The sequence below is a fragment of the Cynocephalus volans genome, chromosome 8 (assembly GCF_027409185.1).
Source record: "Cynocephalus volans isolate mCynVol1 chromosome 8, mCynVol1.pri, whole genome shotgun sequence".
In the NCBI taxonomy this organism is placed as follows: Eukaryota; Metazoa; Chordata; class Mammalia; order Dermoptera; family Cynocephalidae; genus Cynocephalus; species Cynocephalus volans.
In genome coordinates, this window is record NC_084467.1 from 109228329 (window position 1) to 109343451 (window position 115123).

Below are 115123 nucleotides of genomic sequence, written 5' to 3' on the forward strand. Positions count from 1 at the left end.
GAACTTAATCTAGAAAAACAGTGAGAACCCCAAAGCCCAGCCTCTATGCAGTTAATACTGTTTGCTCCTCCTCTACATGGCCAAAAATGCTGTAATTGCCAATTGTCTTTTTTGTTATCCTAGTCTTCTCTTGCTATCTGTGTTAATTCTCATTTTTACCAGTATTCTTGCTTCTAAAACTACTCTTTCCTCTTTTAATTTGCTGTTAATTATATGCTAGAGGCTCAGATATTACTAGAAATGGGTATAGATTAAGAGAAAATAAAGACGTCCCCAGGAGTGAAGTAAATGAATATTTTTACATGTGACTGTTATATTTCTACCATTTTCCCCTTAACTCCTGGTTCTTGGTTGTTTTGAATTTATTCTTTCAGCAAACATTTATTGAGCACAGTATGTACCAGGCACTGTGCACACAGAAAAACATAATCTCTGGAGTTTACATCTAGTGGAAAGGCAGTTAATAAAATCACAAATGACAGTGAAGAGTGATTATTACAATAGAGGAGGTATGCGGTTCCACAGGAATACAAAACAGAGGGGTCTAAAGTAGTTTAGGGAGTCATGAATAGCTTCACAAAAGATGACTTTTGGGCTGAGCCCGTGGCTCACTCGGGAGAGTGTGGCGCTGGGAGCGCCGAGGCCGCGGGTTCGGATCCCATATAGGGATGGCCGGTTTGCTCACTGGGTGAGCGTGGTGCTGACAACACCAAGTCAAGGGTTAAGATCCCCTTACCGGTCATCTTAAAAAAAAAAAAAAAAAAAAAAAAAAAAAAGATGACTTTTCAGCTGGGACCTGAAGGACGAGTAGGAATTAACAGGACAGGGAAGAGGTAAGCATGGGAAGAGAGTTTTGGGTAGAGGGACAAGAAGTAGGAAGGTCTAGAGCAGAGGAAGAGATGGACAGAAGGAGAGAGAGAAAGAAAGAGAAACCGACTGCCACAGTGAGTATTGGAGGCACTAAGAAAATTCCAACATGGCTTGAGCAGATAAGAGTTGAAGCCAGAGAGGTAAACAGGTAAAGAGTTGGTAACAGAATTCTGGATTCGGAAGTTATTACTGTATTTGTATCTTCTTGTATTTTCATTTCCCTTGTTCTTGTTTTCCAAGTAGATTATAAATTTCTTATAACAAGGACTTTTACTTTTCCTGTGATTTTGGTAGTGCTACCTAGTTTTGTCCCCAGAATGTGTGATCAATGTATTGATAAAGTGTGCAGAAGTAGAATGCTGCCACATTCATTGTGAGATTGAGTTATTACCTCATAACATTGTGAGATAATTATCAGAAAATACATATGCTTGAGAATCACACAAGGTCTTCATTCTGCCATTTGCTAGCTCTGTAACATGGGGACAGGTTATATAACCTCTTTAAGCCTCAGTTTTTCCCATCAGCAGAAAGGATATAGTGGCATTTCATTTATAAAGCTATTGTGAGAATTAAATGGGATATTTACATAAAATCCAGCAGAACACACTCAACAAAATCTACCTCCCTTTCTCACCTCTCACTTCCTTCCCCCGAACTATTAGTCTATTCTTTTCCATCTGCCCCCATACCTTACTCCATAACAATTCCCTCTCCTTTGCATTTTCTAAGCCTCCCTCTCCACTGGCTCCTTTCAGCCTACAAATTTGCTCAACTAAAAGCTAAAAATAATCCCTCTCTCAATCCACTTCTCCATCCTCTTAAACACTACATTTCACTTCATCCCTTCACTACCAAACTCCTTTAAAGAGTTGTCAACAATTCCCAAACCAAGTCATATCAAAGACTCTCAGCTCTGGACCCTGGGAGTGATGAAGAGAGAGGTGGGAAGAAGAAAGGAGTCAAGACCCAACCCTGTCTCCAGGGAGGAGAATCAAGGATTTTGGAGTCAGTGGTATGCTTCTGAACTTCGATTTACTCTTCAACTTTTCAAACCAACCAACTTTTCAATCCTTTCCCCTCTTCTAAAACTTCTTTCTTGTAAAATCAGCAAGTCCCAAGGTCTCTTGTAGTATTTATTTATTGAAGTATCTAACATGTTCCCACTGAGCTAATTATTTCATTTCCCTGATCAAACATCTTTAATGCTCCCCACTGCCTATAGGAAAAGCCTGAACTCATGAGCAACTTCTTTAAAGCCTGCCATGATCTGGTCCTTTCCTTCTTCACTCATCTCTGAAACAACCAGACATACAAAATAAATCACTACTTCCTTAGCATGCCCTGTAGTATGTTTATTCCCTGCATGTGCTTATGTTGTCTCCATCATCTGGGAAGCACTTCTTCCCCATCTCTGGCTGTTAAATAGTTGAACCCATCCTTCCAAGCCTCTATCTTCAACTCTATTGACTTGTATTATATTTATCTATGCTTAAGTTTATCTCCCTGACCAGGGTATAAGATTCTTTTTCTTTTTTCTCTATTTTTTTTGCAGCTGGCCAGCATGGGGATCCAAACCTGTTACCTTAGCGTTATACAGCTGCCCTCTAACCAACTGAGCTAACTGGCCAGGCCCAGGCTGTAATATTCCTGATGGTAAATATTTTTGCCTCACTTAAGAACTGTGACTTTTTTTTTTTTTGACAGCTGGCCGGGTGCAGGGATCCTGTGACTTATTTTTGTATACATTTAGTGGCTAAAAAACTCCTCAGGCTTGTTCCTCTAGTAATTCAGTGCTGTGCTGACACCTGGTGGTCACCTATGGCTCAGCAGCCATGGCCCCAGCACCTTTCTCCTTCCAGTGTTAAGGGCTGGGACAGTCTGTGCCAACCTCACCTGCCAGGCACTGGAAGAATATGCTTGTGGTAACATTGCTCCATTGTACCATCCTTCAATCTTCAGAACTTTCCCCACTGACCTCCATCCCAGCAATTTGGACTTTAAATCCTCCCCAGTACCACAGAAATATAACAGGATTTCAAGGAATTGGGCAGCGAGGAAAGAAGCAAACAATTTCAGAGTGGGGAATGTGCAATCCCTCCTCCCCACCTCCAAGAATCAAGACTGTTCCCACAGAATCTATTCCTTCTGACCTCTGTCTTGTTTCTAGGTTGCTCTCGGGCCACAGGACTTCTTGGTGCTCTCGGGCCACAGGACTTCTTGGTGACGGTGATGATGAACTGGAGGTTGAATGGAGAGAAGGTAGGCGGAGCTTGAGAGGTGGGGCCAGGCCAGAGGGTTTCTCACTCAGGAGCTTCTCTATTCTGTCAGTTCTCCGGGAGCATCCAAGGCAAGACTGACATCAGCACACGGCAGGTGAGGGACTGGTAATAATGGAAGGGTAGGCTTTGGGGGTGATGGTAACAGAAGAGTCCCCAGCTCTTTCAGCCTTAGCTTTTCATATTGTGAAACTCCCACTTGTAGAATTCTTGGGTCCTCAGTAGACCTTAGTTTTCCCTGGCATAAGGCAACCTCTGAAAGACCTGGTTTGGGATGGCGGAGGGGGCAGGGCTGAGGGATCAGGTGGATACAGGTATGTGACAGAGTACTGAGAGATGTAAGGAAATCTTAGGAGGCAGATGGGGTAAGGGCCAGAGGGAGAGCATGGCCAGGCCAGAGGATCATAGGGCAAAACCCTAATAAGAGAAAAAGTAAGACCAACACAGGGAGAGAGGGAGAGCACAGCAGACCAAATGTGAGATGGCAAGGGGGGCAATGGAGAGCTTGGTAACAGGAAGGTGAAGGAGGAAGGAAGGCTCACATGGACCAATCTCCTCTTCCGGCTGGAGAGCATGGCCCAGAAAGCCTCATGGCAAGCTGGGAGCAAAGCAAGGTTCCAGGTTCCCACTGGAATGATTCAGCTGGGGAAGAAACCCCCAGTTACTCATCTCCCCTGCCTCTTCAAACTCCCATTTTGGTTTGGGGGAGAGGGCGAGGCTGCTCCTCACTGTGGTCATAGCCACATCCTGCAGAGCAGGGGAAGGGGAAGTAAGAAGCAAAACAACCAGAAGAACCACAGGCGAAGACCATGGGGAGAGAACCCTGGACATATGCAGTTGATACGCCACCAGGAGGGTCCTCAGTTCAGCCCAGCAGAAATCCGTAGGCCCTTAGTACTGCCTGCCCTTCTTGAGGTGCTTGTTTCTCATGCTTCCTCAGTGTGTTTCAACCTCATTGAAAGCATTCCAAGGAGGTTTCATTGGATCATTTGGTTTGGAGGCTATTTTTATCATTTACTAGTGACTTTGGCCAAATTGCTCAATTTCCCTTAGCTTCAGATTTTTTTATTGTTTTCATTGCAAAATGGGAATACCTACCTTATAGAGGGTTGGAAAGACTGAGATAATTCACATAAAGCACTTGGTGCATAGTATGTTCTCAGTAAATGTTAGTCATTATTCTTATTAGGACTCCTGCGACCCCTATGCTTCTCACTTCTTTATTTTATTATTATTATTATTATTTTTTTGCTTCTCACTTCTTTAAAGGCAATACAGTAAACTAGGTGACATGGGTTGTGGGGGTCAGAAAAAGTTTTGTTTGATCTCAAGTAAATTATTTAACATAAGCCTCAGTTTGCTCAGCTGTAAAACATGGATAGTAATAACTATACCTCACAGACATATGGAGCCTAGTCAGTGTCCAAACATAATAACTGTGAGAATTATCTGCCAGTAAGCCCTATCTTCTCTATTGTAGCAGCAACAACCTACTAACTTAGGGTAGGCTGGCCTCTCGTGTGCCCATATTCCTCCAGCCAGAGCTATCACTGCTGCTCTGGGCTGTTTCGGAGATCAAGATTTCCTACAGCACTAGAAAATAAATAAATAAATAAAACAATAAGTAAATAAATAAATAGAGGCTGGCCTGTTAGCTCAGTTGGTTAAAGCCTGGTGTTATAACACCAAGGTCAAGGGTTGGATCCCCATACAAACAAACAAATAAATAAACAAAACAGAAAAAAAAAAAAAAAAAAAAAGGGTTTCCTACAGCACTAAAGGAAAAAAGCAGGAGGAATGCATAGAGAACTCAGGGGCCCCCAGGGGAGAGATGACAAAGACGGTGATGAGACAGAAACCAAAGAAGCAATAGAACGGGGAAAAGCCATTTCTTTCTTTCTGAGGAAACCTATGGCCTTTCTTCCAGGGACAGACCACGTACCCCACCCTCCAGGAACCATGGAGTCCTTCAGCTCAAAGAGTCTAGCACTGCAAGCAGAGAAGAAGCTACTGAGTAAGATGGCGGGTCGGTCTGTGGCTCATCTCTTCATCGATGAGACAAGCAGCGAGGTGCTCGATGAGCTCTACCGTGTGTCCAAAGAGTACACGCACAGCCGTCCCCAGGCACAAAGAGTTATCAAGGACCTAATCAAGGTTGCTGTCAAGGTGGCTGTGTTGCACCGCAGTGGCTGCTTTGGCCCCAGTGAGCTGGCCTTGGCCACCCGCTTTCGCCAGAAGCTGCGGCAGGGCGCCATGACTGCACTTAGCTTTGGCGAGGTGGATTTCACCTTCGAGGCTGCTGTGCTGGCTGGCCTGCTGACTGAGTGCAGGGATGTGCTGCTAGAGCTGGTGGAGCACCACCTTACGCCCAAGTCACATGGCCGCATCCGTCACGTGTTCGATCACTTCTCTGACCCAGGCCTGCTCACCGCCCTCTATGGGCCTGACTTCACTCAGCACCTTGGCAAGATCTGTGATGGGCTCAGGAAGCTGTTGGATGAGGGGAAGCTCTGAGAGCCCTGAACCTAGCACATTCACTTTGAAAAGGAAATTTTCTTTTTCTTTGACTGAGAAAAAGAATTTCTTCGACATTTTCTTCGACTGAGAAAACCACAGACAACGGGCTTTTCTTTTCTTTTTTTTTTTAAAAGATGACTGGTAAGGAGATCTTAACCCATGACCTGGTGTTTTCAGCACCACACTCTCTGAAGGGAGCTAACCGGCCATCCCTATATAGGGATCTGAACCCGTGGCCTTGGTGTTATCAGCACCACACTCTCCCAAGTGAGCCATGGGCGGGCTCTGACAATGGGCTTTTCTAACCCTGATCATCTGCACTAATGCTTTTCAGTCTTCAGGCTTCATTCTTTCCAAAGAGTGCTTTTGACTCTGAGACCACCCCACCCCCAAACTGCTGGTGGAGAATGAGCAATGCTGAGGGGTAAGGCCTCTCTCCCACTCCAGCCTCGGGACAGGAAATAGCAGCCTGAAAAAGTCGAAGTGAAACTTGGACCTCTATTTCTCCTGTAAGGGACATCTGAAACAGGGAAGCCCCCACCCCTATGAGCAAAGGGAAGGGGGCCACAACCCATATAACCCCTCTCAGGACACTAAAGACAGAAGGGGCGAAGGTGGCCCTTAGAGACAACCTAGACCTCCAGCTCTAGGCAGAGCTTGGACAGATACCATAGACTCTGTTCCAGAGTGCAGGAAGAAGGAGATAGGGCAGGGGATATTCTCATGGGGGAAATAAAACTACTAAAACATGCACAGGGCTCAATGTTTAATCTCTCCAGCTTCTTAGACCTTATGATCATCACAGAGGCAAGAAGGTGTATAAACACTACTTATCTCACCTCTCACCACTTCCATACAGGAGACTGAGGCATATTTCCAGTATCATGGAGGTTCCCTTGCCTACTTCTTCTGTTTAAGAGACAAACAAACAAAAAAACTGTACCATAGATCAGTGCTACAAATTGCAAATAAATATACAGTAAGGAGCAAGGCATACATAGATAGGCTCTGGTGGGGAGAGAGTACAGCAGAGTTGTGAGAACAACTGTCCTCCTCTTCAAACTCCCAAGGCAATCCTTCCATCCCTTAGCCCCACCACAGGCTGAGCAGAGGAACAGGTTAGAAGGGTGAACTGGTAGAATGGAGAGTTCAGGTCCCTACATTGCTGCTTTTTCTCAGAGCAAGAGTTGTCCAAAAGTTATAAGGAATTGTTTAGTAAAGACTGAGCCCAAATCATTTACTCTGAGATTGGAGAAAAGGCCTGGCACAGTCTACCATTCTCTGCAGTGGGGCTAAATCGCTAATTGCTCCATCCTCAATAACATGCTTGGCTAAGGAGGTGGGGATGGTGGGGAACCAGCAGTTACTGGCTCACTTTTCCTGGGTTCGCCTCAACTCAGGGCTATAGAAATCCCATTTTTCAACTAAGAGTGAGAAGAATAAGATACAGCAAATAAATATTATTTCAATATATATAGCACCAAATGAATTAGGTAATGTAGTTGGGGATGAGGAGGAAGTTGAGGAGGAGTTCCTGCTTCCCTGCTCTAAGCCCAGGAAATGGTGAAAGGGATAGTAAAGGCAGCAGGGATGTAAAAATAGCCTTTTGAATCTAAAAGACAACTCTGGATTCAGCCCAAGAACTGGGAAGGGGTCTAGGCTCCATCCCCTACTCTTGCCAATAAAACTGCCCCAGGCCACAGAATTCTTGATGGACAAGGAGGCTGGGGAAGATGGCTGGAGTACAGGTAGGCAGGCTGGGAAACCATGTTCTTGAGCCTCACCTCAGGCTCCTCTCCCCCTCATGTTGTTCTTCAACATTTTACTTCTTAATCAGTCCTGGAGATATCAGAGTTTGAAGATTTCATCCTCTTGGTCCCGTAGTGTCCGGGTTCGAGAGGTCCGGGTCAGCGGCACAGGACCTAGGACTGCTCGTTGCTGCATCCGAGGGGAGCTCAGGTGGAGACCTGCATCCTCCCCAGGTACCCTGCAGGTGAAGAAAGGGGGGGAAGAGTAACAGAGCAAGTGGAGAGCTTGAGAAAGGTCCAAGCAAAGAGGTACGTGGGAAACTGTCCACTCCTAATATATGAGCTAGTTGCTCTAAGCCAGAGCTTCAGTACCCTCTGGATAAATCCTAACCCTAAGGCTCCTTTACGGATCATCAGGGCAGTAAGAACAGTCAACTGTTTTACTCCAGTGAGAACACAAAACCCAGTTTCCCACTGCCTCTACCTATTCCAGCAGCCATTGGCTCTGCTCATTGTCTTAGGGCCACCTTGGGGAAAGGTATCACCTTGCTTCTGCTGGCATTGTGGCTACTTACTTGTGTTTGTGGTTAGGTAACACTGGAAGAACAGAAGAGTCTATGGAGGTTATAAGGAATCATTAAAAACTCACCCGATTTCCCCTTTTTTCAGCTTCTGGGCAGCAGCCTTCTTTGACAAGCTGATCTGTGAATCAAGCTTCTTAAGAAAATCAGAGGCAGAGAGGTCATGGATGGGAGTGGAGGGTTCCTGGCCAGGCGTGGGGAGTACTTCACCATTGGCACGTCCTGAACCTGTCTCTTGTTTCTTCCTCTCAGCTGACTGTGGCCAAGCTTCATCCTTACTTGGGTGTACCTCTTCCTCTCCATCTTTCTCTTCCTCAGAATCCAAACCATTGAACAGGTCTCTGGGCTCTGTCAGGATGGGGATGTAGAGGGTTTTCTTCAGGAAGATGGAGTCATTAGTATAAAGGCGGTTTGCACGCTTAATCTGTTCCATCTTTTAAAAAAAAGTCACCAAAATTAATGACAGTAATAATGATCAATCTTACATAGCATCTCAAGCTTTTTTTTTTTTTTTTTTTTTTTTAAGATGACCGGTAAGGGGATCTTAACCCTTGACTTGGTGTTGTCAGCACCACACTCTCCCAAGTGAGTTAACTGGCCATCCCTATACAGGGATCTGAACCCGTGTCCTTGGTGTTATCAGCACCACACTCTCCCAAGTGAGCCATGGGCTGGCCCTTAATATAAATATTTTAATGAAAAATAACTATATTTTCCAAAACAAAACAAAAAAATGTAGTGAGAAAAAAGGCATTGTTCTATATTTTTGCAAATCACTTTAAGTTTGACTTAACAGAAGACAACAGGATTGTTGTATCTGCCTCTACACTCAATCTGTTGCAATATCACACATCATGTAGCCTCTGGAAAACACTGTATACTCATGAGAAAATGAGAATGAAAAAAGCAATACCATATTTTTATTATTACAATGAAAATAGTTTTGACTTTGCGGACCCCTGAAGAGTCTCATGGATCCACAGGGGGTCCCTGGACCACACTTTGAGAACCACTGTTAAAGATAAAGGAACTGAGGGGCTGGCGAGTTAGCTCAATTGGTTAGAGTGTGGTTTTATAACACCAAAGTCAAGGATTTGGATCCCAGTACCATCCAGCTGCCAAAAAAAAAAAAAAGATGAAGAAAGATCTGAGGCTAAGATACTTGCCTAAGATTATCTAGCAAGCTACTAACAAAGATAGAACTAGAATCCTGGGCCTTTTTACTCCTTCTGGGAATGCTTTTTACACTGTAATATTAATAATTTCATCAATCAAATATTTATTTTGTACCTATTTATTCATCATTGAACATAGTAACTGGCATCACCATCTATCTACCTGAACTCCCAAGGTAGAAATATCAATGTCATCCTTAACCCATACTTTTCTTTCATCACCTGTACCAAACCAATCAACAAAAGTGCTTCAAAAATCTCACAATTGGTCTCATTTTCATGCCATTGCCTTAGAACAGACACATAATATTTTTCATTTGGGTTACTGTAATAGTTTAACTTGTCTTCCTCTCTCCATTTTTTTTTTTTTTTTCCTTTTGGCTGGCTGATACAGGGATCAAACCATGGGACTCGGTGTTATCAGTACTGTGCTCTAACCAACTGAGCTAACCATCCAGCCCTTCTCTATTTCTCCTCAATCCCCTCTTGACATCTATCTTCCTAAAAAAATAAGTTGGATTAACCCACTACTCTGCTTATAAACTTCTTATGGCTCCTCATCGGCTAAGAGATAAAATCCAAAGTAGCATTCAAGGGCTTTCTCAATGTAGCCTTCATATTAAATGTCTAGTAGCCTCATCTCTTTTCTTCTGCCACCTACATGAGTACATTTTGCTATCCTGAACCTTTCTTTTTTTTTTGAACATTCCATGACCTCTCACACTTCTGTGTCATTATTCACTCCGTTCCTTCTATCTGAAATGCCTCCCCACTATCAACTTCTCTGCTTGGAAAACTTCTGCTCCTCAGCTATCACTCCCTTTGTGTTACCTTCTTCAGGGCTACCAATGCATACTTGGGAAACACTGCCATAATACATACCCTATTATATTGTTATTCATCTCTTTGAATATTTGTCTTGCCTAAACCCTGTGAGTCCTTTAAGGGCAGGGATGGTGACTTGCTGTTTCTGTATCCCCAAGGCTCTCCTTAGCATCTCACAGAGCTTGGCACATGGCAGGGGCTCATTAATGCTTTATGAATAAATAAACTAGATAATAAAATATAGAAACTACAGATATAGCATATTACTATTTTATTATCAGAAGCCAGAGAGCCAGTTTTACTAAAAATTCATCCCATATTGGCACCAGTTTGGAAAATCTTATTTCTTATATCTGTCAAATACTAAAGCTCTTTCTACCCTGGGGAAAAACTATTATAATAAATTTATACGATAAAACAATACAGTCTTATATTATAATGTGTTTAAAAGTAAAACTGGATTAATCTGAACAATTAAAAAAGTTAAAACTGTCTTGTGCTTTTGTACTGTTACTTTGTCAAATGCTTTGATGATATTAATTTTACCTTGCCTAGATAATATCCTAAGTCCCTTCCAGTTCCAAGACGCTATGAATTAATTTGTGAACTTTCTGTTGCTTTTATTATTGCCCAGAGGGGTCCTAGGCTATCGAGACACAGTCTTTAACACGGTCAAGGGTTCAGATCCTGGTACTTGCCAGCCACCAAAGGGGGGAAAAAAAGACAGTCTTTAAGAGCTAGAAAGGTCCTCAGAATCTAGTTAGTGTAACAGAACAATTAAAAGTGAGAGTTTAGAATGATACAATCTGGTCTGAATCCTGGCTATACCAATTACACTAGTTGCGTGATCAATGGCAAGTTATTTTACCACCCTAAGCCTCAGTTTCCTTAACTTTAAATGGGAATAATTAAACCTACCTCCTAGTCTTAAGAAGATAATATGAAATAATACATGTATTATTGGCACATCCTAAGTGTTCCTTAAATGATAGGTAGGTAATAACAAGTAATTACCATTATTTAATACATTTTCCTCATTTTACAAACGGTGCAGAAACTGAGGCCCCAGACAGGGGAAGTGATTCAGCTTGTAAGCAGAAGAATGGAACCAGAACCTAAAACTCTTCTTCACTGGACTATAGAGTTTTCTGGTAGAGGATCCAGAGCTGTAAGAAAGCCTCAATAAATAATTGTTGGTTCGCTGGTAGCCCAGCTCTCTTCTTACAGGTCTTCTGGGCTCCTTCTGAGAAGGTCTGGTCTGTACTTTGTTTTTGGTGGCTGGGCGGTATGCAGGTCCGAACCTGCGACCTTGGAGTTATAAGGCTGTGCTCTAACCAACTGAGCTAACCGGCTGGCCTGCCCTGTACTTTCATACCCACTTCCTTTGCTTAGGACATTCCCTCTACAGTAGTTCCCCCTTATCTGTGGTTTTGCTTTCCGTGGTTTCTGTTACCTGCAATCAACCATGGTCTGAAAATATTAAATGGAAAATTCCAGAAATAAGCAATTTGTAATTATGAGATTGTGTGCAGTGCTGAATAGTGCGATGAAACCTCCAGCTGTCCCAGTCCTTTCTGCTAGGGATATGAACCTGTAGTCCAGCGTATCCACGCTGTATATACTATTCACCCATTAATCACAGTATCAGATCGACTATCCCGGTATCCCAGTGCTTGTTTTCAAGTAACCCTTATTTTACTTAATAATGGCCCCAGAGCACAAAAGTACTGTGCATAATTTATAAATTAAACTTTATCATTGGTATGTAAGTATAGGAAAAAACACAGTACTGTATATATAAGATTCAGTACTATACATGGTTTCAGGTATCCACTTGGGGTCTTGGATCATAACCCCCACAGATAAGGGGACACTACTGTTCTTCCCCCCACCCCCAGGAGGAGGAGGAGGAGAAGAAAAAGGGGGAGGAGGAGGGGGAGGCTTCTCCACTATTTTACTTGAAACTTGAAATGTTCTTTCCTATACTACCATTCTCCATGTGTGGAAATCTTAGCAACACTTTCATTCATTCGTTCATTCAAAAATCATCTTTTAAGCTTCTATGTGCTTGAGACTATACCAAACTTTACAGATATAAAGCTGAAAAGAAATAGTTCTTACTCTTAAGGAGCATATAAGCTATTGGAAAGACAAAGATGTAAACAACTATATTACATAGGTTTGTAGAAGAGAGCACAGAGGAAGAAGCTTCTAAGTTTTTTTAAGGCCTATCATGATGCACCTTTAAAACGTGGACTGATGTCCACCCTGTCCCCTTTCAAGTAAAAATCAATCTTCTTTTCCAATTTCCCACCCTTTGTTAATATTTCTACAATCTCACTACATTCTGTCACCTACAATCATTATTTGTATCCCTGTCCATTTCTCACTGTAAATTACACAAGGAAGGCCACCATACATTTTATTATGTTTCTATATCCCAAGAGGGTTACCACAATGCTTTAAATATAGTGAGCAAAAAACTATTGGCTAAATTCAACATTTGTTTGTGTGAGATGGAACAGGATATGGGGGGAATAAACCTCATCAACTTTAGTGCAATATATATATATATATATATATATATATTTTTTTTTTTTTTTAAAGATGACTGGTAAGGGGATCTTAACCCTTGACTTGGTGTTGTCAGCACCACGCTCACCCAGTGAGCTAACCGGCCATCCCTATAAGGGATCCGAACCCGTGTCCTTGGTGTTATCAGCACCACACTCTCCTGAGTGAGCCATGGGCCGGCCCTAGTGCAATATATTTTTACAGCTATCAATCTCCCCTTTGCATGATCTGAAATACTTGGTGTAAAGGGTACCTGTTTTGCACAAAGGAGGCCACTTTACTGGAAAGAAGGGACAGCACTGAGGAGGAAACATGAACAAGAAGAGATAAGCACTTTAGGAACTTAGAACTAAAAGCCAGCTCTCCATTATTTGCTATAAATATTTAATCATTCTCAATCAAAAATGTTCTGTGCTTAAGAGAGTCAGAGAGACCTGTCTAAATTCCAACTCTGACACTCAGTTATTTCACCTTGGTCAAACTAAATTAACCAATCTAAGCCTCAGTTTCTTCATCTACAAAAAGGGAACAATAATTGTATACTTGATAGGGATGTGAGGATCAAATGGGCTAATGTATGTAAAGCTCCTAGCATAGTGTTTGGCATAATAAATAGGAATTGCTCCTCTTCATTGGGATAGTGGGACAGGATTTGTCCTAACTAGACAGTGCAACACTGAAATAGGAAAATAAAAAGATAAATGTAGAACAGACCACAACACAATTAGGAAAATTTCAGGGGAGGCTTCCTTAGAAGGGCCACTATATTCTCCTGAGGACTAAATCTCTTCTAACTGGTTGTCTGCACCCCAATCCTGGAAGACTCACCGTCACCCCATATTTGAGTGCTAGGCCAGCCAGGGTGTCTCCAGGCTCCAACTGATGTTCCAGGCGTTTTCCCCTCACTGGGGAGCAGGACGATTGAACCAGGCTACCATAAGAACGAGCCCGGCTCCCTTGAAGCAGTCCTGACCCTCCGAGGGGGTGCTGTCTAGAGGGAGAAGCCATCTCCTCACCCTGCCACAGCTGAGACTGCAACTAGGGGAGGCCTCACTAAATGACCGACAGTGACCGGCCTGAAATCTGAGAATGGATATTCCGGGGATTCCTTTCTCCTTTTATCTTCTCTCTAATATCTCTCCGCCTTCCCCGGCACTACCCCCACTCCCCGCTCCCCACTCCCCGCTCCCCACTCCCCGCTTCTCCTCCTTCCAAGCCCCTTAATCCCAAATCTGTCCCCTGAATATTCAGTCCCTACCTGGGTCTCCCCTTAGAACCCCTGAGATTTTCGACCACCCACAACTCCTCGCTACACTAACCTCTGACCATTGAACTCTAGACACTCTCAACAACACTCCTTCCTTAGTTTGCCCCCAAGTCTGGCAGCCCGGCCTCGGGGCGCCTCCACATGCCGGTTCCGCCCTGTCCCCGGGATTCCTCCGCTAGGGTCAGGAACGAATCAGGCCCACCCCAGGTGGGCTGTCGCCGCAGACGAAGCGCGTGAGTATTGAGAGAATTTGTAGTACACTTTCCACTCAGAGATCTTCAAACGCCCTCTCCGCATCAGATAGGTCACATGCTCAAATTACGGATCCACATCTAGATTGCTGTCCCTCCAGAGCGCCTCAAATTCGCCAAGAAGCAAGGGCCTGGATCCAGCTGAGCGGCAAGCTCTTTGTAAAACAAAACAAAACAAAACAAAACTTCATTTCCCAAAAGTCTCCGCGTTGAGGGGTCGCAGGGCACCACAGAAAACCCTGCCTCCCTCAGCGGCTAGAGGCGGGCTTTCCGGATCGTACAGCGCATGCGTGGAAGTGTGCTCCCGGAAGTACGGAGGCCAACCGAAAGAGACCGGAAGAAGGAAAGGAGGTGGTCCATTCTTGCTACGGTGGCCTGAAGGAACAGTGAAGCCGGCACAAGAGAATTTATCATTTCTGAGACTTACAGTCGTGATGTCTTTCAAGAGGGAAGGGGACGATTGGAGTCAACTCAATGTGCTCAAAGTAAGTGCGAGCGGAGAGGGTCTGGAGCAGCTTCAGGGAACCTTTTAAGGCTGCGAAGGAGCTTTGTTTTGTTGCTCTTGTAGGGAGCGGGAGGGAGCCAGGCGACTACAGCTGGGTAGTGACCCCTTCTTCGCCTTGTGAGCGCTGCTCTCGCCATGATCTTTATTCCATTTGACTCCTCATCCCTGTAATTTCCCTAACATGTCTCTCTCCTGTCCCGGTGATCTCTTCCGGACTTCTTCCCCTACCCGCTGCAGAAACGAAGAGTCGGCGACCTGCTGGCTAGTTACATCCCAGAGGATGAGGCGCTTATGCTACGAGACGGACGGTGAGGGCGAGGAGTGGATCGAGCCTGAAGGTTCTGCGGTTAGAGGCTCAACAAACTTTTGTTATTAAGGAGAAGATCGGGAGTATCTAGGATTCTTTAGAGGGGAGTGAGGAACGGAAGAGGTGGAGGTTGTGAGACCTGGGAGTTGGGCTTTGGAAAGGACTGCTAGGAGAGGGTGGGACCAAGGGCAGGAGCCCCCAAACTCCCTCTCCCATCAATTATCCTCTTCTCTACCCCTCTCCAGCTTTGCTTGTGCTATCTGTCCCCACCGACCTGTACTGGACACCCTGGCCATGCTGACTGCCCACCGTGCAGGCAAGAAACATCTGTGCAGTAAGTTCTGGGGGAAGACAGGGAATGGAGAACAAACCCTTGCAATCTCTGCAGACCACTCTCTCTCTCTCTCTTTTTTTTTTTTTAAAAAAGATGACCGGTAAGGGGATCTCAACCCTTGACTTGGTGTTATCAGCACCACGCTCTCCGAAGTGAGCCAACCGACCATCCCTATATAGGGATCCGAACCCTTGGCTTGCTGCTATCAGCACCACACTCTCCCAAGTGAGCCACGGGCCGGCCCCTTCTGCAGACCACTTTTGATGCGATGCTTTTCATTCTCCTTTCCCTTTCTTAGGCCTGCAGCTTTTCTATGGCAAAGAACAGCCAGGAAAGGGAATGGAGCAAAATCCACGACAGCAGAATGAATTGAGGAGGGAAGAGACCAAAGCTGAGGTAATCAGAAAGGGGGTGGGTGTGTTCCAGGACCCTGCTGCACACAGCTTTAAGGGCTTTGGCTTCATTCTAGCTCTGAAGGCTCTGACTCTGTCTCCCATCTCCGTGCCAGGCTCCTCTGCTAACCCAGACGCGACTTATCACACAGAATGCTCTGCACAGAGCTCCCCACTATAACAGTTGCTGCCGCCGAAAGTGCAGGTCTGTGGATGGGAAAGCCAGAGGTAGGGACAGGAGATAGATGGCTCTAAAATTATTGTTTTCCAAATTGTATTCTGAGGAGTACTAGTGTTCTGGAGATATTAACAGGTATTTCAGGAAAGAAAATTTTGTGATTTTTAAATAAAGTTTGGGACATGACACTTTGTAATTCCACTTGAAGAACAGTAAGAGTATATTTTAAGGGCTATACAGTCTTAAAATTTAAAAACCTTAAAAAATTTTAAGCTGGCCTTTTCAAAATTCATGATTCCAAAATCCTTTTTACGCACAATTGTTTATTAATTTATTGAGGAACACAGTTTAGGAAATACATATTGCTTTAAGGGTTTGGGAGTCATGGGCGAGTTGGCCCTTTCCTTCACTGTTTTTACACTTTGATCCTTCTCTGCCCAGACTAGAAGCCCCTGGTCCTTCTGTCTCCCATTCCCCTTTGCCACCCTCAGAGGTCGAACTCCAAGGTGGGAAGATCAGTAGGGAACCTGAGCCTGGGGCTGGCCCACAGGCCAAGGAGTCAGCAAATGTCTCAGCCTCTGCACCCATGAGCCCCACAAGAAGACGAGTCCTGGATCATTACCTCACACTTCGAAGGTGAGTATTCCAAATCACTTTCCTAATATTTTCTTTTCTTTCTGACCCTCCTTTTTTCTAACCTATTTAGTTTTTTTCTTATTGCCACTTTTTAATAAATCTTTTTCCTGACCATTTCTATTTTCTCTGGTGTTTCCAGCTCTGGATGGATTCCAGATGGACGAGGTCGATGGGTAAAAGATGAAAATGCTGAGTTTGACTCTGATGAGGAAGAACCCCCTGATCTCCCCTTGGACTGACACCCTCTTTTCCATTCAATTCACAAGTAAACTACAGTGGGTTCTGGGAGCCTAATTTTCCTCAAGCCTTGTCTCAGGATTTCAGATCAGTTCATTCTCAGCCTGGCCACTCCTTCTCTGCAATGTACACAGCTCCCCATACTTCTAACCCCTCCCCCACCTCTACCAAAATCATGCCAAGCGTCAGCTGCATGGAGCCTGGTGCCCTATTAATAAGTCTGTCAGAAAGAGGTCTTTGCCCTTCATGTTGTCTGCCTCCTTCCCCACCTCCACTCCAAGTCCTTTCACCCTTCAAGTCACATGAGGGCTGTGGGTAGGCATTGGGGCAGGGGGTGGGAGGTGCTGGCCACATCTGGAAACAGGGCTGAGGCTAAGTAACTTGTAAAAGTAGAAGATACTAAAGGCTTTGGCAGGGTTATGGGGAACACCAAGGGAGGGAGGTCCCCCGCCTCCTCCTAGTAACCTGAACCTCCCTGCCTGCTGATCCCCAGAGTATAAATAATCCCCTGATGAACTGGCAGTAACCCTTGGGGTTAACGCCAAGGTTCCCACCCCAAATCCCAAGGAAGGAGGCAGGCAGAGTGGACAGAAGGGCCTTTATTTACAGGAAAGGGGGATAGATGAGGATTTAAATATCCAGTACTCTCAGCTCTAATTGCTAAAGGGAAAGGCAGGGTTATCTCTTCTTTTGCTGGCGACCTGTAAAGGAGGAAGAGTAAACACAAGTCTTTGCTCCATCTCCTGCTTTGTGCAAAGGCACTTTTCTTCTCCTGTTCAGTTCCTTAGCCAGACTCATAAGTGGTACATCTTAGGCTATCTGACAAGCCCACCCCACATTAACAAAACAAAATAAGAAACCATGCCACAAATAAAAATACCATGCCTCTAAGCAGGTATTAGTACGTCTAGCTTCCTTTTTACCTCTCTACTGGTATGTATTGGGGCATGGGACTTTTCTGTTTTCTGATCTTTCATGGGGACTTGAATTTTTCATGTGAGTATCTCTTTGGCAGCACCCCAGACGTTTTGTCACTAAGTCTGCTTTCAGAAGGATTCACCAGTTTCTGCACTTTCTTGCCCTTTCTGCCACATTCCATGTCTGCAGTTACTCACGTAGTTCATTGTTCCGGGTCATAGCCTGGGCTGCCCGAGCTCGTGGCCCCTGCTGTGTAAAGTGGTAGCCAAAGCGGACGATGGAGGGACACTGCTCTAGCACGGTGGCCATCTCCATCTCCACTGCATCACCAGGCCACTGGCGCTGGGAGAGGGAGAAGCAAAAGCTGTCACCACCCTCTCAGGGTTGTTCACCATCCCAATCCACAGACCCCTTTGGCAGGTCAAAGAGTCTTATTTCTCCAAAGTGGGTAGAGAGAGGTGCTGACTTGGCTCCCCTCAGAGAGACAATAAAGAAGAGAATTCAAACAAGATTAAATGACATAGCTGCCCCAGTGGCTGGCTCAGGGAGGAGGCTCAGTGAGTATTAGCTAAATGCTAAGACCGGGGGAATGGAATGCTGACCTGGTTGTCTACACGGAGCTCAGTGAGTGTGGCATTTTCCCGAACTGCCTTCAGCACAGCCATGAGCCCTGTGCTGCTAATGAAGTTGGATTCGATGTTCAGGCTCTGGAGACTACGATTCTCACGCAACATGTCAGCCACTGCCTGGGTAGTAGGGACTTGGGTTAGGATTAGGGGACAGTTTCACAGATGACTGAGGAGAGAAAGAACAGGAGCAAGAAGGAAACAGCTCTTTGAGAAGAGTCCTTGAGGAGCTGTACGTGGGGCTAGAGGGAGACAGAAGTGAAGGTAGATAGTAGGGGAAAGCAAGGAGATTGTGTGCAGTGGAGTTGGGGGTGTTAGGATTGTGGCGCTTTGGCAAAGTATCTCAGGACTTCAGGGTTGTGAGCTCTAGGACTTGTGGGTAGTCTCCATGAGGGCTGCCCTAAAAAAGCATGATGGAAATAGCACCCCCTAGCACAACCCTTTATGACAGCTCTGCCAGGGGTGCATGTTAAGGTGTGGGGAGAGAGGACTTGGGATGTCAATTGGCCTTACATTGGCGATAGGGTCACCACTCCTTGTGGCCACCAGACTGAAGCTCCGGACGTAGGTATTTGTCTTCATTGCCCCACACAGCTCACTTAGCATGGGTATTGGGATGTCCTATTAGAGGTGAATAAGGGATGATGGGCTAAGAGACTCAAATGTCAGCAGTTATCTTGGTGTTATTGTTTGGAGGATAGGAGTCAAATACCTGTATATTATTGAGGTTCACCTCCTCCAGCTCCTTATCATTGCTTCGAACCCTCTTTAGTATTTCCTCGATGTTTGTGGGGTTTGGGGGCTCATCTGGCACTGGCTTATACTTGTCAGGCTGTACCACACCTGGTAGGTGAGGATAGGATGGGAACACCAACATGTGCCCCACAATCTCCTCCCATTGGTTCTCTTATCACTCATGCACCATGTCCTCTCCCAGATTCATGATTCACTCTTTGCTACCTTTTCTGACTCCAGGACTACCTGCCCAGGAGACCTGGGGAGCATGTTCCCCACACACACTCACTGCTAATGCCTTCAGTGTTGCAGATTTCTCCACTGCAGATAGCATCATAGTATTGCTTGTTGCTCATCAGTGTGTACATGCCCAGAATTGCTGGAGAGGGGAAGCAGAGGGGAAACACAATGAGAAGAAAGAGTCTGTTCCAAGCCCCCCCCCACACACACACCTTATTCTGAATCTGCTACTGTAGCATTTTTAAGGCCTGACTCCTTCCACTCTTCGGGAGAGGTTTCCCATCCTCCCTCAATCCCAGGAATTCCTTCCATAAACTTCCCAAGGCAGTGGTTTCTAAAACATTGAGATAGGGCTAAAGGAAGGTCACTAAGGAGCCCCAATAAGGTGAGGGAGTCTGCAGAGACCCCTTCCTGATATCAGTCAGAATAGTTCCACTTTTATTTGCTTTTACAATCCCTGTAAAATTGCTCTTGAGATGTTAATTTATTGAATTAAAAAAAAAATGAGTACATAAACAAACAAAATTTAAAACTACTGCCTGAGGCTTTCTCAGACATCCACATCCTGGTTCAGGGCCTTCCCCACTAGCCTCATGTAATGGCTAGGATCCCCCATCCCTGACCCTCCTCAACTTCCCACAGCTGCCCACCTGCAATATCACACATTTCAGCATCTGTGGCATTGGCCAGGGCCTCCTCCAGCTCAGGCTCCAGGGTGATCTGCTCCTGTGCTGGGATTTCCCTCTTGGGCTGAATATAGGGTTTCCCTGATGGGGAGATGAAGGTTGTTTCAGGTAGAGGTCATTTCCACCAAGATCCTGGCCTCCAGCTTCCTTTTATTTTTCCAGAAGTAGAATGCTGGGTCACCACGGAACACTGGAAAGCCTGAGTCCTCTACAAGCTCAGGATTCCTAGGTCCCCTAATCTCTCATAAGACTGAAGAATGCAAGCTGGCATGCAAGTGTCAGGGCACCTGAGTCCCTGGGCAGATAGGAGCTGGAAGGTGAGAGAGAAGCTGGAGGGTGGACATATGAGAGACAGCCATTTGGGTTCTGGGAGGCATGGATGTCAGGTTCCCCATACCCTTCTTTTCGCCTGTGAAGGGCACCAAGTCATCACGCTCTTTGACTTCTAGTGCCTGCTGCTCCAGGTACTGCAAAAGAGCCTCTCGGTCCAGTGGCCCTGTTGGGTTCTTCTTTGTCTGGTCACGTTGTCTTAGCCCAGCTGGCAGGAGCATGTTCTTAGGGATGAGTTTTGGGGAGCAAGTCAGACCTCCCCTGTGACCTGGGGTACCTCTAGGTCTCCCTAAAACATCTCCAGACACATTTTCCCTGGCCCTCTCGGGACTCCAGGCCCTGTAGGCAGCCCTGGTCTCAGCCACCCAGAGCCCTGAATCCTTCCCAAATGCCTGGGGACTGTCCCTGGTTCCCCGTGCTGGATCCCCTACCTCAGGGTCCATCTCCTGTAGCTCGCAGTCCAGCTGCTCTAGCTCCTCGGGGCTCAAGGTCCTCAGGATCTCATCTTCATCTATGTCTCTGTATTTCTCCAGTTCCTTCTGATATGATGACATGGTGGCCCCCACCCCCTCCCCACTGTGTACAATTCACAGAGCCTGAGGAGCATGAGAAAAGTGGTTGGACAAAGGAAAGATAGACATGGACACAGTAGAGACACAAAGAGACCAGCCAGGGGGCAGAACATTGAACTTGACACCTTGGAGGTTAGAAATCTAGCTGGGGATGGGATAGGGGAAAGAAAAGTTGTTTAGTTAGAATTAGAATTTTCTTCCTGCTTCCCCAGCTTCCAGCAACTCTAGCTGGGGATTCCAGGTATCCAAGCTGGCTTTGTCTTCCCACTGTGTGACAGAGAAATCCTAGCAGCACCCCTCCCCTATAACCTAACCCATCAGTGCCTCTCACCCTAGCACAGCTGCTGGAAGCCTTGCCAAAACAGCTGGCCCCATGCCCAGTTCCTATTGAAAGGGGGAGGGGTGGGCAGAGATCTTCAGGGAAATTCCTCTTCTCTTCCCCATAATCCAGCCTTTTCCCCTAAATTGGTTAAAGAAAGCAAGGAAGACTGGGGGGAAAGGGGAAAGAGCCGTTTTCTTACCCCATCCCCATTTGCTCTTTTATTGTGGAGGAGATCAACATTTCATTTTCTGTGTTTGCCGAAATTCTAAATCCTGAAGGAAAGGAAGGGTTCAGAGAAGCTAGGGGACTTCCAGGTTGGAGGAAGGGTGGTAAGCCCTCAGGAGAAGGGACTGAGTCCCCATAATTTGTCCCTGGCTTTGGATAGGAAGGTGACACCGGATGAGAAATGCCTTCTAAATGGGAATAAAGTTTCTCTTAAAACCAAGATCAAACATGCATCATCTTTTACAATATGAAAAATACACACAAGCTACACATACACACCATGCTGAATGTGAAAGATCCAGAAAGTGTGTGAGACAGTTATATTGACAATGTAAATTATACACAGTTAAGGGATAGGGCAAACAGTGGCAGAAACAACAGTGAGTGACAGAGACAGATACACTCCATATCATTCTCACAGGAGCCATTCTTCTCCTCCCATCTCCCCCCAGGCTCTCATCTACAAGCCCCCTGCCTTCCCAACCTACCAGTCCTTGTAGCTATCTCCCTTCTCACCTCCCCTCTGTCAGTCGGTCTGTCTGCTGTTCTACTGGAGCACGGCCCCAGCAGCAGGAGGAGCTCAGTGCCGGGGGAGAGGGTGGGGGAACAGTGAGCTCAGCATTTTATTATTTTAGCTCTGGCCAGGTCGGGGGTAGTGGGAGATCACATATACACAGCCCCCATACCCTGCCCAGCCCTGAGAGCCTCTAGTGGCCATTAACAGCCATGGCACATCCTCCCCTTCTCTTCATACAAGTTCAAGTCCTAGACACTGGAGTTCTGTGAGAATCAAATAGTTCCTACTTATTTGGTGCCTGCTACATTCAAAGCAGTGAATATAAGGTGATATAAATGTCAATATAAGGATTTTATTTTGGTGTCTAATTTTAAGCAGTTTATAATTACTTGGAGGACTAAATACAATTTAAAAAGTACAGCTCATCGGGCCAGCCCGTGGCTCACTTGGGAGAGTGTGGTGCTGATAACACCAAGGCCATGGGTCCGGATCCCTATATAGGGATGGCTGGTTAGCTCCTTGGGAGAGCGTGGTGCTGACAACACCAAGTCAAGGGTTGGGATCCCCTTACTGGTCATCTTTAAAAAAAAATAATAATAATAATAAATAAATAAATAAGTACAGCTCACAGTAAATGCTATCAAACAAATATAAAGACCCATATATACTCAGACATTCACAAATAAATTCCTCTTACTTCTGACCCTAGATTAGAGACCAGACAAAAGGGATCTTTCTATTTTATTAGATTTAAAAACACAACAAAACCAGTAGGAACTAAGAGAAAAGATGAGGAAAGAAAAATAGAAAAGGGTTGGGCAAAGATCAGAGATGACAAAGGGGAGAAGCAGGAAGAGGAGAGGGAACATCAAGAACCTCAAGTCAGGGCAGGAAAGTGGTTTCTAAGGACTAAACATCTCTTCATTTGATGACGATTTTCTGGCGCAAGGCTCGGGGCCCAGAGCCAGGGAGGGGTTCTGGAGGTGGTGGGCCAGGGCCCAGGGTTGAGGCAGTGGGTGGCAGTCCGTGGGCAGTGATGTACTTCTTGTAGGCCTCACGGATGATCTTGAAGGCTCGAGCAGTGGCGTAGGGTATGTCTGTAACAGGGTCCCGGTATAGGGCTGGACGATGGGTCACTGGGCAGACCTCCCGAACAGGGACCTTTGGGGGCCGCCCTTGGGGAAACCATTCTTCAAATGTTGCATCATCACTAAAAGTGATGAAGGTACGTGAGCAGTGAGCAGGGGGGATGACAGGTCCAGTCCCAGCATGGGGAGTCAGTGTAGAAGCTGTGGGAGCAGGATCAAGCCTAAGGGCAAAAGACAGAGAAAAACACAAAGACCTGAGAAGAGAAGACAATAGATATGGAAAGAAAGAAATCAGAGAAATGAGGAAAGAGAAAAAGGAGGCAGAGTGATAGGACCATTCTGAGAGAACCTACTAAGTGACAGGAAAAGAAAGCTAGGCTAGAAGGAAAAACAGGAAAGAGAGAGAGAGAGTGGGGTTAAAAGAGAAAGAAATAAGGAGCTGAAGAGAGAAAGGAATCTGAAAGATATCCAAGTGTTAGGGAGAGCTGTGTGAGAAAAACAAGTGAAATAGGGCTGAGAGAACACACCTGAATACAGAAGAGAGAAACTTCTCTTCTCTTTTCCCCTTGAGATTCACTCACCCTTCTACATCAACATTCTCTTCCTTGGAGCCTGGCTCCCCAACAAGTGGCACTGTCACTGAATGATAGGTGATTGTGGGCCCAGGGCACTTCCGCTTCTTGTGAACCTGCTTCTTTTTGTCAGCTTCAAGCCGCTCATATGTCTCTTCAGAGTAAAAGGAAGGAAAGAAGGGATGGTCAGAGTTTCCCCTTTTCCCACACCCCAGTTCTGTCCCATAATCTCTCAATTATCTTCCTGGCTGTCTAGTCACTGCCAACTACCCAAGCCAACTATGGAAGTCCCCTAAGGCCCTCTAGCACCTCCCACTTCATAAGTTTGCTGCTTGCCCTTCTTGGCATCCTCTCTGCTTCTTATTTCTAAAGTACACTTGGATCCTCACTCAGAACTGTAGGACCTCAGAGTTGGAAGAGACCCTTTGATGAAAAGTCTGTTCGTTTCCCCAGATATCAGAATCTCCTCTACAACTGTCCTGTCAACTTGCTCCCAACCAAGATAGCACGTTACATTGTTACAGAGTTCTTTCCCTATTTTGAGCTGAAAATATATTTCCTGATGACAGTTTACCTTTTAAGGCCATAAAGGACAGAAGTCCAATCTGGCTTCCACATGACAGTCTTTTAAACAGTTGAAATGAGTGTCCGTGTCTCCACTGAGTCCTTTCCAAGCTGATCAAAACACACCCATCCCATCGAATGATTCCTCCTATAATATGGTTGTGAGTCACTTCCTCAACTGTGTCACCCCTGGGCCTAGTGTACTCGTCTACTACTGTACTTATCACAGTTCATGGCAGAAGCTGCAAGCTGACAGCCACTTAAGTGTTTGTTTGGTCTGTATGGTGTTTTATTTATTTATTCTTTTTTTTGGCAGCAGGCGGATAAGGGGATCCGAACCCTTGACGCTTGATGTTGGTGTTATAACATGGTGCTCTAACCAACTGAGCTAACCAGCCAGCCTGGATCTGAACCTTTGACCTTGGTATTATAACACCGTGCTCTGACCAACTGTGCCAACAGGCCAGCCGATCACCTTCATATTATCAGGGTCATGTAGCATTCCCCACATTACAGGCACTCAATAAATTCTTAATGAATAAATAGATTGAAATGGTCCTGGTCCCTTTCCTCTGAATGAACTCCAAATTTCTGTGACCTTCTTAAATATGGGTACTGTGAACACAATCCTCTAAAGTTTAACCATAAAATAGTACTCTAGAAACTCCTCCAGGGATTGAACCTCTTTTGTACTTGAATTTCAGTTGGCAATATTGCTTTCTCTCCCTTGAGCCAACCTTCCAATCCCTCTCTTTTTCTCAAACACTTCCCTGTACCCTCTGGAACTCTTGCTGTATAATTAGCCAACTCACCTATATCCTCAAGCTCGTCACTCAGCATTTCTTCCACAGCTTGCCTTACCAGAAACCTGGTCATCCACTGAGGCCACCATTTTCCCCTTTGGTGGAAGCTGCTCATTCTCCCACTTCCAAACAGAATATGCCTGTGTCCTAATGAGCCCCATGCTACAGCTTTCAGATCATTACTCTTCAACCCACCTGCAATCTCCCTTCTCTTTGAGACCTGTGCCAACAATCTAGGTTAACTTCTCTCCTTCCTAATCACTCCCTCACTCACTGGAAGCTTTGGCAGTGGTTTCCACACTTCCTCTCCGCCCCAACTCTTATTATCTTAGGTCACCCTGGTAACTTCTAAGTGCATATAGGTAGCCCCTTCAAACTCCATCCTCACAGTTTATCACCAGATATGTAGTAACATTCTTATCCATGACACTTCAGTTACTCCATTCTGCTATAGCTACCAACTAGCCTTTACCACTGCCTGAAACTGCTCTAGCTCTGAAATATTAAAAATAAAAAAAGAAATATTAAAAATCATACATCCCAGGGCTCGACCACAATATCCCACCCTTCAGTTCCATTTGCTCCACTCCTCTGTTCTTCTATTTCTTCAGTACCTCTAGGGCATGGATATATCTTCATTCTCTCTACCCATCAGCCCCTTCCAGCCTTCATTTTCCTTTTTAAATCAAGCTTAGGGGCCGGCCCCGTGGCTCATTCAGGAGAGTGCGGTGTTGGTGGCGCCGAGGCCACGGGTTTGAATCCTATATAGGAATGGCTGGTGTGCTCACTGGCTGAGCGTGGTGCAGACCACACTGAGCCAAGGGTTGTGATCCCCTTACCGGTCAAAAAAATAAAAAATTTTTTTTAAAAATTAAAAAAATTAAAAATCAAGCTTAGGTTCCTCAATCTATTATTTCAGTCACTCTCTTACCAATAATCTAAACTCCAGGGCTGGCTGGTTAGCTCAGTTGGTTAAAGTGAGGTACTGATAACACTAACGTACAGGGTTCAATTCTGGCCAGCTGCCAAAATAGAAAAAAAGAAATCTAAACTCCCTTGTGCAGATGTGAATTGCTGAGTGCTACTAGAAAAAAATTACACAACAGGGTAGACTGGAACTACCATGAATTCATGGTCCTGACTTCAGCAGATCCCCCAAGACTGCTAGATAATTCTATCTCAACAACTACTTCAAATACTCCTCACTCTCCTCAAGCTACCAACTCTATCCCCAACACCTGACAGATGGTGCCTTCTTCATAGAGAAAAAGACATCAGATGAGAACCACTGCAATGTCCTGCTCTGGATTACAAACCTACAACTCTAAGCCACCCTTCCTTTCTCTCTTCCCTTCTCTTAGGCCAATTCCTCCACCTGTGCTCTATCTCCCACCCTGGCCTCCCACTTCTCCAAAAACCTACAATATTAACACCCTTCCTTTCTTCTCTATCTTTAAATTCTTTCAGTTGTTTCTCACTGAGGATACTATCTCTACTATCTTTTTTTTTGGTGGCTGGCTGATAGGGGGATCTGAACTCTTGACCTTGATGTTATAACACTATGCTCTAACCAACTGAGCTAACCAGCCAGCTCTTCTACCATCTTTAAATAAAACAAAACAAAACAAAAACAACTCTATCTTGATCCCAGGCCCCCTATAGTTTCTATTCCCTCTCCTACTCTTCACAGACAAACTTGACAAGTTTGGCTCTCCACCTCAATGTAGCTTGGTCCCCAAAAAGTGCTCTCTAAGGTCAACTCTAACCTCCATGTCACCATAACCAATGGGCACTTCTCAGTTCTTCTACTATTCGGGGTCTCAGCAGCATTCAGCAGTTACTCTCTTGAGACATTCTTTCCTTGGCATGCTTGGATTTTCTTGGCATTCTCCTGGATCTCCCCAACTTCCTGGCCACTCCTCAGGTTCTTTTTTAAGCTCCTCCTCTTGCATGAAACCATTACATTTTAGTGTCTGCAGGACTTTTTTGGGGCCTTTCTTTTCTCACTCTATGCTTTCTCCCTGCATGATCTGATCCACTCCAATGTCATCAATTACCATCCATATTCTAAAGACTTCCAAATTTATATTTCCAGCCTAGCTTTCTTGTCAGAGCACCATATGTGCATATTTAACTGACATCTCAGCACTTCATGAATTGTTCACAGATTCCTCAAATTCAACATTTCCAAAAATTAACATATTATTTTTTCCTCTGCTTGAATCTGCTCCTACTTCAGAGTGTCCTACGTCAGTTACCAATATCAGAAGCCTGGGAGTCACCCTCCTTTCAGCGGCCAAAACCAATCAATGTGGACAAAGGATGCAGATCATAACTACAGTGATATCAAAGTGACCTTGTTGCTTGTGATGGTTCTCAGTAACTGTACATTTTGAGGTGTAAAGAGAAAAATTATATATCCCATTTTAATGCCAATATAATTTTTAAAAAGTCATGAGAATACATCCTGAAGATGTTAGTGCTGAACTAAATCTTTTTTCAAACATTGTATTCTTTTGGAGTCAAGTTACCTAAATTTCAAAACTGTCATTAAAGTGAGATGGGTTTGGTACTAGACATTCCTGATAATCTTCCACTCCACAGTGAAATCACATTTGACTTATGCATGTTCAACTATGTATACACTTGGTCAAAAAAGATCCCCGTACTGGCCAGCAAAAAAAGAAAGAAAAAAAAAAGTAAAAGAGATTCAGAATGAGAGAAAACAACATTTTAAATACTGTAGGTGATTCTACCTGCAATTTCACTCAATGAAAGTTCCAGAGAGCATGTGATAGGAGGGGTGAATCTACCATTCCCTTAATTTCTCATGTACCTCTCATGATTTGAGACTGTCACCACTTGATAAAGAAATGTATGTTCCCGTACAGTATATTACTGTACATGGTTGTATACCCAAGAGCACATAAACTGAAGAGATTTTTAAGAATGTTTACTTTAAGCAATTTTTAAAAAAATTTTACTTATTTATTTACTTTTGTGGTGGCTAGCCAGTACAAGGAATCAAACCCGTGACCTAGGTGTTACAAGGTTGTGCTGTAACCAACTGAGCTAACCAGCCAGCCTACTTTAAGCAATTTATCTCATGAACTAACTCTATCGACTTTCCATTCTCATGATTATCATTAAAGTAGGCATTATCACCGCCTTTTATGAATAAGGAAAGCAAGATGCAAGCAGGTTAAGTAATTTGCCTGCAATCTTAAAGCAAGTGAATAGCAAAACTAGGATTTGAACTCAGTTCTATGCAACTCTTATTTTATACCAAAATTCCTCAATACAGCTTGTTCTCCAGAACCCTCACAACTGCCTGGTCTCTTGCTTCTAATCGCCTGCTCTGCCATTTCTTTCTTCTTTTTTTTTTTTTAAATTTTTTAAAAGATGACCGGTAAGGGGATCTTAACCCTTGACTTGGGGTTGTCAGCACCACGCTCAGCCAGTGAGCGAACCGGCCATCCGTATATGGGATCCGAACCCGAGGCCTTGGTGTTCTCAGCACCGCACTCTCCCGAGTGAGCCACGGGCCGGCCCTGCCATTTCTTTCTTCAGATTCCCTTGCCCCAAATCTCCATCTCTCCAGTTCTCTGGTCCTCCAGGTCTCAGTTTTTCTCATGCTCCTCAGCCCCTCTACCCACTTTTCCCAAAATCACAGACTGACCCAGTGAACGTAAGTTGAGCTCCTCTGTGATCTTGGCTTCCCTGAGCAGCTCTTCCTGGGTCAGTGGCCGCTCAAAGTGGGGCCCCTTTCGCCGCCGTGACTGGCCCTGCCTCTCCTGTACCCGAAGAAATGTTTGTCTTGTATGCTCAGCTGTGGACTGACGCATGGACTTCCGACCTGGGAAGAGTCAGATAGAAAGAAATATTTGAATTCATGTCCATCACCTTTATTTATTTATTTTAAAATTTTTTATTTGGAAATAATTTGAAACTTACAAAAAAGTTGCAAGAATAGTACAAAGAACACCCATGTATCCTTTACCCACATTCATTCTGTGTGTGTGTGTTTAATGACCTGAGAGTTAATTTGCACACATAATGGCCTTTACCCCTGAATACTTCAGTGTTTATTTCCTAAGAATAAAGATTTTCCTTACATAAACATAGCACAGTTATCAACTTCAGTAAATTTAACACTGATACAATAATTCATTATCACACTCCAATTTTGTCAATTGACCCAAACCTCCCTACTCACTGTCAGAGCCATCATCCTGTAGTTCTAGCGGTAGCAGTGCCTTTTCTTCTCGGGCCTTCTGAGAGCTTCCAGCTGGTGTGCTGACCTTTCGAGGCCTCAAGCTCTTGAGAGGCTCCTGGAGACAGACAGAAATCAGATACCAGGGAACAGAAGAGATAAAAAGAAAGATGATGAGGATCTTAACAAGAGAAAACTGGCATTGCAGGAAATGGGGCTGGTATGGGGAGTACTGGGACCTGATGAAGGACAGAACAGAAATTAAGGAAGTCCAAGAAAACCAGGATTCCCTTGGCACCTTGTAGGCTTTTGTGACTACTCGGCGCTTCCTTCTTGGCTCTTCTGCTTCTCCATCACTGGATGGTTCATCCCCTTCATCGATGTCAAAATCAGAGTCCACCTCATCCTCTGTGTCTGACTGGTCTCCTTGATACTCATCATCTCCCGATTCCTGAGGACACAGGGAGATAAGGGCTGGCTGTCATTGGAGTCATTAATGCCCCTTCAGGAGGAAAATTTCTTTGCTTTCTTGATAAGGGCTGCCCCATTCTCCTTCCCAACCCAGCCCTTCATTTTCCTCAGTCAAGAAGCCTTTCTATCTGATGGCCTATGGCTCCAGCACTACCCCCTCCCAATCTTAATTGATTGCTCTTTACCTGCAGCACACTGTATTAAGTATTGGGAACAAAAGGATATGGTTTGGTCTCTACCTTCAGGGAGCTCACCATCTAGTGAAGGACAGGACATAATCATAAAAAGAAGTTTTAATACAAGGCAATGTATAAAGTAACAAATGGCAATAAAATGTTACAGGAAATCAGAGAAGGCACATTTGCTATGGGGTGGTGGAACAGCAAGGTCTAAACTTTAGACTTCACTCTCTTAGCCCAGGGGGTGGGAAACTTTTTCTGTACAGGGCCATACTTGGCCCACAGGTTTTAGTTTGCTGAACTCTGATTTAGACTCTAAAGGATGAAGAGGACTTGAGCCATGTTTAAAACACTGGTAGTATTTAGACAGCCAAGAAGGAAGAAGGAATTATAGGTATAGATTAGAAGAAATAAAAGTGCAGGAGCAGGAATATGTATAGCATGTTTATGGAATAAGGATTTAGACCTAAGTAAAGTAGAAGGTTTATCTCCAGCAAGAAAACTTCTTAGCTGACTGCCTTTGGCTCCAGCACAGCCTCTTTCCAACACTGATTGTCCTGTAGAACTATAGGATTTGAAAAGAAGGTTACATTTGGTCTATGGGTTAATTTAAATGTCAGGATAATAATTTTATGATTTTAACCCTCCCTCTCTTTACTTCACCCAGTATTGATAATCGTTGTTGAGGTAAACTGAAGTTAATGAGAGAAATATGTCATTCCTTAGGTGTGCTGGGACAGAAGAACATTTGAGTACTACTACTATGGGTAATGGGAAGCCATTGAAGATTTTGAGGGAGGAGAAAACAGTATGTACAAGGGATGTTTCACAAAGCTCCAGAGGTGTTTAGATGGGCCAGAGAAGAGAACCTGAAGTACAGCCTAAACCTGAGGTGATACAGATTAGGGATAAAATGGCAGCCACACTGGAAAAGAAAGGGTAAAAAAAAACACTTGAAGGAAGGAAGTCATCTGGGCTGGGCAGCACCTCAAACATGTCGCTCTCTCTTCAATCAGTGATGCAGATTAACAAACTAATCTTGGTACCTATGCTGCCAAAGCAAGCAAATAACACAGATGGTTGACACTCCAAGCCAGCCAGAATTCAGTCTTGCTCTGGTGACCATCATTTCTTCCCAACTGATATTTGTGAAAGACAGCCTGGGAACACATTAATCCCCTTGGCTCTAACCTGGTATTAAGCCATATCATCAGAGCGCAGTAGATCAATTACACATTAGCTTAGTGCCCAATCAAAATGCTTTCACTAAATTATGGCTTCACTGCCATTCCTTTGGCTTTTATTGAGAGTCATTAATAGACATGACTACAAAAGAAAATGTTTTTATATCAACTACCAAACCAGTTATTTTATATATATGAGGATACTTCAAAAAGTCCCTGGAAAAACAGAATTAAATAATATAGGGCTGACTGGTTAGCTCAGTTGGTTAGAATGAGGCCTTGTAACACCAAGGTCAAGGGTTCAGATCCCCATACTTGCCAGCCACACACACACACGATAACATGAATCTTTCTGTGAACTTTTTAAAGGACTGTTGTATCTTATATAAAGATGTAATGATAAATTCTCCCTAGGATTTAGTGCTGAATAAGTTTCTGAAGAACTAGTATGCTTCTTTCTTACTAAAAAAATTAATTCAGAGTTTGTCTGCCAGGAAGCTCATAGCTAAATTTAATATCAATTGCTATTACCATTTTAGCATAGGCTCCTGGTACAATTACCTTTTTTTTTTTTTTTTTAAAGATGACCGGTAAGGGGATCTTAACTCTTGACTTGGTGTTATTAGCACCACACTCTCCTGAGTGAGCCACGGACCAGCCCACAATTACTTTTGATTGTCTCTATTTTTATTGTTTCTACTTTTTGTTTATATCACAAGCCTTCTTAAATCCTTTTTGGAAGCATAAAGGGTACATATTAAATAATGACTCATAAAATGACAGGAATAGGAAAATGGCCTTGGAGGAGGGATGAGAAAGTTCTATTTTAAACTAGTTGGTTAGGGCTATGTAAGTAATGACTCCCAGTCAATCACCATGTCCTGTTGATTCTACTTCCTTAATTTTTCCTCAAACCTCCAGTCCATGTTTCTCTACTGCCACTGCCCTCTTCAAACCATTTTCCTTGCTACAGCGTAATTTTTCTACAGTACAAATTTGATCACGAAACTTCGATGACTCTTTTCAGTCCTCTGGATGAAGAGATGAAGAGCAAAACTCCTTAACATGGTTCACAAATCTTGGGCCGACCCCGTGACTCACTCGGGAAAGTGCGGCGCTGGGAGCACAGCAGCGCTCCCGCCACAGGTTCGGATCATACATAGGGATGGCCGGCTCACTGGCTGAGCGCGGTGCGGGCGACACCAAGCCAAGGGTTACGATCCCCTTACCGGTCACAAACAAACAAACAAACAAACAAACAAACAAAAAAACATGGTTCACAAATCTCAAAAAAAAAAAAAAAAAAAAAGGCTCACACGGCTCTCTTTAACATGGCTCACCTTAACATGGCTCACAAAATATGGACCATGCCAGTTCCCTTCAGCATTACCAATCTTTATTCTCCTGCATGCTCTGCAGAATAAGAGTAGACTTGCAGGTCCCAGACCAGAATCTCAACGCCTTTACACACTCTGACCCAGCCCTCCATGGACTGACTAATCCTCACCCCCAACCCCATTCATCCAGCCAAGGCCTACTATTTCATGCTATCCACGGCTTAAACATCATCCCCTACCCACCCCATGCCTATCCCCATCAACAACTTTAGTTCTCATGTGTTACCTTAGCACCATATGCTTACCTCTTGTTTTAGTCCTTATCACACAGTATTTTAACTGTTACCCAAGCCGGTTCCCACACTGGGGTCTGGAGAAACAGCGTTTTTTTTTTTTGGCTGCCCGCCGGTAAGAGAATCCAAACCCTTGCTCTAGGTGTTATTTAAACACTGCGCTCTAACCAACTGAGCTAACCCGCCAGCCTTCCAAGCGGTGTTTTTAATATTCTGTTTCCCTAGAGCGCATCATAGTCTGTCACCTATGGTATGCTCTGGGTACTCAACACATATTTAATGAATGGATAGATTTAATCGATAAAAAGTAAGTGCCAGCCCAGTCCAGACACTGGACTAGACACTGTACGTACAATGTTGAGCAAAACAGACCATCTCTAACTTCATAGAGCTTACAATCTAATAAGAAAGTATAAACAAATAAGCAAACCAAATCTAATTACAAATTCAAATATGTTCTATGAAGGTAATAAATGGGGACTTTTTTAGAACAGTCAAGGAAGGGTTATCTAAGAAAACATTTACATTGAGACGTGAAAGCTGAAAAAGGAGTGGGTTATGTTCCCTTACGTTTTGGCGGTTCCCTCCTGTACCTCAAGTGAATAACCGTGCTGTGGGCCCACGAGTATATACCCAGTGACTGACTATGATGTGCCTTGCAAGACGTCAGAAGTGAGGTGAGAGATGCAACTAGAGAAGTACACAGGTTTCTGCCGTACTTTGGTGTGCCTCCAGAGAGCTCCTCCAACCCAGTCCAGAACGCTCCCTTCTAGGACTCCACTACATCCCCCGATTCCGCCCACCCCATCTCGAGCATCAGCTCCCAGAGCTTCTCTCTATTTCCCGCCCCCTGCTTCTTTGTCCGGGTTTGTCCCTTCAGGACTCCTTCCCTTCACTTCCTTCCCTCCGTATTCCTGGACCCGGCTCTTGCCTCTGTGAAACCCCCATAAGTCGTTTGGTAGAATTCATCTTCCTCCTCTGCCTCCAGGAGCCCAGAAAGCCGGTTTCCAGCGGTCTTCCGGGGGGCCCGGCCCCCAGCCAAACTCATACCGCCTACAGAGACTGCGCCGCCACCGAGCGGCCTCTCACCCAGCTCGGTTCTCGGAGCTCGGTGCTCAACACCACTACCTGCGGGTGACGCTAGCAGCGGAAGTCGGGCGTCTGTAGGCAGAAGGAGCAGAGCGTCGAGGAGCTCCTAGTCCCGCCCTCCAAACCGTCCTTAACTCTTCAGCCCCGTCCACTCCTGCGCATACCCTTAAAGCCCCCTGCCGTAATTCCTAGCTTGCTGAATGGTTCTGTAAGACCCGTGCATTAGGCACAAATCCCACACACGCCGGAGTAGCTCGCTTCACAAAGACCATGAGACTAGAGTCCGCTGCAATCAAGCAAGAGGTGTTTATTTCAGCATGCTGGGTCGCTTTTTCATAAGCGGCCCCGAACTTACAATACCAAGGCTTTTTATACAGTTTATTTTTGACAGATTTTCATAACAGGCTGAGTTGTTAATTAGCCGTGGCGCCTTAAGATTTATGGTTAGGCTCAACAGGCCCGCACTGCTAGCACCCGGATAAAAGATGTTACATGTTTATCTTCCCTGGTCCAGTCAGGTGTTCAGAGGATAAGGGGGGGCTAGTTCAGTCCTTGAGACAGGCTGTCTCCTGGAATGTGTGCCTGGTTCTGCCTTGACTTCTGCCTGACCTCTTTAAAGCTGCTTCACTTAAAATACCTTTAGATATGCTTTCCCCGTTTTTAGTAAGTGCTTACAGGAATAATTTGTGCAAGTTAAGCTAAAGTCATATTTCTCTGTTACTTTTCTGTTACAATTTCATAACAGGCTAAGGCTATATAGGTTAGAGTTACAATTTTTTATAACAATTCCACTCGGTGACATCAGGACCCCCCCACTACCCTAAGTCCAGAATTTGGAAGTCAACAAATTTTCTTTTAGACTAGGTCAGTCTCCCTCTGCTTCAGTCCGTTTTCCACTCTGCTACCAGTAGGAACCTTAATAAAAACCCAGGCTTTGTCACTCTTCTCAAAAATCTTTACTGGCTCCCCGTCATCTGCAGGATAAAGTCCAAAATCCTCGAGGCAGAGAGCATAGTATTATAGTTAAGAGCACAGCCTTGCAGCCAGCCAGACCAGAGTTTGAGTCAGAGCGTTAAGGTCTTATAGCTGTGTGACTTCGGACAAGTTGCTTAACTTCTCTAAATCTCAATTTTCTCATCTGTAAAGTGGGACTAATAATAATACCTACCTTTTAAGGTTGTTGAGAAGATTAAGAGATATAATTCTTGTAAACTGCTTGGCAGCATTTTAGTAAGCAAGTAGTAAACGTTTAGTAGGTGATAACTACTAACATGGCACTTATGATCCTTCTTAATTTAGTCTCTCCTTGTCTTTCCAGCCTCACTTCCTGCCAACACCATCCTATTCCAGCATTACTCCCCTAACACCCAGTTTTCCGTCATGCCTCCATGCTCTTCCTTCTCCTTAGAGTCCCTTTCCTTTCCTGTCTAACTGGCAAAATTCTAATTTTATAGGACAGTGAAGTCTTCTTGAACACCCATTCCTCTCTTTCCTAGGTACAGTTCCTATAACCATGGAGATCATGCCTCCTAGGTTCTGTGGAATAGTTCCAGTCTCAAATAGTATGTGGTATTGTCAAGACCCAGTGTCAACTTCTGTTCTCATTTTTTATTCTGAAAATATAGTTGTCAAACCATAGCACTTGTAAAGACTGTGCTGGCACATTTTATTCTAAAGATTTATGTGTCTGTCCCCTGCATTAGTCTGTGATCTTTTTGAGGGCAGGGGCTTTATCTTCATCTGTGTATACCAGTGTGGAGTGTACTAACATTAATAAAGCAAATGTATTTCACAGGGCCTAGCTTCCAAAGCCCTGTAGTTTCAGGTATAACCTAACTTTTAAAAATTACACATAGAAATGTTAAGCTTGCAAAATAAAGGAAACTTTCCCCAGGCTAAAGTCTCTCTTGTAGATAAAGAATTGTAACACAGCAAAATTGCTGGCTCCAAGGGCAGATGTCCTTGGTGCAACTAAACCTAATGACTGTTGCCGTGACAATTATCTTACTGTTCCTTTTCTGTAACTTTCTGACCTGGAGAATAAATACTGAAAGAAGACCCCAGTTCAATGATAATTTCCTGAGGAGAAATGCCTCTGTCTTGAGGGTTTGTGGAAATTAACCCCTTCAGGGCTTCTCACTGCTCAGAAGAAATGGGCTTTGAGTAATCCTTTTTGCGTCTTCATCACCCTGGGGGAGAGGTGACATACCAGGAACTCTCATAGTGCCTGGGACATAGCTGAGGCTAAACAATGGTAATTGAATGAATTAATTAACTAATAACTAATTGAATGAATAAGGTACCTATCCTTTTAATATTTTTTTCCTAAGAGGTTTAAAGTTTTTATTTTTACAATCACAATTGATGGCTACCAAAGCCTTCACCTGTAGAGACCATGCTCCAACTCGAGCTCAGGGCACCACTCTGCAAGAAGAGCTGCTCCCAGGAAAGGGGGTGGCACAATAGGCAGAAACCTGTGAAATCCAAAGTCTACGGTGGAGAGGGGTCAGGGCCCGCGAGTCTCACCCAGAGCAGACATGGAAGCCACAGTGCATGCACTCAATAATGTGGCCCATTTCCAGCTTGTTTTTTGGAACCGGGCAAATGCAGTTCATCATGAAATTGGTGTCTCATGTCTGAACGCAGCACAGGCAGCACAAGTTCTCATACCCCTGCTTTTCCATTTTGCAATCAGGTTTTTGTCTGCCTAGCCTTCTTTGATACAATATTCATGTAATTTTCTGCTTATGGCTTTCCACTTGTAAAAGACGTCAAAGATATAGTGGGTTTTCTCGGGCTGGATTCTGAAGATGGGCCACAGAGATTCCACTTTCCTCTTTCCCTCATGAAGTTCTGTTTCAGCTTCTCTCATCTTTTGATCTAATTCATCCAGTATTGGCTTGATCAACTCTCAGCCATCTGGGGGAACTTTCCAGCTTCTTTTGACTTTAGGCTATTTTTTTACCCCACAAGATAATTTGCAAAGATCTGAGGATCTGTTTCCCAAGACAGTAATAGAAAGATCTTTGGTCTCTGCAGTTACAGGCTTGGATTATTGTCCAGCTGGTATATTATTGTCCAGTTCTGTACCTTTGGGGAGCTCACTTTCCCTCTTTGGTCTTTATTCTCATCATAAGACCTTGCAACTTGGGCTGCTACTTTTCTAGTCCCATCTTCTTTTTTTTTTCTAAAGATGACCAGTAAGGGGATCTTAACCCTTGATTTGGTGTGGTCAGCACCACGCTCACCCAGTGAGCGAACCGGCCATCCCTATATGGGATCCGAACCCGGGGCCTTGGTGTTATTAGCACCGCACTCTCCCGAGTGAGCCACGGGCCGGCCCATAGTCCCATCTTCTTATTCTTGCTTTTACATTGCTCTTGCCAGTCTCCTGCCTCTTCATTCTAACCTTAGGAACTGTTCTAAGACATGAAGGATGCTTTAATAAAGCTGTGTGTACACTCTCACATGCACTCAAGTCTCTATGTGTGGCCCTATTTTGAGGGCAACAGATTGCCCCCCTTATCCAAAGTACATGTTGGTGAACTCCCTTTTCCATTTCTTTGGGGGCACCAAGCCAATGTGTCCTGCTCTGCCCCTGCTTCCACACCCTGCCACGTCATCTCAGTTCTGCTATGCCAAGAATGTTACTAAGTAGAGTGACTGCATGACTCAGAGGGCACCCTAAGGATTGAGTAGGAGTGGGGGCAGAGACAAGGCTTAGGGGGAAAAGATGGCAGACACCTGCTTCTTAACCAACCCTAGCTCCACTTTTTGAATTTTACCTTCATCCATTCATATATGAGGGTACTTCAAAAAGTTCTTGGAAAAATTGAATTAAAAAATAATACGAATCTTTCCATGAATTTTTTGAAGACTCCACGTATTTAGGAGACATATATTGGGCACCTACTTTGTGCCAGGCACTATTCTATATGCCTGCGATATAAAAAATGGATAAGATGTAACCTTTTCCCTGAAGAGCCCAGTCTTATGAGGATGACAGACAGGTAAACAGGATGACATAATACAAGGTGGTAGGTATAATAGTAGTCATTTTCTGGTTCACAAAGGAGAAACAGAGGCCTCTAAGAAGCTACAAACAGGGATTTGTCTTTCAGAAGGGCTAAAATCAGATTCACAGATCAGCTCCCAGGGACAAGTTTCCCCTGTTTGACTGTCTTGGTCATTCAGGGTCTATTTCCAATTTTTATTTAATTAATTAATTTTTTTGGTGGCTGGCCAGTATGAGAACCCAACCCCCTCCCCCCCCCTTTTTAAAAGATGACCGGTAAGGGGATCTTAACCCTTGACTTGGTGTTGTCAGCACCACGCTCACCCAGTGAGCTAACCAGCCATCCCTATATAGGGATCTGAACCTGCAGCCTTGGTGTTATCAGCACCGCACTCTCCCGAGTGAGCCACGGGCCGGCCCTGAGAATCCAAATCCTTGACCTTGGTGTTATAACACCATGCTCTAACCAACTCAGCTAACCTGTTAGCCTGTTATTTCCAATTTTAAAATCAGAAACAGCTTTACCTCTACACCAGCTAACTTCTGCAGTAACTCAAGAAGTGGTAACAACTCCATGCCTTTTCTGGAAACAAATATAATTCAACAGATATTTATTTATTGAATACCTATGAGCCAAATCGTGTGCTAGACAGTGTGCCCCACACTGCCTAGTTCCTATACTGTTTAGTTGGGTGAGGGGTATAGGTATAGGCAATCATAAAATACTCCAACATTACACAGTTCCACTGCTGTGGAATTACTAATGGCAAACCAATTCATTTGAAATTTTGTTTACTGTCAGTACTCAAAGGAGAACCAATAATCCAGCAGGTGGCAGCAGGAAAACAACGATGTTATATCTTGATGAGTCTGAGGTAAATGCGTGGGGATATTATTCTATGGACATTTGGTTCCTAGGTCCCCTTTCAGAACTCAGAAGACATCCGGAAAGAGGATATCCAGGCCATATTGGCGGCTTCGAAACGTAGGATTTTTTCCATTCCTCTTCATTTATTCATTCCACGAATAATTATTGAGAGCCTACTATGTACAAATTCACGGGAGGAAATAGAGATAGATAATGAGAGTAAACCAAACATAGTCCTTGCTTTCCAGACGCTTAAGGTCTGTTCAGATCCCCACCGGGGTTCACAACCTACAGAGTACTCTGTTAAAACTGAGCGTAGTACGAAGACTAGAAGAGGGACGGGGGACGGGGGGGATTTCTCTGTGTCACTCCATGGCCTTTGGAGTATAGATAATTTAGACGCTAAAGGCTTGGATCTCGGGAAGGTTTTAATATAGTCTAATCGCTTTCCGTGGCCTTTTGACAGGTCTTCATCCATTCATTTTTCAAATACTTACTAAACCCGTCCTGCATTTTGCTTGAGGCAAACATAGATCTATTTCAAATGTCATTCGGAGGAAGGTAATACATGCACGCACGTTAAAGTAGATAGTAAACAGGGCCGGCCCCCGTGGCTCAATCGGGAGAGTGCGGTGCTGGCAGCGCCGAGGCCGCGGGTTCGGATCCTATATAGGGATGGCCGGTGAGCTCACTGGCTGAGTGTGGTGCAGACCACACCGTGCCGAGGGTTGCGATCCCCTTACCGGTCAAAAAAAAAAAAAAAAAAAAAAAAAAAAAACAACTAAACATGGTAGTAAAACCAGAAAAGGGCTGGGAAGAGTTATTGGTTGTTTGTGATATTCTACTATTTAACGTCGTTGGCTTGACACCTGCGCTTCAGTCCGGAATTCTTCCCTAGGCTTTGAATTTCAGAGGACCGGCCCGGCCAACGTTTATCCCGAGTTGAGAACACGCAACCTGGGCCTTCCAAATAGCTGAATCTAACTTAACCTACCGAGGCACCGTAGGGGAGGTCAGCTGACTAGGGCTCTCACGTCTTCCACCCGTGGATTAGTTAGGTCGTGAGGGACCCACCTCACGTGATCATCAGAAGCCTCCCGATTGGCTTTGCTCCTCTCCCCTATTGAGAGGGTTGGAACCCTGAGAAGGTCGGGCGCATGCGCAGTGCCCGGATTTCCTTGGCCACCCGAAGAGGAGCGGTGGGGTTGGGCGATAAACAGGCCGTGGCTAGGGAAGAGGGGGAGGGGGCGTCCGCTCCTCCCGGACTTATGTCTTGTTCTTCCTTTAGGTGTGGTTTGGTCCAGACACGAGATCCCGGTGGGTGGCTTTTGCCTACTCCCTTGTGAAAGGGGAAAGCAGCTCCTACGTAAAGGAGAACGCGGGTTCTGTGAAGAGACGTAGGGAAGATTCAATTCCGAGAAGAGGAAGAGCCCGTTTGAAAGGGAGCCGGGCCGCTGAGGGGTAGGGGGCTGCCAAGATGGCGTCGGCCTCTTCTGGGCCGTCGACGGTCGGGTTTTCATCTTTTGATCCTGGGGTCCCTCCCTGTGCCTCGTTCTCAGGTGAGCAGGGCGGGGCGTGGGCAGGGGGACTGGTGAGGACTAGGCGATGGGAGGAAGAGCGAAACCTGGGAGGGCACCTGTAGCTGGGAATGTGGGAGGGGTTGCTGGTAAGTAGCACAGAGGGCGGGGCTTTCAAACATTTCTGAGAGGGCAGGGGGAGTCTGAGTATAGGGGTTTGATTGAGAAAAAGAGGAGCTGTTGAAAACATTGGATTTCTTCGAGGAGACCGGGTTAAGGACTTTGAGGAGAAGGGATAGAAATTGAAGGTGGAGGGGTGGATAGGAAGGAGACAGAAGAGAAACGGAACACAGTAGAGAAACTAAAGTAAACGGAGGCCTGATAAGTACAGAGGAAGCTACCTTAGTGTGAGAGGCTGGTAGAATCCAAGTCGATTGTGGGGTTAATTGTATAAAAATGTTGAAGAGAAGCCATGGGACTTAAAAAGAGTAGAAGTTATGGGACGATTTCGATTGCTGGTTAGATAGGGAATCATGAATTCTGTTGGGGGTGGGAGTTTTTGGAGCCGTCTTTTTCCTCAGAGACTTCCCCTAATGCGTCATTCCTTCTCACGTCGCGCCCCCCGCCCCCCAAACACGCGCGTGCGCTCGCACACACGCACGCAGGCATACTTTCTGAAGCTAACTCCTTTAGTGACTCCCATCTCTAGACTGCCCAACTTTGGGATGGAGTGGGAGGTTTTGAAGACAGCCTGTGGAATGTGGGAAATTAGGGTCAGAAGACCCTAAAGACAGATGAGGACGATGGAATGGAGTCTTTAATCGCAGGAGAGGCTGAAGGAAGTGATGTTGGGAATTAGGCCTGAGAAAGATGGGTGGGGGGTAGCGCTCGTGCTGTAAAGGAATATTGCATAATGGAAATGGACTGGAAGAATGTGTAGGCTGTTATCAGGGAATTGGAACTCGGAGAATGGAGCCAGGGAATATAGAGAACTCAAAGTAGTTAGAAACTAATGAAGATTGAGGAAGAGCTGAGGAGGCCCACAAGAAAAGCGACAGATTGTGTGTAGGAGGGAAAATGTGTGTATTGGGGGGGCTTGGGGGTGAGTCAGAAACTGTTCTAGAGCTTCCACCTGAAATGTCTGGTGTCCCGCAGTGACTGTTGCCTGCACACTGCGAGTAGGAGAGACTGCTTGGATGCTTTACTTGAGATTTTGACATTTCCTTAGGCCTGGGCTTGCATCCTTGCCGTTTTGTTTTGTTTTTTAGATCCTTGCCATTTTGTTTTTTGTTTTGTTTTCCATGGCTGGCCGGTTCAGGGATCTGAATCCTTGATCTACGTGTTATAACACGCACTCTAACCACCTTGCCATTTTGATTTTGCTAAATAGAGGGTTCCATCTTTCACATTCCAGCTCAGATGAGGGAATATATAGTCACAAATATCTTTTTCATAAGCTGCGGATTTACTTATGCATATCTATTTTTAGTTTTTTGAAAGGTGATTTTTGCCTTTCCTATAAAAGCATTAGGGGGTCAGAACAACTCATGCTGCATTCTAAAGTGTGAAAAAGGGTAAAATAAGAGTGACAGGTTTTGACAGGTTTTTTAATACAGTAGCTCCTGAGTTTGAACCTTCTTCCCTTACTCTCCAATCCAGAAAGAAGAGTGGTTGTGTGTGGTCCTTAAGCAAACTTCTCAACTCTCAAGTCAGGTATTCTCTTTGTTAGAAACCAGGTTAATCTTAAAAGCCATGCGTTTATATCCCCAAATTTGATTCAGCCTCTATCTCATGGAAGTACCTGCCTGGTAGACAGGTTTAGGAGTAACAAGGAAATATTTGTCACTTGTTGATACATCTTCCTCCTCTACTCCTATTTCAGATAATCCTTACATCTATTTTAAATGTTACTATTTGATTTTTTTTGTAGGTTTTTATGTTTTCTGTCAGATTCTAGGTCTAGCAGTTAATAATGTATAAATGTTTTTGTGTTTTAACCAGAAAGTCAAATATTAGGCTTCAGTGGACATTTTTTTTTTTTTTTTTTTTTTTTAAAGATAACCGGTAAGGGGATCTTAACCCTTGGCTTGGTGTTGTCAGCACCACGCTCAGCCAGTGAGCGAACCGGCCATCCCTATATAGGATCCGAACCCGTGGTCTTGGTGTTATCAGCACCACACTGTCCCGAGTGAGCCACGGGCCGGCCCTTTCAGTGGGCTTTTAATATCTCCTATGACTGTTCATATATGAAGTCAAGGTGTAGAAATGTCTAAGTTAAAAATAAATAACTTTAAATTCTTTTTTTTTTTTAAATTTTAACTTTTGTTTCTTTCACCCTCCTCTGCTTCTTTGGCAAATACTAAAACCGTGGGATTAAGGAAAATTCTGCTCATAAATATACCTGAAAACATCATGGGATTATTGTATGTAGATATGCAATGTTAACTTTTTTGTGTATTTGCATGTTCACTTACGTTTGGGCTTAGTGAATTTAATAGAATTTTTTTCCTTACAAGGATATGCTTTTAAAGAGGATGTTTGTTTCTGATGCAAAAAAGACTATTAAGAAAGGATTTTATTTGTGATTGGAGGAGAGTGCATCTCTGTCTCGATATTACCAGGGGAATTAGAAAGGAATAGGGGATGGTTTATGATATCCTAAATTGTTAAAGGCTAGAAGGCTAGCTTTGTACAAATTCAAGGGGTGTGTGTATGTATTTGTATGTTTCAGCCATCTTGAAACCAATTTATTGTTCTTAAATGTTTAGCTGAACTGAAGTTTTGGTGAAACTCTGAAATCTAGAGACAAGTTTCTTTGGCAGTGTTGAAAATAGATATAAAATAAGAATGTCTTGTCATGGTTCAGGGATGGATTGACATAGTTTTGGATAAGCCACTCATAACCTTTGGGGATTAAAAATTTTTATCATTCAAATTAAAAAGGAGAGGTTATTTAAAAGAGTTGTTCCCTGCCAGTGTTAAACCCCTGTCTAGATTGTTTCACTATTAAGTCAGAACTGGTATTTTATACTGCTGACAAATGAAATACAGAGTTTAGGTAAAGTAAACCATACGTTCTAAGTGATGTTTAACGTCTTTTCCGATGGGAGTAATTACCATGTTTGGATTTAGGGGGGTGCAATTATAAATTAGTATCAGTTTACAGCACCATCATGTGCATGTTCTTACATTTGGTAATAAAAGGTTATACAGTTTGCTGTCTAGTCTCAGCTGTTTGGTGTGTAAAGGAAATTTATTCCTTCCCTTCCTTTCTTCCCCATCCTTATTATCTGCAGGACTTTTATCCTTATATCTCCCATCCTTATTATTTGCACAATGGTACCACTTAATAATAAAATTTGCCCTGGTGAGGTGCTGTTGACAGTGCAACCATCTGTCACACCAGTGTTCAGAGAGACTGTTTTCCTGCCTCTAGTTTAACTTCCATCAAGAGCTTGAAATTCAGCCACAGATTCCCCTTTTTACTACCATGAAGAGAGTAAAGAGTTTTTGTTTTGGAGACTTGAGGGAGTGAAGGGGTTAGAAAGGAAAGACAGGATGCCGAGGTGTACACTGCTCCCTTGAAATAAGAGCTGTGCAATAAAATAATTTGTGGCTCCCCCAAGGAAGAGCACTTGAAACCTTAGTTCATCATGAACTGTGGCTCCCGCTTCAGACCAGGACATTTTTTAAATTGTCACCTCTCACCTATATGATTTTATCAGGAACACAAATGATTTGGAAGTAACTTTATAGCTCCTTTCTTGGCTTTATTTTCACCTTAACTGCTGAAGGGAAACCCCAGAGGACACCGGATTGAAGTGTGTTTGCTTGAGATCTTTATATAGGGTCAGCCTCATCAGTCCGTAATTCTGGCGACTTTGTTCTTCTCAACAGAGCCCCACCAGTAAATTCTGCTATAGTCTGATAACTCCAATGGTAGGGTTTCTTGTCAATTTTTTTTTTTTTTTTTTTTGGTAATCTGTTCTTTGTATGCAGTATAAGCCATTTGTAGGCTGATCTTTTCCTCTTTAATTCTTCCACTCTAGTGAAAAGTAAAGCAAGGTAGATCGCTTTACTGGAGTAAGAAACTGAAATTTGGAAATATAAAGATAGAACACAATGTCTTATAGTCAGAATATCACCAGATACCACTTTGGTTGACATGAGGAGTCTTCAAAAGTTAACGGAAAGATCCATATTATTTTTTAATTCTGTTTTTTCCTTGAACATTTTGAAGTGCCTTCATATTTTATAAGTAGGGAAGAGATTTTTCTGTTCATTCTCTCTATAGGGGTTTTTGACCCCTCACCCTTTTTCTTTTGTCTCCTTGGTAGATTCTGCCTAAAAACTGACATTAGAATGTCATTGTTTTTGATTAGCCATTTCTGCCATGGCTGCTCAAGCCCAGTGTGAAGTATAATTAACTACTCTTATAGGTGTCTGCTATCTGTTATTTATTGGTAATGTGTACTTACAAGTTAGCTTTGAATATTAAAATAGTATGTTTTGCTTGTTAATGTCTGTGGGCTCTTCTGGGTTGATATAAACCTCTTCTGATTAATACCTTTGCTCAAGTATGAGTTACTTTATACCTATTAAATATTTTATTAGCTTGTTTTTCTTTGATAATATGATGGAAACTATTGCCTGTGAAGTGAACAACAGAGATAACATAGACCAGAGGCAGAACTGGGGAGAGGGAAGGTGATCGATTTATCCTTTAAATGGGACATTTTTTGCTCCTAGAATTTTGGAGTATTTTTTTTTCTGTTTGTTTGTTTTCCATTTTATTTTCTTTTACTTTTTTGTTTGAATTTTGGAGTGTTCTGACTTGACATAAAGAAGGCAACAAGTGGCTGGCTGGTTGCTCAGTTGGTTAGAGCATGGTGCTGATAACTTCAAGGTCTAGCACTTGATCCCTGAACTGTCCAGCCACCAAAAAAAAAAAAAGAGGAAACAAGAAGACCCAAGTTGTCAGTTTCTTTGTCTCTTTCTTCTTTTCACTGAGTGTATTTTCTTGATCAAGGATAAAAGTAATTTAGGAAGAATGCTGTTTCCTGATAGCCAGAGAGGGGGAATCTCTGTTTTCCTGTGTTCCAAACTCAGCATACCATTCAGTCTCAAAGAGTGTTTGGACTGATGGTGTTACATAGAGGAAACCCCTACTTAGCTCACATTTCCCCTATTGCACCTCATTTCTTCACTCTTTCCCATCAAAAGAGAGCATTGTTTAATTTACACATATGTGTTCATCCTGGTTTGTTCATACCTCCTATGAGCTTTTATTCTTTTTTTTTTTAAAAGATGACCTGTAAAAAAATAAATTTAAAAAAATGAAAGATAACCTGTAAGGGGATCTTAACCCTTGACTTGGTGTTGTCAGCACCACGCTCTCCCAAGTGAGCTAACCGGCCATCCATATTTAGGGATCCAAACCCTTGGCCTTGGTTTTACCAGCACCACACTCTCCCAAGTAAGCCACTGGCCGGCCCTAGCTTTTATTCTCTTACTGTTTTCTTTTCTTTTTTTTTTTTTTTTTTTAAAAAGGTGACCGGTAAGGGGATCTTAACCCTTGGCTTGGTGTTGTCAGCACCACGCTCAGCCAGTGAGCGAACCGGCCATCCCTATATAGGATCCGAACTCATGGCCTTGGTGTTATCAGCACCACACTCTCCCGAGTGAGCCACGGGCCAGCCCTTACTGTTTTCTTTTTTTTCTTTTTTCTTTTCAAAAGATGACCGGTAAGGGGATCTTAACCCTTGACTTGGTGTTGTGAGCACCACGCTCAGCCAGTGAGCGAACCGGCCATCCGTATATGGGATCCGAACCCGGGGCCTTGGTGTTCTCAGCACCGCACTCTCCCGAGTGAGCCACGGGCTGGCCCTACTATTTTCTTTTGAAGTGAATTTTTTTCCTCAATGCCTCCATCTTTTAAAACCATCTCCAGTCATTTTTCTTTCTCCACTTGTGAAATTTCAGTCTGCTTATCTGTTATAGCGATATATAATATGTATTAATTTATAAACATCTGGGGCTGGCTGGTAGCTTAGTCAGTTAGAGTGTGGTGCTGGTAACACCAAGGTCCAGGGTTCAATCCCTGTACTGGCCAGCCACCAAAAAAAAAAATAATAATAATAACCATTTTTTTTGTTTGGTTTTTTTTTTTAAAGATGACCGGTAAGGGGATCCTAACCCTTGACTTGGTGTTGTCAGCGCCACGCTCTCCCAAGTGAGTTAACCAGCCATCCCTATATAGGGATCTGAACCCGTGGCCTTAGTGACATCAGCACTACACTCTCCCAAGTGAGCCACGGGCCGGCCCTAATAATTAACCATTTAAAAAAAAATTTATAAACATCTGATTCTTGGAAAGTCTCCCTATTGTTGTGATCTGAGGAAGACTTTGGCAAAAAGAGGAGCGCAGATCCCTTGCAGGGAGTTCAGTGCATCTTAGTATTTACCTTCTTTTTTTTTTTTTTTTTAAAGATGACCGGTAAGGGGATCTTAACACTTGGCTTGGTGTTGTCAGCACCACGCTCACTCAGTCAGCTAACCGGCCAACCCTATATGGGATCCAAACCCATGGCCTTGGTGTTATCAGCACCACACTCTCCTGAGTGAGCCACAGGCCGACCCTACCTTCTATACCTAACTGAGCAATAAAGAATTAACCTGGAATAAGCACTATCCCAAAGGATCAATGATGGGGGTGTGGGCGGAGAGGGCTAAGGGGAGGTGAGCAGGAAAGTTGAAGGGAGGGAATGAGAAAAGGTTTTTTTTAGGGTATGTAATTAGCTAGAGTAGAGTATATTAGTTTTTCTGTGCACAGTGTAAGTAAACAAATCTGATAAACGTGTGTGTGTGTGTGTGTGTGTGTGTGTGTGTGTGTCTCTCTCTCTCTCTCTCTCTCTCTCTCTCTCCCTCCCTCCCTCTCTCCCTCTCTCCCTCTCTCCCTCTCTCCCTCTCTCCCTCTCTCCCCCTCCCCTCTGTCTGGTGCAGGGATCCGAATCTTTGACCTTGATGTTATAACACTGCACTCTAACCAACTGAGCTAACTGGCCAGCCCATAAATCTGGTAAACTTTTAAGTTCTCATTGTTAAGAACCTATATAAAAGGCGTGTGATGGCAGAGAAGTAACTTGGTCATATCTTTGATTTCCTGGTGGACGTGGGAAAGGATAATTGCCTTGAAGTGCATTGTTGGGGCAATTAATGCCCATTATGAAATCATTAAAGTTAGGCTTTCTCTGCTGAAATGCATACATTTTAATCCAGCAAAATTCATTGCTTCTTCAAAATAGATAGAGCCAGATCTGGTAATAGAATCAGGAGGTGGCAATCTGCCAAAAATTTCAAATGCTTCTTTGCCATTCAAGAAACCTGGGGTGATTAAGGAAGGACTTGGAGTTTTTTCATAATTTCAAGCAAAGTTTTGGTGCTAAGAGATTTGATTTGAGGCCTGAGAACCATGAAATTTACTCCTATAGAACTAGAAGCAAAAGTTCCCTAGAGGGAAATGTACAATTATTTTTATTTAAGGCCCTCACTTTCCAAATTGGGAAACTGAGGTTCAGGGAGATTGTTACTAGTGGTAAAGATGTTGCATAAAGGTCGTATGTTATCAAGATGAATCTTAATAAATTTGTGCCTCATTCCTCGCTATACTGTTTTTAGTTGGCTGTTAGCTCAGGTGACTGGTAGATCAAACTGCTTTCAAGCTTTTGTTTCTAGGATCTTCCTTGCTTTTCTGACTTTTTCTTAGAAGATCCTTAGGAAAAACTGACACCTGCTCAGAAACAAAATATAGCTTTTCCTTGAGATGTGACTTGGTTTTCTTAATTGGCTTGGTTCAGTTATTATTGAGGGTGTAGTGATAGTACAATTTTATAAAATACTTTTGCTTAGAGCTGAGAGCTCAGCAGTACTTCTCAGGAGGCAGCCTGACATTTCAGACACATTTCTGAGTATTTGCATTTGGAGAACATATTGTGCCTCCCACCTGCAGGGATATAGTTAGAATGGCTTTCAGTACTCCAAGTTAACTAGGACCAGAGAGATTGCTACAGATTGTCCAGAAAACAAACAACTGAGTTGATTTTGTTTTTGTTTTGTTTTGTTGTAGGGGTTTTGCTTTTGCCTTTTTTTTTTTTTAAATATTTGGTTCTCAGTCTTACCATTTAAGAACCCCTAAGAGTTAGCATTTTGCTTCCAAAAAGCCTGCTTATCTCTTTGTGCTCTATGTGGAAATTATTGATACATTATGTAGTAGTGTTGGTAGGTCATTAAATTGAGTCTCTGAGATTGCTTCACTATGACCTGTTCAGGCAAAACTCCAGTTGTCTGAGGAATGCACATCCTACCAACCTCTAGCATCCCCAAATTATATGTGTACTTCAAACATTGAAGTCAGTCACACACTGCCTGTTAGTTTCTCATGGTAGATGATGTCATTTAATCTCTTACGGAAATGCTTCTGCCCTGAAATTGCAGGGAGAGGCTCTTCTATGAAGGTCAACTCTTGTTTTGTTCCACATGCTGGGGGAGGAGGGGGGAAGAACTAATTTCAGAGGTATTTGCTATCTGAAAATACCTTTGTTTAAATTATCTCCTCTTTTAAGGCCAGCTTATTTTTCCCTCTTGAAATTTGCCTTTTTCACACTTCTCAGAATTATATTGATTTTTTTTCTTTCTTCCTTCACATTTTCTCTTTCTTCTCAGTAGTCAATCTTAGTCTCCAGTTGCTCAGTAATAACAAGCAAATTTATAGAGAATCGCAGTAGTGTTTTGCCAAGTGACTAGAAACCAGCCCCTCTGGTACCTTTTTCACCACAAAGCATAATTTAGGGTGGGGCCAAGGACCAAAATGGAATGCTTCCTTAAGACTGGTAGAGTTAGTCAGAAAACTTTTCTGTGACATGGTGTGATGATTCAACTTTGTATTTTAACAAGAATTGACGGGATGGTTTCTACTTTGGCATTTGACTTGACTGGTTCATCTGTTCTGAAATTATTTTTGAGACATTAATGATTTCCCAGCTTATTTTCATAATTTAGAGATCAGATCTTTTATACTTTTCAAGTTGGCATACAGGAGATATGCTGAAATTGGGTATCCATGTTTTATAGGAGACCATTGATACTTTGAGGAATATGGTTCCCTTTTTCAGAGAGAACCTCTTATCATATGTGCTAATAGGTTTGTTTCAGGTTGTAGAGGCAGCTCAAAGTAATATGCAGTTGAGAAAGAAGGTATATATATAGGAATCATGCTTATTTTTAGCTTGAGATTGTCAGTAGCATTCCAGGCATTTTCTTTTCACATTTTTCCTTAATGTGATTGTAATGAGCTTGATTGTAATTAGTGTGTGTGGGGAGTGATGGTGGTTTGTATGTGTGAGACTGTTTAGTAGTGGTTTACTGGGGAAAATGGGTTATAAAGCAAAGAAAATAACAATATAGCTATCCCTGTGTATCCCTTTTATTCAACCATTAAATTATGTAATATATACATTAAAAATATTTGTTATAGAAAGTTTATCTAGTTAAGGCAAAATAAAATCAGTTACAAAGTCAACCTAATTCCACAATCTAGAGATGGTCATATTTTAACATTTTTGTATATGATCTTTTGGATCTTTTCTATAAGTACTTGTAAATTTATAGATAAATGTTTTACAAAAAATTATAGTATATAAATGTTTTTTACCTTTTTCCACCCAACAATTTATTGTGATGTCTTATCCATAAATATACATAAAAATAAGGTTATATAGTATTCCATTTTATTATTATTATTATTATTATATTTTTTTTTTTTTGGTGGCTGGCTGGTACAGGAATCTGAACCCTTGACCTTGGTATTATAAGGCTGTGCTCTAACCAACTAAGCTAACTGGCCAGCCCAGTGTTCTATTCTATGAGTGCACCATGCTTTATATCACTAATCCCCTCTTGTTTGTTTAGGTTTTTTCCAATTTTACTATCTATGCAATTACGGTTATTATATATAATGCTGCCAAAAACATCCTTATTCATACATCCTTTGCACTTGACTAATTATTTCCTTAGGATAAATTACCACCTCTGGATCAAATTGTACATATTTATTTATTTATTTATTTTTTAAAAGATGACCGGTAAGGGGATCTTAACCCTATTTTTTTTTTTTTTTTTAAAAGATGACCGGTAAAGGGATCTTAACCCTTGACTTGGTGTTGTCAGCACCACGCTCACCCAGTGAGCTAACCGGCCATCCCTATATGGGATCCAAACCCGTGGCCTTGGTGTTATTAGCACCGCACTCTCCCAAGTGAGCCACAGGCCGGCCCTTAACCCTTAATTTTTTTTTTTTTAAAAGGATGACTGGTAAGGGCATCTCAACCCTTGGCTTGGTGTTGTCAGCACCACGCTCAGCCATTGAGCCAACTGGCCATCCCTATGTAGGATTCAAACCCATGGCCCTGTTGTTATCAGCACCTTACTCTCCTGAGTGAGCCACGGGTCGGCCCCATTAACCCTTAATTTGGTGTTGTCAGCACCACACTCTCCCAAGTGAGCCATCGGCCGGCCCTAAATTGTATATATTTATTTTTAAGGCTTTTTGCTGGATATTGCCACATTGACCTCAGGGAGTGGAATACACTTAAACAAAATGTACATGCATTCTTTTTTAAAAGCTGCATGCAGAGGAACCTTATACCTAAAAAATTTTGCCAGTCTGAATTCACTCCAGACAAATGATTTGGGATATAAGATTTGGGATATAAGATTTGTGACTACTCTTGGAATTTTTGTGCCAGAGCTTCTCCTTCTATCATTTTTTGGACATTTACCTAGAATTATAAAAAGTCATCTCATACTTCACAGTATGGTGCTGAGGATTGGGCCAGGTCCTGTTCATAATATTAAACTTTAGAATTTTTTTTTTTAATACACTTATTCTGCTGTAAGCAGGTATAAGCCCCAGAAGTAAGTGATAACCTTTTGTTTTTCCTCATTAGGTTTCAACTTTCTGTGCTGTGGGGTCAACCGTAAGAGAGGTAGATCTGATGTGTATATGTGCTGAAGAAGCATGAGCTCCTCGCAGTAACTAGCAGCCAGCTCCTCTTCCCTGTAACAATTGCAGACTTTTTTGTGTGGGTAGTGCGTGGTCTTCTTCTGAGAAGACTGTGGATGTCTTGCAAGCATTATTTGGCTGTAGCTCCCATATCCCTCTGTCCTCTCCAAAAAGATGTTATCGTAACTTAGGAGTATCTTTTCTCATAATTCCACAGTATAATATAAATCAGTTGACTACTTTTTGTTTCCTTAAAATCTTAATATAACTTCAGTTCCTGTTGTTTCAGTAAAGTAGTCTCAGCTCTTCCTTTTCCCTTTCTGTCGTTGTTTCCCCAACCCTTCCCATCCTATAGATGGGGTTTCACAATTCACAATGAGTGCTACTACTTATAGAGCATTTATATGCTCAGTCTATACATGACTGTCTAAGTCCATTTTCATACAGTTCTGGAGGCTGGGAAGTCCAAGGTCCAGGGGGCGTGTCTGGTGAGGGCCTTCTTGCTAGTGGGGACTCTGCAGTTTCAAGGCTGCACAGAGCATCACATGGCAAGGAGGCTGAGTGTGATAGCTCATGTGTCTCTTCCTCTTATAAAGCCACCAGTCCCACTCCCATGATAACCCATTAATCTATTAACCCATTAATTGATTAATCCATTAGCCAATCACCTCTTAAAGGCCATACCTTTTAGTATTGCCACACTGGGGATTAAGTTTCAACATGAGTTTTGGAGGGGACAGACATTTAAACCATAGAAACTACTTATTTAATTCTCATAACAACCTTTTATGAGGTTCGTGGTTTTGTCTCCATATTTTATAGACGAGATAACCAAGGCCTAGAGAAGTTTTAAACCTACCCAAGGTTACCTAAATGCTGGATTTAGTATTGAAAACCTAGCAAATTTAGGTGTTCTGATTTCCAAGCCCACATTCCTACCCACTGTGCTGTTATTGCTCCCTTCACTAATTTGAAAATCTGTGTGTGAACTAACAACTTTAGATTGAATTTTTGTTGTTAAATGGATACTGTCTGAACCAGGAGTCCTTGGTGAAGGAGAGAATGATACAGGAAGGAACTTCCCTTTCTGACCTTACTGTTCCTAAAAAAGCAACAAAATTTTTAGCTCCTCTGTGCATAGTATGTGGAATTATTGATCATCCTTTAAGAAACTATTTTAGAAGTTAAAAATGTGGACTTTTGCCAAGGATTTATAAATGATTCTGTAGTATATTCCAAGATCCCTAAAACAACAAAAACTTTTTTTTTTTTTTTTTTTAAGATGACCAGTAAGGGGATCTTAACCCTTGACTTGGTGTTGTCAGCACCACGCTCTCCCAAGTGAGCTAACCAGCCATCCCTATATAGGGATCCAAACCCGTGGCCTTGGTGTTATCAGCACCATACTCTCCCAAGTGAGCCACGGGCCAGCTCTTAAAACAGCAAAAACTTTTGAGTGCCTATCAGAAATTCTCTTTTTGTCCATTGCAAATTCAGTCATCACAGTCCTATGCTTTTATTTAGAGCAAGTAAGTCATTGTCCCACATGCAACAAAAAAAACTCTAAGCTGAGATGAATGGAGCTTTTTTTCTCACTTTGGAGAGCATGGTGCTGATAAAGTCAAGGGTTCGGATCCCAGTACTGGACAGCTGCCAAAAAGTCATTTTTTTTTTTTGTTGATGTCTTATTACAAAGTCAAAAAGATACTTTTTACTCCTGGTGAGGACCTTAACATCTATAGAATTGTGAAACTGCTCTTTCACATGTTAGACTTAAAAGACAGTTTCTGCTCCTATAGGGTACTGGCATTTAATCTCACTAAAATAAATGAAAGGTGCTTTTCTACTATTTTTTGCCGGTGACATTCATGACTTTTGCCAGAGGAGCAGAGTGTTGTTGTTAATTTCATTAAGAGAAACTGAAGGAGGAGGACTGTACTCTTAGTCCTCTATCAGTGAAAATGAAAGATAGATTTCCTCATCCCAAGGGAAGGGGATACTTCAAGGGAAGAAGGTATGTGTTCATGTTGTCCATTAACAAATATGAGCTTTATTTAGTTTGTTAGAACATTATAGTTCCCTTGGGGTATTCTTGTTGCAGCTACACAGTAGGGTATCCAGGAAATTAAGAACAAGATGATTTAGAAGAAAGTTGAACTGGGGGTTAGGAATGTGGGTTTCATTTCTGACTCTATCACTGCCTTCACTCTGTGATTTTGAACACATCTCTTAACCACGCTGTTCCTCTGTGCTCTTATTCATACAAAAAAGATTAGATTAAAAATCTCAGAGGCCCTTTTTGAATGAATTTTTCCTAATAAAAATGGGTACTGATTTGTTAGCTACAAAATGGGCAAGAAGCTTCATTTGTAGCTGAAGGAGCTAAGTTTTCAACTTGATCTATTTAAAAATCAACTTTCATTAACAGCTGTAGAATTAAGCCAGACTAAGCATGCCCTAGTCATAATTTAAAATATTTCCCAAAGTGAGTACACCCTTGCTCTCTCAGTTCTTTCTGCAGAGACACTGAGGCTCTAAATTACCGTGGTTGTCTCCATATGATGTACCTGACCCGTTAAAAAAATAAGTTATTTGAACCATTATTTTTTCTGATGCAGACTTGTCTGTTATGGCTTTATTTTTTGCTTCCAATAAAGCAACACAAGCTAGTTGTTTAGAATGCTTCTTGGTCCAGGACCTGTTAATGAAGTAGGAGTCCCACAGTCACGAAGGAAACAAACTCTGTGGACATGAGTTGGGAAGTTAGTGTCATTTAAAAACTATTTCTCCCCATACCAACCAGCTGCCAAAAAAAAAACCAATTTCAGTATTAGACCTTTATCCTTGATGCTTGCTTTTACCTAAGAAAACCTGTCAGAAGCCAGCTCAAATGAAGAAACTTGATTATCCAGACTTGCTTTATTTTCTTCAGTAGTATTTTTTTCCTTAACTTTTTATTACAGAATTCTCATAGACATACACAAAGTAGAGAGAATAGTATAACGAACCTCCATGAATCCATCCACCTGGCTTCAACAGCAATACTTTGCCAGTCTTGTTGCATCTATATATCCCCATTCCCTTACCTCCACCCTCTGGAATATTTTAAAGGTTGCTTTAAAATATTATGCGATTTCATCCATAAATACTTCAGAATGTATTTTTACAGATAAGGAGTCTTTTTTGGGTGTGGCGGTGGGGAGTTATAACCACAGTAGCATTGTCACATCTACAAAATTAACTATAATTATTTAATTTGTCCTCTCAAGGCTCCTCTCTCAGAAATATCTTTTTACAGGTTCTCCCCCCCCCCCAATCAGCTCCAAACAAAGTATCACACGTTATATTTGGTGGATATGACTCTCTTAAGTCCTGAATTAAAATAGTTCCCTGTAGTATTATTTTGAGGGCCAAATGAGATATATTAGTAAGCTTTTAAGGTGTTATACAAATATAAGTTGTTTGGTCATAAGAGAGAAATAAACTTTCTGAAAATGTATCAGCATTGCAGTTTAGTGTTATAGTCAACATTAAGGAGAAATAGGAGAGTGTGGAGATACCTGAGTGATCAAGAAAAAAGCAGAAATAATTCAGCATTGAACTGGAGCTGAAAAGTATTAAAATTGAGCAAGTGAGGAGAAGCTGGACTTAGGACCTTATCTATAGCATTTATAGCCAAGCCTATATACCCACCCTTGGGTAATGTGCTCTCCTCTCTTGTAGCACATACCACATTTCCAAGTGTGTACTGATGATAATGTAGACGTCTGAATAATGATCCTTCAGAGCTTTGGCTTAGATGTGGAGAGGCAGGTCCTTGAATCCTTGGAACAAAGTTTTTCCTCTAAAGAAGAGTACATTCTAATGTTGGAACTCTGCTCTATACTCAGTTTTCCCACCCGATAATGAATCATGGATATGGATTATAAGATGATAATATATATTTACAATATTTTTCACAAAAATGCTAGAAAACAATTTTTCTGTTGAACAATATTCTGGTCTTATCCATAGGGATGAATCTTACTGTCCTTAAAAATTATCGGCCTTACCAAGCTGAGTGTTGCCATGCTGAGTTGGTTTTCTTTTCCTTTTTTTTCTTTCACTTGTCCTTCTCCTTCTCTCCTCCCTTCTTTGTCCCCCTGCTCCTTCTCCTCCTCCTGTAGTTATAGAAGAGAAGGCTAGATTATGAGGTGGACAGGTGCAGTGCCGGTGACTCTTCAGTTTCATGGACTTCCTCAATAGACGGTTTCTCATTGGCAGAGCCTTGGGCCAAGTGGCCAAGCCTTAGCAGATAGTATCTGGTTCCTTGTACTGTTACATTGCTCTTCATCCGGTTTCTGGACTAAGCTGGTGTTACACCAACATTGGTAAAATTCTCTAGGTATCTTTCTCTTCCCTTCCTTTTTTTGGTACAGTTGATGTCTAATTTGTTCCCTGGGGGCAAAACCTCAAGCAAAGAAGAGAGGACATCTTGTGTCCTTATTCTCCTGCCTGTGTCACTTGGTCTGAGTATTATTTCTTCCTGCTTCAGCTATAGTGCTCTTGGGATTAATCCCAACTTTGCAGTTGCACATAGCTAAGCACTTAACACGAAAATTCCATTGAGTGAAGTCTTCCCATCATCTTCATTAGGTACTTTGCAAGAGTGTAGCAGCCCTAGAGCTATATGTTTGTGGGATGAAACTAGGAAAGGTAGCAAAGTGGAACTTAAGAGGAGGTAATCAAGCCCCAAACCCCCTCTTCTGCCTTCAAATCACTTAGCTCCTTTTCTTCTCCATTGTTTATCCTTGCGCAGTGACTTTTTGCATACAGAGGAGCTTATTTTCTAGGTGATACTGCCAGACTAGGACTGGATGCTGCCCCTTCTTGGTTCTGCCAGGGGTTCTCCAAACCTCTTCCTCTGGGGTGAGTGGAGAGAATAGGCCAAGGAGTCCAGAATCAATGTTTGTCTTCTCAACTGAAATCATACTGATTTCCTCATTGAGAAACACCGATACTATAGTTTCTAGTGTGCCCATACATGTGAGTATGTTGGAAGGCAGAGTGGGTGAGGGGTTTGGGAGGAGCCAAGTACTTTGAGATGTGAATTAGAGTTTCATGAAGGTTTAGGTAATTGAACATTAAACCTTCCTGTGGGTCCAACTTTGCTTTTAGATTAGAAATCACATATAAAAACTTACTTGTCTAGCCCTTTATAGTCCATAAAGTACTTTGATTTAGCTTATCTCATTTAATCTTTACTTAAACCTACTATAGGTTCCTCTTGTTAGTTAAATATGGAGAACAATTTGCCTGATGTAACATGGACCTAGGTCTGGACCCAGGTCTTCTGATTTTCAAATAGCTCAGCATTTTGACTCAGCTAAAAGTTTGTAAGATTTAAGTGGTTTGATTTTTGTTGGTGGACACCTTAAATTCTGCAGTAAGTCATCAGTTTTAATGATGTCTGAATTTCCTGGCATATTGTTCCTTGAAAGCTTTAGCTTACAGTTTTGGTCCTAATTTACTTAGTCATTCACCTAGCTGAAGTTGACTGATTGAAGACTAATCACCCTAGAAAAAATGTAGATTATTGGGTTCTTCTGGAGAGAAGGAGCAGTGAAAATTGGTCTGTTTTTTCCAGTTTCCTGGGTCATTTTGTTTGGCACATCTTCCTAATAGCTAGATGACATTTCTCTGGCCTCCTTTTTTGAGAAGAGCAGTGAAAACCATCTGTTCCCTGTTTTTTGCCACCCTGCCTATGAGGAAGGAAATTGTACTACTTTGCTTATTGTTACTTAGTTTTCTGAAATTCGGGGGCCCTTGATCATTTCTGTCTTAAATAATCATAATTAGAACTCTACCTAATTGTCTTTTATCCCATGTATCTCTGTTGCTGCCTCACCATTAATACTTATGTGGACTGGGGTCTTTCTGTTCAGATATTAACTCGTATTATTGAAGATCCATCCTATTTGGACTCCTCTTTTTAATTTTCTTTAATATAGCTGATTAACCTTTTAGAATTGGTTTTTTATGGATATGGCCCCCCCCCCTTTTTTTTTTGGCAGCTTGCTAGTATGGGGATCTGAACCCTTGACCTTGGTGTTCACAACACCACACTATAACCAACTGAGCTACCCAGCCAGCCTTCTGGATGTGGTCTTTTAGTCACTTTCTAAACACACTTGTTCGTGAAGTCTTTCCTAAATTTAAATGGGTACAAGTCATGAATAATACTTGTGAGGTTTAACCACAAACTTATTTTATACATCTGCACTGAATAAATATTTAATACATAAGTTTTAAACATCAACAAATTCCTGTTGAGTTTACAGCAGAAATCAAGATGAGGATGTAGGAATGCAGAATCAGTTTCTGCCTGCACTGAGCACTTTTTCATTATTTTGACATTGTATTTTCTCATTCTTAACCACCTCATTTCCATAGACCAATTCTTTACCTTTCTTCTGAAATAATTAATACAGAAGTAAAACACTACAGATATGTTCTAAAAGTTTTTACCCTTTTAACTCTAAAAGAAAAAAATTGTCACTCAGACCCCAGTGTGTCCAGTGAATCTTGGGTATCTTGTGCCTTTTCTCTTTCAACTGTGGCATGAAATGAGATACTCTGACTCTGATGGTTAAATATGTTAAGAACAGTTATATTTCCTAGAGAAAATATGAACACTTGAGAATGAAAAGGGGCTAGAACAAGAATGGAATATGTAAAGGCCTCTGTGAGTATGAAGGAGAAGGAGGAAGAGACATTTAAAATTGCTGTCCAAAAGGATCTGGTATCACTGAGCAACAGGCAGGAGCTCATCCTCATGTTTAGTTTGACTCAAACCCTGATTCTTTCAGTGTTCTTGATAGAGATTTTATGTGTGTGTACACACTTATGATTATATTTTATTTAATTTTTTTTAGCACCATCTGGAATCAAGAGACCCCTGGCATCTGAGGTAAGTTTCATATAGATGCAGTGATTACTAAAACTTTAATTCTGGGATAGAAGGATACCTGTTTATGACTTTTTTTTTTTTTTTTTTTTTTTTTTTTTTTTGTGACTGGCTGGTACAGGGATTGAACTTTGGACCTTGATGTTATTAGCACCACACTCTAACAAACTGAGGTCACTGGACAGCCATATTTATGACATCTTTATTTTCTCCCTACTTATGTTTTGGAAGCTAGACAAAATTCTTACATCTCTTTGGTAGGCTAGAAATTATACAGCTCTACTTTTATTGTAGTTTATTATGAATATCAACACTATCTCATATTTACTGAACATGTTTTAATGTACCAAAGTCTAGATACTTAAGTGTCCTTTGTATATATTCTCATTTAATTCTGCAGACAACCCCAGTGAGGCAAGTACTGTTGTTATCCTTGATTTACACATGAAGAAAGTGAGGATTAGAGGTTCTATAACTTGCCCAAGGTCACACATTTAATAAGTGGGATTAATAAGGCTGGGATTCAAAACAGACAGCCTGATACTACAGCTCACTCTCTTATTTTGCTGTTACTGCCTTCTGGTACACACCTTCAGTGAATATGAAGAACTGCTTTTAACCACATAGATGCTTTTAATTTCCCAAGTTTCTTTTTTTCTGTGCAGAATGTCTTCAGTTTGCTTAACTTTCTTCCCATGTAGTACTTTCCAACCCCTTTTTCACTTGTTGCCTCTCTCCTGGATTTGGTGACAGGAGTCTCAGAATGCTGGCCCTTTTGGCCTGGGATTTGAGGCTTTTCTCTCAGAACATCTTCCAAGATCTGTCAGGTAATATACTGAAGGTTTTCTGGCACTGAGGGCCTTGGCTAGAAGAGCAGAACTTGAGTATCAGGTCTTAAGTTTTTGACCTCCTCTTTCCACTAGTCTTTTTGCCTCTGGATGATTAACTTAATGAGTATTAATGTCACAAAGAGTACCTTCATGTCTGTTGAGCTGGCATCTTGGCTGTTGGGAATAACCTCTTAGACTCTGCTCTACTGGTCGTACTCCTCCCTTATTTCAGTGGTTATGTGAGTGGAAAGCAAAGTCATCATGTTCTCATGAATCTCTTTCAAGGCACTGAGGCCACTGTCTCAGAGAAGCCATCTTATTGCCTCAGGCTTTTAATTCCTGCACTATAAAATTACTTGAATTTGCCAGTGGCTAGATCATTTCAGCTGTTGAATTCAGTTTGCACAAATATCATTGAAGTTGGGTTGAGGGTTGAGGGGTAGTAATTTCTGAAAGGAAGCTGGTGAAAAGAAGTGGAACTCTACTTCTAATTTGTCCTGCTTTTGTGAACTGAGGCTTATCCTATTTTCTGGGGCTGCTATTCTGTACTTCCCTTGTTTCTACTTTTCTTTAATGATAACTCATTCTTATTTTCTATGTCATCTTTCTAAGGACCAGAAGTGAAATATGTATGTGCCTTTCGAGTTTTTTTCTATGATCTTTTAGCCAGATCATTCATTGGGAAGCAACACTTTAGCTGTGTGTTTGCATGGGGCGAGTCTTCAGAAGATTTTATAAAATACTTTCAATCTAGAAAGGGCGGTTGACTGTTTTGGTTTGACGTACAATCACAGTAGCTGTTTGGTGTATTACATGGGAAACACTAATCTTGACTTGTCGTCTTCTTCTAGGTGCATTATGCCTCTGGCATGACCATCAAGAAAATAGGCCACAGAAGTGTTGATTCCTCAGGAGAGACAACATATAAAAAGGTGTGTCTGGGTGAGACAGCATATATAAAGGTGTGTCTGGGAACCCTCTCATCTTATTCAAGGAACTCAGCAGGGACAGCACTGTTCTCTTGATATGTATTCTCCACATATTGTCCCATTTCTTAGTATCCTGAGCCTTTGCACAATAGCCATCAAACAACTTGGACTTTGGAATTTATTTCACGAAGGGTAAATTTGCCTCTTATCTGCATATGTGTGTTTAAATGTGAATGTTCTTATTGAACAAATCTGTTGTTGGTTTTTATTTTACTGAGCTGAAGAAATTGTGTTTCCCTATTAGGTATAGACATGTAACTAGGCTCTGAAGGCCATTCTTACCTTGCCACAGGGAACTATGTCTCTGTTTTTCTGTTTTTCCTTCATTGCTAGATGTATGTGAAGTGAAGGCTAGATCCCAATCTGGTGATACAGAGATAGGCAGTAGGTTGGATGCTTCTCTCTTTTTTTTTCCCTAATTCTTTCTTTCTTTTTTTTAAATCGTAATTTCAGCTGGTGAGTAGTGCTTGGAACACCTGCTTTTTTAAGCACTGGATAGCAAATGGACTAAAAAGGTAGTAGTAAAAGCCAAGTAGAGAAAATTGAACTGGTGAAGGGAAAACAGGAGAGAAGCATCCTGGATCCTGAGGTGATTCCAGTTCTTCAGTTCTGGACTAATTTGGAGATACTTAGACTTCCCAAGGGATAGTGTTCAACCTCCCGTTTAGCATCTGTACCTTGTCTGATATAGAGCATGAAGATTTCTTGGAGTGCTGTTTCTGGCCCATGTATATTTTGTATATTTCTCAGGTAGACTGATTTATATTCTCAGTCAGGGACCTGACTGTCTCTGGATTGGGCTCTGAGGCCCGTGTTAATTCAACAGACATTTATTGAGCTCTTTTTATGGCCTATACATTGAAATAAAAAGATGATTTTCTACTTTAGTTGATTTTCTAGTTTAGATGATTTTTCTAGTGTTTAGTTGGGGAGGTAAACACTTAAGGCACTAGTTATAATTTTAATGTCCACTGAGGACTAAGTAGAAGTATAAGTAATATCTGGTGGGGGATTGGGGATGAAATAATTTAAAGCAAAGTTGTTCAGTAGAATTTTCTACAGTGATTGAAATTTGCTGTGTCTGTGCTATCTAATATGGTAAGCTCTAGCCACATTTAAACTGTGAGTAGTAAGACTGAGGAAGTGAAGTTTTTATTTAAATTTAAGTTAATTAAGATTAATTAAATAGCCATGTGTGGCTATGGTAGCTACTATATTGAACAGCACAGATGTAGGTGCTGTAATATTTTCCCATGGGGATTGGAATCTTGGATTGTAAAAGTGGGACTCTTGTATTCGTGTTTTGACCATAGTATGATGATTCTACATCTCAATACTGCTCTTGGAAATAATTTGAGTCTTTCATACTTTCTTCTTTGATTAGGAGCTCTTTTTTGCCACTCTGTTGTCCTTGAGATACTAGTCAGGCCCTTAGAGGACTAAAGCTTCTGTAGCCAGGTAATCAAATCAGAATATTGGTTAGTTTTAGTTACATTTTATATCAGATGAGTAAAATGTTTGGAGAGCCACAGATATGTTAGAGGCAGGAACCTTAGGAATGAGACCCAAGATTGTTCTCTCGATACAGTGTGTCTTCCAAATACAGATATGGAAATCTTGTTTAGGCAGGCTGATAGAAAGGAACACTTTGTCTAGCTGAGGCTGGCTCAGACAGTCGGACCTATGCTCTGCTATTCTTTGCCAGGCTTAATTACAATATAAAGCACGGAGATGGGGAAACTGGATTGCCCCAATTTGGTATGAAATACTGAAGAACATTTACTTTCAAGTGTTCCTTGTAGCTCCTCCCTCCTGAGTTTTTATTGCTATGGTCAGACTTAATACTAGAAACTTTCCTCTCATTTCTCTTCTGTTCCTTAGACAACCTCATCAGCCTTGAAAGGTGCCATCCAGTTAGGCATTACTCACACTGTGGGGAGCCTGAGTACCAAACCAGAGCGGGATGTCCTCATGCAAGACTTCTACGTGGTAGAGAGTATCTTCTTCCCCAGGTACAGAGGTTAATGTTCAGGGGAATGTACTGGAAAATGTGGCTTTTTCAAATCAACCCTAGGGCAATTTCAGGGGTTCAGGTGTGACTAATTTAGGCATGTGTCTAAACCTTAACCTGGTTGTAATCAGAGTGATGTGGGACTGGAGAGTTTGGAGAGCAGATGCTGTTCTCTAAATGCTTCCATGAACCTCTGGCCTGTGAAGTGATGCCAAAAAAAAAACCCCAAAACTTAATGCGTTGGGTAGGAAGCAGTGTGATTCCCTGTGCCCATGTCTTGCTCCCCATGTTGTGCATTTGTCCCAGTAAGTAACTGACTCATCTAATCCCTCTAATACTCATCTAATATATCTCTCAGGAGGGATATATTAGCCTCCCTTTGGGTAACTCTGAGTGTCTTCACAGGGTGGACTCCCTGAATGACAGGGATTGGGAAGTTAAAGCTTCATTTATTTAACCCCACAGTGAAGGGAGCAACCTGACCCCTGCTCATCACTACAATGACTTCCGTTTCAAGACCTATGCACCTGTTGCCTTCCGTTACTTTCGGGAACTATTTGGCATCCGGCCTGATGATTATTTGGTAAGCTTCTGGATCTCAGGACTCTGTGACTACATTATCAAAGGGGTATTCCCAAAGGAAGGCCCTCTTTCTCCACAGTCTTGCTTTAGTTTTTCTTTAAAACAGAATTGCATCTGTTGTTGATTTCTGTGTTGGGCAGGCTCTGGGTGTCTGAATCTTTTACTCTTCTCTCTTGGTCACAGTGCTCCCTTTGCAGTGAGCCACTGATTGAACTCTGCAGCTCTGGAGCTAGTGGTTCCCTCTTCTATGTGTCCAGTGATGACGAATTCATCATTAAGACAGTCCAGCATAAAGAGGCAGAATTTCTGCAGAAACTTCTTCCAGGATACTACATGGTAAGGGGAAGAGGAGCACTGTGATGCCCACTCCTGGACAAGGATGGGGAGGCTGTCTTCAGTGGGGCAAAGCAATAGCAGCACTTCTGTCTTAAGAATGTTTCTGTGCTTTTCGCACCATCTCTTTTTTTTCCCCCTCCTTCTCACCACTATGCTAATGAGGATTGCTTCATCTCTTTTGCCTCTCTTTGGTTAAAAAAGGTTTTATGATAATACTCTATTCAGTCTCATTCTGACTGAGTGCTCTTGGAGGTTCTGGAGAAGTTAGGGAACTCTCCTTGCTTTCCGTTATACCCCCAGTAATATACTATACCCAGGGCTAAAGGTATATAGTCTGCTCTTAAACCTCTCTGAAGGAATATGAGGGTACTTCAAAAAGTTAATGGAAAGATTCATATTTTAATTTTATTTTTCCATGAAGTTTCTGAAGTACTTTCATATATCCATCATTTGTTTGGTGTCCTGACTGATTTACTGTATTGGAGGGTATGTGGCTCAGCTTGACAGTGATCTCATCACTAAGACAGATACATTGGGAAATTTTGAACAAACGTAATATGCATTTATGGGTACACAGACTGTGCCTGAATCCCATGTAGGAGACAAAGGAAGGATAGGTGGCAACTTTTGCCCTTGCGTTTCACTGAAAGTCAGCTAACTTGATTTATTTCTTTTTATTTTTGTGCCCTCAGAACCTCAACCAGAACCCTCGGACTTTGCTGCCTAAATTCTATGGACTTTACTGTGTGCAGGCGGGTGGCAAGAACATTCGAATTGTGGTGATGAACAATCTCTTACCACGGTCAGTCAAAATGCATATCAAATATGACCTTAAGGGCTCAACCTACAAACGGCGGGCTTCCCAAAAAGAGCGAGAGAAGCTTCTCCCAACCTTTAAAGACCTGGACTTTTTACAAGACATCCCTGATGGTCTTTTTTTGGATGCCGACATGTACAGTGCTCTGTGTAAGACCCTGCAGCGTGACTGTTTGGTGAGTTTGTTATATTTCCTCTCTCTCAGACACCAAATATCTCAATCACTAAAACAGATTGCTTGTTCTTAGGCATTAAGTCTGTGGGAGATGGGACTGTGTTCTTTAGCTCTATATATCCCAGACTTCATTTTTTTTTTACTATCTTCTTGTTTTTTTTTTAATTTTTATTGAATAAAAATTGATTATACATATTTTTGGGGTTCAACATTGATATATGTTGATCAAATCAATATTACTAGTGTATATATTGTTATAAATTGTAATTATTCCTTATGCCCCTTGACCAATCCCTCCCCATCCACCTTTACCTCCCCCCTCTAATCACCCTAGATTTCTTCTCTCTCTCTGAAAGAATAATGGTTACTCTGTTGATTTGCTGCCCAAACGATCTGTCCAATGCTGAGAGGCGTGATCAGGTCCCCCAATACTATCATAGAGCAGATGTCTCTTCCATCACTATAAAATGGGCTTTGTGAGGAGAGACATCCTCCTCCTTTCTTTATCTCTGCTGGTGATTCTCCTTGTGTCAACTCACTCTAGTGGCTGGCGAACCATCTGCGTGGTGGTTGTGGCATCTAGCCGCCTTCACGGCAGCCATAGTTATCGTTGTGGTTGAGGTGGGCCACCCACATGGAAGAGATGTTTTTGGACTACTCCGTGGTGCTGGCAGTTTGCCTGGTTGTGGAGAATGTCTGATCACCAGTTCCATTACCCAGTCCCTGAGTGGGCCCTGAGGCGCTGGCATGGGGTGCTTGGTTGTGGGAGGGGGGTCTGGTCCCCTTCTGCATGCCCTGGGTTCCAGGGCGGGCCGAGAGGCACTGGTGCAGTGTGCCTGGTTGTGGGAAGGGGGGATCCAGTCCCCAGCTCCATACACCTGGTCCCTAGGCGTGCCCCGAGGTGCTGGCATGGGGTGCCTGGTTGTTGGAGGGGTGTCCAGTCCCCAGCTCCATACCCCAGGTCTCCGGGTGGGCCCTGGGGTGCTGGTAGGGGGTGCCTGGTTGTGGAAGGGGGGGTCCAGTCCCCTTCTCCATACCCTGGGTCCCCAAGCGGACCCCAAGGCGCTGGTGCAGTGTGCCTGGTTATGGGAAGTAGGTCCGGTCCCCTTCTCCATGCCCCAGTTCCCAGTGCGGGCCCTGAGGTGCTGGCACGGGGTGCCTGGTTGTGGGAGGGGGGTCTGGTCCCCTTCTCCGTGTGCCAGACTTCATTTAAAATAACTTTTACATCAGCTCCTTGCCATGACTTTATATTTTTACCTTTTCCCTGTTTATCCTCCCCCACTTTGCTTTATTTCCTCCTCTAGCTAGCCTGGGCCTCCTAGTCAAACTTTTTACCTATTTTCACACCAGCACCATCATTCTTCAGATCTTGGTTCTGTCTGCCAAATCCAAATTTATATCTTGGGACACTAAATGCTTCTGGAAAAAGAAATTCACTCAAGTATGTATACTGGCATCTCTACAGATTTATGATATCCAGCCCCACCTGGGCCTTCAGTATTGCTCATCAGTCCATTTCCTATTGCTCCCAACAGAGATTTCAAATCTTTGGTACTCTCTTCAAACCATTTTCTAATTCATCTCCCCAACTTTGTTTCTCGACAAATTACCTCAACTTTCTATCCTGTTCCATTTCTTTGTGCTTGCCTCCTTTATCAATTTATAAGCATATCCACACTTTAAAATCCTTAATCTCTTTCTTTCCAACTTGGTGAGTTAGTCCAAGTCAGTCCTTTTTGTGTTCTAGATCCATTTTCTCTTGTTTCTTTTCTTGCTTTCTTACTTGCTTATTTTCCATCCTCAAGGTTCAGCCCCTACTGGCTGTTTTCTGTTTCTATACAAGCAAGTTTATCGCTTCTATCTTAAGTTTAGGAAGATTTCTTTCAATGCCTTTGACTAACAATGCTTCCATTTCTCCTTTTTCTTTCTCATCTCTTATCCTATCTCAACCCAGTATGTTCTGGCTTTTGCTCTTACCACTTCAATAGAATTGCTTTCCTCAGTGCCCACCTAGATGCTAAATAGACAGTACTTCTTAGTCTTTCCTTGAATTTTCTGCAGCATTTGATAATTGACTATTTCTACATTCTTAATATATCATCTTTTGTTTTTTGTGACACCTTTCCCTACTGATTTTTCTACATCTCTTTTTTTCTCAAACTGCTATTGCAGGATCATCTTCCTCTACTCAGTCCATAATATCATCCATCCTTGCCCTTGTTTGCTCATCCTACATCTACTTCCAGAATAATACCTATTTTAGTTTGTCTCTGGCTACAAAGGCTAGAGACTTATTCAATCAGTAGGGCCGAGGGTTTTTTCAAACCACTCACAAGAATCAATCCTAGACTCTTCATCCCTTACTCCACCAACATACCTAGACACCCTTGGTTTAGCTACACTGACAAAGTGATCTACTAGAGCTGATAAGAGTATACCTTTTTCCACCCATAAGGGGTTGAGAACAATAGGATGCAGTCCAGGCTTCTTAATATTGACACATTGACTATCATTGTCTTGCCCCTGCTAACCTCTCTTCTGCCACACCTACCCTTTCCATTTTATGTTCCAGCAATACCAAATTATAGTTCCCTACATATAACATGCTGTTTCATGCTCTAGGCCTTGGCAATATTCTTTTTTTTTTTAAAAAAAAAGATGATCGGTAAGGGGATCTTAACCCTTGACTTGGTGTTTGCAGCACCACGCTCTGCCAGTTAGCTAACCGGCCATCCCTATATGGGATCCGAACGCGTGGCCTTGGTATTATCAGCACCACACCCTCCCGAGTGAGCCATAGACCAGCCCCCTTGGCAATATTCTTTCCTTCTTTACTTACTTGGACTATTTTCTCTCCAATTTATCCATCATAAACCTACTTAAATATCACTTCTTGGCCTCTTCTATACTCTATCATGTAAAGACTTCTACTGTTACACAGATTAGACTGTATTGCATTTATTTTACATTTGTTTCTCTTCCTAAATTTATAATATCCTTAAGGACAGAAACACTCCCTTAAATATCTTTATATCTCTGTAAGCAGGCACAATATCTACATGTGGTGGGGATTCAGTAAATGTTAAACTGAATTGAAGGTGGTTGTATAAGGTCCTACAGCATATCTCTCCTGTCACAAAGTGTACTTTTACCAGACCCTCATTATAGATTGTTTGCTGCACAAAATATATTCTCAAAATATAGTGTTCCAAGGACTGACCAGTTAACTCAGTTGATTAGAGTACAGCGTTATAACACTGAGGTCATGGATTCATATCCCCATACCAACCAGCCTCCAGGAAAAAAAAAAAAAGTTGACAGTAATTGATAAGCAAATATAGGCTGATTGCTTCAACTGCTGTGGGAAGTCCATAAGCAAAATATAGTGTTCTTTTAGTGAAGAGATACGAGGAAAGAAGAGGGTCTTGTGGGCTAAGCAGTGAGACTTGAAAAAGTAATTTTTATTTACTCAAATGAGAGAAAGCTAATGGGATGTAAATAAAGTGTAAATAAAGACTACTGACCAGAGGAAGTTAATATACTTTTTTCCGAGGAATAGGAGGAGCAAAGAATAGTCCTGTGGTTAGCTCTGGAGATTCACTATCACAAATGATTCAATCATGAAAGCTGTGAGATCCTGAAAAAATTCTTATATCTCTTAAGGCTCAGATCATATTTTTTCCTTCCATTAGGTGCTGCAGAGCTTCAAGATAATGGACTATAGCCTCTTGATGTCAATCCACAACATAGATCATGCACAACGTGAGCCCTTAAGCAGTGAAACACAATACTCAGTCGACACTCGCAGACCAGCCCCCCAAAAGGCTCTCTATTCTACAGCCATGGAATCCATCCAGGGCGAGGCTCGAAGGGGTGGCACCATGGAGACTGATGACCAGTGAGTGGGGTCAAGGCACCAGGAAAGAGAGCATAGGCTCACAGACTTTTTTTCTTGAGGAAGGGACCCAGTTTCTAGGAAGAAGGATTAGCCCTGATTCAGCAGTTAAGTCAGCAACGTTATTGTTTACAGAACCATAGAATGAGCTTTGGAGTTTATAGTACATCTGGGAAGGAGAGCTATCCAAAATTAAAAATTTTTTAAAAATTACACTCAGAGTCCTAATCTCTGGTCTTGAGTCTTACACTCAAGTCTGCAAATTATGTTAGAACTCTATCAAAAACAATTTAGGGCTGGCCAGTTAGTTCAGTTGGTTAGAGCGTGGTGATAATAACACCAAGGTCCAGGGTTTGATCCCTTGATCCCTGTACAGGCCAGCCACCAAAAACAAAACAAAACTATTTATTATAGACTTCTTTGTGGATGGCATCTTTCTTACTATTATGGATCTATCTAGGAAGTATAATTTCTGAAGTATCATAAATGTCTTTTAGGTGGTTTCATTTTTAGGGTACCCTATAACGTAACTTTCAAGAAGAATGTCTTAGTGGGCATAAATTAAGATACAAAAGTACTGAGGAAGTTCAGAGTTAATTGGAGGAACATTCCCAAAATTGCTGAGTTGTGCTGGCTTTAGGTTCTTTTTGGTGGAGTTGGGGTGGGAGAGGTAGGCAAGGAGATTTGGAGAGAATGTGGTTATAATACATACTCCAGAGTGGTTCTTGGGTTTGGAGGAAGGATCTCACTCTCTCCCATTTTGTGAAGAATGAGGTAGTGTTGTGTTTAGCTCTCAGTTTTATATCCTGATTTGACTCAAGGTTAGAAGAAGCCTCTATCTGCTTGCCAACAGATTTTCTTACTCTTCCCTTTTGTCTTCCCCAGTATGGGTGGCATTCCTGCCCGGAATAGTAAAGGGGAAAGGCTCCTGCTTTATATTGGCATCATTGATATTCTGCAGTCCTACAGGTGAGAAGCATATGGATCCCAAATAGGAGACAGGGTGGATGCAGATAGCCACTCACATTTCTCTTTAAATGCATTTGTCTTGAAGTTCTTCCTGAAATAAGAAGAGTTTCACTCTTGCTGCTTATTTTATCTGTTTTCATATGGTTTATTTCCTTGATTTTGCCTCCCTCCCTGGCTTCTGTACCCTACACCTCCCCAAACATAATATATACTTTCTGTGGAAAGCTGAGTCAATCCTTGGAAGCACCAGGGTAGAATGTGCCATCTGTCTGCTCTTTGTGAAACACTTGTGAGATGAGTCATGCTCCCCATTGGGATACAGCTGGAAACACATCCCCCTTTTCCATGGAGGAAAAACAAAAGGGTCACTGTGTTCTGTAAAAAGTATTAGTCTATGAAACTAATAGGCAGTAAAATGGTCATGAGGGAAGAGCTGGAAATGTTAGACCCCAGTTTTGTTCCTGTAAGGTTTTAGGTACTAATGAGGACTGGACAATACTTGATTTACTGATTCAGAGTATTATGCAGTTTTAAATACCTTTTCTAGGCTTGCCCTTCTGTTCTTCCTTTTATAATAAATATTCCTGTCTCTGATTTGCCAGGGATGTATAAACTACCCTTTTCCCGTGGGGGAATAATTGATTTACTTACAAACAGCATTGGTCTCCATGCTGCACAAGCACTGCCCTACCTGTCCTTTGGAAAGCCAGCATACCACAGTGGGTGTGCTTTTCCAGTTTCTGTCTTTTCAAGATTTTCTATTATTATTGTGCCTTTAACACCCTAAAATAGAAAATTGTTAAAGTCATTCATTCAAAAAGACTCAGCTATAAAAACGAATGAAATACTGCCATTTGCAACAACATGGATGGACCTTAAGAGAATTATATTAAGTGAAACGAGTCAGGCACAGAAAGAGAAATACCACATGTTCTCACTTATTGGTGGGAGCTAAAAATAAATAAATAAATTCACACATACACACACACACAAAAAAAACCGGGTGGGGGGGAGAAGATATAACAACTACAATTCCTTGAAGTTGATACGACAAGCAAACAGAAAGGACATTGTTGGGTGGGAGGGAGGAGAGGGAGGAGGGAGGGAGGTTTCGGTGATGGGCCACAATAATCAACCACGTTGTATATCGACAAAATAAAAAATTAAAAAAAAAAAATTATGTGAGTGTGTGATATAAATTTTTCTCGACAGGTTTGTTAAGAAGTTGGAACACTCTTGGAAAGCACTGGTACATGATGGGGTGAGTAGCAATAGTTAGAGGCTCTCCTCTCTGCTTCTGCCTTCCTCACTACTGATTTGCCCCCTTGATTTCCTCCATTTATTTCTTATTTCATTTGTGGGTTTACCCTTCTGCTAATGTCTCAGCCCAAGGGAAAATGGTCCTTGGACTGGAGGTCCTCTTGCTGGGCCTTTCTTTCTCTAACTCTGTAGCCATCTCTTCTGTTCTGCAGGATACCGTGTCAGTGCATCGCCCAGGCTTCTATGCTGAACGGTTCCAGCGCTTCATGTGCAACACAGTGTTCAAGAAGATCCCCTGTAAGTGGCTTCTACCAGATGACCCCCCAGTGGCTCCCTTACCCCAAGAAATGGGGGACAGGACACCTCTGTCAGGGAGCTACCAAGGCCAGAGGCCTCTCCTGCTCTACCTACATCCTGTGAGAGCTGCTTCTCATCCTTATGTCAGTCACTCTGTCTGTCCCAGTCGTTTCTGAGTTGCTGGTTTCCCCCTGGCTCTCCCTACATGTGTCACTGAGGTCATTTTTGGGGAGTTGGTGGGATTGCAAAAAAATGTGTAGTTGTGGATGTAGGATCCAGGTCACAGGTTGGAGATAGGCAGAACCAGACTTTATATACAGAGATAGGCAAGGATGTTACCAGTGTTTTATTTTCCATCCATATCCCAAGTGCCAAGGAGTTCTCACACTAGATCAAGTGGTTAGAGAAGTATTTACTGATTTCTGCTTAGCAGGTGTTCTTAGTCTCTTTCCTCAACTTTTTTGGTTGGGAAGTGTGAGTGCTGTTTTTCTCAAATCTTCCATACTGCTGCCAGTATCAAATTCCAGCTTCTCCTTCTCATCTCCTCATCATGGGCATCAGTAGTCCCTTAGGGAGGCAAAGAGGACCTAAGCATGCCAGGCAGTCTTAAGGGACATGGAAAAATCCTTTCAGTCTTTTCCAAGTGATAAACAAGTGTAAATTATCATAGTGTTGTGTGCATAAGTGCTAAAATGATATAGAGTGAAAGGGTCATCTGTCAGGTTTTATTGGAGGATACAGTTAAAGAACAAGGGAATTATGGAATGGAGGATATTTCATCAGGTGGAAGCAAAAGCATCGACATTGTAGGAGCGGGGAGATGTGTATGTGTCACATTTCCTATGGGTTTTCTATTTCTTTCCAAAGAGAAGTGAACTGAGACTCCCTCCTCTGAATAGTAGTTCATAGAACCCATCTTTGTTGACATTAATGCTTCTTCCTGCTTTGTAGAACAACAACTTTGGGTGTGTGCTGGGGACACTAGCAATTTGTGTCTGTGTTTTGGTTATGATTTCTGAGATGGGTGCTAAGTAGGCTTTCTCTTTCCGTTTTGAAGTGAAGCCTTCTCCTTCCAAAAAGTTTCGCTCTGGCTCATCTTTCTCTCGGCGATCAGGCCCCAGCGGTAACTCCTGCATTACTTACCAGTCATCGGTCTCTGGGGAACACAAGGCACAAGTGACAACAAAGGCGGAAGTGGAGCCAGGTCAGCGCTAGGGCTGGGGTCCCCATGTGATTGGGTACGCCCTCCCTCCCTTCTGATCCCTTATCTTCTCTAGCCAGAATCTCTACTCCTCATTTCCATTCAGGAAAAAGCCAAGTTGTTACATATTTTTCCCTGTTCCCCCATCCCATTTTTTCCTCATTTTTATTTATTGATTTTCTTCCCCTTTCTTTTTTCCAGGCGTCCACCTCGGTCGTCCTGATGTTTTACCTCAAACTCCACCTTTGGAGGAAATCAGTGAGGGCTCGCCTATTCCTGACCCCAGTTTCTCACATGTAGTTGGAGAGACTTTGCAAATGCTAACTACAAGGTTGGTTTCTTGGCTCCTTTCTTCATATAATTTTCTCTCTCTCTCCAGGTCTCTGGGAACCACCATAATTCTCTTTTTCAAGGGATCATTGTTTGTCTTTTGTTATTCACTAGATTTGTGCAGGTTCACCTTCCTAAGAACTCATCTTCAGCTATTTGGAAAAGTCTATTAACATCTCTTCATCTTTAAGGGGTGAGGGTAAGCCTTTGTCTGCAGACTTTTCTGGTATTGAGTCAAATACCCAATTAACCCTTCATTTTCTGGTGAGTTAAGTGAGAATTCTCAGCTTAGGATGTAAGGCTGGAAAGATTCCTGGGTGTTGAAAACAATGAACAATCTTTCAAAAGCATTCAGTGTAAAGATCATGACTTAATTTTGTTACCTAGTGTATTACTTATCAATTGCATCATAATAAATTACCCCAAAACTTAGTGGCTTAAAATAACAAAAATATATCATGGTTTCTGTGGGTCAGGAATTCAGGCGCAGCTTAGCTGGGGACCTCTGGCTCAGTGTTTCTCATGAGGTGGCAGTCAAGCTATTGGCCAGAGCTAGGGTCTCATCTGAAGGCTCAAATGGGAGGATTTGCTTCTGAGCTCATTTATGTGGTTGTTGGCAGGATTTAGTTCCTTGCAGATTGCTGCACTGAGGGCCTTAGTTCCTTGCAGGCTGTTGGCTAGGGGCCTCCCTTAGTTATTTGCTACATGGGCCTCTCCATAGAGCTGCTCAGAACATGGCAGCTGGCTTCCCTTAGTGAGCAACAGAGCATGTGCATAAGCAGAAGCCATAGTTTTTTTGTGTACTAATCTCCAAATTGACATCCTATCACCTGTGCTGCATTCTATTCACTAAATGCAGCCCACACTTAAGAGGAAGGAATTACATAAGGACATGAATACCAAGAGGCAGGGATCATTGGGAGACATCTTAGAAACTGTCCATCACAGTCTGCCCTCTTGCCCCAGTGATTCACTTCCTTCCGTGTACAAAGTATATTTACTCCCTCCCAAGGTCTGCAAAAGTCTCATTCCATTACAGCATTCACTCAAAGTCCAGAATTTATCCAAATCAGATACAGGTTTGGATGAGCTCCCCAGGTATACTTCTTTAAGCACAGCTCCTCAAGAACAGCTCCTCAATCTATGGACCTGTGAAACTAAAGAGACAAGTTATCTTCTTTCTACAAACCCAGGATACAGTTGTGGGATAGGCATTAGATAACCACCATACACGTTTCTGTACAAAAAGACAACAATGGGAGGCATGAAGGAGTCACTGATTCATTAGCTATTAGCTACTCCGAAATCCAAAATGTTGAAGTTCTTTTGATCAGGTCTCAGAGGATGGGAATAATTCTCCATGGCTCTTGGCTCCACCCTCTGGACTCTTGGTTTTGTCTTCTGAGTCTTCTTCCTTTTTTATTAAAGCTAGAATGTGTTTGAAGCTAAGTTATTTGTCTTTTCATTTTGTATTGTTTCTGTCCCTTTTGATACAAGCTGGCAGTGTTTCTACAGATATAATTCCCTCAAAGATTTTGTGGGGCTCCTGTGAACCTCATTGTGATTCACTCTGTTAGACAAAAGCCACACTCACAAATATCTTCTTGATAAGCCCTAAGCTTCTTAGAGACCCTGTTTTTCAGTTGAGGATTGTGAGACATACCCTTAATCTTTTTGAATAGTCTTTTGTATGACTGAATAGTACTCTGAAGCACCACCTTTTATTTTTTTTAGGTCTTAAAATGTTTTATAGTCATACCTACGGCTTCATCTTTAGACCACATTTTCTTGGCAGTGTGCTGCATTTGATCCTTGCTCAGAAGCTGTTTCTTTATTTTAGCATTGTTTGCTCTCTGGAGAGGCTTAGAATTTGTTTAGTATTCCTTCCCTTAATTTGTTTCTCTTCTCTCCTATTTTACTGTAAGCATCGAGAAGAAAACAGGTAGTGCTTTCAGGACTTTGCTTGGAAATCTCCTTAGTTAGATCACTCAATTCATTAGGCACATATTCTACTTTTCACATAACTGCAGATGACATTGTTGCAGAACTTTGTGCCATTACATTACAAGGATACCCTTTCCTTCAATTTCCAATAAGATTTTTTCTTACTTTCTTTTAAGCCCTCACTGGCAGTCCCCTTTAAGTCCAAAATTGTACAAACGGCATATACAGGACACTTTAAACTTTCACTAAAATTCTCCTCAAAGCCACTCCCCTCTTCTAAAGCCACTCCCACTTTTAAAATTTTTGTTACAGCAGCACCTTCCTTCCATAGGAAAATCTGTATTATTTATTACCATGTAATAAATTACCCCAGGAGCTGGCCAGTTAGCTCAGTTAGTTAGAGCACAGTGTTATAACACCAAGGTCAAGGGTTCGGATTCCTATACTGGCCAGCCACCACAAAAAAATTACCCCAAAAGTTAGCAGTTGAAAACAACAAACATTTATTATCTCAGATCTGTGGCTTGGCTGGATGCCCTTGGCTCAGGGTCTCTAGGAGGTTACAGTCAAGCTATTAGCCTGAAAGCTCACCTGGGAGATGGGAGGGGAGGATCAGCTTCCAAGCTTACTTATATGGTTGTTGGCAGGATTTAGTTCCTTGAAAGCAGTTGGGCTCAGGGCTCAGTTCCTCACTGGCTGTTGGCCAATGGTACTCCCTCAGTTCCTTGTCACATTGCTCGTCCATAGGGTAGCTCATAGCATAGCAGCTAGCTTCCCTCAGAGCAAGCAAGCCAGAATTGACATTCCATCACCTGTGCTGCATTCTGTTCACTAGAAGGTATTCACCAAATGCAGCCAATACTCAAGAATAGAAGAATTACACAAGGACATGAATATCAGGAGGCAAGAATTATTAGGGGCAGTCTTAATAAGAGGAAGGTACTAGGAGGAGGCTACTTGAGAAACTAAATAGTTAATTAAAACAATTTGCTTCTAAATCTAGTGACTTCTTTGCCTCTTCTTTCTGAATCCTGAGTCGATTATGAAGTGAAATATGGAGAAGCAGTGTGGAATTTGACTTGAGAGGAAAGCCCTCTTTTATCTTCTAATTCTTTTCCTCTCTGTCTCTTTTTTTTTCCTCCTACTAGTTCAACCTTGGAAAAGCTTGAAGTTGCAGAGTCAGAGTTCACCCATGTGAGTATTTGGGATATGTGGGAGGTGAATGCTTTGAAGGGTATAAAGAGCATCTCTGGTCGAATGGAGTAAGACGTTAATTGGCAAGGTTAGAAGGTCTGGGTACCCCCTAAGTCTTGTGTTTTTTAAAAATTTTGTGATTTTGAGGGCAGGCTGGTTAGCTCAGTTGGTTAGAGCATGGTGAAGATCCCCATATCAGCCAGCTGCCAATAAAATAAGTAAATATAAAATAATTTAAAAAATTTTTTAAAAACACTAATTTTTACAAAATTATGGTTTTGATACCTCATACGTGGAAGCTGAGCCTGAAATAGAAGAAAATTTCTTAACTTTGTCAGCTAGGTTGAAATTAACTTGAATTCCATTCCTCCCCTCTTATCTCATACTCCATATCCTTAACTTTACACCTTGTCCTTTTTCAGTGAGCAAAAAGCCTCAGAAGACCTGGAACAAGATTCTGCTGTCTCTGTGATTCCAAGATGTCAGCCCTTGCCCCAGCAATGCTGAGTCTTCTTCTTCTGGGTCGTCAAAAAAGGAATGTAACAGAGGTGAAGGGAGCTCTCCATCTCCTTCCCGAAGCAGAACCTCTTCTCCTTCTCCTTCTTCTTGAATGGGCATCAGTGTCTCAGACATCCCCTCCACTGCAGAGTTGGGTGGCACGAATTTTTTTTTTTTTTTTTTTTTTAAGTCCTTTTTTGTGACCGTGCTCAGCCAGTGAGCGAACCGGCCATCCCTATATAGGATCCGAACCCGCGGCAGGAGCGCTGCTGCACTCCCAGCGCCGCACTCTCTGTAGTGAGCCACGGGGTCGGCCCCAGTGGCACGAATTTTTAATTAGCCATCCTTGGCTCCCACTATTGAATTTTTTTCAAACCCCATTCTTCGTGCTGGAAGTGAGGTTGCTGGACTTTGTGGTTTTCTTCATTCTTATCTACCTTTCACCTGGAGCTGGACTCTTAATTTCCTCAGGACAGACTGGCTGGCACATTATCCCCACCTTAGCTCTTTCTCTCTGGTCCCTGGAAGAAGACTCCTGTAATCTTTGTAAAGGTTTTTGGGGGAGTAGGGGTGGTTAACCACCTCCCAGCCTTCTTTTTTCCCCTTAAAAAATGAAAAGAACAAACATCATACAGCACACAATTTCAAGCCAATTTCAGATCAAAGCTTCAGAAGTGTCGAAGAGATGCCTATTCATAGAGTTCCCTCAGAAGAACCCTGGTGTTTGTGAAGCAGAACTGTGGAGATTGCTCTGCCAGGAGCAGCTCCTCTTTAACTCTTCCTTTCTTGACGAATTTGCTAAGGCTGAAGGAATGGAGAGAGTGGGACATGGGGTAATCTTTACTCTTTCTGTTATAACAGTGGGACAGCCATGGGGCAAGGAGATCAGAGCTCTTCCTGGGCAGGACTCTACTCACAACCAGGCCATAATGGTTACTACTATTTTGCAATTTGAAATGTATTCTGGTTGTTTTTTTAAATGTGAAGACTTATCAAATGAATTTTAGATCATTTCCAAATGAGATTTCTTCTTTGCTCTTCCCATCTTTTCCAACAGTGTTCTGCTGTTTGTAGAGCTAAGGTGGAGAGAGGGACACCTGTGTCTAACAGGCAGTCCGTATCTATGAAGCTATGAGTTTAAGACAATATTAAGCTCATGCGAAGCCAGCAGATTCTTGCCTTGGTGAGGTCATTGCTGTGCCACATGCCTTGCCTGCTGTCTTCATGTGGGGGATTTGGAAATGGGGGCTACGTCAGCCCTCTCCTCCTCATCTCCAAGACTTGTGGTTCTCCATCTGAACCTTCTGCTCTTGTTGGGGGAAGAAGGGGGCAGGGTCCTGGTGTCTCAGGCAGATTATTGAATTCCCATACTATCCCTTTTCCATCCCACCCTACCTTGGTAGTAGGTTATCCCATACCCTAAGTAACTGTCTATATTAGACACCCCCAGCCAGTTTCTGGCTGCCTGTCTTTGCTGCCATGTTCTTTTTTACGAGAAGGAAAGAAACAATTCTTGCTATTTTTTTTTCATAATTTACTATTTATGATGTATTTAAGTGTATTATTCAGGACAGTGTTCTGTAAGGGGTGGGAGGGAATATTTAAGGGAGGACTGGGTCTTAGGGAAAGGAATGGGGAATGAACATTTTTATGAAGTGTCACTATTTGCCTCTACTTTGTATTGTTCAGAAATGGCAAATGCAATATAAAAGTGATAAATATCTGGTTTTAATGTGTTAAACTTTAATCAGTTATTTAGACCTCTTATTTCTTCCTGCTTCTTTTTTATATATTGTCTGCTCCACCCCCCTACTCCACTACCCAGGCTTAGATTTTTGTTTTTGTTTTTTTTGAACCTGGCTGGTAGGGGGATCCAAACCCTGGATCTTGATGTTATAACACCATGCTCTAACCAACTGAGTTAACTGGCCAGCTCCAGGTCTGGTTTTGTTTATGTTACCCGGAACAAAAGCTGCATCCTTTCCAGTTTCCCTTCAGTATAGTTTAACTCAGACTGGGAATGAAGCTGTTCTCTACTTTCCAGCCACCCAACCATCTTAACAACTTTACAACAAGGAAAAGTTGTGAATGAATATAAGGGGAATTACCATAGGTCTTTTGCCTAGATTGCAAACCAATTTAACTGAGGGATTTGGGGATTGACAGCCCAAAGGTTACTCAGACTAGGAGGAAAAAGAATAACCATGGGAAAAGCAAGGTTGAGGTCAGTTGACCCTAGGATTTCCTCCCTTTCCTTACCCTGTCCTGGCCCTAGGGTGTCACTCTTAGAAAATCAGAGAGACTGCTTCCCTCAGCTCTGTGTTTTTCTTTTCCATGAGGTTGAGCTTAGGGCTCTTTTGCTTTAATAAGAAACTACTAGGGCCGAGCCCGTGGCGCACTTGGTAGAGTGCGGCGCTGGAAGCGCTGCGACGCTCCCGCCGCGGGTTCGGATCCTATATAGGACTGGCCGGTGCACTCACTGGCTGAGTGCCGGTCACGAAAAGGACAAAAAAAAAAAAAAAAAAAGAAACTACTAGACAAAAAAGCCAGTGGGGGAAGGGCTCATTTCTAAGGTGTGGAGGTGGGGAAACTGTAGAGAGCCAGTTAACTAAACATTGCTCCTTTCAATACCACTATTCCCTATATTGTCTAGATCATTCTACACATGTTTATGTGGCAGTTAATGAGTAATGCAAGGGATAGCTGGGGTTCAAAAGAAGTAATTGTCCTTAAGAGTTTCTAGGTGTTGAAAGGGGGAAAAAGTTTTTAAGTGTCTAAGAGGAACACACATATATATGCACAAAAGTATGTTGAAGTCATACAGCTAAGGATTTAAGTTCTCCGAACAAGTGTTACAGAACATAAAAGTGGAAGAAAATTAGAGGTTAGTGGACACTGTGGGCTAAAAGTGCTGGGGAAAGTTTCATTTCACAAGGACCTAGAGGCATGAGAATGGTCTGTTTTACAGAACAAGAGACCATGCTGAGAATACTGGAATAGGTATAGGTAGAGGCAACATTGGAAACCCTGACTGCAAGGCTGAGGAATTTTTACTTTAAACTGTAGACCATGGGGAACCATAGAATATTTCTGCCCCTAAGTAGGATATGATCAAAACAAAATAATTTAGAGCTTATCTTTTTTTTTTTTTTTTTTTTGGTCAGCTATCCAGTAGAGGGATTGAGCCCTGGACATTGCTTGGTGTTATCAGCACCACGCTGTAACCAGCTGAGCTAACCATAATTCAGAGATTAATTTGTTAGCAAAGTTCTTTCAGAACAGATAGAAAAAGAAAACTAATTAGACTGTAATAATTCAGGTCTGAGGTGATACGGGTCTAGGATGATGGTGACAGCTATTGGAAACGAAAGGAGATCACTGAGATGGTAAGAGAAGAACAACTTTATGATAGGACAAGTAATTGGAAGTGGATTTGGGGATTCTCAGAGTTTTGAATTTGATCCAGGAGGCTCAGCCTCATTTAGGCTAGATAAGGAGAAAACTTGTTTCCCTAATAGGAATTGGATTTGAACGTATTTTAGGCATAAATGGTCTTTCTGCTACCTTGGCCCTGTCACTTTCACTTCAGTGTACTCTGTTGAGTGTGTAGTATAGATACCCTCTTATGGTCAGAGGATCCCTCTAGTGGAAAGTAACGGCTAGTGCTTGTTCTATAGCTTTATGCAGTAATTTATATTGATACAAGTAGGGTCTGTTAATGTGAAACTTAACTAAAAGGTAAATCAAAATCTAAAGTTGGAAACCCTCATCTGGTCTAAAAGAAATTCATCAGAGTTAGAGTCTCCTTCATTCTTTAACAAAGATTTGCTAGTTAAAAGAGTCCAGATAAACTATTTATACTTTGCTTTTTCAAGGACACAAACATTGGGTCAATATCATCTCTCCCAAAATTTTAAAAGCCATTATAAAGGATCTTGCTGTTTCCATTTTCTCTTTTCTCCCCCCCTCCTTTTTTTCTTTTTATTTTTTATTATGGAAAATTTCAAACCAAAAGTACAGTAGTTTTGTGAATCTTCATGTACAAATAACTCAGCTTCAACAATTAAATAATGCCAATCTTTTTCATCTATACTTTCTGTCCCACCCCCACTTTCTCTCTGTGCCTCCAAAGTATTAAGTTAAAATAAATCCCAGATATCACATCCTTTTATTCACAGATACTTTGACATATAACTCTTAAGAGATAAGGACTCTTTTTTAAAAAATACAGCTTATAACACCATTATCATGCCTAAAAAAATTAATTCCTTAATAGCAAATATCGGGTCGGCCCGTGGCACACTCGGGAGAGTGTGGTGCTGATAACACCAAGGCCACGGGTTCAGATCCCATACAGGGATGGCTGGTTGCTCACTGGGTGAGCATGGTGCTGACAACACCAAGTCAGGGGTTAAGATCCCCTTACCGGTCAGCTTAAAAAAAATATATATATAGAAAATATCCAATCAGTGTTTAAAGTTACCCAATTGTTTTACAAATGAATTTTTACAAATAGTTTTCTCACCCAATCTCACCTGAACTCTGCAAGTTTTTATCCCCTGCACCAACCAAAGCATCCCGTATTAAGGTTACTGATGACTTCCATGTTGCTAAATATATCAGTCCTTACCTTGATATGTCGGCAGCATCTGTTCTTGAAATATTTTCTGGGATACTGCTTTCTCCTGGTGGTTCTTACCAAGGGATTGCTTCATCTCCATCCTCTCTTCTGGTTCCTCTTTTTCTCTCTAACCTCTAAATGTTGAAATATCCCGGTGCTCAGTTACAGGACCTCTTTTCTTCTTCGTCTACTTTCACTCCCTAGGTAATTTAAAAGTCCTTACAATGACCTAAGCAGCTTGTATAATTTGTCCAACTTTCCTGTCACCTCATGGTCTAAGTACCACCCGCATATCAGCTTAAAAACTCCCCAAATTTCTATCTCTAGTTCTCTTTTCTGAACTGCGAACTCAGGTATATATATCTACTCGCTTAGTTGACATCTCCATTTAGGTGTTTAACAGGCATCTAAAAACCTAATATGTCCAAAGGTGCATTTCTGGTTCCTGCCCCTTCTCACCCATCATGGGAAATGTGACTGTTCTTCTCGTTGCTTAGACCATCAACTCCGGGAGTTTCCTTGACATGCCTCTCTTCAAATCCATTGGCGTATTCTGTCCGCTTTTTATTTTTACAATATACTCAAAATAAAACCAGGTGTCACCATTTTCACTCCTTGTTACCATCCTAGAATAAGCCACCATCTTATTTGATCACTAAAGTAGTCCCTAATTGGTTTCTCTTCTGCTCTTTTCCCCCCACAGGCTGTTCTCAACACAGCAGCCAGAGTGATCCTGTCAACGTTAAGTCAGATCCTGTCAACCTTCTGTTAAAAACTTTTCAGTGGCTCATTTTCTCATTCAGAGTTAAAAACAGTCTTTAAAATGGCCTGTGAGGCTGTACATAATCCAGACTCTACTCCCTTTGTCTTTCTAGCCTCATCTCTACTCCGGCCTCTACTGGTCTCCGCGTTCTTAAGTACGCCCTTGTCTCAGGGTATTTGCACTTGCTTTCCCCCTAGGTATTCTATACAAATGTTGGTCTTCTCTAATATACTATTTATGTAAAATAGTAACCACACCCACCTTGATTTTTTGTCTTTCCCCTGATTTATATTTTTCTCCACCATAATATATCATTTCATTTTTTAAAAAAAAAGATGATCGGTAAGGGGATCCTAACCCTTGACTTGGTGTTGTCAGCACCATGCTCTCCCAAGCGAGCCATCCGGCCATCCCTATATAGGGATCTGAACCCGCAGCCCTAGTGCCATCAGCACCACACTCTCCCAAGTGGGGCATGGGCTGGCCCCACCACTTTTTGTGTGTGTGTGTGTGTGTGTGGCAGCTGGCCAGTGTGGGGTTATACCATTATTGGAAAAATCTCTTTCTCTCTCTATATATACACAAAATATATAAAAGTATATATGTGTGTGCGTATATATATATATACGCACACACATATATATGTATTACATATTTCTGGTTTGTTGTCTGCTTTCCCACATAGAATGTAAGCTCTAGGAAAGCAGGACTTTGATTTGTTCCCTTCTAATTTCCCACAACAGTGCCTTACCCAAAAGTAAATGAATGGTTTTTGTTTAAAAAGTGTTGTAACTAAAAACTGGTCACAATCTACCAAGTGTCTGACTAAAGCTGAGAAGGTGACACCTCCCTGTACAGAAATCACTTCATATTTTCCCAAAACAGTGATGTTATTCATTCAATTCCTAGTCCATTTATTTTGGTTGAATGTCTGTTTTTGTCTATTTTTGCATTTAGAACAAATCTAACTTATAGTTATTGATGATGTTCAGCTTGGTTTTGGACTTACATTATCCTGATTAACTCAGAGCATTTATTTTTTTTTTAATGAATTTTCTTTTTTATAAATACTCTTCATCTGATTTCAGCTGTTTGTGTAGATTTCTGCTTTGTACAGTACTAATATAGCTATATGTGCATTTTTTTCATTACTATTGCCTGAGATATTGTTTTTTCCTCCTTTGTTTTCACCTATTATGATCACTTAGCTTGGTGTATTTCTGTTTACATTGCGTAAATGTTTTGGGTTTTTTAAAACATAATTTGTATCTTGTTTGTAAAAAATTTTGGTTATGTTTGAACTTGTCACTAATTTTTTTCCTATCCTTTCTTATCTTTTCCCCATTGCTGTCTATATTGACAGATTTTTTTTTCTCCTCTAGGGATATGAACATTTTATTCCTATGATGAGTGATGAGTACCAATAACTTTTTAACATATTCATTAAAACTTTACTAACATCTAGGTAATATCTACAACACTCCTCTTCCCTGTCTCCAAGTATGCTGTTCTGCAGCCATGCCCAATCCCTCCCTCTTTCCCCCTTTCTGTCCCTCCCCAAGATAAGAGATCTGGGATTTCCAGTTTTACGGTTGTGTGTGTGTGTGTGTGTGTGTGTGTGTGTGTGTGTGTGTGTGTGTGTGTGTGTGTGTGTGTGTGTGTGTGTGATTTCCAGTTTTACGTCATGTGTGTGTCTGTGTGTGTGTGTGTGATTTCCAGTTTTACGTCGTGTGTGTGTGTGTGTGTGTGTGTGTGTGTGTGTGTGTGTGTGTGTGTGTGTGTGTAATCCAAAGCTTTTGTGGGGGGTGACTGCTGTCTGGTACAGTGATCCAAACCCTTGACCTTGGTGTCATCCACACTGCACTCTAACCAAGTGAGCTAACCGGCCAACCCCCAAAGCATTTTTGAATGCTACTCTTTATTAGCAAATCAAAAATGGTTTACTGGCACGTTCTTTGGAAAATTAGTTAAAATTATAGATTCGCAGAACCTTTTCTGGGCTCCTCTACCGTGTGTCAGACTTTGTACTGGACTCAAGGATTGCAAAGATTGACACTTTTCCTACCATTAATTAAATGGGGGAGATAGATTTGCAAATAACTTCAATTCAGGGGTATAAGGACTTGTAGTAAGATGAACAAAGTGCTATATGGAACAGAGTGAGCTAGATCGTTATTAGTGATCCCACCGCTTTTTAAAATGACGATGCTGGAACAGACACAGCCACAGCACTTTCGAAGTTTCCTCCGCAGCTTCTTCCCTGAGATCCAATCAGCGGGGAGCCCCACCTGTGAACTAGAGTGGCCGGAAAGGTGGACGTGGGGCCCCCTTTCTGTGTCACCGCGGTTTCCCCCTGCACCCACTGCCAACCATCCCTTCTGTGTTGGCTGCGCCTACAACTCCCAGAACGCAACGCGGAGGAGGGAGCGGAACCAGCTGGCCGCGCCGAGGCCTGTGATTGGCGATGAGCTCTGGACCAATCGCAGGGGTTGTTGTTATGCAGTCCGGGAGAGCCGGTCCCGAAGAAGGAAGGTGGCAAGATGGTGTTGGAAAGCACTATGGTTTGGTGAGGAGCTACGTCGGGGCCTGTGGGGGCTGGACTGGGTTGGGGGCTCGTGTAGCGCAGAGGGCGGGCGGGCCTGGGGTCGGGGCGGGGAGCTGATGGGAGAGTTGCGGCCTTGGGCCCGGAGGGAAGGAGCCCGATCGACTCCCTGAGTCATCCCGGCGCCCGGGCGAGGAGGACGGACCAGGGGTACCCCCATTAATCCCCAACCCGCTGACGGTCATTGACCGGCGGATCCCTGCTGCCTTTCTCTATTCCAGCTTTGTCTTCTCTAGACCAAGTGCCAGGTTTGTGTTTAGCCAGAGTCCTGCTTCTCGGACTCAAGATGATAGTCTTCTGCCCTCCACTCCTCTCCTCAAAATAGTGGATGTTAAGGAGAAGTATAAACCCCTTCCCCACCCCATTTACTCGTCTCTAACTCCTACCTTTCCCATCTTCAAAGATTCCATTTATAGATTGTTTTCTCTTTGGCAGACATTTTATTTACTTTATCTCACTTAAACCTCACAGCTATACTTCAAGGTAAATATCCCTGCATTTTACAGATAACACTATCTAGTCTCAGCGATTTTAAGTGCCTTGCCCAAAGCTGGGTAAGTGGGGGAGCCAAGATTTAAACCCAGGGCTATCCGACACAAAGCCTTTTATCTTATCAGCTAGCTCTCCTCATTGGTCTCAGGCGAGGACTGAGTATTATGTGTAGGATTAGAAGCTGAGGACATCAACTTTTGCAGTGTTTCAAGAGTTCCTTCTAAGTGTGAGCACAGAATATAAAACAGAATACTACACAGACGCAAAAAGCTAATTGGGTGGGACAGACACCTAACATGTTTCTTCTTTTTTTGTGGGGGGAGGGGAGGTTAGCATTGCCAGATAAAATACAGGACGCTCAATTAAATTTGAATTTCATATAAACAATAATTTTTAGTTGCGTTCTGGGAGTTGTAGACGCAGCCAAAATAGAAGGGAATATATATATAATATATATATTATATATATATATTATATATAATATATATATATATATAAATTTTTTTTTTTTTTTTTTGACCGGTAAGGGGATCGCAACCCTTGGCTCCGTGTTGTCTGCACCACACTCAGCCAGCGAGCGCACCGGCCATCCCTATATAGGGATCCGAACCCGTGGCAGCGGCGCTATCAGCATCGCACTCTCACGAGTGGCCACGGGACCGGCCCTAGAAGGGATGATTGGAGGGGCAGGGAACTGCAGTAACACAAAAATGCCTATAAGTACCTCCCAAATATTATGTGGGACATGCAGATATAAGAAAGTTATTTGTCAGGGCCAGCCCATGGCTCACTCGGGAGAGTGCGGTGCTGATAACACGAAGGCCATGGGTTCGGATCCCATATAGGGATGGCCAGTTTGCTCACTGGGTGAGCGTGGTGCTGACAACACCAAGTCAAGGGTTAAGATCCCCTTACCAGTCATCTTTAAAAAAAAAAAAAAAAGAATATTGACGTGGCTTAATATGTAACAGGCAAGATTAGGACCAGAGAGACATATTGGTGGTGAATTGTAATGGCTCGGGCACAGAATGATGATGAAGGCCACCCCTTTTTCTTTAGAGATACTTTCTCTTTTGAGATGCTTTGCTGTGCATGAGAATTCTCTGGAGGAGCTTATTTAAAAATGTAGGTGTTTAATTTTACTCTTAGTCTGCTGAATCAGACTCTCCCAGAGGAGTCCAGGTATCTGTATTCTCTTTTACAATGAAGCCTTTATGGAATAGTTGCATATCTTAAACTCTACTTTTAATGTGCATTTTTGTTGGGAAAAATTACATACTGTTGAGTGAAAGTAGTCGCAAGAAATACATATATTATTTCATGCACATTAAGCTCAAGGTTGAGAAAACAAAACTATATTTTTTAAGGATGGGTACATAGATGATAAGGCATCTGTGTTTTTGCTGCCACCACCCCACCTGCAGTGGTTCTGATACATAACAAAGCGTGAGAACTACTGCCTTGTTCTCCACTGTCACTCCTCCCTATCTCTCACGCCCCCTTATCCATCTGCTGGTCTTGCCCACAGTCCTCATATTTAGTAGCTATTTCATCTGGACTATGTTCAAAACCTCCATTGTTTTTTTATCTTTGAAACTGGCAGTTTATTTGAAGCTAGCAAGGCGGTTACTTCCCTGCTGAGAAAATGATTGGAAACAATGTATGGGAAAAAAGAATAATGCATGGTCAGTAGAGTCAGCCCTTGACCTTCTTTACATAGATTGTTTAGAGGTCTCCGGTGGAGTTTTTACAATAAGAACTAGTCTGTTTCATGTTTACTAAGTGTTAGGTACTGTGCTCAGTACTTTCTATACATTTAATCCTCATAGCAACCCTATAAGGGTGGGTACAATAATCCATTTTATAGATGAGGTAACTAGACTGTAGAGTAGTGAAGCAGCTTCCCTAGGATCATAGAATTAATAAGTAGCCTAGTGGGGATTTGAACCAGTGTGTGAACACCACCCTATATTCTCACTCCTACTTGTTTTTCAGTAGCTTCTTAATTCCTGTCTTTACCATTTTGGGTTTGTATTTATTGCCAGACAAAGCATACTAAAGAGAAGAATTGCCCCTAAACCTATATTTTGCTTGCCAATAGAAATGAGGTGTCTCATCTGGGCCACTGCTTCCTTCCATTAGCACAGATAGAATCATTGACTGTTAGAGATCTCAGGGACCTCAGGGATCATCAAGAATCGATCCTCTACGGGGGCTTATATAACTGCTTCACTTACTTGCCTTCTTTTGGTCTCTGGGAAGCTGGAGCTTCTATTCCCTATTATCTGGATTCTTACAGATTGTGAAAAGTTGCGAGGATAGAAGAGGTGAGACCTCAAGTCCATAAAACCTCATTTTTGCAGTTTAGTCCAGCTCCCAAAGCTGTTAAGCACTTAGACAGATGATTATATTGTGCTTCCTATACTCAGTGCTGCCAAGCGTGTGTTATTTTATGAATATTAAGTTATCTTCTTCATTTTCTACCTTTGGGATATTGCCATTTAGTGGCAGTCTTAAAATATTCATCTAGGACGTCCGTAAAAAGGTGCTTGTGTTACATCAGGAGATCACAGCCTTTAGTGCTCATCAGAATCACTTGTGAAAATTTAAAAAAATTTTCCTTCTCTGGTTATTCTGAGTCATTAAGTCTGGAGGAAGGCTTGGTCATCTGAATATTAAAAAAAAAAAGGTGCAGGTGATTCTGTGTTCCACAGAGATTGAGAGCCACTGCTGTACACCACAGCGCACCCCAAACAAGAGGTGTTGAAGGGGGCCTCTGGAATTGGAGAGAAGGTTTCAGAGCACCCTACGACATTTCTCTCTCCTTTACCCCTAATGTGACAGTGTGGACAACAGTGAGTATATGCGCAATGGGGACTTCCTACCTACCCGGCTGCAGGCCCAACAGGACGCTGTCAACATAGTGTGTCACTCAAAGACTCGCAGCAACCCTGAGAACAACGTGGGCCTCATCACACTGGCCAAGTATGTGGGACAGAGGAGGAGGGGACTTTGTAGGCGGGTCGTTGTTTTTCCACACATAAGCCGCTGTTACATGTTACATGATACTCATTTGTAGATTCTGTGTGGCTGCTTTTGTCCATCGCCTTCCTAGACTACCTTCTTCACTATACAGTATAAATGTAAATAGCAGTTTGTTTTTAATATTAACCTGAACTTAATATACTTCTGAAGCTAAATCTACTGGGTTTCACAGTGTATTTTAAAATCAGTGAAAAGTGATTTTGAATCAGAGCCCAGCCCCTGGCCATATATCACACGTCCTGTTACCCCAAAAGTGATTTGTTTTAGGAACTGATAATCCTCAAATAAGTATCCTCCCACCCCAATATACATGCTTTTAACCGAAAAATGGGTCTAGAAATGGGGAGGGTGGGAAAGATACAAAGTAGCATCTAATTATTCTCGAGGATTCTTAGGGCCCTGAGAGCAATAAGATGAGAGGAAACGGGGAAAAAATTGGAAGGTGGAGGGCAGATTTCTTGTAAAACCAATCACTTATCATTTTTGTGCTTGGTATCTACTAAACACTAGATGTCTGATTAAGAAGAATATGGATTACGGTTATTATCAAGGTCTCCAAAGAAAAGATGAGTCAGACAGTTTGGAGGTGCTTGTACAGACCTGAACTCACTGAAATGCTTTCCCCACATCCCAGTGACTGTGAAGTGCTGACCACACTCACCCCTGACACTGGCCGCATCCTGTCCAAGCTCCACACTGTCCAACCCAAGGGCAAGATCACCTTCTGCACTGGTATCCGCGTGGCCCATGTGAGTCCTACTGGGTCTTCTTAATTGTTTCTCCCTGCTCTGAGTTTCTGCCTCCAACATCTTTTGTTTCTTCCCTGGAATCTTGAGCTAGAACCAGAGCAAGGGAAGAGATGGGACCTAAAGAAAGCTAACTTGCAGTAGAAAGGATGTGGTGGGATGCATCCCAGGATTGATGAGAATTGTGAAGGAAAAAGTGCCTAGAATTGAGAGTGAACCCCCCTTTTTTATCCACAGAGAGACACAGCAAGAAGGGAGCGCAGGGTGAGGGGGTTTAAATCTTGTGTGAGCATGATGGTAGACTTGAGGTACGTAGAAACAGTAAGGAAAAAGGGGAACAGAGTGATGAGGAAAGTATCAGGTGACTCCTCTGGGTGACTATGAGAACTCCCTCTTCCTTTCCAAGCTGGCTCTGAAGCACCGACAGGGCAAGAATCACAAGATGCGCATCATCGCTTTTGTGGGAAGCCCGGTGGAGGACAATGAGAAGGATGTGAGTCCAAGCGTAGCTGGGGAACGTGGGCCACCCATGAGCATCTGTCAGCCCTTAGGAGAGCTGGCAGAGGCATTGGCTCATCACTTTGGGGAAAGGTGGATATGCAGAATTCGGTATTTCTGATGGAGGACCTTGGGGAGGTCAACAGATTTCTGTATGCTTTTCCTGATTTTTCTCCCATTCTTTACAGCTGGTAAAACTGGCTAAACGCCTCAAGAAGGAGAAAGTAAATGTTGACATCATCAATTTTGGGGAAGAGGTGAGTAGGGACTAGTTGGGGGGCATTGACTTGATTTGGTTAAAAACAGAATAGTCCTTCCCCAGGGGATTGCCTTCATAGTGGGAGAGTAGCTGCAACAAGAACTGAAATCGCAGAGAATGGGGAGTAAGGCATGAAGGAGAGTGTCCTGTGCTCTTCCCTCGCCAGGAGGTGAACACAGAAAAGCTGACAGCCTTTGTGAACACATTAAATGGCAAAGATGGAACTGGTTCTCATCTGGTGACAGTGCCTCCTGGGCCCAGCTTGGCTGATGCTCTCATCAGTTCTCCCATCCTGGCTGGTGAAGGTGGTGCCATGCTGGGTCTTGGTGCCAGTGACTTTGAATTTGGAGTGGATCCCAGTGCTGATCCTGAGCTGGCCCTGGTGAGCAAATGTTGACCCCAGTAGAGCCCAAGGATCCTTTTTTGTTCTCCTCTACTAACACAGACACCATAGAGCTTCTGTAGGCTGGACAGACAGTTCTAAACACTCCCGTAACTCTTCCTCATTTTGCAAGACCCCCTTTCACTCTTCCCTATAATTCTGTCTGATCTCTAGGGATCCAATATCAGGCTCTGCCTTGTTTGTTTCTCCTGATTAAACCCCAGGCTTCTCCCAAGTCTTTCTTTTTTCCCGTACCACTTCTTATCCCTCCAGCTTCTTCTCCATGTGATAAACCAGAAGCTGCCCCTTTATGATCCTTTCCCACACCCTCAGCTGACTTCCTCAGTGCCCTGTAGGAGTAAGGGTGGGGAAACATCTGATCTTGCCCCGCTCTTCGCCAGGCCCTTCGTGTTTCTATGGAAGAGCAGCGGCAACGGCAGGAGGAGGAGGCACGGAGGGCAGCTGCAGCTTCTGCTGCTGAAGCTGGGATTGCTGCAACTGGGACTGAAGGTGAAAGAGGTGGAATCAAAAGTCCTAGGGCTGCAGGATGCTAAACATTGAATGCTAGGTGTAGGTACTGCAGTGGGAGTGGGGAGGTCTGGCAGGGTAGGAATATATGAAAGAGCTGGGTGGAAGGAATGGTTGTGGGGGTAGCTGTGTGTGGAATTTGGCATCAGTTTTACCCTGCTCCTTTCTTCCTTTTCCCAGATTCAGATGATGCCCTGCTGAAGATGACCATCAGCCAGCAGGAGTTTGGCCGCACCGGGCTCCCTGACCTAAGCAGTATGACTGAGGAAGAGCAGATTGCTTATGCCATGCAGATGTCCCTGCAGGGAGCAGGTGGGCCAGGGCCTGAGTGGTAGTGCTAGGCAGAGGTGGGGGTGGGGAAGCGGAACTGAACAGGCTGACCTCTTTTCTTCAGAGTTTGGCCAGGCAGAATCAGCAGACATTGATGCCAGCTCAGCCATGGACACATCTGAGCCAGCTAAGGTGAGAGCCAACAGTGACCCCTGCCCTCATTAGGCTTAAATCCCCTTGTATTCAGATCTTCAACCCTCTAGGGCTGGAACTATTCCTTCTCAGGGTTTCATAGAGGAGTCCTTTGAGGAGCAGAAGGAAACACATGGATATGCATTTCTCGTATATAAACCTTGCAAAGGTAACAGAAGCTAGTGGTCAGAGTTGGAGAAATGTCCGAGTGGTTCTATAATTTTCCTTCCTTGATGGTAGGAGCAATCTGGACAGTTCTCTAGGACATCATCTTCCCAGGAGGGTAAAATGAGTATCTGAGAAAAAGAAACAGGAGGGCTGGGTGTCTGAGGGCAAGAAACCTGAATGTGATGGCATCTGTTTTTACCCTCTGAGCTCCATTAGCAGTTCTCAGGCTTCTCCTCTATTTGGCCAGTAAAAGATGTTTACGTTCATACCATGTAGAGGCACTGCATATTATTTTGCTGAGTTGTCCTTTCCTTCCCTTGGCCGGAGGTGTCCTGCATCCCACAGTCAGGAGGAGAGAGGGGCACAGGCAGTAGCTTGCTCCTGTCTCACACCCGCTTGCTCCCTACCAGCCCACACCCTGTCCCCAGCTAACACTGCCTTTTTCAGGAGGAGGATGATTATGATGTGATGCAGGACCCCGAGTTCCTTCAGAGTGTTCTAGAGAACCTTCCAGGTGTGGATCCCAACAATGAAGCCATTCGAAATGCCATGGGCTCCCTGGCCTCCCAGGCTACCAAGGATAGCAAGAAGGACAAGAAGGAGGAGGATAAGAAGTGAGACTGGAGAGAAAGGGTAGCTGAGCCTGCTCAGGGGACTGCACTAGGGGGATGGGACACAGGGTTAGATATGTGATCTGTAACCCTTACAATCTAAATAAAGCTTGGCAACTTTTTTTTTCTTTTTTGCTTCAAATAGTGGTAGTTTTGACTGTGAGAGGAGCACATAGCCTAAAGGAGAGCCTTCCCTGTTAAGTTCCCTGTTTCCCCTTCCATCTCCATCCATGAAAGTCCTTCCTCAGTTTCTACTGCTCTGGGGCTATTTTACTTTCTCATTAAGAAAAGCTTTGGTGAGATCCCACTTTGTATTGGGCATGGGGGCCAGAGGAGGTGAATAGAAAACAGTACTGGCTCCTGGGGACTCAGAGTCTGGGGAAGAACCAGCACATAAATGAGCGATACCACATGTCTGATAAGTGCCAAAAGACAGGGGTGGGCACAGCACTTGAGAAGAGTGAGGAGAAAGAGCCAAACTCTGGCAGCCTCTTGAAAGGCTCCTGTGAAAGAGTGCAATGTTCATGAGCTGATAAGGAAGAGAAGAGGATGTTTCCAGTCAGTAGGAAGAGTATGTGTTGATAGCATGTGGAGGCACATTTAAAGAACTGAGTAGCTGGGCCGAGCCCGTGGCGCACTTGGTAGAGTGCTGCGCTGGCAGCGCGGCGACGCTCCCGCCGCGGGTTCGGATCCTATATAGGACTGACTGGTGCACTCACTGGCTGAGTGCCGGTCACGAAAAAACGACAAAAAAAAATAAAATAAAATAAAATAAAAAATAAAGAATTGAGTAGCTAAGAGACTGGTTGGACAAGCCGGCAGGTGATAGATACGGAAAAGAAGGCAACAGTCAGGACACCAAAGGACCATGAATCCTTTAAGCCTGACTCACAGGTGGGGTCTGTGAAGCCACAGGATGAAATGTGGTGCATCTTTGTGGAGCACCAAGATTAAAGGAAGGTTTTCTTGTAGGTTGTGGAGTAGAATGCAAAATTCATGTAATCCTCCCCTTGTTTGTTATATTAAAAGAGGTAATTAATATTTAAACACATACAAAGAAAATACTTAATCTATATAGAAATCATGAGGTGTAACAACAAAATGAACATACATGAGGCCACTCAGTTTAAGAGTTGGAATATCACTAATGCCTTGCCACATACCTGTGTGCGCCTTCTCATACCCACCCCTCTGTGTCCTCCTCAGAGGTAACTGTTATCCTGAATTCTGCTTTCATTGTTTCCTTTTTTTTCCCCTCTGTCACAGTTTTCTTTTACACTGTACATATAGATTACTGACCAGAATATGTTGAGTTTTGCTTGTTTTTGAGCTTTGTAGAAAATAGTTTTATAGTACTGTAAGACTTCTGGGACTCACGTTTTTAACAAAATATTTTGTTTCTGAGGTACATAAAAGTTGTTTCATATTCATTCATTTTTCATGATTGTGTAATATTCTGTGAACTTACCACAATCTATCTGTTTTCCTGTTGATGGACATTTGCCTTACTTCCACTTATTTTTCTTTTATCAGCAGTGGGATTTTACCCTTGACTAGGTGGTGTCAGCACCACGCTCAACCAATGAGCAAACCGGCCATCCCTATATAGGGATCCGAACGTGTGGCCTTGGTGTTATCAGCACCGCACTCTCCCAAGTGAGCCACAGGCCGGCCCAGCAGTGGGATTTTACAATGGAGTTTTTTGTACATCTCTTCTGTTGCACCTGTACAAAAGTTTCTTTAGAATACTTTACAGAATAATGCCAAATTGTCTTTCAGAGTGGTTATATGAATCTGTACTCCCTCCTGCAGTGTAAGAATTCCTACTGACCACATCCTCTCTAGCCCTTGGTGTCATGAAGACTTCTTCATTTCTGCCAACCTAGTGAGGATAAAACGACAACTCATTGTGGTCTCGATTTTCATTTCCCTGACTACTAGTGATGATGATCTTTCATTTTTTATTTTGGCGGCTGGCTGGTAAGGGGATCTGAACCCTTGGCCTTGGTGTTATCAGCACCACACTTTTCAAGTGAGCTAATTGGTCAGCGCCATCTTTCATATATGTTTTTCTTAAACATTAAATTTATTTATTATAATTACTATTTTTTTACATCCTAAGATGTTGTTGTGAAGCAATTGGGAGGGGGAGGGGGAGATGGGAAGATAATATGGTGGGAGGAGGAGGGAGGGGGACATGGATGAGGCCTGTGGCACCCTCCTCATTCTAGCAGGGAAGCCCTGGGAGCTCCCAGCAGTGGCTTGGTGGTCATGGCTGGGCTGGATGTGGATGCTGGGGGTGTGTGGCTGAGGCCCTCAACAACACCCCACCTCCCCACCCTGGCTTGGGAGCCCAGGGGGCTTCTGATCCTTCTAGGTTTTACAGGTGTTCTTTGGTGGTGTTAGATCTTTACTGGTTAATATCAGAAATTTGTCTCTGATCTGTGGGTTTTTTGTTTTTTCTTTCAGTTCTGTGTTGTATTATTTGCTGTTCCCACCACTTAAACTGCACTAGAACTAATACTAATTTCTTGTCCTTTTGTTACTTTTTTTTTTTTTTAAGTTTATTTTATTTATTGAATCAAAATCCATTATACATATTTTTGGGGTTGAACATTGAGATATGTTGATCAAATCAATATTACTAGCATATATATTGTTACAAATCATAATTATTCTTTATGCCCCTTGTCCAATCTCTCACTCTGTCCCATTCCCTCCCCCTCCCCCCTCTAATTACCCTAGATTTCTTCTCTCCTTCTGAAAGAATAATGGTTACTCTGTTAATTTGTTGCCTAGATGATCTGTCCAATGCTGAGGGATGTGATCAGGTCCCCCAATATTATCATAGAGCAGATGCTTCTTCTGTCACTCAAATGGGTTTTGTGGAAAGGGACATCCTCTTCTTTTCTTTGTCTCTGCTGGTGACTCTTCTTGTGTGAATGCACTCCAGTGGTTGACAGACCATCTGCATGGTGGCTGTGGCATCTAACCACTTTTGCAGCAGCCATGGTAATTGTGTTGGCTGTGGTGGGCCACCCACGTGGAGGTGCTGTTTTTGGTATGCTCGTTGGCACTGGCAGTATGCCTGGTTGTGGGGTGTGTCCGGTCCCTTTATCCATGCCTCTAGTCCCTGGACAGGCCCCAAGGTGCTGGCGCCATGTGCCTGGTTGTGGGAGGGGTGTCCGGTGCCCTTCTCCATGCCTTGGGCCACCGGGCAGGACCCAAGGAGCTGTCTCGGTGTGCCTGGTTGTGGGAGGGGGGTCTGGTCCCGTTCTCCATGCTCTGGGTCTCTAGTTGGGCCTCGAGGCACTGGTGCAGTGTGAATGGTTGTGGGAGGAGGGTCCAGTCCTCTTCTCCATTCCTTGGGTCCCTGGGCAGGTCCCAAGGTTCTGGCTCACGTACCTGGTTGTGGGAGAGAGGTCTGGGCCCCTTCTCCATGCCTCGGGTCCCTAGGTGGGCCCTGAGGTGCGGGTGTGGTGTGCCTGGTTGTGGGAGGAGGGTCTGGTCCCCAGCTCCATACCTCAGGTCACTGGGCAGGATCCGAGGTGCTGGCTTGGTGTGCCTGGTTGTGAAAGAGAGGTCTGGTCCCTTTCTCCATGCCTCAGGTCCCTGGGTGGGCCCTGAGGCACTGGTGCAGTGTGCCTTGTTGTTGGGTGGGGGATCCAGTCCCCTTCTCCGTGCCTTGGGTCCCTGGGCTGGCCCCGAGGCACTGGTGCAGTTTGCCTGGAAATAGGAGTGGGGTCCGGTCCCAGATCCAAGCCTCTGGTTCCCAGGCAGGCCCCAAGGTGCTGGTGGTGTGCCTGGGCCAGTACTGATTTTTTGTTCTTTGCTTCTAATATAGGGAATTTCCTGTGGGAACCAGTATTTGAGCTGTGTGGTTGTTTAAATAGCTGCTTTGCTACTGTTTCCCTAGGGAAGGCTTTTTGTGCAGCTTGGGGTTTAATGGTTGACTTTATAGGTACTTCCGGCTCTCCAGAGACCCAGTGGATCTGTGTTCTGTAAAATCTCTGATCTGGGCCTGAGTTTTTTCATCAAACTGCACTCCATGCAATTCTGCATTCCTGACCATTCTCCTCTGAGTGGTCCTGTACTAATTGGGGGGCAGGTCGGCTGTCCTTGCTGTGTCCCAGTGTTCTCCTGGTGTTCCCATCTCGCCCACTGCCCATGCTCCAAACACTTCCCATGGGACAGTCCCTGCACTGGTTCCTTGTGATGACTCACCGGCCTCTGAATAGCTCCCTTTGTTCCGTTCTGGCTCCTAGCTCCTGTGTGGGTCCATGGGAACCTTATTAGTGGTCTTGCTGTCCTGGGGGCTGCCAAGGCCCTCTTCCCTCCTGCTGCCTCCAAGTAACTCCATCTGAAGGGCACAGCTGTGGCTTCTGCCGGCTCCTGCTCCATGCGCTCAGCAGCTCGAGGCTTAAAACTGCCTTAAAATAGCCGTGGCCCAAAACTCTCAGAGCAGCTTTTTCTTTCTCTCATTGTAGTTTCTCCAGCCTTCGTGAACTCTGTAGGTCTCTCCTCCTCTTCTCCTGAGCTCCAGTGGCCCCAGCTTGGCTGATGTTACATTTTTCTTGTAAATTGTAAATTGGTTGATTTGTGGGAGAGAGTGACGCTGGGAACCATCTATTCTGCCATCTTGACTGGAACTCCCCATGTTTCATATTTTTTAACAGATCTTTGTATTTCCATTTTTTTTGAAGTATCTCTTTTCTTTCTTTTTTTTGGCTGTTGGCTGGTATAGAGATCCAAACCCTTGACCTTGGTGTTATCAGCACCACGAAGTTAGCTAACCAGCCAGCTCATGAAGTGTCTCTTTATGTCTTTTGTCCATTTTTCCATTTTATTAATGTTTTGTAGTTTTCTTTTTTTTTTTTTTAAAGATGACCGGTAAGGGGATCTTGACCCTTGACTTGGTGTTGTCAGCACCACACTCGACCCAGTGAGCTAACCGAACATCCCTATATGGGATCTGAACCTGTGGCCTTGGTATTATCAGCACCACACTCTCCCGAGTGAGCCATGGGCCAGTCCTGTAGGAGTTCTTTAACCACTCTTGCTACTAAATCATTTTTGATTGTAAGTATATTTTACAAATACCGTGTGTTCTCCCTATTTATGACTTTTCACTTTTTTAAAGGACTTTTAGTGAACAAAATTCTTTTTAAAAATTATTTACTTATTTATTTATTTTTTAAAGATGACCGGTAAGGGGATCTTAACCCTTGACTTGGTGTTGTCAGCACCACGCTCTCCCAAGTGAGCTAACTGGCCATCCCTATATAGGGATCCAAACCCGTGGCCTTGATGTTATCAGAACCACACTCTCCCAAGTGAGCCATGGCCGACCCTAAAATTCTTTTTACTTTTTTATTTTTTGTGGCTGGCCAGTATGGGGATCTGAACCCGTGGTTAGGGCATGGTAAAGCTGTGCTTGAACTAACTGAGCTAACCAGCCAGCTATATAAGCAAAATTCTTAATTCTCAAGCAATCAAATTTCTCAATCTTTTCTTTCCAGATTAGTACTTTTTTATATCCAGCAAACTCTTCCAAAGGTCAGGAAGATATTCTCTGTTTTCTTAAAGTTTTATGTTTTGCCTTTTGCAATCCTTATTCCATCTAGAATTGATTTTTGCATAAATTGAGATAAAGATGCCATTTCAATTCTTTAATATGGAAAACCAGTTGTTACAGCATCATTTATTGAAGAATCCCTTCTTTCCCTAGTGATCTGCACTATTATCTCTGCCTGGGCCAAAATTCCATGAGTTTCATTTCCAGCCTCCTGAAGTCAGACCTTAAAGCTTGAATATTAACAATGTTGCACAAGTTTGAAGCTTAAAAATCTACTTTGTATTTAAGTTCTATTTATATTCTAGAATGAGTTCCACTTCTAAATAACAAGTTTGTAGAGTCTGTGTCTAAATTTTTTGGGAGACTAAATACTAGTCAAATGTTACTTGAAAGAAATGGCCCCGTACCAACCAACCACCAAAAAAAAAGAAGAAAAAGAAAAGAAATTGCCCATCACCTAGGACTTGGAAATGTTTTATAGATGGCGCTTATAAAAGTATTAGTCACTTCAGCTTTCCTGGGCTTGGATGCAGTTCCCCAAGCAAAGACATTTTCTGGCTGAGCCCAACCACCAAGTAATGGCAGGACCTGTGTTCCAGTCTTCTGGTCCTCTCCATGCCAGCTAGTTGACTTCAGTGTTCATAAGGGTGACTCGTGGCCTTACAGTGGCTTGAATTCTTTAAATTCAGAGATCATCATCATAGTTAATTCTCTCACACTTCTGGCTACACCCTGGATGGTGTCCACCTTAAAAAATGCTACTTGCTGAAGTCAAATACCCACGTGTCTCATAGACCCCTAGCTCTTCAGCTCTTCCACTCTGATGTTCCCTGTACACTTTTCAACAGTACTGTGAAGAAATGTGCATACCCTGGGCAATTCCACTTTAGGAATTTAAGTAAATAATCATGGTTAGCTTATTTGGTTACAGAGCTGTGTTATAACACCGGGGTCAAGGGTTCAGATTCCCATACTGTCCAGCTGCCAAAAAAAAAAAAAAAAATTAGAGAAGTGACAAAGAATGATGTACAACGATGTTGAAAAATGGGAAACAGCCAATGTTCAACAATTATGCTACATTTACATGGAAAAATATGCTGTCAAAAATTTATTTTGGACGGCTGGCCCATGGCTCACTTGGGAGAGTGTGGTGCTGATAACATCAAGGCCATGCGATCCGTATATAGTGATGGCCGGTTAGCTCACTTGGGAGAGCATGGTGCTGACAACACCAAGTCAACGGTTAAGATCCCCTTACCGGTCATCTTTAAAAACAAAAAAAATTATTTTGGAACAGCACTTAGTGACACTGGATATATGATTATAATATTAGCAGATGCTTGCCTAACAATGTACCAGAGACTGTTCTAAATGCTTTACATGTTTTTCACTCTTTAGGGCATGGCACTAATTAACACCAAGGTCAAGGGGTTCATATTCCTGTTCTAGCCAACTGCCAAAAAATAAAAAAAGCTTTACATGTTTTAAACCATTTAGTTTTCACAACCTTATGAGATAACTGTAATATTATTAATCCTATTTTATGAATAAGAAGACTGGAACCTGGAGAAGCTAAGTAACTTACTCTACAGTAATGGTTCTGACAGCATGGTCCATGAACCCTTGGGGGGTCCCCAGGACCCTTTCAGGGGATTTGTGAGACTTCTTATAATAGTACTAAAATCTTGTTTGCCTCTTCCACTATGTTGGCATTTGCAGTGATGACGCAAAAGGGATGGTGGGTAAAATTGCTTGTGTGTTACATGGATCTAAGGCAGTGTGTAGTGGATTGAGTTATGTCCCCCCAAAACTTCCTGAAGCTTGAGTTGTGTCCCTCAAGTTTAATGTATTAGAATCTTAGCCCCTGCTGTGACTGTTAAGAGGATGGGAAATCCTATTATGGTGATTAAAAGGTGGAGCCTTGAAGAGGTGATTGGATTGTAGGACTGTGCAGTAGTGAGTGGATTAATAATGGTGGTCAGGGGCGTGGTTATGAGGGCTTTAAAAGAAGAGGAGAGTCTGTCTCTCTGTCAGCTCACTCTGCTCTCTCTCTCTGCTTCTACCATCTTGCAATGTGAGACCCCTGGGTCACTGTTTCCACCACCAGATGGACTTTGGACTTCCCAGACTCAGAAACTGTAAGCAACAAATTTCATTTTCTTTAAAATCACCCAGTTCCAGGGCCAGCCTGTGGCTCACTTGGGAGAGTGTGGTGCTGATAACGCCAAGGCCATGGGTTCAGATCCCTATATAGGGATGGCTGGTTAGCGCACTTGGGAGAACGTGGTGCTGACAACACCAAATCAAGGGTTAAGATCCCCTTACTGGTCATCTTTTAAAAAAATAAAATCAAATCAAATAAAAAAGCACGCAGTTCCAATGATTTTGTTATAAGCAACAAAAACGGACTAATACAGAAAATTGGTACCAGAAGTGGGGTGTTGCTTATAACAAATACTTGAAAATGTGGAAGAGGCTTTGGAACTGGGTGTTAGGCAAAGGTTGGAGGAGTTTAGAGGAATCAGAAGAACACAAAAAGACAAGGGAAAGTTTGGACTGTCTTAGAGACTGGTTATGTGGTGGTAAGCAGAATGCCAATAGAAACATGGACTGTAAAGACCATTCTAAGGAGGTCTCAGATAGAATAAAAAGTAGTTTACTGGAAAGTGGGGCAAAGATCACCCTTTCTGTGAACTGGCAAGGAACTTGGCTGCATTGTGGCCATGCCCTAAGAATTTGTGGAAGTTGGAACTTAGGAGTTGTGAACCAGAGTGCTTGGAAGAAATTTCTAAGCAGCAAAGCATTAAGGAAGCTGCATGGCTGCTTGTAACAGCCTGTGCTGAGTTATGGCAGCAAAAGCATGACATAAAGCCAGAATTTAAAAGGGAAGCAGAGTATAAAGATTTGGAAAATTTTCAACCTGGGCCATGTGGTAGGAAGCAGAGAGCATTTTCCAAAGAGAAGTTCAATGCATGAGGATTAGCACAAAAGTACAGGGGTATCAAGTGAAGGAAAAAGACACTGAAGGCATTGCAGAAGGCTCTGGGGCCAACTCTTTTGTTTCTGGCCCAAAGACCTAGGGAGACAGAATGGTCTTGGGGAACAGGCTTGAGGAGCCCTCCACGGCTCACTGCCCAGGACCACCTCAGGAAGCTGCTTCTAGCGCCAGCGCCCCAGCCACTTTGGCTACTCCAGCTGTGGGTAAATTGGCCCTAGGTGTGGCTGGACGTGCAGCTTTGGAAAATACAAGCTGGAAGCCTTGGCAGCCTCCACGTGATGTTAGGTCTGCAGGCTTGCAGAATGCTAGAGCTGGGAAGGCTTAGGAACCTCCACCCCGATTTCAAAGGATGTATGGAAAATCCTGTGGACCCAGAAAGAGATCTGTCACAGGGGCAGAGTCACCGCAGACAACCTTCGCTAGAGCAATGCTGAGTGGAAATGTGGGACTAGAGTTGCAGCAGAGAAACCCCATCAGCGCCATGCCTAGTGGGGCTGTGAAAATGGAACTGCCATGAAGACCCCAGATCTGCAGAACTACCAGAGTAGAACACCAGCCTGGGAGAGCTGAAGTGCGACCTGAGACCAGGAAAGCCATAGGAATGGAGCTGCCCAAGGACTTGGGGACCCAACCCTTGCACCAGCGTGCAGGGGAGGTCAAACATGGAGTCAAGGTACACATTTGCCAGCTTTGAGATTTAATGCCTGTCCTTCTGGGTTTGGGACTTCTTTGGGACCGGTTATACCTTTCTTTTGGCCTGTTTCTCCCTTTTGGAATGGGAATGTGTGCCCTCTGTCCCACCATTGTATCTTGGAAGTAGATAACATATTGATTGCACAGATGGGACTTTGAACTTTGGACTCTTGAGTTGAAACAAGACTTTGGGGATGAAATGAAAGTATTTGCATGTGAGAAGGACATGAGTTTTGGGGGGTCAGGGGTAGAATGTAGTGGATTGAATTATGTCCCCCCAAACTCCCTGAAGCTTGAGTTGTGTCTCCTGAATTTTATGTATTAGAATCTTAGTACCTGCTATGACTGTTAAGAGGATGGGAAATCCTATTATGGTAATTAAAAGGTGGAGCCTTGAAGAGGTGATTGGATTGTAGGACCATGCAGTAGTGAATAGATTAATAATGGTGGTCAGGGGCGTGGTTCTGAGGGCTTTAAAAGAAGAGGAGAATCTGTCTGCTCTCTCTGCTCTCTCTGCTTCCGCCATCTGCGATGTGAGACTCCTGGGTCACTGTCTCCACCACCAGGTGGACTTTGGACTTCTCAGCCTCAGAAACTGTAAGCAATAAATTTCATTTTCTTTAAAATCACCCAGTTCCAAGTATTTTGTTATAAGCAACAAAAACGGACTAATACACAGTGGCACCACATCGACTGGTGGTTATTGTATTCAGCCCCACGCAGTCACGGTTTAGAAAAAACAAAAAACCCAGAAAACCACACACACACAACTGTCCTTGATGAAGGAGTAAAACCTACTAATTTTATTAAATCTCCACCCTGAGCACACACCCTTACATTTTCTGAGGTAGAGAGGTAAGCCCGAGGGAAGCGCTTCTGCTGTGCACAGTGACCGCGCTGAGCAAAAGCCTGTGTGGCTGTTTGCATTGCGGGATGAACTAGACGCATTTTTCACATAACACCATTTTTACTTAGAATAACTGCCACACCTACTATGGTTATTCAGACTTGGGTATTTGGTGAATACTTTCTCAAAAATGAACAAAGTGAGCCTCTCCCTTCAAGGAAAACTGGCAGTTTTTGTGGTCATTGATAAAATTTGAGTTCTCAAGAGAAAATCTGAATTTTGGAAAATTTTATGTGCCACCATGAGCTTGACATTCTCAAAATTTGTGAGATGAGGGCTGGCCCGTGGCTTACTTGGGAGAGTGTGGTGCTGACAACATTGAGTCAAGGGTTAAGATCCCCTTACCGGTCATCTTTAAAAAAAAATTTTTTTTAGATGGATGATGATAACTTTTTTATATTGTATATCAAAATTATGTTCAGTAATATGTCAACATTTGGAAGATCTGCATTACACAGTGAGCCAATATTCTCCAAATGATCCATTCCAAAGGCAAGAAAGAGCAATGGACTCAAATGTAACAGATTCTTAAAGTGAATTGGTATTCTTTCAGAATTCCACACTGCAACTAACATTTAAAAAGCTAGTAGGTAACAAGATTTGGTGCAGTATCAAAGAATTCCACAATTATCTGAAAAGGCTATTGAAATATTCCTTCTTTTTAAATTTTTAAATTTTTAAATTTTTAAATTTTTTTTTTTTTTTTTGGCGGCTGGCTGGTACAGGGATCTGACCTTTTTTTTTTTTTTTTTTTTTTAAAATAACAGATTTGTGAGGCCAGATTTACTTTATATACTTAAATCAAAACAACATATTGCAACAGACTGAATGCAGGAACAGCTATGAGAATCCAGCTGTCTTCTTCTATTAAGCCAGACCTTAAGGGGACTTGCAAAAATATAAAACTACACTCTTCTCATTAAGAATATAATTATTTTTCATAAGAACTGTAAGGTGTGTTAACATCTAATGGGTTTATTTCTGTTGTTTTAAAATGGATTAATAAATACGTATTTAAATTTTTTCTCAGTTTTAATTTTAAATATAGTAAATATCAATATATGTAATTCACAAAACAAAAGCTCTTGGGATTCTTTCCATTTTTAAGAGTGTAAAGAAATCCTGAGACCAAAAAGTTTGAGGACCACTATTCTATAGCTAGGAAGTGATGGAGCAGCGAACTGTACCCAGAAAGTTTGGCTCTAGAATCCAGGCTCTTAAATGTTTAATTATACTGTAGGTCACAAAGCAGTACCTATCATTCCCAGCTTAATACAAGGACTGGCAAGACATAAGTTTTTTGGTTTTGTTTTTATGAATGTTTCAAAATGTAAAATATGTTACTTGTGCAGTACAGGAAAACATGTAAAAATAACTTCACTTCTTTGAACTCACCTCATTTTCTTTCACTATTAGTCTCCTCCTTTATTTGCTTCCATTTCTAGGGAGCAAAGACCTCATAATCTCTCATTTAAACCAGTATCTTGCCAATAACTTTTACTTCACACTCACCCAGCTAAACCCTGATCAGCTAAATCTGATTGGGTTTGGATCCTTGTACCAGCCAGCTGCCAAATAAACAAATAAATAAATAGAGAAATAGATAGATAGATAAATAAACAAACAAACTAACCGACCCACCCCAAGGATGGATTGGTCCTCAACCATCTACCTTTTCAACTTTTTCATCTTGACTTCTAAGGGTCAGAGAGGTTAGATAATTTCGCCAAGGACACTTAGCTACTTAGAGGGCAGGACCAGGATCAAAATCCAGGCCTGTCTCACCAGAAGGTAGGCCACAATATCACAGCAGTTTCCCGCTTCTCAGCAGCCCCAGGTCAGTTTCCAGCAGCAATTACTTCACACCTTCCCCTACTCCCCCATCACTCTCAACAGAAGACATGACATCTTCAGAGAGAGGGTCAAGGCCATGAGGCAGGAAGCTCTGGATCTCCTTCCTTCCAGCCTCTTTCAATTATGCCCTCTCTCCCTCCTCCTGCTGTCAGCATCTGACCTGCTGACGCTTTCTCCTCAGTGTATATGCACCAAGTCCAGTTTAGAAAGAAACTTACCTTGACACTTTCTACTAATTTGTTGTTTAAATATGGTCTATTTTAGGGCTGAGCCCGTGGCGCACTAGGGAGAGTGCAGCGCTGGGAGCGCAGCGATGCTCCCGCCGCGGGTTGGGATCCTATATAGGAATGGCCGGTGCACTCACTGGCTGAGTACCGGTCACGAAAAAGACAAAATAAATAAATAAATAAAATAAATATGGTTTATTTTACCATGAACATCTATTTCCTTTATAATAAAAACAAAATATTGTAGACTACTGAAATGGAAAATGCTCATGGTATATGAAATAAAACAAGCATCCTTCAAGGTTGCCAATTTTTATTCTAATACCCTCATATGTGGGTAAATTAAAGGACCATCATCTAAAGGTGAACACTTGTCACCTTTGTCAGCTGGGTCTGTAGAAGAATTGTCTATTCTTTGAGCTTTTCTGTGCTTTCCAAGTTTTATGAAAAGAACTTGTAACTACTTTTACAATCAGAAAAAAAAGTTGTCTGGGCCGGCCCGTGGCTCACTCGGGAGAGTGCGGTGCTGATAACACCAAGGCCCCGGGTTCGGATCCCATATAGGGATGGCCGGTTTGCTCACTGGCTGAGCGTGGTGCTGACAACACCAAGTCAAGGGTTAAGATCCCCTTACCGGTCATCTTTTTAAAAAAAAAAAAAAAAAAAAAAAAAGAAAAAAAAGTTGTCTTTAAGTTCCCTTTGTGAGCCACCTCCCACCTCTCTCTTTTTCATACTCAGCTATTCCAAAGAGTCAGTGGCTCTTCCTGCACCACCTCCTCACCTTCTACTCACGCCTCAACTCATCACAATCACTCTTCCTGAAGAAAACTCTCTGGCCAAGGTCACCAGTGATGTCTTCCTTATTAAATCTAACCCTTGTCTCATGCTCTCTCCATAGCATTTGGCACCATTAAGCATTCCCTTGCATTGGGCTGTCTAGTTAGCTCACTTGGGAGAGCATGGTGCTGGTAACACCAAGGTCAGGGGTTCTGATCCCCATTCTGGCCAGCCACTAAATAAAGAGAAAAGCATTCTCTTGAGACTGGCTTCTGTGACAACATTCTCCACTCTTTTATTTTTATTTTTTTGGCGGCTGGCCAGTATAGGAATCGAACCCTGGATCTTGATATTATCAGCACCATGTTCTAACCAACAGAACTAACTGGCCAGCCCCTCACCACTCTTTCCAATCCCATCTGTTTGATCTTCTGTTTCAGTTTTCTTTTCAGGCTTCTCTTTCTCTGCTCCTTCTTTAAACATTGGGGATGCTGGCTTGGGCTTTCTTACTTCTCACTCTATACCATCTTGCTATCAACATCCCCAATATCTCCCTCTGCAGGTCTTCCACACCTATCACATTTTATGCTGAAGTCTACTGAATCTGTAGCTTCAACCTAGCTCAGCTGCCAGTGTTTCAAACCCATAGAGCCATCCAGACACAGGAATCCTCACATGAATGTCCTGCCACCCCAAACCCCAAACTGATCTCATCTTCTTTCCCCACATACCTGTTCTTCCTGTTTTGTTTTTTTCTAATGGGATGACTCATCTTTGGTTTCTCTCTCTTCTTTCATCCTCACTTTCATGCAGTGTTGAAGCTCTGCCCCTTTTACCTCCTAAAAATACTCCTAAGTTGTCCTCTCCTTTTGTCCCACCTGCATGCATTATGGTGCAAGAAAAAAAAAGATCATCTACCAAAGAAAGAAAAAACAAAATAAGTCAGACTGACAACAGGCTTTTTTGTTTGTTTGTTTGTTTTATTATATGTACTTTGTATTTATATAGAAAGTTAATTTGCTGGGTAGCTAATCCTATCAAATGCTTTATTTTAATTAATTCTCAAAACAGTTTTTTTTATTTTTTTTATTTTTTATTTTTATTTTTATTTTGTCTTTTTCGTGACCGGCACTCAGCCAGTGAGTGCACCGGCCATTCCTATATAGGATCCGAACCCGCGGCGGGAGCGTCGCCGCGCTGCTAGCGCAGCACGCTACCGAGTGCGCCACGGGCTCGGCCCAAAACAGTTTTTTTTAAAACAGGAAATTATCTTTTTCCTGTGTTTATAACCAAGCAATAGAAGTTTCTTCTTTAAAAAAAAAAAAAAAATTAAATTGGCACATTTTAATCATACATACTTATGGGGTATGCTCTGATTTTTTTTTTTTTTTTTTTTTTTTGTGGATGGTAGGTATAGGGATCCAAACCCGTGACGTTGGTGTTAAAAGACTGCACTCTAACCAACTGAGCTAACCAGCCAGACTGATGTTTTGATACATATATATAGTATAATGATATAATGATTGGGTCAGGGTAGCTAATGTATCCATCATCTCATGTATTTATCATTTCTTTGTGGCAAAAATATTCAAAAGCCTCTCCTCTGGCTGTTATGTAGTATATAAAACTTAACTATTTTTTTGTTTTGTTTTGTTTTGGTAGCTGGCTAGTAAGGGGATCTGAACCCTTGACTTGGTGTTGTCAGCACCACACTCTCCCAAGTGAGCGAACTGGCCATCCCTATATAGGGATCCGAACTCGTGGCCTTGGTGTTATTAGCACCACACTCTCCCAAATGAGCCATGGGCCGGCTCATTGTATTTGTCTTTCTGTGCCTGGCTTACTTCAGTTAATGACCTCCAAGTCCATCCATGTTGTCACAGATGACAGAATTTCATTCTTTTTTTACGGCTGAATAATATTCCACTGTGTGTATATACCACTTTTTAAAAATCCATTCATCCATTGTTGGACACTTAGGTTGATTCCTTATCTTGACTATTGTAAGATGTGCTTCAGTAAAGATGGGAGTGCAGGTATCTTTTCAGCATAAGGACTTCATTTCCTTTGAGTATATATACCCTGTAGTATATACTGGATCATATATATCAGTAGCTGGATCATAGGTAGTTCTAGTTTTGATTTTGATTTTATTTTATTATATATATATATATTTATTTATTTTTATTGAATCATAATTGATTATACATATTTTGGGGGTTCAATGTTGACATATGTTGATCAAATCAATATTACTAGTATGTATATTGTTACAAATTGTACTTATTCTTTATGCCCCTGTCCAATCTCTCCCTATCTTCCCCCTTCCCCCCTTGCACCACTGATTACCCTAGATTTCTTCTCTCCCTCTGAAAGAATAATGGTTACTCTGTTAATTTGTTGCCTAGATGATCTGTCCAATGCTGATAGGCTTGTTCAGGTCCTCCAATATTATCATAGAGCAGCTGCTTCTTCTGTCACTCTAGAATGGGCTTTGTGGAGAGAGACATCCTCTTCTTTTCTTTGGTCTCTGCTGGTGACTCTCCTTGTGTCAATGCACTACAGTGGCTGGTGGACCATCTGCATGGTGCTTGTGACATCTAGTCACTTTTGTGGCTGCTGTGGTTACTGTGGTGGCTGTGGTGGGCCACCCACACGGAGGTGATGTTTTTGGCATGCTCCTTGGTGCTGGTGGTGTGCCTGGTTGTGGGGGGGTGTCCAGTCCCCAGCTCTGTGCCTCAGGACTCTGGGCAGGGCCCTGAGGCGCTGGGGGTGTGCCTGGTTTTGGGCAGGGGTAGTTTTGATTTTTAGAGGAACCTCCATACTGTTTTCCATAATGGCTGTACTAGTTTACACTCCCACCAGCGGTTGCCAACAGGCTTTTAATCAGCAACAATTGATGCAAAAATGCATTGGAATTGTATGTAAAGTCTTGAGGGAAAATAAATTTTAGCCTAGAATTCTATCATAGCCTTCCATCTTCTTTGGGTTTACTCTATGTTTTTCAAACTTCTTGAATTGGACAATTTGCTCTTTGCTTTTTAATCTTTATTAGTTCCTTTAAAAAAAAATTCACATTGTTTTTTAAAAATAATGTTTTGCTAGCTATCACATAGTTTTTTTTTGTTGTTGTTGTTGTTTTTAAAAAGATGACCAGTAAGGGGATCTTAACCCTTGACTTGGTGTTGTCAGCAGCATGCTCAGCCAGTGAGCAAACCGGCCATCCCTGTATAGGATCCGAACCTGTGGCCTTGGTGTTATCAGCACCACACTCTCCCGAGTGAGCCGTGGGCCAGCCCTTCACATAGTTTTTAATATAATATTTTCCCTCAGATTTTGTACTCCAATGTCATATTTTCACCAGCACTTTTCTCCTACTGATCTTCCTGAGAATGGAATGGAGTTAAAATATGAATAAAATACAAGGCCATTATCTGATAAGTAAGGATAGAGAAATCAAAGCAATATGACCAATGAATTAAGACTGTAATGATGAAACAGCAGTACTAGGTATTTTTTGAAATATTGATAAAATTAATACCTTATAAACCATAGGAGTATGAGAAAAAAGTAATTTTTTGTCCTGAGGGAAAAATGTAATGCAATATAAATTGTTGTAATTGAAAACACATTAGAGTAACTTGAGATGTATTCTTTTTTTTTTTTAAAAGATGACCAGCAAGGGGATCTTAACCCTTGACTTGGTGTTGTCAGCACCATGCTCACCCAGTGAGCAAACTGGCCATCCCTATATGGGATCCGAACCCATGGCCTTGGTGTTATTAGCACCACACTCTCCCAAGTGAGCCACGGGCCGGTCCCGAGATGTATTCTTCTGATAGATTCCATTAGTAAACCTAAAAATCATCGGGAGATTCAGTCAAGTGTCACTTCTGGTTCTCAGAGACATACTGGTTCAGTATATCTTGGGCAGGGTAATTAATCTGCATTTTTAATTATCATGTTCTGAGCTAAGGCAAGGGGGATGGGCCTTTTATGCAGCAATATCAAATCAGTCATTAGATGCTATCCACTAGGGAAGACGTGTGTATGATCTTGGGTGAGGTGTTCTGTCTCCCTGAGGTAGTGCTGTGTTACAGCTGAGGTCTGTGTGCCCAGCAGCTGGGGGGGGGGGGGGGTAAGTTCTTCATTCCTAAAGGGAGACGAGGAAGCGCATCACACTGTGCACCACCAGTACCTACTATATGCCATGCATTTTCCCCTTCACTCCTCACAAAACCTTATGAAATTCACGCACATATATATATATGCAAACAAGGATGAAGTTCATGTTGCTATTGTCTCCATGTGCTAGATGAAGAAACTGAAGCTTGGAGAGATTAAGTAACTTGTCTGAGGTCATGTGGCTAGTAAGTGGGCTGACCTGGAATTCAGATCCAAGTGTGTCTGATGATAAAATCCATGCTCTCCCAGTGTTGAGCTATGCCCTGCAGAAGGATACAATCTAGCTGAGAAAACATATGAAGAGCCAAATAATATATACAGTTTGGGATTAAGTGTGATTTGGGTGGTATAAATAGTAGAAGTTCTGAGAATTAAGGAAGAAAGTGATTACCCTAGATGAGTGTGGGTTGTTAAGACTTTTTGGAGCTAAAATTTAGCCTGGGCATTAATGGAAGAGAAAGAGGAGCTATGGCAGTTCATTCACTCAACATCATGCATATTCTATTTGATGTGTCCATTGGTCCTACAGACTGAGCTGTTTTCTCTACATCAGAAGCCACACGGAACACCATGTGCCACTAGGTCAGACACACCTGGATTGGAATTTTGACCTAGCTATTTATGAAGCCTTCAGGAAATACTTTTCCTTCTTTTAAAAAAAATAAACATATGTTGGGCCCGCTTGTGGCTCACTTGGGAGAGTGTGGTGTTGATAACATCAAGGCCACGGGTTCGGATCCCATATAGGGATGGCTGGTTAGCTCACTTGGGAGAGTGTGGTGCTGACAACACCAAGTCAAGGGTTAAGATCCCCTTACTGGTCATCTTTAAAAAAATAAAAATAAATAAAAATAAACATATGTAATTAAGCGTATTTATTTATTTTGAAAGAAAAATATGTGATACAGTACAAAAGACAAAAAGTGGATAGTTAATGAAAAGTATGTCTTCCTCCCACTCCTGTTGACCAATCAGCCTATTACTTTCCCTGAAGTTATCACTTTGCTAGTTTCTCATTTATCTTCTCAAAGTATACTTTGCACTAAGAAGCATATTCATTCTTTCATAAACACAAGTGATAGTAGCATACCACACGTATTTTTAAATTTAATTTTTGGGCTGACCAGTTAGCTCAGTTGGTTAGCAAGTGGTGTGGATAACACCAAGGCCAAATGTTCAGATCCCCATACAGGCCAGCTGTCAAAAAACATAAATAAATAAATTTAACTTTTAATTTTATTTGCAATGTAATATAGCTAGTTTTTTAAAAAAAATTTTTTTAAAGATGACCGATAAGGGGATCTTAACCCTTGACTTGGTGTTGTCAGCACCATGCTGTCCCAAGTGAGCTAACCGGCCATCCCTATATAGGGATCCGAACCTGTGGCCTTGGTGTTATCAGCACCACACTCTCCCGAGTGAGCCAGCCCGTAATACAGATAGTTTTAAAAGTCAAAGACTTACAATAAAAATTGGTGGGTCCCTGCCCCGCCCCTCCACACTCTTGAGTTCTACTCCTAGAAGCAATGAATTTCAACTCCTTCAGCTAGCTCTTCCTATATTTACTTCTTTGTTGCTAAATAATAAACTTATATGGCTATTTCTTAATTTTTCAATTTTAGCCATCATCTACACTCTTTACTACAGAAGATTAGGATTTAGCTCTTTAAACACTCTACACACAACGTTCATTTCCTCATCCATCTTTCCAATAGCAGATTATAATTTTTGGATAAATTAGCATTTTTTGTTTATATAATTATGATGACAAATTGTGTTCACAATTAAGCCACATGAGTGTTATGATCACATTTGCCTCTGATGCACATTTTTGTTTTTCCTGGAATTTATAATTACTTTAGTATTTGTTTGTTTGCTTTTATTTTTGTTTACACTTCCTCACTCTATTGGAAATATAAACCTCCTCTCAAATTGGCCAAACACAGTAGGTAGGCTTCCCACCTGCAAACACATGTGATGGCCTTCCTGAGCTTGCTCCAATCTGTACTGTTTGCACTAGGCCTGATGCAAAATTGTCCTGGTCCTTTCCTGCACCTCCATCCTGGGAATCCCTTTGCTGCTCTTCTGTGTGAATTCCCTGTTTCCTGGATGCCATTATTTTAATTTTCCTTTGTTTCATTCTCTGCTTTAGTAGAATTCATCATCCAGTAGTTTCTTGAGAAAGGGAGCATAGTAAGTACTTTTCTTGTCTTTGCATGCCTGAAAACGTCTTGGTGGAGTATAGAATTTTATTTATTTATTTATTTTTCTTTTCTTTTCTTTTTTTTTTAAAAGATGACCAGTAAGGGGATCTTAACCCCTGACTTGGTATTGTCAGCACCACACTCACCCAGTGAGCTAACTGGCCATCCCTATATGGGATCTGAACCTGTGGCCTTGGTGTTCCCGAGTGAGCCACAGGCCGGACCCAAGTATAGAATTTTAGATTGAAAATGTTTCCTTAGTATTTTTGAAAGCATTGCCTCATTATTTTCTAGTTTTCGGGGCTATTATTAAGAAATCCAATGTCATTCTGAGTATCCTTTGTATGTAAAATTTTCTCTCTGGAAACATTTAGAAGTTCCTCTTGATAGTCACTCTAAAAATTTCATGATAATGTAAACCTTGAGTGTTGATTTTTAAAAATTTTTGTTTGTTTATATTTTAAATTTATCTCGATGGGCATTTAATGGGCCTTTTTAATCTGGAAACTCCTTCCCTTCAGTTTAGGAAAATGCTATCAAATTATTTTTTTAATAATTTGTTCCCTGCCCCTCCCCACCAACTATTTATTAGTTCTCTTTACAGAACTCACATTAGTCAGATGTTCTATCTCCTGGAATGAACCTCTAATTTTCTTATATTTTATTTCTTATTTTCCATTTCTTTATCTTTTTATTCTACACTCCAGGATGTTTCCTTAATTTTATCTTAGAATCCTTTTGTTAAATTTGTTATTTTGGGGCTGGCTGGTTAGCTCAGTTGATAGAGTGTGGTGCTGACAACTCCAAGGTCAAGGGTTCAGATCTGCCATACCGGCCAGCCACCAAACAATGACAACAAAAATTTGTTACTTCTGTTTTCATACTTTTAATTTCCAAGAAGTCTTTATTATTTTCTGAATGTTCCTTTAAAAAAATCCTGTTCTTGTATCGTGGGTGCAATATCTTCTTTTATTTTTCTAAGGATAGTAATTGCAGTTTGTCGGACGTTTTCTTCTGGCCACTTCATTATCTGTTACCTTCTGGGTTCTTTTTCTGTTTGCTTTTGTCTTTTATGTTTGAGGCTGCCTTTAACTCTCTGATGATCCCTGGCTATCTGTTTCTACTTGAGAGAGGTCTAAAAGAGCTAGTTGGACCTTCTGTGGAGTGGGCAGAGAGCTGGTATCCTTCACTGGGGGGCTTGGACCAGTATTTGAGTTTCTGTAAGCTTTTCCTCCTGAGTCAGTCATTATCCCCAGAAAGGGATTTTCCAGTCTTCCTGCCCCTGCTTTCAGAGAACTAAAGACTTTTAATTTTTTGAGCCTTTATGTGTTCTAAGACTCCAATTATTTTGTTCCTTTTTGTTTCTCCACCCCCGACATCATGGGTAGAATGGAAAATCCTCAAACTTAAGTCAGTTATTTCACACATCTGGCTTTCCATTTTCCAAAATATATCTCTCATTTGTGCTAGTCTTCTCTTTGTCCTCATGATTTTGTGCTTTCTTATTTTTTTACTCTCATTTTGATGTGGTTTTCTGGGGGGAGCAGAGATAAATACTGTATGCTGAATCTACCATATTTAACCAGAAGCTTCTTACTTCCTTAAATCTCAGCTACCTCATCTCTCTAACTCATAAGGTGGTTGTGAAAATTAAAGTTGGTAGTACATGTATAACAGGATGTTCAAAGAGATTTTTCCTGTTGTCTTGGAATTTGAGCTGAGTCTTCAAGGAAAGAAGAGCATATAGGCAACCCCACATTGTAAAGAACAGACAAAAGAGAGCACAATTCCTCCAACAGTGCTGGTCCCCATCAATACCTTCAGCCTGAGGAAGATTAGAAATTTGACAAGGGAATGGAGAGAGTCATGGAGGTGAGTTGTTGGTCTGTTCTGGAGGGCTTTGTGATTCCCCCTCCCTTATTCTCTGGGAGGCTGTAGGCCAAGGTAGGAGAGTACCCAGGAGACTGGGAGTGCTGCTGGCACAGAGATGGGCATCTCACTCCTCAGCAGAATGTTTCCTGGGTGGCAGAATTATTGTCCCAGTGTTGTCAAAGAGCACAAGCAGAGCACTGAGAAAAAGTTCTGGAAGCACTTGACGTGAATTTACTGGTATTTGGGAGATGTAAATGAATGGAGAGATGAATGTCTGCTGACAGCTTGGTGAAGGAGGCATGTGGGAGGCTGGCTGGAGCCAGGACCTGGGATGGTAATACTAGGGGGTAGCCCACACTTAGGCACTTGGCGGGGTAAAGATGTGGGAGTTTTCCATGGACCAAGAGGAGAGGACAGCATGGGAAGGACCCAGGCTTGAGCCATCTGGATGGGACCCTGCCCAGCTGGGGTACCTACAGGATAAGAAGACTACAATGGTAAGAAGTCATGGGGCAAAACCTCAGGGTACTGTGCAAGAGGTCAGCTGGAGAGAGTACTGCAAACACCCGGGAACTGTGCAGTGTGGAGGTCCCTGTGGGTCTCCCGAGGACCCTCACATACCCCACCCAAGAGAAAGCCAACATTTAGGTGCCTGTCGCATAGAGGGTTCTAAGAGCCCCAGTCATGTAAAACTTTACCCCTTTCCTTTCTCCCACCATTCCAACCCTAGAGAAGCCAGAGGCAGGAGGTGGAGAGGGGGAGGTGAAGGAAGAGCAAAGAAACAGGCTGCACCCTTTTGCCATTGCAGGTCTCTATGTTGCGGGTCCAGCCTGAGCTGAGGGAGGGGTGAGGCTTTGAACTGAATATAAGATTGAAGTTTTAAAAATGACTGTTCACAACTTGTAATCCATGAAAATGACCAGAAAGTCATGGGGTTTACTTAAGAAATGTATTCCAGGAATGGGGAAGGCTGCTGACAGAGCACGGTTGAAGACAGTGAGTGCTTGGTGAGGGGAAAGAAAGCCTATTTCTCTTTGTACCTTACTGAGTTCAGACAATTTGATAAACCAGTTACTACTTAAAGTGCTAGGCATTCAACACTTATTTATTTAGTTATTTTTAAAGGCTGGTCAAGTGAAGCAGTGGGAATTGAGAAGGAACAAAGAGATCTGAAACTGGTTGTGATCACTTAGTTGCATAAACCACTGCATTCGGACCTGCCTCAACAAGTATTTACTGAGCACCTACTCTGTGCCAGGTTCTATGTGTGTTTCGAAGGATGAAAATGATGAGCAGAACCAAAGGCCCCTGCCCCATGGACAATTAGTGAGGAAAACCTACTGTTTAAAGTGGGGACTGCATTTGGCTGTTAATAGTGGCTTAGATTGAAATAACAGAATAACAGTGGCTTAAATTGAATTGAAGTTTTATTTTCTCTCATGCTAAAAAAAAATCCATAGATAGGTGGTTTACAGCAGCTCCATCATCAGCAGGGGATCAGGGTCCTTCTATCTTTTTCTATCATCATCTTTAGCATGGTCCAAGGTGACTGTTGGAACTCCAGCTATCACATCTGCATTCCAGCCAGGAACCAAGAGAAATGGGAAAAGTGCAAAAAAGGATCAAATCAGCTTTTTGCCCCCTTTTAGAAAGCTTACTTGGGGCTGGCCAGTTAGTTCAGTTGGTTCAAGTGTGGTGTTATAACACCAAGATCAAGGGTTCAGATCACCCTACTGGCCAGACACCAAAAAAAAAAAAAAAAGAAAGAAAGAAAGAAAAGAAAAGAAAAGAAAAAACTTATTTAGAAGTCTCAACCAACAACTTTCACTTATATCTCATTGGCCAAAATTTTGTCACATGGCCACTCTTAGCTGCAAGTAAACTTAGGAAATATAAGGGTTCTTTTACTGAGGAAGAATAGGAGAATGGATTTTAGACAGGTAACCACCAGACTCTGGAGCAGTACATCCTTTCAGCTCCTCAGTGTCTCTCTATCAGTTCTTCATGCAGCTATTTGTGGTCCAGCAACATATAAACCAAAAACAAGTAATCAGCTCTCAACAGAAAAGTTAACCACAGTCAAAATTCCCATTTGGAAAAGGAAAGAATAGGAAACACTCAGCAGTCACTAGTCATTGATCTATGGCCCATTGAGAGGTGAGCTCTATGCTCCTGTCCCTTGAACCTTGATGTCCCTGTGGCTGGTTGACCAATACAGTATGTTGGAAGTGATGCTTTATAACTTCTGAGGCTAGGTCCTAAAAAGCAAGGCAGCTTCTGCATTGTTTTCTGGAACACTTATGCTGGGACCCTGCACCTCCAATTGCCTTAAAGCCACCATCTTGTGAGGAAGCCCAAATAGCCCACACAGAGAGTCATGGAGAGACCGTGAGAATATATGAAGAGAGTGAGCTACCAGTTAGCCCCTAGCTGCTCCAGATTCAGCCACTGCCTGTCTATGACCATGAAACACCGTGAGCCATAGTGCCCAGTCAAACCCTTTGGACCCATGGAAACTGTGGGAGGTAATACAATAACTGTTATTTTAAACCACTAAATTTTGGGGTGATGTATTACAGAGCAATAGATTATCAAAACGACAGTGCATATCAAATCTGGGGTGAGGGGCAGCAAGGATGATCTGCTCTGACAGAGGAGTGAGTTACTTTGTTAGTCTATCTGGCTTTCCCTGGTTCTGCCCCCTGGGAAAATCTTCACTATTCTCCATGATGTCTGGCTGTCCTCTCAGAGAGAGATTGTTCCTCATCCTTCATGGCCCACTTGAAGAGGCTTCTGTGATTAACACTCTCCTTATGAGCTACACAGCTGTGGCAACTTGTAAAGGAATGTGTCTGGGGTCCAAGATGTTTTAACCTGTAGTCATTGATTACAGGCCAGGTGTGGGTTTTCATTTGTTTGTTTCGGTGATATAGTTTCCTAAAATAATTAATAGGCTTCCAGTCAATTCTTAAGCATGAGTTACTATAGCCAGAGATCTTACATATCATATTAAGCCTAAAAACTCTCATATTTTGCATATTGGCATCTGTGTTCTGACCATCCCCTCCAATGGTAACTTGAAGGGGAAGACAACACCATTAATCCACTTTGCTGGTAGTCTTGCACCATTGTTAGTCACAGAACTCTTCTTTTGTTTCCCCACAATTTTTTTATTGACAAATTTCAATTAATAATGCAAATTGCTTGCAACTGTTTTTGGAATACAGGTCTACTTATGAGAAGAATGAAATTTTGGGTGGGGGGAGGTTAACATTTGCCTTA

The 115123-nt window shown here is 42.6% G+C and overlaps 7 protein-coding genes and 1 pseudogene across 11 annotated transcripts; 4 read left to right on the forward strand and 4 right to left on the reverse strand.

The window, feature by feature from the left end:
- Positions 1-5108: 5108 nt before the first annotated feature.
- Positions 5109-5663, forward strand: TNFAIP8L2 (TNF alpha induced protein 8 like 2). The gene has a single exon (XM_063107032.1). The coding sequence runs from the start codon at positions 5109-5111 to the stop codon at positions 5661-5663; it is 555 nt and encodes a 184-aa protein (XP_062963102.1).
- Positions 5664-6417: 754 nt separating this feature from the next.
- LYSMD1 (LysM domain containing 1) lies at positions 6418-13702 on the reverse strand. Its single transcript, XM_063104059.1, has 3 exons — positions 13398-13702; positions 8064-8428; positions 6418-7653 (listed from the first exon to the last, which is right to left on the reverse strand). The coding sequence occupies exons 1-3, from the start codon at positions 13575-13577 to the stop codon at positions 7515-7517; spliced, it is 684 nt and encodes a 227-aa protein (XP_062960129.1). The 5' UTR covers positions 13578-13702; the 3' UTR covers positions 6418-7514.
- A 550-nt stretch (positions 13703-14252) lies between these two features.
- Positions 14253-17580, forward strand: SCNM1 (sodium channel modifier 1). Its single transcript, XM_063104058.1, has 7 exons — positions 14253-14572; positions 14830-14900; positions 15145-15233; positions 15532-15629; positions 15742-15830; positions 16245-16439; positions 16579-17580. Exons 1-7 carry the CDS (start codon positions 14522-14524, stop codon positions 16676-16678), a joined length of 693 nt encoding a protein of 230 aa, XP_062960128.1. The 5' UTR covers positions 14253-14521; the 3' UTR covers positions 16679-17580.
- Positions 17258-21981, reverse strand: TMOD4 (tropomodulin 4). Of its 2 annotated transcripts, none has more exons than XM_063104057.1 (10): positions 21847-21981; positions 20643-20807; positions 20279-20435; positions 19846-19962; positions 19245-19334; positions 18933-19063; positions 18734-18841; positions 18197-18340; positions 17792-17936; positions 17258-17377 (listed from the first exon to the last, which is right to left on the reverse strand). In XM_063104057.1, the coding sequence occupies exons 2-10, from the start codon at positions 20763-20765 to the stop codon at positions 17355-17357; spliced, it is 1038 nt and encodes a 345-aa protein (XP_062960127.1). In that variant the 5' UTR covers positions 20766-20807; positions 21847-21981; the 3' UTR covers positions 17258-17354. The 2 variants fall into 2 exon arrangements, with proteins under 2 accessions (XP_062960127.1, XP_062960126.1); XM_063104056.1 differs by having other exon boundaries at positions 21819-21981.
- Positions 21982-22571: 590 nt separating this feature from the next.
- Positions 22572-33664, reverse strand: VPS72 (vacuolar protein sorting 72 homolog). Of its 3 annotated transcripts, XM_063105311.1 has the most exons (8): positions 33483-33566; positions 32262-32334; positions 32023-32145; positions 29386-29538; positions 29091-29205; positions 28554-28730; positions 23517-23661; positions 22572-23156 (listed from the first exon to the last, which is right to left on the reverse strand). In XM_063105311.1, exons 1-8 carry the CDS (start codon positions 33518-33520, stop codon positions 22769-22771), a joined length of 1212 nt encoding a protein of 403 aa, XP_062961381.1. In that variant the 5' UTR covers positions 33521-33566; the 3' UTR covers positions 22572-22768. The 3 variants fall into 3 exon arrangements, with proteins under 3 accessions (XP_062961381.1, XP_062961383.1, XP_062961382.1); XM_063105313.1 differs by lacking the exon at positions 32023-32145; XM_063105312.1 differs by lacking the exons at positions 32023-32145; positions 32262-32334 and having other exon boundaries at positions 33483-33664.
- A 2498-nt stretch (positions 33665-36162) lies between these two features.
- Positions 36163-37431, reverse strand: LOC134384264 (protein BUD31 homolog; annotated as a pseudogene).
- A 2274-nt stretch (positions 37432-39705) lies between these two features.
- On the forward strand, positions 39706-75533 carry PIP5K1A (phosphatidylinositol-4-phosphate 5-kinase type 1 alpha). 2 transcript variants are annotated; one of them, XM_063103606.1, is made up of 16 exons: positions 39706-40082; positions 51044-51082; positions 58014-58048; positions 59727-59807; positions 61746-61876; positions 62341-62458; positions 62641-62793; positions 63486-63785; positions 67477-67682; positions 68565-68648; positions 69861-69909; positions 70121-70205; positions 71263-71409; positions 71608-71737; positions 74829-74874; positions 75297-75533. In XM_063103606.1, the coding sequence occupies exons 1-16, from the start codon at positions 40001-40003 to the stop codon at positions 75297-75299; spliced, it is 1689 nt and encodes a 562-aa protein (XP_062959676.1). In that variant the 5' UTR covers positions 39706-40000; the 3' UTR covers positions 75300-75533. The 2 variants fall into 2 exon arrangements, with proteins under 2 accessions (XP_062959676.1, XP_062959677.1); XM_063103607.1 differs by lacking the exon at positions 51044-51082.
- Positions 75534-83239: 7706 nt separating this feature from the next.
- On the forward strand, positions 83240-90676 carry PSMD4 (proteasome 26S subunit ubiquitin receptor, non-ATPase 4). The gene is made up of 10 exons (XM_063103608.1): positions 83240-83322; positions 86695-86835; positions 87530-87644; positions 88048-88134; positions 88328-88396; positions 88565-88780; positions 89182-89290; positions 89489-89620; positions 89703-89770; positions 90386-90676. The coding sequence occupies exons 1-10, from the start codon at positions 83297-83299 to the stop codon at positions 90554-90556; spliced, it is 1134 nt and encodes a 377-aa protein (XP_062959678.1). The 5' UTR covers positions 83240-83296; the 3' UTR covers positions 90557-90676.
- Positions 90677-115123: the final 24447 nt, after the last annotated feature.

Coding starts and splice junctions, on each gene's coding strand:
- TNFAIP8L2 (XM_063107032.1), top strand. CDS start 5,109: ATGGAGTCCTTCAGCTCAAAGAGTCTAGCACTGCAAGCAGAGAAGAAG.
- PIP5K1A (XM_063103606.1), top strand. CDS start 40,001: ATGGCGTCGGCCTCTTCTGGGCCGTCGACGGTCGGGTTTTCATCTTTT. Junction 51,083..58,013: donor TGGGGTCAACCGTAAGAGAG/GTAGATCTGATG, acceptor AATTTTTTTTAG/CACCATCTGGAATCAAGAGA. Junction 63,786..67,476: donor CCCTGCAGCGTGACTGTTTG/GTGAGTTTGTTA, acceptor TCCTTCCATTAG/GTGCTGCAGAGCTTCAAGAT.
- VPS72 (XM_063105311.1), bottom strand. CDS start 33,520: ATGAATTCTACCAAACGACTTATGGGGGTTTCACAGAG. Junction 32,335..33,482: donor CTTATGGGGGTTTCACAGAG/GCAAGAGCCGGG, acceptor CTTATTCTGCAG/AGCATGCAGGAGAATAAAGA. Junction 29,206..29,385: donor TAGTCACAAAAGCCTACAAG/GTGCCAAGGGAA, acceptor GTCTGTCTCCAG/GAGCCTCTCAAGAGCTTGAG.
- SCNM1 (XM_063104058.1), top strand. CDS start 14,522: ATGTCTTTCAAGAGGGAAGGGGACGATTGGAGTCAACTCAATGTGCTC. Junction 14,901..15,144: donor CTTATGCTACGAGACGGACG/GTGAGGGCGAGG, acceptor ACCCCTCTCCAG/CTTTGCTTGTGCTATCTGTC. Junction 15,831..16,244: donor TGCTGCCGCCGAAAGTGCAG/GTCTGTGGATGG, acceptor TTCTCTGCCCAG/ACTAGAAGCCCCTGGTCCTT.
- PSMD4 (XM_063103608.1), top strand. CDS start 83,297: ATGGTGTTGGAAAGCACTATGGTTTG. Junction 86,836..87,529: donor GGCCTCATCACACTGGCCAA/GTATGTGGGACA, acceptor CCCACATCCCAG/TGACTGTGAAGTGCTGACCA. Junction 88,781..89,181: donor CTGATCCTGAGCTGGCCCTG/GTGAGCAAATGT, acceptor GCTCTTCGCCAG/GCCCTTCGTGTTTCTATGGA.
- TMOD4 (XM_063104057.1), bottom strand. CDS start 20,765: ATGTCATCATATCAGAAGGAACTGGAGAAATACAGAGACATAGATGAA. Junction 18,341..18,733: donor GTGGTGACCCTATCGCCAAT/GTAAGGCCAATT, acceptor CCTACTACCCAG/GCAGTGGCTGACATGTTGCG. Junction 17,937..18,196: donor AGCTCCGTGTAGACAACCAG/GTCAGCATTCCA, acceptor TCCCTCTCCCAG/CGCCAGTGGCCTGGTGATGC.
- LYSMD1 (XM_063104059.1), bottom strand. CDS start 13,577: ATGGCTTCTCCCTCTAGACAGCACCCCCTCGGAGGGTCAGGACTGCTT. Junction 8,429..13,397: donor CACTCAAATATGGGGTGACG/GTGAGTCTTCCA, acceptor TTTTTTTAAAAG/ATGGAACAGATTAAGCGTGC. Junction 7,654..8,063: donor CTGAAAAAAGGGGAAATCGG/GTGAGTTTTTAA, acceptor CTTCACCTGCAG/GGTACCTGGGGAGGATGCAG.